Genomic DNA, 144,179 nt, shown 5'->3' with positions numbered 1-144,179 from the left:
AGAGGTATTATCATGTGTAAGTCAGATGAGACTCAGGTTCTGCCCTGCTTGATGGGCATGCTGGATTTGTAAACAAAAAGGGAAGAGTTGTGACAAGATTACTTAAAGCCTATATTTACTGTACAAAGGGGCTTCATTGTGACACTGCCACACGTGCCTAGAATGTTATGTTGATCTTACTTAAGCTTTCTTTTTGCCCTCCTTTTTCTTGCCCCTTTATGATAGACTTCTTTTAATTTCTTAACCATTTCCTTTCCCCATACAGCACTAGTCCCTGGGGACAGCTCTCATTTTAAAGCATCCAACAAATCATTCTCTTCTGTCCACATCAGCCTTCATAGCCTTCTCAGGAGCTCCACCCTTGAGTCCTCAAGTTGTACTAAGGGCCAGTTTGGGAGTAGATATGAGAACCACTCAAAAATCATGGTCATGCTATCCAATCTTACACAAAACCGGGACTTTTATTTTGAAACGACCAGGAAAGAGGAGCTCTTTTGCCTTACTGGATTCATTAGGCTTGCAAATAACAGCCTAATGCTCTTGATGGCCATTTTCGCTATCCTGAGAGAAGACACTCTGGAGAACACAGCCAACACTGAAAGACCTGGAGCCAAGGAGATGGGTACACTTAGAATCCTAAAGATGTTTGAGCCTCTGGATTTGGCCATACCAGAAGCCAGCTACTTTTTTTTTTTGTTTTTTAAAGATTCCATTTACATACATTAACAAATTCTCTTTGTAGTTAGATCATCCTGAATTGAATTTCTTTCACCACCTTGGACTGGAACCAGAGTACACTCAGAAGATACACAGTGAGCCTGGGGAAGAAGTCAAAGAGGAGCTTGGAGCCTTGGGAAACTGCAGAGGAGGCTTGACAACAGCGCTGAGGAGGAAGAAGAGACGAACTCAAAAATATGCTTTCTCCTGGTCTTAGGCTATTTGCCCGGCTAGGCCAAGGAGGTTGAATCCTCTTCTCTTCTTTTCTTTCCTTTTCTTTTCTTTTTTCTTCTTTTTCTTTCTTTCTTTTTCCTTTTTTTGGTCTGTTTTTCGAGATAGGGTTTCTCTGTATAGCCCTGGCTGTCCTGAAACTCACTTTGTAGACTAGGCTGGCCTTGAACTCAGAAATCTACCTGCCTCTGCCTTCCAAGTGCTAGGATTAAAGGCGTGCGCCACCACTGCCCAGCTGAACTCTCTTTTCTTTTCTTTTCTTTTCTTTTCTTTTCTTTTCTTTTCTTTTCTTTTCTTTTCTTTTCTTTTCTCTTCTTTTCTTTCTTTCTTTCTTTTTTCCTTTTTTCTTTTTTTTTTTGATTTTCGAGACAGGGTTTCTCTGTGTAGCCCTGGCTGTCCTGGAACTCACTTTGTAGACCAGGCTGACCTCGAAATCATAAATCCACCTGCCTCTGCCTCCCAAGTGCTGGGATTAAAGGCGCGTGCCACCACTGCTTGGCTGAACTCTTTTCTTGAAGAAGGAGACTGAGAAGCTAGTACACAAAGCTAACACACTTTCAGGTGTTCAAAGAACATGACTGCCCCTGACAAAAGATGGCTTGTAGAGAATGGGACGATGCTCCCCCAAAATTGGGAGGTGGGGTGGGGTGTAGTTCATTACTGTAGCAATTTTGTGATAGTGACCAAACATTTTACCAGCTGTTGTGACAATGGCTTCTCAGACACTGGACGCATTTGAGACAGGGGTTGACTATGTAGCCCTAGCTGGTCTGGAGCCTACTGGCTGTGTAGACCAGGCTGTAGAGGTACACCTGCTTCTGCCTCTTGAGTGCTGAGATTAAAAGCCTGTGACACACCACCTGACTCCATACAGATCTTGGTGACTCCCAGGACCCAATGCCATCTAAGCTCCGTTCTTACCAGTTCTGCCAACCTTGGAGCAGGTCATTGAACTTGGACTTTCTCTAGAATCTACAGTTTATCTTTTTAATGATAATTTTGGTCTTAGCTCACAAGTTCCTTAACATGGGCAATAAAGTGATATTTGTCAAATAGCTTTGGGCCTGAAAGATGCTTAAGCTGTGTCTTATTCTCTCCCACTCCCTTTTTGTCTGGTATTGCTATACACTGGCCTTTGGGTTCCAAGCACACCATGAAAAACCAAAGACTTCCTAATCTCAAACAGCTATGCCTCTGTCCTACCCAGGGGAGGAAACGGCTCCAATTCTATTAAGTCAAGATTTGGCAACAGGGCATCTTAAATTAGTCCTGGCTGCCTGGGAGGTGGGGAGCTCCCTATCACAGAGAGAATCCAAGAGTCTAAACAGACCTCAGTCAGGAGATCCATGGAGAATTCTATCTGCTCTGTAGATATTGTGGGTCCTGCCCCCTTTTTTAGGTGCTATGGTCATATATTTCCCATTCCTTGAATCCCCAAGATTATATATTCTCATTTGTGACCTACATGATTCAAAGAAATCCACGTGTCATTTCATGATCTACCTATCATGAATGTTATGTGCCATTGATTTTTTTCCTTAAATTAATTTTTAGAAGAAAGTTCTTCCTCTGACCCTTAGCACATTCACTCCCAGTCTTCTGGATTACAGAATCCAAACACATTGCCTGGACTCAGCCATGATGAAGAAATCCAGGAGAAGAGATTCATGGTACTTGCTAATCAGTTTAATAATGGAGGCTATCTCTGCCACATTATATGAGAACGAATTAAAAGGGCAAGGAGAGCCTTCCAGAAATCATCTGTTCGTGTTAACAAAGTGAATATTAATGAAAAACAAAATTGAGTTCCTCTTGTGTCTGAGTTTCATCCAATTGTTCAGGTATTAAAAAATAGCTATCAAAATCCTGTCCATTACTGTTTAATTCAAAATAATTTTGGCCTCTGCTCTCTTCCTGCCTGGCACCTCCTTCATAATGCTGACCTCTACCCTCTTCCTGGATGTTACCTCCTTCATGGGCAGAAGAAGCAATCATGTTGCTGGGCCCATTGATCCATGGGAATTGACGATGGACTTAACTCATTCCTGCATGAACCAGCTATCTCCTTAGTAGAAATAAGGATAGAGTTAATATAAGGAAAGGTTCTCTAGAGACCATTTTGCTTTCTAGGAACCAAGTTCAAGGTACCTGGGTGGCTGTGAAGTAACACCATGACAAAGACAACATATAAAAAGAAAGCAATTAATTGATGGCTGGTTTACAGTTCAAGAGGGTGAGTCCATGATCGTCCATCATGGTAAGGAACATGGCAGCAGGCAGGCAGGCAGGCCTGGGGCTGGAGCAATAGCAGAGAGATTACATGCTGAGACAGTAATCATGAGGCAATAAAGAGAGCCTACCTGGGAATGGTGTGGGCTTTGGAAACCTCAAGTCCCACCCCACCCCAGGGACACACCTCCTCCAAGGGGCCATACTACCTAATCCTTCCTAAACTGTTCCAACAATGTTGGGGCAAGCATTTAAATATATGAGCCAATGGGGGCCCTTCTCATTCACACTACCATCATGACCAAAGATCTGAGTCCTGCAGAACCCAGGTGTCTCCCAGAGACCCGAAGGCCAGCAAGTGCATCGCCTAGTGGAGGAGTCGTGCCTGGTTTCTCAGTATGCATCCTTTGGTCACCCTCCTCCCTTTCTAGGAAGAGGAATGGACTGAAAAGACCAACGTAGCCAGATGAAATTACAGAGTTTCTGGGTAAGCCACAGGGGCCCTCTGGACTAGCAGAAGACTATCACCAGTACCTTCTTTAGCATCTGGAGGGGTTGAGGTTTGAATTTTCAGAGTCCTCCACAGACACATGTGCTTCGACTTAAGTTTAGATTCATTTATTTTATTTATTTGAGTGTTTTGCCTCGATGTGTGTATCTGCATGAAATGTGTTGCAGTGCCTTCTGCAACCAGAAGAGAGCATCAGATTTCCTGGAACCAGTTACAGATGTTTGTTAGTCACCATGAACACGCTGGGAGCCAAACCTAGGTCCTCTGCAGGAGCAATAAGCTCTCTTAACCAAACACAGAGCCAATTATCCACACTCAGTGTTTGAACTCTTGATCTCCAGCAGGCGGCGCTATTTCATGCCGTTAGTGACCTTTAGGAGGTAGTGCCTGGCTAGTGGGGGTGAGTCTTTGGGGACAGGCCTTGGAGACCTGTAACCACATGTGAAGCAGCTGTGGTGCAGCCTCCTGCCACCTCCTATCCAAGCTGCTCCCGCTGCCATACCTTCCCCACAACAGACTGAATAGACCTCTTTTCCCTCCAGATGTTTGTATCAAATATTTTGTCCTAGCTACAAGAAGCTACAAGTAGAAGAGGGAATGCCTGTGAATATTTCCCTTTGTGAGGTTAGAGATGTGCATTTGAGATGAGAATAAAAGAACCCAGAGGCAACCAGGTCTTTGGAGCCAGAAGCCAGAACCTCTGCTTCTGTTCAGGCCCCAGGACACCTTCAAGACACTGCCGTTCTAGAGGAAGGAGACGGTATCAGGAAGGTGGAGAGAAAATGTGGTACACTGGCTATTTTGCTGTCGCTATGATAAAATACCACAACCTCAGCGAAGGCAACTTGAGGAAGAAAGAGTTTAGGTTGACTTACGATCCCAAAGGGATGACAGGAAAGGCATGACAGCAGGTAAGGACTGCAGGAGCAAAAGCTGCTTGAAGACATTTTCATTCATAGATTGGAAGAAGACAGATTAGAGGGGGGAGGAGAGGGGAGGGGAGGGGCAGGGAGAGGGATGGGGGAGAGAACAGGACGGAGAGTAAGACTATAACCTCTCAAAGCCCGCCCCTAATGACCTACTTCCTCCAGCAAGGTTCTGCTTCCTAGGTGCTCCCAAACCTTCCCAGACAGTGCCACCAACTTGGGACCAAGCATTCAAGTCCTCGAGCCTATGAAGGGCATTTCTCATACAAACCACCACACCTGAGGATCTCAGATCTTGACGCGCTGAGGAAACCCAGCTGTCCCCAAGTGTCACCATGTTTGAAATATCAATCTCCTACTAAGAGTGCTGGTCTCTATTGTGCTCTCTTCCTCTCTGATTCTGCCAGCCTACAGATGACCCAACTGCCTCATGGCTCTGGGACCACAGCAATCCACGTCTTCTGGGTCTCAGGGTCTCTTGTGCTTGCCCCTGCCTTCCTCCACCCTTGCCCATGTTGAGTGACACCAGATCTGATAGTTATCACAAGTAACATGGACATGGCCAAAACCTGGGAGGAGCTGCCTTTATGCTTTGGGGTGTGTCCCTTAATAGGGTACAACTTATTCTAGGGCCCTGCTCTCTGGGGTTCCTTGTTACGTCTAGTATGCTAAAGGACTATCATTCAGGAATGTCACCATCCTGTCCAGGGGAAGTATGATTTGAGCCCCTGAAACTACAGGTTGGCAGCACCATGCTATGATAGGTATGGTTATGACAAATAGCCATGCCCTTTCAGAAGACTCATTTTTTTTCAAGTCTGTGGGCTATACTGGGACCATGGTAATTCTTGATTCTTTCTCCCTATGATTGGGTCACGTGGCTAAAACATCTATTTCCTCCTACAAAAGTGTCCTGAGCCTTTAGTTCTTTCTGAAAAACAGCTTTCCAACGTGACACAGGTCTCTCTGTTGGCCTACAATGGAGGATTTGTAAGTTTGCATTGCAAACTGGGATGTGAGCCCTAGACTTCAGTAGCTTTTGTCTAAAAATTGAAGGCTAGCCTGGGCTACCAAGTACAAATCTGTCACAAACAAGAACAGATCCCAGCCAACCAAGCAAATAGGCAAAATAAAGCATGTAAAGAAACCCCCAAACTCTTCCATAGCATTCAGACTAAGCAAGATTGTTTAAGAATGCCTTTGCCCACAAGGACTAGAAAGCAGCAAAAAGATGTTGGAGACACAGGGATTCTTTTTGCATATGTAGTAATGACACTATAGATGCCTCTGTTTGTCAAGAATACCTCAGGGGCCCTCTCTGTGTTTCTATTCTATATCCCTGAGACAGTTGGCTTTTATTTTTGAGCTTGTTGCTTCATGGTGCCAAGATGGTTGCTTAGATTCAGACATCACAACTATATATCCAGCAGGAGAAAAAGAAAGAGACTGACTCTTGTAACCTGTCCATGCACAGGGAAACCAAAGCCTTCTTTGCCAATCATGTCTCTACTGAACATGGCGGTGGGGGCTGCCCACATGGAGGCTGAGTTTTCATAGAGTTGATCTAGCCCTAGCTTGTGTGGACCATTCAGTACAGCAAGTGTCTGTGTGTCAGACCCTGTATGAGTTCTGGGGAGGGAAGGAATGGGTGTTAATGGAAGTCAAGCTAACTTCAGGCTGCAGCCCCATGTGATCCCACAACCCTAACCTCAAACCCTAATCCAACTAATGAGTGTGGACCACCCTGCACAGTACATGCATGGCTAAGGTCAATGTCCTTAATTGGGGGTGTGGGGATCGGGTGGGCTCCAACTGAAGCTGGTTTTATCACTTCAAATCATCCTAGTCTAGAAGCCCTCCCTGTCATCCTCCAACATCTTCCAATGGGGCCAGGAGGCAGTGCTATCTGTATCAAGGCTGCTGGTCCAGCTCGAGCCTTGCGCTCACACTCGGCTTCGCAAGCTCGCTGGCAGTCACCACCCTCAGCTGACCAAGGCCAAGTGCACCTGGACCTTTGCAAACTCTTGGAAGACATGCTATTTTTCTTTGCCCAAGTAATTGTTAAGGACAGAGCCCGGGAAGGTATTCTAATTAATTAGAGCATATATTTGAGTCTGTCACAGTGTACCAGACTCAGGACCAGAATCCAAATTTCCCACTTATCTGCCTCCACCAACCATGACCCGAGGCACCCCTCTCCTTCCCCGAATTTGTATTTGCGTGTAAGCTGCAGCCTGTGACCAGAGCCTTATTAGCTGATGGACATTTTACTTTTAAATGACCATTAACTTACCAAGAGCCACAGTGTGCTGATAAAGGAACCCTGTCAGGACCACATCTATTTCTCTCCATTATCCTTCAGATGTCCAAAGCACATTTCCATCCCTAGGACCACTCGGTCTAGAAGAGTGCTCTGCACCTGTCTGGTTCACCTGTGTCTTTGCTCTCTCTGTCCTGCCTTGTGCCCCGAGAGCCCCCACAACCACAATGGAGCTAGCTGACCTCTTCTGTTCAACTGTGAACATTTGAGCCACGGTGTAAACAATCCGGCTTCCACTCAGTTGTGATACGTCCTTGCTGGACACCTCTTGCAGCCTCCAGCTCCGAGACTAAAGATGGAGGTGGGTCTGAGATAAGATGCTCTGTTGACCTCCTGGGATTCCCAGGCAGAAACTCCTGCTTGGCTGGAATTCCGTCCACTCTTGGCAAGGCTAACTTCCTGTCTCCAAGGGAGAGGGCCTTGTAAAAAGGCATAAAAATGAGGCTTCTAAAGGCATCCTGGACTTCAGCTAGATGTTGCAAAATTACATTTTGATGAGTTCAGTGCAAATGAACCAGAAACATATGGATTCAATTTCCCTCGGAATCCACATGGGTTTAAAAACCAAAGGGGGTGGGGGAGGATGTATTTGAGGAAGAACATTTTAGGTCTCAGCAAATGCCCCACATTTGTAAACAGCAGTTTGAGGTCTGTGCTGATTGCATCCCGGGCTGGTTTCCTCTCCCTAATAATAGAATAGACAGGATGCTGTGCAGGGTACCAGGGGTGTGAGGATACCCCAACAATTCCACTCCTTCTCTTGTCTCAGCTCCATGTCTGAGGTGGTACCCAGATATCCCGCTGAGGTTTTGACCCCACACTTCCACATTTCTGCTTCTGCAAAGATAAAATGTCGCAGGGGGCATCATGTGACCATCAAGTGCCAGGAAGGACCCACACTGAGGAAGCTTGAAGTTTAGGATGTGAAGTACAAGGCTGCTTAACTTAGGGTAGAGACGAGAATGTGAATCTGAGGCTTTTGAATGAAAGGCCAGGGATGTTCTCTTCATCAGAAATGCCCTCCCCCACCCCCAAACTCCTTTCAGACAGGGATCAAGAGGCATCTATGCCCACCTGGAAGTGTGGTTCCAAAGGACACTGGGGCAGGACCCAGTGCAATGCTCATGAGAGGCTCAGAGATGTTCTAGAAAGTTCCAGATAGTTCCTTAGGTGAAAAAATAGAGAGAAAGAGAGGAAAGACGAACCTGTGAAAGCCCTATCTCTCATCTCCCACTCAGAGCAACCCAACTCCCTCTGTTATTACTGACCGTAAAGGTGAGATTTTTGACTGCTGAATGAATGGTTCATGGTTAAAGTTTAAAAATGATAGGAAACTTGGGCAGGGGCGGGGCTTCCCATCCCTACCGAGTCAATCCAGTTTTACAGATGTCCAGATGATGCTACGAGCTGCTGTGGGTTTCTTGTTTTCTCTTTGCAGTATGGGTTTGCATAGCTGCTAGCTACCAAGACACCAGAGCTGAGAATAAACAAACCCACCCATCTGACCATTTAGGTCACTTCTCTGCTCAAACCTGGTACTACCAGGCAGTTAGCAGAAAACTAAGATTCAAAGTCACTTGGAGGAGTCACCTTGGGAAAACGACTGTGTGAGGTAATGAGATGGCAACAAATTCTGGGCACCGGAGAATTTTGGCTCCTTACACCAATATGCTAATCAACGGGGTGGTCCAAAACAAGCCTGCAGTATGGTCCAGAGCTTTGGAGGTAATGCTTCTGAACGCCTTAGGCAGAACTCCTGGCTTTTGCCGAAGGGAAAGGGAAAGAGCCTTCTTGGCTCCTAGGTAGCAGAGGGAGCCATGAGTCTGCACTGTCTTGGCTTCCCTGGGGAGAAAGCTGCCTGGGCCCGCCTAGGTACATCCTGAGAAGCGTGCAGCCAAACCAGATCCCCCATCTGATTGCTATTAGGCTCTGTGACTTTCTTTATTGGCAAACAGTCTGTCAGCAGCTTCTCCTTGCAGAGCGGCCCAGATGTGCTTACAAAGAGTTCCACACTCAGCCCCACGCGCACCACCACTTTGCCAGACTGCATCCTGGCCCAGGAGTCCAGCGGCAGACAGAGCAAAGCCTAGTCTGGAGCCAGGGGAAGTAGAGTGACCCTGCATGTGCCGGTCCATCCGTTTAAGGTGCAGAGCACGCCCCTGGTGCGGTGGGGACCAGCTGGCCCTGGGCACAGTTTGAGGTGATGCAGACGAGACACCACTCTGGACTCTTGTGTTCTTTGACCCTCCATCCTGAGGGAGGGTGCTTCTCGCTGGAACAATGGCAGGAAACATGACGGCGGTCGGCTGTGGTCCTTGACCTAGCTTATGATGCTATCCAGGTGGCCCCCCACCAGCTTGTCCCTCGAGATAGAGGACAGCATCAAGAACTTCGTCTATGTGAAAGGGTGATAGCTACAAAATTGGGCCTCAACATACCGTTGTCACAGGAAGGCTAAATGCTTGAAGCAAACAGAACCATGCAAAATGAAGCTCCCATCCCAGTTTTCTGGCATCCACAGACATCCGTGTGCATCACAGAATCCCAGGTCTCCTTTGGGAAACCTGTGGGATGAGCCATCCCCTCTTTTACATAGACTTTATAAGCCTTTCACCTGCCTCTGCTGCTTCTTGTATCCAAGGGTATAGTTGGACCCACACCTATGTTTTCATCCCTGAGGAAGGCTCTCTAGAAAGAAGGGATAGGGTGAGGTTCAGGTAACTTTCCCTCTGTCACCTTCCTTCCCCCAACCTATACCTTAAAAGTCAAAGACAATTCCTTCTGATCCAGCAGGAGACAAAATGAGGCTGGAAAGGAGGCCAGTCTTTCAGAGTTTCTCAGACAACCTGCATCAAAGAAAGACTCAGCCAGGCCTGGGGGTCCAAGCCTAAACCCCAGCTACTTGGGAGGACAGCCATTTCAAGGCCTGCCAGGGCTACACAAGTGAGTTCTAGACCTGTGCAACTCAACAAGACTGTTTCAAAAGAACATGAGAAATATCACGGGGATGGGAGCACAGCTCTCTGGTAAAGTCCTTGCTTAGCACATGGGAGGGCCTGGGTTCATTCCTCAGTGTTGAAAACAAATTGTTCAAAGGCTGCACTGGTTGGAAAGCACCGCCATCTCTTGGGGCCCACTGCCCTCTCAGATCCTGCATGGTCTCTCTTCAAGCAGTTCTTATTCCAAGAATGCTTTGCTGTGTACAAGGCTGTCCTCTGCAATGTTTTGAATACTACAATGCCATTGTTCAGCTCCCTAGTTTGACTTGTCTAGGACAGTCATGTTAAATGAAGTTAGCGCAGTAGTTACTAATGGGCTAACCATAGAAACAGGATTCATTCTTGGCCCATGAGGCATAAGCCAACACGTTCTCAAACAGATTCCCTTCCTTTAAAAGGAGACATAAGAACGTGGCAACTCCCTATATCTTTCTTCTGTTTGATCTTATTTATTTGGTACTTTGAGGGTTAATTTTGATTGACAACTTTACTGGATTGAGAGACATCCAGGAAATTAGCAAAGCACCTTTGTGGTGTGGCCATGAGGGAAGAGGGAGGAACAGTTTATATCTGGCAGCACCATCCCCTAGGCTGGGCACCTTGATGGAATAAAATGGGGAGAAAGGGAACATGTAGATGGGTACTAGCATTCTGTCCTCTCTGCTTCCTGGCCTCCATCAAGCAGTCAGCTCTCCCTTACCATGGTGTTTACCATCATGTTCACCATAATGTTTCTGTCTCAGCACAGGGTCTAAAAGCATTGGGGTGGGGCCAGCTGACCTTGGAATGAAACCTCTGAATCCATGAACCCAAATAGTTATTTCCTCTCTTAAGTAATTTCATCAGTTATTTTGTCACTGAAACATAAAACTAACTGTGGGGCCAATATTGCACCAGGAAGAGCAAAAGCAGAGACCTTAAGTCAAGGGCTCTTTATGTTCTCAGAACTCAGATAGAAACAGTAAAGATTTAGACAATACTCATTTCTAGCTTTCCTGCTTCCTCTGACATTGATGCTATTGTTATTTACCTGGGTCAGAATTGGATTTAAATACCTGTATCAGGGGCTAGAGAGATGGCTCAGTACAAGAGCACTAAGTGCTCTTCCAGAGGACCTGAGTTCAATTCCCAGCCACCACATGGTAGTTCACAACCATCTGTAATGGGATCCGATGTCCTCTTCTCGTGTGTCTGATGAGAGTGACTGTGTACTCATATACATAAAATAAATAAATTACTTTTAAAAATTAAATAAATGCCTTTATCAGCGTGACAGACCAACAGGCAATTGCAGTATGGATCACTCTGTATAAACTCCTTGGAGGCCTCTGTGACCCAAATGGAGTAACTATGTGTGTCTCTTCCACCCAGTGGGGAACTCTGTGTCTAACCACATGCATTGTGTCTGACAGAAGCAAGTTAAAGGAGTAAAGATTTATTTTGGCTCACAGTCTCAGAGGAGTTTCAGGCCACAGTGGCAGGAGAATTCTGTGGCTGCTCATGTGGCTTAAGACCAGGAAGCAGAAAATGTGGGCCAAGATATATCTTTTATAGAGTTACTTTTTAGTGGCTTGCCTCTCTTGACCCTTCTCTACCAGCCAGGTCTTACCTCCTGAAGGCTCCACACCCTCCCTAAACAGCACCAGTAATCAGGGAAATATGTTGAAAACATGAGCCGATGGGAGACATTTCAGGTTCAAACCAAACACGCTTCATGTGTCTTTCTTCCTTATCTCTGAGGAGCAATTGGCAATTAAAGCCAGAAAGAGCTTAACCCTCATTCAGTTGTAGCCGTAATGTTCAGAGGGAGGAGGAGACTTAGTGACTTGTTTAGTATACACAGAAAGCCCAGATCCAGAAGGAGTCCACAGACCTGTTGAAGCTTTACCGCCTTTCCTGTTGAGCCATTCTTGGCTGCTTTGCCCAGTTCTTCTCTATGCTACTTCCTTCAGCCCTGTCTCCTCTCTTTCTTCTCTGCCCAAGGTACATGGACCCCTCCATTTACTAGTGCATGCAGCAGCTTCACTAAGAATGTAAGCTGTGCACAGGGGACTGTGCTAGAGAAACATGTGGCATTTGTTAGAGCTATTCCTCGAGGGTCACTAGGATGTGTTACTAGGGTACTGAAGAGTGGTCACAGGGGTTGGACCCACAGATCGTGTTGGAGCATGGGAACTGACTCTGGCCCAGCTTCATGGGTCAGGTTTAACTGTGTTCCTTCCCACCCCATCCTGGTCCCTTCCCACTGGCTTGGAGGGACAGATGATTGCTGGGGAGTTGGTGTTTATCCATTCATTTTTGAACAAAGATTTATTTACTTTCTTTTTATGTGTATGAGTGTTTTGTCTGCATGTATTTATGTGAATGACATGTGTGGAGCATCCATGGAAGCCAGAAGAGGGTGTCAGATCCATTGGAACTGGAGTTACACCAGTTGTGAACCATTAGCTGGGCACTGGGAACGGAGCCTGTAACCTCTTGAAGAGTAGCCAGTGCTCTTAAATACTGATCCATCTCCCCAGTCTCTGTTTTATTAGAAACCTCTCCCTAGGTGTTTCTGTTCACTTGGGCTCAAAATTAAAAACAACACAAACAAACAAACAAACAAAACCATAGATCTCCCACAGACTGGAAAACTATTATTACAGCCCAGGGCCAAACTCCTTTTGAAGGCATGGGCATTGTGTGTGGCCAGAGTTAACCATCCCGTAGTGCTGTTTATCACCAAATCACCTTGCACTGTCCTCACTGTCTGTTCTTCCTGTGGCTCCTCTTCCTGTCCATCCAGGACGCACTGCCCGTGGATGGGTAGGTACAACATCTCTTAGTAGATGGGAAAGACACAATTCCTGTTGCAGGAGGTTCTAGTCCTGTGGGACGATCAGAAAGAAACTGATGTCTAATCTTGCCACCAGCATAGCATTTGGTGCAAAAGGTAGCATCCATGAGCCATGTGCTAGCTAGGGTTTGGCACTCTGCCACAATCAAGAGTCATCCTTTAAAAGAAAACCATAGTTAAGAAAATGCCTCCATCACATCCCCTGTAGGTATGTTTGTGGGGACATTTTCTTGCTTAATGTGTGGTGCGGAAAGAGCCAGTCTACTGTGGGTAGTATCATCCCCTAGGCCAGTGGTACTGTATACAGTAATAAATCAAGCTGATCAAGTCATGGGGTACAAGGCAGTAATCAGAGTTCTTCCATGTCTTCCATTTCAGTTCTTCCTTCAAGTGCCTACTTTGACTTCCCTCGGTGATGGAAAGGCCACCAGTCCTATCTGTGAGCAGAAGACTCGTTAGAAAGCTTGCTCAAATAGATCATCACCAGACTTAAAGTCCTGACTCTCAGGGCCTCCTATCAGTTTTTGCCTCCAGTAGTTCAGTGTCACACAGTCTTTGCTAAGTCCTGCCTGGTTACCTGGTGTCAGCCTCACACTACATTGAGAAAAATAAAGATTCTAAATCCCTTTCCAGTTATCTCTAAACACCCTCTGTGTGACTGATTCCATAAAGGACAAACAGACTTTTAAGGCCCATCCCCCCTCAGGTGCCTGGATCCCAACTCTTGCATGGCCTCAAGATCATGGCTGCTTCAGTTAACCTCTCCCTTGCTGGCAATGCTTGGTTTTTCTTCCCCCCTGGAAGGTTCCAATACACCTATGAGTGCCTTCCCTTCCCACTCTTCCAATCCACAAGTTATTATGTCAAGGTGATCTTTCAGTTATAGTCAATTCCAAAAGATATATTTTACTTGTTATTTTTGGTGAGCATGACGACACACAAGAGTTTACCTTAAGACACATGTACATACCCCCATACTGCCCCCATCACTCTTGTTTCTGAAAGCTTCACACTCTTCTCTTCCTCCTACCTTACATACAGACTTCTTCACCATATAGGCTCAATGTATATCCTCTACCAGCTACTCCATGTTGAGTGCCTCAGAATTGTCTAACAAACAAACCCACAGCATTTATATCACTCACCTCAAAGGGAATAAGTTATTTTATTCAGGAATTAGATATGACTGTCCATGGCCTGAGAATGTTTTAGGTCTCCCCAAATACAATGTTGTGTGGAAGCAGTTTCATAGAGTTTTTATAGTAACAGAATGAAGAAAGCTAGACATTTTGTATTGGTGGAAATGTAAGAGGGGTGGTTACAGAAAGTTGGGGGACTCTCAACTACAGGCCTCAGTGTTGTATGGTAGTTTCCTTAGCCCTTCCATTAGTGGAAAAGATGATTTTGTTAAGTTTATACATTCCAAAGGATTTTGCTTGTTTATCAGGATATCAATTCTGATGTAGAATTGGATAAAGAATAGCTGTTTGGTTACTAAAGATAGCCCCAAAGTAACTGTAATTAGACGACAGCTTCCAAAACTCTCCATGGCCATTCAACTGTTTATCAACCTGTGTAGACAAGGTCTTTCCAGGAATCTTCACTCATGCTTGCTTAGCTTTTCGTTTCTCTCTCCACCACATCTCAAGTAATCCCACCAATCCTCAGAGATGTTATCTAAGGACCACTCTCAACTGTGTATCTTTAGTCCATGCTTCTCTAAGCCCCCCACGGTTGACTTTTCACAACTCACATCAGCCATTGCCGCCATCACAAAAAAACAATGTATCCAAAGCTCACCTCAGTTCCACCCACCTTGTGTGACAGGTGAAGTCCATTTATCCCCCAGGTTCACTACTTGTCAATGTCTCTAGGTCCATGTAGGTGATGGATTTGAACTTTGGTTATATTATACAGTAGTAGAAGAGATTTTTCCTGTAGGAATTACCGAATCCAGCCAGAGCCTTTAAGAGTAGAGTGATGTCTCCAGCCAGTGGGAGAAGAGGAACTCAGAGTCAAACTGAAGGAGGTTCTTTGTCTCTATGGATGACACTGAGTGTCGAACCTCGCTTGAGAGAGGCCCTAGCAGGTGAGCAGAAAAGGAGAATATTTTAACAATGTGGCCAAATGGGGAAGAGGGACTGTGAAGGCAAAGTCATGCTTTACGTTTTAATACTATGCTTGAGATCTATAAAAACAAAAATTCCTCTAACCTGCAAGCTCCACTTTCCCATGGACAGAAAACTTCATGAAATGTTGGGGTCTGTTGTTCATGTAAGATACCAAGCCGCGGGGCTGGCGAGATGGCTCAGTGGTTAAGAGGACTGACTACTCTTCCAAAGGTCCTGAGTTCAAATCCCAGCAACCACATGGTGGCTCACAACCACCTGTAATGAGATCTGATGCTCTCTTCTGGGGTGTCTGAAGACAGCTACAGTGTACTTATGTGTAATAATAAATAAATCTTTAAAAAAAAAGATACTAAGCCACATGTTCTCACTTCTGTAAACAAACTTGGTTGCCCCAGCTGCACAGTATGTGACTGATCACATGTAGGCAGGAAATACATAGGCAGGCAGTAAGTTAGGATGCATACTTAGCCCTGATTCAACAAAGGCCTTTATAAGGCCCCGGCTAATGTAATTTGGTACCCTATTCTGGGAATTTTGGCTATGAAACTAGCCAGTGTCCATTGTCCTGGCCTGTAGTTAATAAAGCTTGTTTTAAATTTGTCTCAAAAATTGTAGTAGTGATCTTATTCTTGCCTAGTGGGGTTAACAGGACAAGGATGTATGTCTTTAGGAAATGTATTAGTCAGGGCTCTCTAGAGAGCTTGTAGAATATACCCACACCCCTCCCAAATATGTATATACATATACTTGTATGTATATATGCATACATTTGTGTGTGTGTGTATATATATATATATATATATATACATACATTTGTGTGTGTGTGTGTGTATATGTGTGTGTGTGTGTGTGTGTGTGTGTGTGTGTGTGTGTGTGTGTGTGTGTGTGTATGTGTGATTTATTAGAGTGGTATACAGGTTGGGGTCCAACTATTCCAACAAAAGTGGTTTCCTGATAGAAAGTTCAAGAATATAATACTTGTTGAGTCCATGAGGCTGGATGTCTTAGCGGGTCTTCAGTATAGATCAGCATCCTCAAGAAGTAGGCTCTAATATGAGTGAAGAAATGGACTTGCTAGTGAGAGTGAGAGCAAACAGGCCAAGAGCAAAAAAAGCTCCCTTCTTCCATACATTTTATAAAGGCTGCCACCGGAAAGTGTAGCCCAAATTTAAGGAGGGTCTACCCACCCCAAATGATCCAATCAAGAAAAATATCTCACTGGTGTGCTCACCTGCTTGGGTCATAGTTAATTCTAGATGTAGCCAAGTTGACAACCAAGATTAGCTATCACAGGGGACTGAGGGATAGGGTTTAAGTAGAAATAAAAACTATGTACATCTAAGCACTCCACAAGGTGTGGTCCTTGCTCACTCCAGTCTCAGTCAGAAATCTTCCCTGAAAGCTCTTCTGATTGGTTGTAAATCTTTCTCCAGGAGACAAGTTCACTGCCCCAGGGCTTCACTCATTTCTTCTCCCAGCAGGAGACTTCTGAGGAAATGCTGATTTCTTAGGGTCCATTGTTCCAAAGAGGGCAGCACACAAGTCTTCTTAGAACACATCGATTTCTACCAGACAGGCGGATGACGTCAGGAGACGTCACCATTAACCAGTGTTTTGAGCTAAACTAATTTTTTTTCCTGCATCCAAATCCTTAGCAAGCCTCCTTTAAAATTTCCATTTTGTTTTAAATTATGAATTTGTCTATGCACCCTGGATGGATCCTGCATGTGTGAGTGCAGGGGATTGCAGGGCCCAGAAAACATCATTAGACCCCTTGGAACTACAGTCCCAGGAGGTTTTGAGTTACCCAGTGTAAATACTGGGACTCAAACTCATGTCCTCTGGAAGTGTGGTCTGCATTCTTTACCTCTGAGCCATCTCTTCCACCCCTTCCCTCTTCTTTAACGTATGATTTCATTCTGTCTTTTTTACCGTCCTTGTTCCCATCTTGCCTCATTGTTTTATGTCTCACGACGCCAAAAGTCATTCACCTCTGCATTTGTGCTAGTCAATCCATTTTCCCACACAGGAACCCCAACACTGCTCTAAAAAAAATACATCAAATCCCACTCTCCCTTGTTTAAAATCCATCAGCAGTGCCTGGCATGCAGAAAATAACATCTCCTTTCACTGTGTTCTCCCACAGTCTCAATAACCTGGCTTGCGCACGCTTCCACAAAGTCATTTCATGGCTTCTTTCCCTTTGCCTGGCAACACCAGCAACTTCCTTCATAGTACACACAGCAGTTTGAACTTTAAGTTGTGTGGGTAGGGTGTGAACGAGTGGGTGTCTTCTCTACTAGACTGCATACTCCAAGGAAGCTGAGGTCATTTCTACTGTGTGAAACTTCCATCCACACAGGGAAATCCTTTGCATTGTCCTTGCCGTTGGGATAAAGTGGAGGAAAATCCTCTTCTCTTGTCCCTTGGTGTCCTTTGTGGATGCCATAAACTCCTTGAAACAACCACATGCAGTTTAGCCATGGAGGAGGGACCTGGCAATCTTCATCCCTTGATGGCCTCTTTACCCACCTATTGGTGTTTGTGGGACCCCACCCTCCTGAGTTGAATGTCTACACAGCTACTTTACTATGGGAGTTGAGCATTAATCCCTCATGTCCATCCTTGATACCTTGATGGGGTCATGTTTGAAGGTCTGCAGGAACTTGATTCTTCCTAATAGGACCCTCAAAGAGAAGCAATGCGAGGATAACCCTTTGCCATAGAGCCAGCAGGAACCCAATTCAAAACATCCAGCAGCTGGGACGCTCAGATGTCTGCTTTTACCTCTTGGGTGGCTAGGTCAGTGTCCTTCTGTTGGCAGAAGTCATGGCGAATGGCTTGCAGGTAAAGCTTGGCCTGACAATGTATCAGACGAAACAATGTATCAGACGAAACAATGTATCAGACAAAACAATGTATCAGATGAAACAATGTCCTTGTTCTTTAGAAAAGACGAATTTGTTCCTTGGAGAGTTGGGATATACAAAGCAAATGGATCCACTATCTACAAGCTTCAGCAGCTACTTCCCAGAGAAAGCAGGTGGCCCTCTTTAGGTACTAGTGTTGATCCAGCTCTCTGTTTGGCTGAACGCATGTCTTCCCAGGGCTCTCTGCAGGCTCACCCAGCCTGTGGAGTCTCCAATGATCAAATGAAAGTCCAGATTTTCCAAGGGCTGGTTGTAGTTTTCTGGAAAAAGTGTTGGTATCCCCTGAGCCTCAGAGTCTGCATCATAATTGGGAGTATCTATTCCCCTCTTTCCCTGACCTTAGAAGCTTGTTGCAAAAAATGGCACGAGATAAAATAGGCAAAGGGTTCCATCCTCGTCAACTGAGAAAGGAACTTAACATCAGGAATGATTATGGTTCTAATGCAGTGATTCTCAAACACAGAGAGAAAGCAGGGAACCCTAGTAGCCTGGGCCTGAGCGAGGAAAGGCCCTTGTCCTGGCCACTACAGAGACTAGGAAACCATGGACCTGACTGAGGGCCCCTTGGGGAAAGAAGCAGGAGGGTGAAGAAGATATGTCAGAGTCTCCCTGGCCCGGGGCTGTGGCTTTGAAGGTGCCAAGCAAACCTGTGGGATATCTCTTCACACCAACACAAAGTAGAACATTCTCTTCAGGATAGTTTCTGCCCCATTGCTAGAGATTTTTCAGGCCAGCAAGACTGTCTATGTGGAGACCAGAATCCAACCATTCTGGGAAGTGTCTTTTGTCCAGAGTTCATCAGGGGTTGACTGAAGCCTGTGTCACCTCTCATATCCAGGCCTGCAAGGATGCAATGGGACAACATGTTGAAGCAGCTACACACCTGTCTCGTCACTTCTGACAGACTTCATGGGTGGTGACATTCCCACAGAATCATTCATGTTTCCAGCAGTTATGTAGCACTCATGAGAAGCGTATCAGAAATGGAGTGAAGGGGCTCACAAGAACTCTTCCCAGAGGAGGGAACTCTAGAATGTGGAAGAAAAATGTTGCTTGGTCTTGTGCCCCTGGGGACAATACCCCAAAGGATGCTGAGATTGGAAGATAGATGATCATTCATGTGCTCCAAGGAAAGCCAGGAAAATGCTGTGCCTTGCTCCCAAGAGCAGGTGGCACAAATCCATCAGTGGGAATAGACAGGCACTGTCTGCAGTGATCCCTCATTTGGACTTCCGGCACTCAGTGAGGAGAAGACTAAACTCAAAAGTCTCAGTGGAAGAGGAATATAGTTGGAAGTCACAGATAAAGTCATGTCTTGACTTAGTCTACACTCAGAAGGGACCATAAGCAGCTGGCCCAGACCATAAGCCAGAGGCAGCTGGTCTCTTGTGAGTGACAGTTCCTGGTGGCCACACGAGTCATAGAATTGGAATTTTACCTTCAGATAAGCTGTGGAAATGATGGTAAAGGTATAGATTTTGGTCAAGGGTGGTCAGATCCAAAGGGCCAGTGTCACCCAAGGAACTCTCAGGGTGTAATAGAGTTTGGTCTATCCCTGGTTCCAGAGAGATAGACTAAAATTGTTGGAGTTTTCTAGGTGATAGGTTTGATTGGCTTTGTTCTTCATGAGTTTCTTGGGGTAACCTTTGAGTTTTAGATTAGTGAGGGGGGTTCAATATGCTTGGTCACCAGGAAGACTTGCTATGGTCTTTGAGTCACTATGACTTTCAGAGGACAGACAGATAGCCCTGGGTGCTAAATTCAACTAGTTGACCAATGAGGTAATCAGCCATGCCTATGAAATGGCACCCCAAATTCTGAAGCTGGTCACGGGTAACCCCTGTCTATAACCCCAGAACTCAAGAGGGAGAGGCAGATGTGGGAGGACGTTGCAGACCAGTCTGAAGTCCTAATAAGTTCCTTTTTCACAAACCAAACCAAGTGAGCAGAGAATTTCAGTGATGAGTCTTGGTCGGAGGCAAACCTTAAATGCCAGGCCCTGTCTCAGACCTCACCCTGTGTGTGCTTCTCTTGTCTGGTCCTAGTTTGTGTATTTCCTAATAAGCTTGTGGTTGAAAGTAATCTCCTGACATTCACTGTCATTCTGGTGAGTTAGTGAACCAAAGAGATCACGAGACTTTTCCAGACTAGTGACAAGCCTGGATGAACTAGTGCCCCCGGGGCTGGTGACCAGCGTCTCAAATGAGGACAGTCTTACTTGGAATTGGGTAGTTTATTCTCACCACGGGTGAGTAGTGTCAGAATCAAAGGATAGCACGGCAACTGAGTAGTAGCAAGTGGTCTCTTTCTTTTTTTAAAAAAAGATTTATTTTACTTTAAATTATATTTATATGTGTACATGTGAGAGAGGTATGTGCACATGAGTGAAGGTGTCTGCAGAGACATCAGATTTCAGACGAGCTGGAGTGGTTGTTAACTGCCCAGTGTGAGCACTGAGAGGCAAACATGGGTCCTTTGCAAAAGCACCGACCTTTTTTTAACCTCTGACCCATTACTCTAGCCCCTAGAAGTGGTCTTTTTCTTTATATGAGTCCTTCTTTCCTCTTAGACCCCCTTGGTCAGAAGTCACTGCAATCCAGAAAAAAAACAAAACAAAACAAAACAAAACAAAAAAACAAATAAAACAAAACAAAATACTAACTTTTTAAGGCCCAGGATCCAGTGGATGTAGTCATCTCAACAGTCATTTTGAATGCTTGCCATGTCCTATTCTCAAGTCAGGGTGGCATGGGCTTGTGGCAGGACCCCTTGCTCTGAGGTCGCCTGGCATCTAGAAGGAGCACATGTAAAACATGGCAGCTTCATTTTCACAGTGGCTGTACCAAGAGTTCCGTTTGGGAGGTCCCCGGGACCGCAGTCTGGTTCTGAGATGCCTTCAAGATGCTTTTGCATACAGGCATATGTTTTTGACTTCATCTGTTATTGAAGAGGCTGAAGGAGGTCTGGTGGACATTATGTGGTGGGGAGCACTCATATTCAATGGAAGCCATTCCTTGGCCCAGCTGCTATCCCGTCAGTTACACACAGAGTCTCCAAAGAGGTAAGCATTAGACAGAGAGACCAGATTATAAATCTTTCCCCCAGAGCGATGCAATTTCATTGTACTTTAAAAATAATTAAACAAATATGTAAAACATATTTCCGTTGCGTTCTTTTACTTCACTTGGCCCGGCAACGTGAGGCTCCTAATTACTTAAATATTTCCTTTTACCATTTTTCAAAACATTTTTCTAAATTGTCAAAAAACATTCTGGAGACAGTTGGATAAAAAACATAGTGAACATGTGTCTGATTAATTTTTTAAGACAATCAAGATCAAATGTAAAAAAAATATGATTGGAAAGGTTTCAGTGTGACAATAAAAAGACAGAAATCTCAGCACAGGGCATGTGGTGAATCACAAGGACAGAGGATTCACAATCTTTACTACGATATTTATTGTAACTTGGATGACAGTCAATGAACAGGCCTGGGGTGTAAATTGTGAGACAGAGTATGGCCTTAAGGGACCGTGCAGGTGGGAACATTTTGCCCAGGGTGCTATAGGAAGTCCCTAGATACCCACTGCTGAGCTCATAAAGCAAGAGATCACCCTGGACAGCCATTCTTTGTCGCCTGTCATTACAAACAACTGCAGGGCAATCTGCTGGCTTCCTGACAAGCAGAACCGTCCCTCATCTGCCAGCTGACGGTTGGGCCACCATCCCGAGGCCATCGATGGAGCTGTTCAGTGATGGAAAGCCACTTGTCAAAGGAGAGTTTATGACATTAACTCTCAAGTGCTTCCTTGTTGAATTTTATTTTACTTTATTCGATTTATTTTGTTGGGTCCTTTAAAAAGAAAACTTATATTTTTAAGTCCCCAATAAACAATTGGGATCAGAGAATGTGGTTTCTCTTTCTAGCAAAAATACCTCTGACTTTTTGCTTTCTTTTTCTGGCATCAGCTTGGTAAATGTCACAGGGGGATGAGAGGTAAGGCTTCCAGCTGAGTTTGCCACCCTTCTGGAAACTGGGAGATGGTTTGACACTGGGGGGTCATACCATCTGCCAGCACGAATGAGGAAACCCCACGTTCTATTTCTGAGTTTAGGTCACCAAGCACTGTGAAATTCACAGTAGGGACCTATCCTATGACCCACATGCTCAGGATGTCCTCTGAAGCAAGTAACAGAGGGGAAGAACATGACCCTGGTCATCTGTTGTGCTCATAGCTTGATCATCTTACATACACACACACACACACACACACACACACACACACGGGTTTGTGATCCTGGGTTCCTGATTAGGGAAAGATATTTGTCTCCATGGGAGGAAAAGGGCAGATGATATCAGAAAGGCTTGCCCACATGCTCACCATTGTGCTTGTGCTTGGCAACAGGCATTAATTTAAGTAAAAATCTTACTCTAGCTTCCTGGAAGTCTAAGCATGACCAGGGCTCCAGGGTGACTTGCTTCAGGGTAAGTGTGTTAGGATCTGGGGAGAAGGCGACACTCTAATGTGCACCCACTCATTCGTCATCTCTGGCTCAGCCAGCCTTGTCCATGGCGGCCAGCTCATCTCCCATCATTTTACAGCTCCCCACTAGAGGGTATGAGACTCCCATCTGGGCAGGAGATGCCACCAGTTAGTAGCTAAGGGTGACACTATGATAATTACGTACGGACCTTGGCTTCTCTCCTCGACATTCACAGGGGAGGTTGGAATAAGGATGGGAAGGGAAGCCAGAGGAAGGAGGTGGGTGGGAGGACATCAGTGAGCCAGGCCACAGCTCCCAAGTAGAAGGAAGCCAAGTAGTAGGAAGGGCTGAGGCAGATGGTGCCATGGACAGCTCTAGACTCCAGTTCTCTGTGTGTATGTATGTATGCACGCATGTGTGCTACAAGTGTTCATGCATACATGTTTAGGCTCACACATGATACACCATTCATATGGCAGTCAAAAGATAGCTTTTTTTTGGAGTTGGTTCTGCTGTCCACCGTGTTTGGAAGCTGGGTTTCTCATTCCCACCACTGTGTTGTATACTTCAGGCTAGGTGACCCACGAGCTTCCAAGCCATTGTCCCTGTCTCCACCTCCCTCTGAGAATACTGGTATTACAGATGCAGCCAGTGTATCTCATTTTCTAAATTAGTTCCAAGGATCTGAACTCACGTTGTTGTATAGCAAGTGCTTTACCAACCAAGACGTCTACCTCCACAGCTTGTGAGCTGCATTGTTACAACATTTGTAGCTTCTTGCTTTCTCTTATCTGGTTCCAATTCCAGATGAGTGTCTGAGCTTACCCCAAATTTAAGGCTTGTTTGTTTTGATGCATCTTATACCCATAATATGGTGAGAATCTCCTGACAATCTTTGTGATCAAAGGAAGCTCTGACATGTGAAGATTTAATGGCAGGTGTCTAAGCCCACGACACAAAATGCTGTGAGGCCAATGAGATCCCTTTGCCCCGAATGCTGCATGGCTCCCTCCTCTGGAAAACCTTCACTCTTACACTGAAATTAATAGAGAAGAAAGTGGGGAAAAGCCTCGAAGATATGGGCACAGGGGAAAAATTCCTAAACAGAACAGCAATGGCTTGTGCTGTATGATCAAGAATTGACAAATGGGACCTCATAAAATTGCAAAGCTCTGTAAGGCAAAAGACACTGTCAATAAGACAAAAAGGCCACCAACAGATTGGGAAAGGATTTTTACCTATCCTAAATCTGACAGGGGACTAATATACAATATATACAAAGAGCTCAAGAAGCTGGACTCCAGAAATTCAAATAACCCCATTAAAAATGGGGTACAGAGCTAAACAAAGAATTCTCAACTGAGGAATACCAAATGACTGAGAAGCACCTGAAAAAAAATGTTCAACATCCTTAATCATCAGGGAAATGCAAATCAAAACAACACCGAGTTGTTGAGTCTACCCCACACCAGTCAGAATGGCTAAGATCAAAAATTCAGGTGACAACAGATGCTGGCGAGGATGTGGAGAAAGAGGAACACTCCTCCATTGCTGGTGGGATTGCAAGCTTGTACAACCACTCTGGAAGTCAGTTTGGAGGTTCCTCAAAAAATTGGACATAATACTACCAGAAGAACCAGCAATACCTCTCCTGGGCATATATCCAGAAGATGCCCCAACTGGTAATAAGAACACATGCTCCACTATGTTCATAGCAGCCTTATTTATAATAGCCAGAAGCTGGAAAAAAAACAGATGTCCCTCAACAGAGGAATGGATACAGAAAATGTGGTACATTTACACAATGGAGTACTACTCAGCTATTAAAAACAGTGAATTTATGAAATTCTTGGACAAATGGATGGACCTGGAGGATATCATCCTTAGTGAGGTAACCCAATCACAAAAGAAGTCATTAGATATGCACTCACTGATAAGTGGATATTAGCCCAGGAACATAGACCACCCAAGATACAACTTGCAAAACAGAAAAAAATCGAGAAGAGGGAAGACCAAATGGGTGGATACTTCATTCCTCCTTGGACTAGGGAACAAAATACCCATGAAAGGAGTTACCGAGATAAAGTTTGGAGCTAAGATGAAAGGATGGTCCATCCAGAGACTACCCCACCCGGGGATTCATCCCATAAGCAGCCACCAAACCCAGACACTATTGTATATACCAGCAAGATTTTGCTGAAGGGACCCTGTTATAGCTGTCTCATATGAGGCTATGCCAGTGCCTGGCAAATACAGAAGTGGATGCTCACAGTCATCTATAAGATGGAACACAGGGCCCCCAATGGAGAAGCTAGAGAAAGCACCCAAGGAGCTGAAGGGGTCTGCAACCCTATAGGTGGAACAACAATATGAACTAACCAGCACCCCCCAGAGCTCGTGTCTCTAGCTGCATTTGTAACAGAAGTTGGCCTAGTAGGCCATCACTGGGAAGAGAGCCCCCTTGGTATTGCAAACTTTATATGCCTCAGTACAGGGGAACGCCAGGGCCAAGAAGCGAGAGTGGGTGGGTAGGGGAGCAGAGCGGAGGGAGGGTATACGGAACTTTCAGGATAGCATTTGAAATGTATATAAAGAAAATATCTAATAAAAAATAATAAAAACCTGCACTCTTTAAGATACCACCATAGAAAAAGACAAGTGCTCTAGCATGGTATCAACCACATGTCACCTTGTTAACAAATCTGAGGCCTCCCAAATAATTCAGACATGAATTATTTATCATGCTTATGATACTTGTTACTCCCAACTGTTAATGAAAACATCAAGGGAATTAACAGTCAATGATATCAATTTTAGATTCGGATATTGATTCCAATGCTGAGAAGTAAATCTGCATGTGTGTGTTGTGTGTGTGTGTGCATGCAAGTATCTGTGTACTATTGTCTCCCCACCCCCAGGTTTTAGTTTCTCCAAGGCATTTCCAGTCAAACTTGTACATGGGAATAAGCTAAAGTTATTTCTTTACCCCTGCTCTGATTCAGAGAGCATCAGATGAGTAAGGACAAAAAGAACGGAGCCATATTCCATGCTCTCAGGTGACTGTAGGTCTTCGGATGCAACTACTTGGGGGAAACAGAGTTTGCAGGTATGAATAATAAATTTAACCAAAAAAGGGAAATTTATAGTGGATGCTGTTTGCACAAGTCTGTATATGCTTTTTCCTAATCGTTGCACTGCAGAGCTCACATGAGATGGAGAGACAAAATGGCATGATGGGTACCGTGCCTACTGCTTCCTTGTAACAGTCAGAGGGTAGGAGTTTGTCTGCTCCTCAGGTTTATTAGGCGTTTGCTGAGTGTTGCGTATGAAGGAATTTTTACAACCTTCTCTGATCTTTGCTGTTGCGAAATGGCATTTCATTGAAAACAATCTTTGCTGCGTGATTTGGCAGGAGTCTGCTAGACTGCTTTATGAAAAATGACAGCTACTAGGAAAGTAATTAAAGATGTATTTTGCCCAAAGCAAAAGTATTTTTGGAATCAATACCAACCATCTTTAATTTCCCACTTCTTTCCACATCACTGTTCAATATGGGTTGGGGGGAGGGGGTCTCAACTCCAGAGGACAGGAGTGAATGTCCCTTTCTGTTGTCATATCTTTTTGGTTCTCCACCAGTCATTGTGGGGTAAAGGAACCACGTGACCTCTCTCTGGCCAGTTGGCATCTCTATTGGTTCTTCCCAGAGCTGTTGGACTCTTTGAAAAGTAGTGATGGAGCCAGTGGGAGTGTGGGCTAGGTTTGGGGCAATACTTCTAGGTTTGGGTTAGAAACACAGAGACAGAATCCTCCATTTATGAAGTTTCAAGCCCTCTGCCCTACATACTCTTCCTAGAAACCATCTTTGGTGGTTGGTTGGACAGCCCCAGGTGGTCAGGTTTCATATCTATTCATAGACTTCCTTTGTGTGTGACACTGGATTGCCTGAGGACTGGGAGGCTACCTGAACCTCTGTCTCTCTGTGTATCTCTCTGTCTGTCTCTCTCTGTCTGTCTCTGTCTGTCTCTGTCTGTTTCTCTCTGTCTCTCTGTCTCTCTGTCTCTCTGTCTCTCTGTCTCTCTGTCTCTCTGTCTCTCTGTCTCTCTGTCTCTCTGTCTCTCTGTCTCTCTGTCTCTCTGTCTCTCTGTCTCTCTGTCTCTCTGTCTCTCTCTCTCTCTCTCTCTCTCTCTCTCTCTCTCCTCTCCCTGCTGCCGGAGTCCCATTCGCCTTCTAGAGGTCTTCATGGATGCCCCATGAAGTCTTCCTTGGATGCCCCCTGCCTCCCTGCTACACCTTACAGCATCAGCTCCCTTCTCATGCTTGATGGTTCACACTCCTTCAAAATCATATATTTGGACAATTTTCTCACAAATTCACACTCATATCATAGTCTGGGACTTTGAGTGAATAAACACTCATGGAGGTAGATGACACATAGTTGTCTCCTTTGCCCTTCGGTAGTCACCTTTGCCCTTGGGTCTCTCACATCTCTAGCCTAGGGTTACCTGAGTCCAACTGGGATAGGACCTTTAAATATAAAGACAGGAGCTCTACCCTCTTCTGGCCTTCCCTAACTCTCTCTTTTTTTTTCTTTCTTTCTCTTTTCCTATTCTGTTTTGTTTTATTTATCAATTTTTAATATACGTGGATGTTTTGGCTGCATGTTATCTTTGTGTACTACATACGTGTCTGGTGCCCAAAAAGGCCAGTAAAAGACATTAGATGCCCAGGAATTTGAGTTATAGACAGTTATTGTGAGCTGTGGTGCTGGGAACTGAACCCAGGTCCTCTGGAAGAGCAGGCAGTATTCTTAATCTCTGAGCTATCTCTCCAGTCCATAATTGGTTTTAAAAAACAAAAGAAAGCAACAGCAACAACAACAACAACAACAACAACAACCCCACAGTTTTATGCATATGTGTATATACCATAACTATGCTGGAATCTGAAGGGGGTAAATCCCTTGGAACCAGAATTACAGATGGTTCTTCACTATGAGCTCCCTTGTGAATGCTCAGACTAAACTTCGGTCCTCTGTAATAGCAGCTAGTGCTCTTAACTTCAGAGCCATCTCTCCAGACCTTACTTTGCTTTTTTGCTGCATTTTCTTTAGTGTTAGGCTGGCCTGATTCTCCTGCCTAACACTCCCACATTCTGGAATTACAAGTCTGTACTGCCATGCTCAGGTGTTTTAATTTTTATATTCTTCTGTATTATAATTATGAACCTCCGCTCTTGACATGATAGGGAAGCCTTGCAGGGACAGTGAACTCTACAGAGCAGTCAGGAGCATTTTACCACCAGGGGAGTGAGGAAGTGATTGTTGCTTTGGGGACTGTAGTAGCTTTAAGAGACTCAGCTTTGACATAGCACTGAGCCTTTACCAGGCCACAGGGACCATGAGCTGGCCTGCCCTAGTAGGGTCTTGATGGCAGTTCAAAACATGGATTCTTCTAACAAGGCCAGAGGTGTTCTTCCTAGAACTTTAGCAGGTGTCAGGTTGGAAAGAAAAAAATGGCCCCACTTGGCCTTTGCTTCTGCACAGTGAAAACAGCTTTCCATCTTCCTGTCTTGTTTCCATTGAAGTGTCTCCCCATCCTCTTCCCCACACAACTATTAAATATATTATTATATACATTTTGTACATTTTATACATTATATATACATTGTCTTAGCTAGGATTTCCATTGCTGTGAAGTGACACCATGACTAAAGTAACTCTTATAAAGACAACATTTAATTGGCTTACAGGTTCAGAGGTTCAGTCCATTATCATCATGGTGGGAGCATGGCAGCATCCAGGCAGGCATGGTTGGGGAGGACCTTAGAGTTCTACATCTTCATCTGAAGGCCACTAGGAGAAGACTGGCTTCCACATATCTAAAGGAGGATGAAGGTCTAAAAGCCTACCCCCACATTGACACTCTTCCTCCAACAAGGCCACACCTCCTAACGGTGCTATTCCCTGGGCCAAGCATATTCAAACCACCGCATACATACTTGTGGTATAGCCAAATGTTGCTTAATGATGGGGATGTTTTTGGAGCAATGGGTTGCTAGGCCATTTGGTCATTGAAAGAAGATCACAGAATGTATATCTGTAAGCTATAACATCATAAGGTAAAATAATTCATGGGGCCGTCCTCATAAATGTAGTCCAGAGACATCATTATGTAGTGCCTGACTGTGTGCTTGAGAGGAGAGAGAGAGAGAGAGGGAGAGAGAGAGAGAGAGAGAGAGAGAGAGGAGACCATATGTACACACAATTTACCGCTCATTGTTTGTTGATAACCATTCCTACAGAGCAAATAATGTCTTGTGTCTTAACAATAAAGTGCGCCAACATTTCTCAAAGTCATATGGACAGCTGTGCGGAGGACAAGATGTGTCCCTTGGCCCGATTTTCACTATCTAGGTATTGGGGATTTTCCTTGCTTCGGATCTTAACAAGGCATTAATTTTTCCCTCATTGATATGCATAGTCAGACATAGTTAATCTTTGGGACACTTGCTGGTCAGATGCCTGGGATAAGCCTGGATTAAGGGAATTCTGATTGCCCATCTTCCCAAAGTGCCAAACAGCTCAGGAATTCAGAGTTCAGGGGATGTGTTTGAGATCAGCAGGCTGCTCATGGACATTACCCACGGCAATGCTGGCATGTCCAAAGGAGATTTTGATCCATGACGATACTAAGGGAGAGTATGGAGAAGTCATTGAGAAGATGGAGCCCCATATATACTGGTCTTTATGCTAGGATGGTGTCTGAACCCAGCCCTACCAGGGCTCCTGCCTTTTTGGCTGTGGTTTTATTGGTAGGTGTCAGGTGAGTGAAGCAGTTACTGTCCTTTCTGCATGTGACAATCCCTACTCTACTGGGATTTTCAGTTCTCAGCTGGATTAGAAAGGAGACGGAATTGAAATAATCACTGCTTGCCAGAAACTCCATTGTCAATCTTCCTCACTGGAATGTGAGCTTCAAGGAGTGTTTTAAAAATGTTAACGAATGTCTTCTGCTTTCTCAGGATCGCTCCAGAAGATAATCTGTGTGCCTGTCTGTCCTCAAGCCTTCCTTGCACCACTCGGGCTTCCCTCAGTGTGCCAGCCCTTGGGTCCGTGGGTGGTCTTATAAAAGCAGTAGTTTTCCTTTTCCCAGTGTGTGCCCTGTTTTGAGTAGCGTAGCTGAGCTCAGCTCCTCCACCAAGTGATACATTAATGAAGTTGCATGAGACTCAACCTCAACCCTTGTTCTCCAACCATGTCCCCTCCCATCCCAAACTACCCCATCTTTGCTCATATGCGGCATCAAGCATCAGCAAGACTGGCTATGTTTGAGTGGAGTGTGGTGGTTCTTGAGTTTGAGTCTAAGGTCAGATCATAGGGATTGATTAAAAAGATGCTCTCACACTTTCGAGTCAAAGTGGAGACCTGCTGAGGTGTATTAGAGGAGTCGGTGGAAGCAGAGACTAAAGATAAGGACTGGGGCAATGTCTCAATCAGTCAAGGGTTAGCTCTGCAATAATGAGGAATGGAGTTAGATCATCACCAGAACTCTGAAGCTAGATCATTCCCAGAAAATCTGGGGATGGCAGAGCATGCTCATAACCCCAGTTTGGGGCAGTGATGACTCCTGGATTCTAGAGGCTCACTGGCCAACCAGCCATGCTCAATCAGTGATCTCCAGGCCAGTAAAACCCTGTCTCAAGAAACAAGGTTGTGTCTCTTGGGATAAACACTAGAGACTGACTTCTGACTTTCACATTCAACTGTACTCACATGTGTACCAGCACTTACACACACACACACACACACACACACACACACACACACACACACACACACACACACACACACAGAGAGAGAGAGAGAGAGAGAGAGAGAGAGAGAGAGAACTGAGAGAACTGAGAGAACTGAGAGAACTGAGAGAACTGAGAGAACTGAGAGAACTTGTATACTAGTGTGGTATCACAGGACTACAGTCCTATCCAGGGGTAGGAATGGGGATGATTGTAAATTTAAGGCCAGCCTAAGGCTATATAGACTCATAGAAATCGCTTTCCTTACATCCTAAGCTCTCTCTCTCTCTCATTTCCTTCCCTCTTCTCTCCTCTCTTCCACTAACCCCTCCTCATTTTCTTCCCTCCCTTCTGCTCTCCTCTCCTCTCCTCCTCTCCCACCCCTCCCTTCTTTCCCCCTTCCTCCCCTTTCCTCTTCTCTACTCCATCTTCCTTCTCTCTCCCTCCCTCTCTTCATCCTTCTCCTTCCTCCTCTCCCCTCTTTCTTTTTCCTTCTGCTCTTTCTCCATTGTTCTTTACAGTAGACTAAGTTGTTGTCATTCCCTGCTTCCTCAGGCACATCGATGTGTATCTCAGAGTTTTTACTCTAACAGTTTTGAAATAGTGAAAAGCCTGTGAGAGTCCCTACTGCCATGAGTACGGGAACGAATACAGCAATAGCCAACTAACCCTGGATGCAGCAATGCTAAAAAGAAGCAGGCTCCATGCATGGAAAGAAGCAGGGTGGGTGCAGGACTGGGCCAAGGCATGAGCTGTGTGCTGTGCAGAGCTACATTTGCCTGGTGCTTTATGTTAGAATAAATTAAAGACAAAGAGATGACTCTAGTTTCCTTAAACACATGCCTGTTCGTGTCTTTGGGATGGTTATATGCAGTCCTGGACGACAGCAGCAAGGCTATCCCAGAGGACACACTAAGGTGGAGAGGTTTCGAAGGCTGGGAAGAACAGGGGCCTTGGCAGTTTGGGTAACAAAAGAATCTTCTTGGGACGTCAACATCCTGAAAGCACAAAAGTCCAGCTCATCTCCAGGTTCTCTTTCCATAGAATTTGTTGTCCTGTCCCTCAGAGGGTTATGACTATAGGCAACTATTTGTGCAACCTCAACCCTGAATAAATGGCTTTGCTGCGGAGGAGATGAAAGAGCCAATCTCTCATTTGACCATCGAGGTAAATAGTTGAGTGCAGGGAGTGGAGAAGCCCAGACAGGTCACTGTGGTGGAGACGGATGCATCCTGTAGCCCAGCTTCCAAAGGCTAGACTTACCTTAGGGCTCTCTGCCTGGGAACATTTTTCTTGAGACCTTTCACTTTAGAGCAAGGCTATGTCAGTTACTTTTCAATTGCTGTGACAAAACACTGTGACCAAAGCAACATATTCAAAATAGGGCTTAATTGGGCTTACTGTTGCAGAAGGTTAGAGCAAGGTGTCAATCAGGAATAGGTGAGCACATAGCCTCATCCCCAGATGCAGAGTGGTGTGATGCAAATAGCTCAAGTCTTTGGAAACCTCAAAACCAACCCCAGTGACCCACCTCCAAACAGTCCCACCATCTGTCTAAACATGCCTAGGGGATCGTTCTCATTCTTTCCTCCTTGGCCTGCTTCACCCTCCTGGCATCCAGAGAATGGAATAGGATGCTCTTAGCAAGGCAGGAGGTATCCTGGGGGGAGGTTCCCAAGGATAGCCTGAATGCTTAAGTGTATCTTTTTCTCCCAGCAGGATGGCACCATTGATAGACGCCGATAAGAACTGGGAATTCCTGTGGCTAGGGTAGACACCATGTCTATTACTAGTCTATGTTTGTGCCCTCCAAACACTCAGAAGGCTGTGTACAACAGAGAACGCTAGGTATTCATGAACATGAAGAAACCCTCCTTGGAACAAAGGCCTTGGGTCTTCTATGTCGACTCTTACCTCCAGGTTTCGGCCCTGCTTGAGTTCTGTCCTGATTCCTTTCAGTGATGGCTACCATGTAGTGTGGAGGTGTGAACCAAATCGACGCTTTCTCCCAACTTACTTTTGGTCTTGGTATCTCATTATAGCAATAGTAACCCCGACTATGACAAAGGGATGCAGATCTCAGGGAAGTTTGCATTTGGTGGTTGGTGTCATTTCAAAGTGATATGGCTAAGCTCTCCCTCACCCTCTTTCCTGAGCTTCCTCAGTGTCTCTCTGTGCAAAATGCAATAGTAATAAAGTCATGTGCACACGACCATAGGCGTGGTAGGCACATGATCTGTGCAAGGGGCCTAGTGCTCATAAAGATGTTTCATGTGTGATCTTTGGACATAATAAATAGGCCTGTGCTTTGCTCGGGATGAATAAACATCTTGCTCTTCAATAGCCTTCCATCCTCTGAAGCCAGCTGCTAGCTCTTTGCCTCATTTTCTCCTCCTAATGAGAGAAAAATCTAATGCCATCTCTGGGCTGGATATGGAGCTCTTCTCTGATGTGAGGAGGGAGAGAGGCTGTGTGGGAGGAGACTGGCTCCTGCCATGCTGACCTTGCCTGATACCGCTGCTGATATTGAACAAAGGTCCTGAGGCTTGGTGAGTTGGCACAGCTCTGGGAGATGGCCCCTCCCCTGACTTCTGGGTGCTGTGTAGCAGAGGTTGGGACTCCCCTCCTGGTCCTGCAGAGAAGACTCCGGTGTCTGACCCCAACTCTCCTCATGTTCAGCCAATCTCTCTCCAATTGTTTCATCAGCACTGGGACTGTCAGCTCAGTCCTGACAAGTGACAAGTCTCAGGCTCATGCTGACTAGATAATCAAAGTCTTGTCAGGGCTGTCAATACCCTGCAGATGGAGAGGACAAAGGAAGAGTTTCTACTGAGCCCACTGCTACATGCAGAGCCTGTGGAAGCCTCTTACTCCAATCACCTGTTTTGTTCCTAAATGTCACTTGGGGCTGAACCCATGGGCTCAGCATCACAGACCTCCAAACGAACTAATATTAAATAGTGAAAATGCAAATTGTCTATTTTGCATGATATTACCTAGTCATTTTACACATAAAAGCATATATATATGTATATATGTGTGTGTGTATATATATATATGTATATATATATGTATAACCGTGACAAAAGATTTTTCTATTAAAATTATATTTTTAAAATATCTAGCTGGCTGTGATGGGACATGCCTACAATCCTCTTCATTCAGGGGGCCAAGGTAGGAGAAATGCCAGTTTGAGGCTAGCCTGGTGTACACAGGGAGAGCCTCTCTCAAAACACAAGGCAAATAAAAATCTGAACTGGAAAATTCCTACACTGCATCTTTTAGCAATGCCAATGAAGAAGCCATTGACGGCGAGACGAGATCTAAGTCATCAGAGAAACACAACTTTCCCCTTCCCACACTTCTGGTGTCCCTTCCAGAGGATGCACGCCTGTGAGCAACCACCCTTCTATGAGAGTGGCAGCCAGTCATCTGTCTGCACTGGAGGCTCAACAGAGCCTGTCCCCACCTGCCCAATCTGTGAAGAAGAGCACTGGACACAGTACTCAGAATCCACGTCCCTGGGGAAGTCAAGGATGATGGTAAGAGCTGTTGTCTTCTCTTTTCTTCTTTGCACACCCCAGGCCAGTATCTACTCTTCACCCTCAAATCAAAGCCCAGCTGTCACCATGAAAGATCTCTTGTCCAGGGACTCTAAGACAGTAAGCTATCTGCCTCTGTTACCCAGGAGACCTCTCTCCCTTCCTTCCTACCCCTCCTCTCTTTTTTTTCCCTCTCCTTCCTCTCTTCCTGTAGGGGGCCATGTATGTATGCATGTATGCACAAGGTCATGTGAATATGTGTGTAAGAGAGAATTGTGGGAGTGTGTGTGTATGTGTGTGTGTGCGTTTGCATGCACGCATATGTGTATGAGTGAATGAGTGAGAGGATGTGTGGGAATGTGTGTGTATGTATTCGTGTATATGTGTGTGTATGAGTATGAGCGTGTGTGTGTGTATGTGTGTGTATGCAAGTGTGATGTGTAATGTGTGTGTATGTGTGTGTGTGCGTGTAAGTGTGTGTGAGTATATGTGTATATGTGAGTGTGGTATGCAATGTATGTGTGTGTGTGTAGTGGACATTGCTTAACAACAATAAGATGACTTGTAAGGGCTAGTCTGTCCCAGGAGACCTTCAACATCTAGCTGCCCTGCTGATGTTACGTGATGTCTCTGAGGGATGAGCATTGCAAACAGAAGCAAACATCTTTTGCTCAGACACACAATCTACCTTCTCTGTCACCTCAGCATCCTGTGACCTCACCTCTTCTCCTTGACTCTGGCTCTGCATAGATACCTTTTGGTCCATGCTGTATCCAAGTCTGGCCACTCATGACCTTTGAACTTACTGTTGTGACTTCTTTCCCCTGTCTCCCTCTGCAGTCTTGAGGTGTCTCTGCCCTTCTCCAGCCAGGTTCCCACCAGCTCTGCTGACATATGGGCCTCCACTGGTCAATGTCACCCTTGCTCCTTCACCTCTTCAACCACACAGACTTGGATTTTCTTGATGATAATGACAATGCTCTTTTTCCTATTTTTCTGCCTTGCTTGTTGTCCACCCTGCTTGACAGAGACAGACAAGTGCATGCCTGCAGGGAGCCTGGGTTTCTCCCTGTTGTTCTCTGTATTCGGGCAGTGCCTGGAGGTTGGCAAATGCTGGAGGCACTGGAGCAGAAGACACCAACCATTCCTGCTCATCACACAACTTGCACGTAGCTCCTTGCTCCTGCTGGGAGCCAACAGCGTCTTGCCTTTATAAGATAGGGTTGAGCTTGTCTGTCTCTGAGGACTTCAGTCACCTCTGTTGCAGCCTAGTGCTTAATCCTCTAAGATAGTGGAAGTCTTCAGTGCTCCTTGCTACATCTTCATTCAAAACCTCTAGGTAAAGAGCTTTCTGGGGAAGGACAGGTGCCTGCCACCACACAATGGCCATTGCCGACCATGTACTGCATCCTGAGTAGTTGCCAATGTGAATAAGGCTAATACCTGGTTCTTGTGGCACCCAATTCAGCAAAAAAGATAAGAACAGGATTATGAGAGAGCACAATGCAGGTACATGGGTCATAGCAAGAATGGATAGTGTGCCTCAGCCTGGAGCTGATCCTGGGCTGGTTGGATTTTTTTTTTTTTTTTTTGTCAACTTGATGTAAGCCTAGACTTATCTGGGAAGAGAGAATCTCAATTGAGAAAATGCTTCCATCATAATGACCTATAGGCAAGTCTCCATTAATGATTGGTATGGGTGGGCACAGATCACTGGGAGTGGTACCAACCCTGGGCAGGTGGGCCTGTGTCACACAAGAAAGCAAGCCAGTAAGCAGCACTCCTCCATGGTTCCTGCCTTTGTCCCTGCCTCCAATTTCCTGTTTTGAGCCCCTGCCCTGACTTCCCTCCTTGATGGACTATGATCAGGATGTGTGAGCCTAAGAAACACTTTCTTCCCCAAGTTGTTTTTTGTTTTGTTGTTGTTGTTGTTGTTTTGTTTTGTTTTAAATCACAGCAACTGAACCAGACTAGGATAGAAGAAATGAAAAGGAAGTAAAAAATGTTTCTCCCGGGCCCTGGTGATGATAACCAAGCAGGTACTTGCAAAGGTGGTGTCTGGTGACTGATAAAACATAAGAAAGCTACTAGGGGAAAGAGCTTGGCTTGTCAGGTGTTAGATCTCATACAATGTACTCTTTCTGACTCTGGCAGTGATGGATCCAAGAGCAGGTGACACCCTCAGGAGGTTATCTTCGTGGGCCATTTGAAAAGCAACATCTTTACCAGGTTATCTCTGAGCTACTTCAGAAGCCTTTAGAAGACTCTACCCTTCCCAGTTGCTTTGCCCTGTCCCAACAGGCTCTGTAATCCCAACGCCAAAGCAGACAGGTCTTCTAGAAGCCAGCTGCACCAGCAAGCACTCCGTCTGGCCCTGCTTTTATGATGCTATAGATGGTAGGAATCCTTACTGAACTGTATCTCCCCACTCCCTGGCTCCATCAACTCTCAGGCAGCCATATTTAGGAGGGAGTCACAGGGACAGGGGGGCGTGCGTGTGTGTGCAAGCCAATATTCCCCTGTCTAATTTATATTTTACATTCCTGTAAAATCATGCTTAGGGTATTTTGGTAATCTCTGCTGAGATTAAGTATAATGCTGTACATTTAATTGATATAAGTGGTTTCAATTCTCTTTAATATGACAAATCTCCAGTGTGAAATATTCTTAGTTAATGATCAACATAAAATAGAGTTCATTTTTAATATGAGTACAAGATTTGAATTAATTTGTAGCTAGAGCAGGGGTTATTAAATTGTGTGTTCACACAAGTGCGCAGTTACACATGTGGCCATACATGTGGGGGACATGTGTGGTCATACATGAGGATTGGCACATTCATATGTACTCTGTATAAAAACACAAGGGGTGTGTTTCTTCTGGGCTGAGTCCAGTCTCCACCCTTCCTCTGTCCTCTGTCTTCTGGAAAGGTATCTTAGCATCCCATATGTCAAGAGCTGCCCACGCCCTTTCTGCCGATTCTTAGTCTATGGTGTAAACGGGGTTGCCTGGTGTCCTGGGTTGCTGGGCCTGAGTCCAGGAACAGGGTAGGTGACATATCAAAGCTGGACAGATGCTGTAAAAATTATGCCAAGGTCATCTGTTCCTCCCTACTTGGAGTCTGGCAGGCAGCAATTACTGGCTTGAAAATTAGCATATTGCCGTACATTATCAAAACCATATGATAGCTGACGTCATCCAGAGAGTTCCATGAGAGACTCAGAGTTTAAAGAAGTTCCTCCCAGTCCTGTCCAGGAGACTGCCTCCCAGTGCTGCCAATCAAAGCCAAGGCTGTTTGGTGCATGCCCTTGCTTCTGACATACACTGGCCTAGACAAAGGAGTATATTTCCCTAGGACATCTGAGGTAGCAAGAATTCGTGGGACACTGGAGCCTAGGTCTGTGTCAGTCACCTTCACCCATCTCAAGGAGGACACCGAAATCCAGCCACTGCCTCAACTACTTTTCAGCAGCAGCTGAGTAGCAATCTTACAACTGTTAAAGAGAAAGTGGAGTGGGGGTGCGGGGTGGGGGCACGGAATGGGGGCCCGGGGAAGGGATGCAGGGTGGAGTCCCGGGGAGGGAGTATACAGAGTAGGGGGCGCAGGGTGCAGGGTGCATTGGGGATAACTGTCAAAGAGAATTTGAATATGTTATAAACCATGTGTGGACTGGAGGCAGTGACATGCAGCAGCTATCTGTTCTGACTGGACTTTTGCTTCCCTTTGCAGCTGAGACACATGGCGAAAGCACCTTCAAGCTCTTTGTGATTCGAACCATTTTAGAAAAGCAGTCCCTCTTACAAGACTTCAAGTTAGCAGTTGCCTCCTTAACAATGATGGGATTCGAATCCCACTAACAAAGAAGCCCCCCCGCCCCTCCTGGAGACCAGGTTGGGGTACAGGAGACTGTGCACAGTCAAGTTCAATTTCTATTGGTTTATATGGCTGCAGAAAGAATCTTTAATCACATATACAATATTATTGGCAACGCTGTGCAATAAGAGGGCCGAATGCTTCGGTTTTTTAGATTTCCTTTTATATATCAAAATTGCTTTTCTTTCAAATTAGTGCATCCTATACATTTTCTTAAAAGAAAATTACTTATAGCTTCACTTCCCCCACTACCCTTTTGTTAGCTTACCATTCTTTTTAAAATCACCAGCTCACTGGGGGCTGCAGCCTTTCAAATGCTTTGCATACGGAATGAAAAGCTTGGGTGTATTCTGCTGTAATTTTTAAGAATGGCATAATTTTAATTAGAAATGTATAGATGGATAAAAATAATGCAGCTTCACGTTACTAATTAGGTATTTTATTACTCGTGGATTTAAAGAAGAAGTGAGCTGGCTTTTAACAAGGCACTGGGGAGCCAGACAGGAGCTTCTACAAGGCTCCCCAAGAAAAACCAGGTGCTGCAGGACCCACCTGGTCCTGACTGAGGTATACTGGGGTGCTCTCTGGTAGGAAAGATTGGAGTTGAGAGAGAGAGAGAAAAAAAACCAAAACCAAAACAAAAGGAACACAAAAAAACGTTCCCAGCATGAAAAATGCAGAGACATCAGCCAAGAGCTGGGAAGTCTTTGAAATCTAGTATCAAGCAGCAAATACAGCAAACCCAGCCTTCCGTCTTAAGAGTCTCACCCCTCCACGAAGCAAGAATCCCAATAATGCCAGCCAAATGGAAGCTTTGTTTTTTCTTCCTCCTTAGCATTTCCAGATAAATAAATCCATAGCAAACTGTGTGGCACCTGCTGCATATTTCAAAAGTTCATCTTTTGGGCTTTAAGCAGAGATGCCTGTGATATGGGATGGCTGCCTTTAGGAAGTCAATCATCTTTGGCTTTTGTTTGGGTAAGATGGCTTCCTCCAATTTGCTACAGAGGTGCAAAGCCCTGGCAGGGCTCCCCGACCCAGGATGCCTGAGGTGAAGCCAGTGTAATGTGTTGTGGCTGTAGCATTTGAGGGGTGCTTTTGATTGTTGTAACCCAAAGCTGTGGGCACAGGGTTTCCTCTGAGATGATGGTATGTTCTTTACTCTTGACCTTTGGAGCCAGGGAACTCATGGAGAACAAAGTGGATTTGATAAAGTACATCCACATGCTTGACACACAGAGCACACTGTTTAGATAAAAGAAGAGCTGATCTGGTCCTTTAGCCTGTAGTCTGCAAGGTCTGAGCATGGTCTCACCTGTAAGGACAGAGACTGCTTCTTACTTGCCCGTGTCATCCATTTTATAGAGCTCAACGTTGAGTCTTCATAAGATACACTGTTGGATGATGAGTCCAAGTATGTCTCATCTCCTTGCTACTAACCCAGGACTTCATTAATTCTGTGCACCTAAGATGAGACATGCTTAAAGGAATTATGGGGTTAATGGAGACACTTCCAATATGTGAAACTTCTGCAGAGTAATGTCTTCCAAGAGAACAGAGTGGCTTCCCCCATTAGGGATGGTTTGAGGCCAGGAACCTCCAGGCTGTCACATCTAATTTTGCAGCCTACTAATCAGCACAGAACCCAGCAGCATCCTGAGTCTGAGAAGCTAGCATCTGTTCTCAGCCCTGCCTTTGGAGCAGGAACATTGCCAAAGGCTCTAGAGAACTGCTTAGCTGGGTATAAAAGATGTTGTCAATAGGCCAAAGAAGTCCTGCTTGGGTTTGAATGAAGTATTTCTTTAAGTGGGGCAGAAAAAAATTAATTGAATTACATCCCCCATAATAATAATAAGCTTCTAGATTCTTTGAGAAAATGTAAATGAGTTGTATCTGGTTAGAAGTATAAGTAGATATCTATTACTGTAGTTTCTACCACCTACAACAAATGCATGACCCCAGATCCATCTCAGGTGGTAGTTTTTTAAAGCTTTCTTTCTTTTCTTTTTCTCTTTCTTTCTTTCTTTCTTTCTTTCTTTCTTTCTTTCTTTCTTTCTTTCTTTCTTTTCTTCTTCTTTTTTGAAATTATGTAAGGTAGATTAAAGTTATTTCTAGGAACTTGGCATTTAACCTATATTGTCAATATTTTTAAATTTTATTTTATGAGTATAGATGTTTTGCCTGCATGTATATCTGTGTACCCTGTGTGTGCAGTGCCCATAGAGGACTGAAGAGGAAATGATATGCTTGTAATAATTCTAGTTAGAGTTGTGAGTTGCCAAGTGGATACTAGAAATTGAATTCTAATTCTCTAGAAGTACAGTCAGTGCTCCTAACCACACTGAGCCATCTCTCCAACACTTCCTGGCAACATTTTAAATTCTTTTTATTTATTTCAATTTATCAGGAGCACAGTACTCAGAGAATGTCAGATGTCCAGTGGTTTCTCCTGGTATGCAGATTTACCTGGGTTCAGTGCCATGGCCAGCAAGAGTCAACCAACTCTCTCGTCATTTTCTCTAATTTTGGATTGATGATTTTGTCAATGAGCTAACAAAAGTGAATATTTATTGAGTTTATTGAATGATTAGGTCAGGACCTAGTGTAAAGAGCGGGGATTGGAAATCCAAAGTGCAAGGAAGTGCTACTGCATGGATCATACATGTCTTGGGCAAAACTATTTAACATGACAAAGAGCACAGGGATTTCTAAGTCCCCTAGACACAGCTGCCTAGAGAAAGAGGAGAAAACCATCTGCAGGAACTCCAAAGAAGGATTTGAGGGAGTCTGGCCTCCTGGTCCTTCCTAGTTTGAGTTGATGTAATGATGGCTGAGTATACATGAAGACACCCTGTGTGATAATGCCGCAAGCTTCTTGTCCAACAAGAGACTTTCAGATGTTGTTGCAAGAGATGGACTAGGGGTGAGTTATGCCTAGATTTGAGAGTGTTTCAGGCTGTCAATCAGTCTGTTTTATCATTTCAAAACTTCTTGTTTCACAAAGTCCTATTTTTCTTACTACCACCCAGGCACACAGTGTAACTCTTGCGTGCCAATGTTTTCACAAATGTCTCCTGTTTCCATAAGCGACAGGAAGGCCAGCTTCTGCTTTCAGCCCTGCAGATGATCCAAAGTCAGGCCAAGAACATGCAAACTCACCTCCAGCTAAATAATCTCTGCATGGTGTCTTAGGGTTTCACTGCTGTGAACAGACACCGTGACCAAGGCAACTCTTATAAGGACAACATTTAATTGCGGCTAGCTTACAGGTTCAGAGGTTCAGTCTATTATCATCAAGGCAGGAGCATGCCAGTGTCCAGGCAGGCATGGTGCAGGAGGAGCTGAGAGTTCTACATCTTCATCTGAAGGCTGCTAGCAGAATACTAACTTCCAGGCAGCTAGGATGAGGGTCTTAAAGCCCACAGTGACACACCTACTCTAATAAGGCCACACCTTCTAATAGTGCCACTCCCTGGGCTAAGCATATGCAAAACATCCCACGTGGGTACTTATGTGTGTGCCCCCTTTTGCATTTTCCCTGGAGCTCTGTGTGCTTGACTTTTCTATGCTCTCCATTGTGCCAATCTATCTTGTAATCAACAGATTTAAAGAGTGACCACCAAGTGACTTTAAAGTTGCTGTTAGCACAGACCAGTTTATCTTTTACTGTTTATCCCCAAGAAGCAAAGCCAGAATCTCTCTAGAGCACACTATCTCCCTGTGAGTCTTCTGTTGCTCTGTCTGGATTCTTTCACTCTCTGCAAAGGTCAGTTTGGGAGGATGGGTGTTGGGAACCGCCATGACTCCCAGGAACCCCATTACTTTGTTCGTAAAATACAAATGAACCCCTTCTCAGTGATAGCCATGCCACAAGCAGTACAATTATTTTCTTTGCCCCCAGGTCCTGCTTCTCCTGTCAGTGTAGACTTCAACTTGTGGCTCTCAGTCATCTGTATCACCCTGATCTTTCCCTGAATTGTGTTTGAATCTGACAGTCTATATGAGTACTCAGCCCAACTCATGGGTAGCTTTATTCTTTCACGCTTGTAGTTTACCAACAACTCCAGCTGCAGCACCTTCTTTCCCTAACCTAACTTGATCCACCCTGTCTCCATTGTGATGGCCCTCCAATGTGACTCTTACCCCTTTCCCCTTTCTCTATTCTGTCTCTCCCTTCTGGTCCACTTTCATCCTTTCCTCCAGCCTCAGTTCCTGGGTTCATCATTGGATTGATTTCAAATTTCTGGTCCTTTCTTCCATCTATTTGTAAAATGTTTGATTCTACAAGAACACAAGGTGGAGGGTTTCTTGCTCTTATAAACACAGCTGAGTACTGCTACAGACTTTTATTTTTAATGAGATGCAAAAAATGGACCAATTGAAGGCTGTGTAACAAGTACTGCCTAGCTGAACTTCCAATTCTGCACACTACCCTAATATATTAGAATAGTCAAGTTTAGTAGTTACCATCTCGCAGAAGTCACTCTTGCTGAGGTATTAGTGGTTTGTCGAGTCAGTGGCTGTGGATGCCAGCCCAACCTGTCATTACCTCTCCTCTAAGGAGATGTTGCCATTCTACAGCAAAGCCTTTTCCCTGCTCTCTAGCACGAATGCACAAAGTCCTGGATAAGGTTGATGTTTGCTTTTAAATCCAAGCAAAAATATTTCAGATTATGAACTGGGCTGAAAGAGAGACATAGCTACTTTATTGATCTGAATCATGTCTGACATTTCTCCCATGGGCGATTATCCCTCATTCTTTCCAGCTGGGCTGATGGAGAAAATGAAGTCTTCTTCCTATCTGAATTTATGTGTGGCCAAGTGGCTTTACTCATTAACACACCATGAATCCTCCTAGATCTCCTTGCTAGTGCCATTACACTCATGGAAATAGACACAGAGACGAAGTCTCCATCAGCCAGCATCCTCAGTGAGACCAGTAACAACATTGCTAATGACTGAGGAGTAAAACCAAGAAATATATTTCTGGTTTTTTCCCCCTTCATTATTTTGGTTGTTTATTCACTTTGCTTCTTATGGTAGTTTGAATGAAAATGTCCCCCATAGACTCTGGGGTTCTAGTAGGTGGTCTCCAGTAGGTGGTGCTGTTTAGGAAGCGTGGCCTTATTGGAGGAAGTGAGTCACTAGAGGAGCTCCTGAGTGTTTAAAGACTTGAGCCATTTTGAGTTTGCTCTCTTTTTATGTGCTACATGCGATTCGTGATGTGAGCCCTCAGTGTCTTATCTCAGCATACAGCACCTATGGCCTCTCGCCTCCTCTCCACCAGAGTAGACTTTAACCATCTGGAACCATAAGCCTAAATAATCCGTTTCTTCTACTAGTTGCTTGAGTCATGGTGTTTTATCACAGCAATAGAGGAGTAACTGATAGAGTGCTATAGTATATAATTTAGCCTAAAGTGACAGAAGTAAACTCTTAGTGACTGTCATGGGGCCACCTCCTGCCAATCATTTCTCTTTCTGTGTCTGAAAGCATTACTACTGTCTGCTACCCACTCCTCCCTGGAGGTACTCTCATTTACATGGCTCGTACTGAACTGCTGGCCATTTCAGACTCTCTGTCCCTCTGTCTCTCATGAAAACAGTGGTCTTTGGAAAAGGTATATGTGGATCAGATGAGAGAAGAAGTTTTATCATGTTACTAATAGTTCTACCCAATCCTGACAGTCAGGTCCTGAGACAACAGGTTCACTGGAGTCTTTCCTGGCTTTACTTATCGGTGAATTGACATCAGGTAGCGGCTCAGGAAATGAATGGTGTTCTAGCTGGAAGCTCTGTGCACACACCTCCTTCCCCAGCATTACCGTGGAGTCCTTGCCAGCCTCAGTCTTCTCTGCCCACCCTCCCTGGGAAGCTGTTAGCCTAGGTAAACACTCCCTGTCTCCAGTGACTCATCCTCTCCACTTCAGGTTCAGTTCCTTTGCAAGGTAAATAACTATAAATATTAAAACATGTCAATAGTTTTATTAATAAATGACTTCTGCCTGTCTGAGAGACAGTGCACTCTGTGCCTTTGGTGGGCTTCTGGGCCATGCTTTCACACGTTTTGAATGGCTTGCCAATTATTAACAATTCTCCCCACAAGAGCATTTACAAAACTCTCCTGATGGCACATGCATGCTTCTTTTTTTTTCTAGTCCACTTGGTGTGATTGTCATATTGTTTTCCTCAAACTTCACTCTCATCTTCTGAAAGGAATTGTCTTATCACATTTTGCCAAGAAAACACGATCATGATTCTTAGGACTAAGTCAATTATCTAGATTGTGCATTCTGGAAGAAACAGAAAAAAAGATCTAACTCGAGCTTGATTTCATCCTATCTAGCTTTAAATCTCATTTCAGAATAAGGGCTCCAAGGAATAGAATTTAAATCCTAGAGATTGCGTTATTTTCCTTTCCTAGGATTTCACGTGACAGATGAACCCCATACTATTAGGGCTGGTCTGTGTGGAGACAGGGAGTGTTTACCTAGGCTAGCAGCTTGCCAGGGATGATGAGCAACAGGGAGCACTGCATGGAGCACTACAGAGCAATCATCACAGAGATCTGACCCAAGCTGCCTTGGGACCATTCTGGGAGCCATGCTGAGAGCCTTCTCTGTGACCTACAGTCACATTTTTGGACAAAAGGAACTGAAAATATTTAGTGTGCAAAATAATGGGTTCAATACATGTGATGGCTATTCCTGGATGTCAACTTGAATGCACCTGGAATGAACTACAATCAGGAAATGGAGGGCACACCGGTGATCCAGATCTTGAGGCTGGAAAACACAGGCTTCTAACATGGATCTTGACATGGAGATCTTGAGGAATAGTGGCCATGAAAAGCTTTGGCCCAGGCAAAATAGTACACACCTTTAATCCTAGGAAACTGAGGCAATCAGATCTCTGAGTTCAAGGCTAATATGGAAAGAGTCCCATATTCAGGTGTGGTGGCACATACCTTTCATCTCGGCCATACCTTCTGCTGGAGGCCTACTTATGGACAATGGAAGAAGGAAGACTCACTCTTCTTCCCTGCTCACACTTACTTGCCAGCACATCTGTTGGCATCTACTTCTACAGAAGACCAGCTGAAACAACTAGTCTGGTGGGACTGAGCAACTACTGGATTTTTGGACTTCCCATTCACAGTTGCCCACTGTTGGGTTAGTTGACTACAGACTTATCAGTCATTACAATAAATTCCCTTAATAGAGAGAGACAGTCCATAAGTTCTGTGACTCTAGAGAACCCTGACTAATGCAATAAGCATCTTTACACTTACATATATTATTGTGTCTTACTTATATTCACATGCTCACTCAGAGAGAGAAAGAAAGAGAGAGAGAGAGAGAGAGATATTAAAGAGATTAAATTTAAGTCTCACTTATAGAATACAGCACTTGTTTCTCCTCCTGTCCTGTTTTAGGCCGTGTGGTGATCCAAATGAGCATAGCCTCCATAGACTCATGTATTTGAATACCTAGTCCCTAGTTGGTGGAAATGTTTGGGATGGATTAGGAAGTGTGGCCTTGCGCGAGGAGATATGTCACTGGGGGCAGGCTTTGCGGTTTCAAAAGCTCATGCATGCCATTCTCAATTAGCTGTCTCTCTGTCTTCTGTTTGTGGATCAGATGTAAACTCTCAGCTACTACTCCAGCACCATGCCTGCCTGCCTGCTGCATTGCTCCCTGCCGTGATGGTCGTGGAACCATAAACACCATGTTAAATGTTGATTCTACCAGTTGCCTTGGTCAAAGTGTCTTATCTCAGCAATAGAAATGTAAGCAAGACAGACCCCTTCCTTCTCTCACTTAGTTCCCTGTTTATTTTCACAGCCTACATATTTGGCATATACGCACTGCATGCATATATACAATCCAGACTCTGAATTTGAGCAGAAGCAAGTCATGCCTGTCCTTGTGAGTCTGGCTTTGCTTAGCAGGATGATCCCCAGTGTCATCCATTACAAACACAAACTGCCAAATGCAAAGTCACAAGCAAGAGGAGAAGAAATACAGTATAAGTGCAGACATCTTGCTTTCTCATTGTGTATGTTTGCACAGAAATGGCCAGACAAATTGAAGCAGCAGTAGGAAGGAATGAAGTATGGGGGAATCTCCCTTCCTCTCCCTTTCCCCCAGTCGCTTTCTCCTCTTTCACATTCTTCCTTCTTATTCTTTCTTCTAGTTAGGAGATAACACATTCTGTGTGCCGCTCGTCGGTCAAGCCTTGAAGTCTTTGTCCCCCTTTCTGTGTTTCAAATTGGGATGGGGAGATCCGTGGCACCTAGCTGTTGTTTTTTTTTAACAAATCTCAAAAGTTCGATTTTACCCATGAGGACTCATTTTGGGAGCCAGATGCTGGGTCTTAAAAAAAAAAGTGCCAGCTCAGAGAGGCACAGGAAGTACCCAGCTGACCTTCTTCCTCTACTGATGTCCCAGAAAGAATCCCTTCATCGTGCTATCTCAAAAAATCTCCTTCACATTGGGTCTATGCCCTTCTACTTTCTGTGCATCTCTCTATCCATCCTGCTGACTCCATTTTACAATATAATCCTATGTTCACTTCCTGCCAGCTGGTTGCTTACTCTGCCTCTCGACCTCTGGTTGACTTTACTTAATCCTGTTTTCAATATTCTTGCAGAAAGTTCTTAGATTAAAGGTGTATGTTAAGGCTGAGCCACACCACATCTAAAAACAGGTTTTCCAGCAAATAGCACAATCTCTGGATTCACAGTGTGATCAAATATCTTGTAACGCATAGTAGGTGCCATATAAATGTTTGCATGTTTAAGCAGTGATGCATACATTTCACTGGGGTTATTTTTTTTTGAATAAGAAAACATGTTATGTGCCTTAGAAGAACTTGGGACATGTTAGTACATGTCAGCTGTGGCCAACGACTCTCATGGGAGGGCAACAGTACATCTACACCCAGATCTGCTTCAATTTGACTGATAAACTAAAGGCAACAGGACTAGAGGCCCTCCCCCCTTCCTCCCTCCCTCCTTCCAGCCCTTCTAAGCTTTAATTATACCTGCTGACTCCCACTGTGCCTCTCATCCTCAGCCTCCAGTTCATCTTTCACTTTGAGACAGGGTTTCACTAGGTTTCTCTAACTGGCTTTGAACCCATGGTTCAAACAGGTAGTGAACACTTGTGATCTTTGGCCTCCTGGGTAGATGGGATTCTAGTAGGCCTGTGCCACGAGGCCCAGCTAGAAAAGTGTTTCTCCAGCAGACTCTGAGCTTTGCAGCATCAACAGTGGGTGTTTCCTCTGGAATGTTTCTTCCCCCCGTTATAAAAAGTGACCTTGCTGGCTGGCACTCTGGCCCAGGGACATACGGCAGGGAGGCTGGACTACCTTCTGGAGTGATAATGGTGACTTCAGGTGCAGACGCAATAGAAATAGCACGACTTGCCCTGTGCCAGCTCTGACCATGGTCCCCAGGCTCCAGAGACTAAAACATAAATCGTCTTTAAACAATCGGACCCTGCCTAGCTCCTGTTCCCATCTTTGAACAAATTTGTACATCCCATTCATTCTATGATCTTTCTATCTTTTTATTTATTTATTTATTCTTAAAAAAGGGAATCTTGATAGTTCTTCTGAAGGGAGCTGGGACACTTTGGCCATTCATCACAAAATAATACAACATTCTGCCCATTTATTACAGTACACATTATGACTCCACTATTAACCATAAAAAGAACTTTCATTTCTCTAAAGTTTTCCTTTATCTTTACCAAACAGATACCCAATATGACTGAGAATTTAATGCCCTAAAGTTTAAGGCTGGTTTGTAAACACAGCCCCTGGTGGCGGCTATTGATCTTTCGCTATTTTAATGCATTTTTACTGACCGACATGTCCTGTTGTAAAGAATATTGCCTAAATTAGTTATCTGATTGGTTCTTTTGATTAATGATGGGCCTGTGCTTCATTACACATGACAACATGATCAGAATAATCACTGTGGCTCTACACGCCAGGCCTGGCATTTTTTTTTTATTCCTTCATTTTTAAAGTTCATTTATAAAATTATTTAATGTATACGTCCTAAGTTGTAATTTATTTACATGACACTTTTTTCGATGGGAACTGTTGTACTGTGTCACAAATGGCTAAGAAAACAAGGTAAACCAGATGTACAGATCAATGTCTCTTGGCTCAAGGGGAAAAAAAACATAATCAAGATTCAGGGGCTGACCTTGTACCAAAGTCCAACTTGTCACACAACAAACATTGAGAAACCTAACAAATCAGCAGGCGCGGCAGGGCGTTCTATGCTGCAGTCGCTTCCCTCTGTCATCTTCCTCTGCCTGGAACTTCGAGCTTTCAGACTTTGACACTTCCTTCCTTCTCTACACCATATAGACCAGGTATTTTATCTCTTAGTTATCCAATAGCCAATTAGCCTATGTTGATCCAGGCAGACTCTTTGCCACTCCATACTAATTCTGCAGTCAGAAATTCTAAATCAGATGGGGAAACAGCATCTTTTTCCCCCTCTGAAAACAATGGCTTGTAGTAATTTCTGGGGAAACGAAAAGTCCCAATTTTAGTCTACAAAGCTATTGGTGATACCATGCCTCAGGATGCTGGCTTTAATTAAGGGTTGCCTTGATAGAACATCGACTGGATCGTCAATGGTATGCCATAGGCAAGTCTGCAATGCTTGGAGCCACTCAAAAAGATGGTGTGAAGGCAAATCTAGGCTGTTGACACCACTTGACAAGTATGTAAGAGATTACAAGTCTCTAGGTGTGTCTAAGCTGTGTTTGGAATGTGCGTCATTCCTTACATGGTCACGTTTCAAGTACTTGTTCCTCTATTGGAGCACTGCTCTGAGAGTCTATGGGGGCTCCTGGACCTGGACTCCCGGACATCATGAGCCACAACAAATTCTTCCTCCTATAAGTTGGTTTAATCAGGTATTTTGTTCACCACAACATAAAGTAATTAGTATCCTCTTTCAGTGTTTTGCCAGTAAGAATTAAAGGACTCTCAGCAAATGTGGGTGGTGCCATCCCGGAAACTGAAGACTTGGAACTCCGTAAAACCAAGAACTGGGGCATTGCCTTTCTCTGCTCCCTAGACACCACAATAAGGGCTACCCTACCACAGGCGGATGGACTAGCAACTCTGGAGCTGTGAATCAAAAGAAGCCCACCCACCCTTTCGTCATTGAGGCCAGGCATTTTGACTACAGAGTTGAATACAGTGACTGTGGATGGTTGCCTCCCATGTCCCTGTCTCCCACTCCTTGAGAATCATCTGAGAGAGACTGGGGAGAAGCAGGGTTTCTTTTTTGTACGATTCTGAAACCCTGTCACTTCCCAAATGTTTAGGGTCAAAGTCAGTGCAAGTTTCGGGGATCAAGTGAGGGGCCCTGAGAGTCCATAGCAAAACTCAAAGTCAGACTCTGTCACAGTCTTCACTGTGAGACTTTCTTGCTCGGAGACAACTGGACAACGTTTCTAGAGACCTCTCCCCAAGAATGTACTACATGGTTAAAACCAGACAAGCCCAGGCATGTTCTTCTTATTCTTCTTCCAATATGGTTGTCTCTGACTCCTCCCTTCCTGTCTGTTCTTCTGCCTACCATCTCTCTTGAATTCTCTCCATTTCTTCTAGAAGAGGCCAGCCACCCGACTCTGGTTCCCTCCTGTCCTCATGGCTTTCTCTAGCATCCAGCTGCTGGAATATACAAGGCTTCCTGTGCCCTGTGGGTTTCATATCCAGGAATGGCTCAAAATATGACCTTCCAGTTCAGCGTCTAACCCTGGCAAGATATCTGAATGATGTCAGAAGTGAGTAAGCAGAACCTCTCTTCACCTCTCTCCTCCTGGGCTACAGCCTGTTTACAGGACACTGAGGGAGCCTGACCACCACACAAAGCGGCCTTTGGCCAGTTCATTGTTGAGCAGAGTATGCCTGAAGCCTGCATGTTTGCACTGCATCAGAGAGGTTATGAACTGGAGAGATCCTTCCAGGGTGGTGGTCATGTTCCTTCCTCCAAACAGGCCTCTATTGTAGACTTCTCTGCCTTCTCAGCTCCTAAGGGATGAGTATTGAACACCCCCACCCCCGAACAGGAAGCTCCTTTCTTATTTGGTGGCATCCAGTGCTCCTCCCCCTCCTGGCTTCCTCTGATCCTTGTCAGTTTCTGGCACGATCAAATGCTATCATGTTTCAGAACACAAACAGACCCCTAGCATCCCTCCCAAGACACGAGAGCATCGACAGGTTCAGCCTCCTCTGCTCTGCCTAAACTTTAACCCCAGCAAAAGCACTTTAAAAGAAAACAATCAGATTTATATGATCCTTTCCGACCGGAACCCTCGACCCTCGGACCTAATTGATGTAAACAATGCCTTCTATGCTCTGCATAACGATTCGCTTTCTCCTGGTACTGAAGAGTCCCCCGGATGTCAGTTCACCCAGGACAGTCATTTGCACAGCTGAGACACGAACTACACGTTTGTGAGCAGCCTGCACGCCAGCACCTGGCTTTGGGAGACTTTCTGGAGGAGAAGATAAACAAGGGAGTGGGATCCGTGTTGCATATGCAAGTTCCATGTTCACAGGAGTAAATGACACCTGGTTCGCCCCACATAATCAGTCGGAATATTCACCAAGTTTGTGTTGGAATCGGAAGCAGCTCATACCTTGAGGCTGCCAAGCACATTTTTGCAGCTTTGCATTTGGACTAATGCGTGCCTCAGTCGCTTAGCATTTAGAGGCGTATTTTTTTTTTTTTTACTGTAATAAAGCAGGACGAGTCCGCTAAAGGGGTTCTCATTAGAACTGGAGGGAAGGCCGATCTGCAGAGCACCTGGGTGGTGGTAGCACCTACTCTTCCATCCCCCTGCCCCCTATTCTCTCCTCTTCTTTTCTTCCCTGCGAAGGGACTCAGAGCTGGGTTTCTCACGGAGAAGCACACTGTTCTAAACCATTCTTACTAATTTATCATTGAATGATTTGCCTTCACTCTCAAAATCCTACAAAATGATTTAGTCCCTCTATGTGATTTACTTGTATTTTAAAACTCCACACGATCCCATCGCGGCCACGGGGATGTAAATGTGTCTTCTCTCCCTCAGAACAAGCACAGCTAAAACAAATAAAATCAAAGATGCATATTCCTTTGCTCTGGCTTTGCAAGGCATACGTGATGGGAGGAAGGTAGCCGCCGCTCTGTTCTATTATTGACAACGGCAGAAGAAAAAAATTAGAAAACAAATCCCCCGTTAAATGAAATGAAGTAGAAAGGCCTCCCTCACTCAGAGGAAATACTAATTGGAACTACCTTGCTAATGCTAGCGAGTCACAGGAAGGAAACATTAAGTTATTATTTTTAATAATGTTTACAAGTACATCCAGCCATTTCCAGCTGGTGAAAGATGTCAGCCTTGGACAATCGTGGCAGACCTACTTTTCACCAAAGATGCCGCTCGTCGTCTCACTGATAGCAATCATTAATTTTGTTTTTTAACCCAGTCCTCAAATGAAGACGGATGAGCTGGGGAGTTTTAAATGCAGCCTGCTTATGTTCAGAAAAAATGGCAGCGAAGGAACAGATCGTGCCATCTGAGCGAAGGCTGGTGACTGCTGGGAAAGAAAAGCCAACCAAGGAGTGAGCACTGGAGACAGCTCAGGGTAGTGCTGAGAGGGAGGGGCCAAGTGAGGAGGCCCAAGGGTTCCACTTGGGGTCTGAGTCACTCCTAATTGCTTTGGGGACTTAGTGATGTGATAGTGGTTAATTGCTCCCGATGGTTTGAGGATTGCCTTTGAATGCTTGCTTCTTATGGATTTCTGCCTTGGGGTTGGAGATCAAAACGTCCTGTGGGGATTTATATCATTTGATTACATCATATAGCATTCCAAAGAGACGAAGAAGAAGAAGAAGAAGAAGAAGAAGAAGAAGAAGAAGAAGAAGAAGAAGAAGAAGAAGAAGAAGAAGAAGAAGAAGAAGAAGAAGAAAAAGAAGAAGAAGAAGAAGAAGAAGAACAACAACAACAACAACAACAACAACAAGAAGGAGTGTTTCTCACATATGTAATTTTACCAAGGCTATATTTTACTCAAATACCAACTAACCTTTGCTTTATTGCTGGAGTCAAGGATTTTGATCTGACCTCACTGGAAGACATTGCAGGAAGGTTTCCAGCTACCCTCATCTGGAGGCTGCGCAGAGCACATCTGACCTGCCCTCGGAGAATATCTGGATTAGGTGAGGGTATTGACAAGTTTGGAGAAGGAGGAAGGAAGGGTCAGTCAGAGGAGTAACAAATAGCTGTACAGTCTGGACTGCTCAAAAATCTGCCTCCAGAAAAGCCAGGAGAACAGGGGTGAAGGCTCATGTCAACCTTAGCATGACTCTGAGTACCAATCAAGGACCTCTATCCAGCAAAGGGAGGGAAAACAACTGAGTCCTGGGGAGGAGAAAGAAAGCTAAAGAGACTTGAACTTGTCTTGCCCTGTCCTCTCCTCAATTCTTCAAAGCACCAACCTCACAGACAGTGCAGGTGTGGAAAACACAAGATTCACTAAAGCTCCCCACTCCTGAAAGTATCGATATTTTCCTTGTTAGGTGAACTTTTCTCCAAAGCCCTGTTTATAAGGCATGTGGTTTTGAGTAGAAGCTCCCTCAGTGGGAAAGGTTTGTCCATGGTCATTGTGGAAGGCAACACTTGGTGACTGGTGAATAATGCAGTGGTCTGAGGTAGCAATATGAATGGGAAACTAAAGAGCTGCAGAGAAACGTAAAGTAACAACATGTGCACTTGGAAGGTGAAGGCAGGGCGATTCTTTTGGTTTTGTCATGAGCTCAAGACTAGCTAAGACTACATGAGTAGTCTGTGTAGTATTGTGTCTCAAACAAACACACAAAAAGGTAAGAAAGAAAGAAAGAAAGAAAGAAAGAAAGAAAGAAAGAAAGAAAGAAAGAAAGAAAGAAAGAAAGGAAGGAAGGAAGGAAGGAAGGAAGGAAGGAAGGAAGGAAGGAAGGAAGGAAGAAAGAAAGGAAGGAAGGAAGGAAGGAAGGAAGGAAGGAAGGAAGGAAGGAAGGAAGAAAGGAAGAAAGAAAGAAAGGAAGGAAGGAAGGAAGGAAGGAAGGAAGGAAGAAGGGAAGAAAGAAAGAAAGAAAGAAAGAAAGAAAGAAAGGAAGGAAGGAAGGAAGGAAGGAAGGAAGGAAGGAAGAAAGGAAGAAAGAAAGAAAGGAAGGAAGGAAGGAAGGAAGGAAGGAAGGAAGGAAGGAAGGAAGGAAGGAAGAAGGGAAGAAAGAAAGAAAGAAAGAAAGAAAGAAAGAAAGAAAGAAAGAAAGAAAGGAAGGAAGGAAGGAAGGAAGGAAGGAAGGAAGGAAGGAAGAAAGAAAGAAAAAAAGAAAGAAAGAAAGAAAGAAAGAAAGAAAGAAAGAAAGAAAGAAAGAAAGAAAGAAAGTATTTGTGAAAGTGATATCCACAGAGGCTGTTGGAAGCCAGTGTTCTTAGATCACAGTCTAGGGCATGTTCAGGGTGGTATGGGTGTAGACTGAGTATGATAATGCTGGGATTAAGTGCCTTTAATCCCAGCATTCTAGAGGCAGAGGCCAATAGATGTCTGACTTCAAGGTCAGCCTAATCTAAATAGCAATTCCAGGAAAGCTGGGGCTACGCAGTGAGACCTTGTCTTAAAAACCCAAAGTAATAAAATAAAAGAAAGAAAATCCCAGCATTTCTTAATGAGCATATAGATGACCTGCTACAGTGTTCAAAAATCCCTTTACATTCTACAGAAGGTCCTAGAACAGGGAAATGGAATAAGAAAAAGAGGGGCTGTAACATGGTACAAAAGTTAAGAACTCTTCTCTTCCAGAAGACCTGGCGTGTTTCTCAGAAGCCCCATGGTGGATCACAGCCACCTGATACTCCAGTTCCAGGGGATCCAATGTCCTCTTCTGACCTCTGAGGGCACCTTCAGGAATGTGCTATTACTGTATATATCACGTAGAGGCAAACATACATACAAGCAAAATAAAGTTGAAATAAGAGAAAAATAACTAGAAGATATCCAGTTAAAAAGAAAAAGAATGTCCCTTGAGTTAAAATTTCCTAAAACTTTTCATGTATTAAAAATTTATTAGAATGAATAAATTTGGTATAGGCTTTTAAGGCTCATGTACAAAACCATTATGTATTTCCACACATTTACACTGAACTAAGAAAAAGTAAAACCAGTAACCTTTGTGTACAATAGAAATAAAAGCTACTTTGAGTTCTTAGGATAATTTAGTAAACATCTGGAAGGCTTAATGAAAACTACAAAACGCGCTTGAAAAACAACCAAGGCCAATACAAATACATGGAAGATGATCATGGGTAGATATGACACCAGGTTAGGCCATACTTCTCTTGTAGAACTATGGCTTACTGTAGCATCTATTCAAATCCCAAATTGCCTTTGGCTGACATTTTAAGCTGGCCATATCATTCATATGTAAATGGAAGCAACCAGCGCAAAGAGATGACCCTTGAAAGAGAAGAATCAAGTTGGACTCTTCATATGCCACACTGCCGAAATTTACTAAATGCTCTAGTAGTCAATACAGTGTGGGAGAGGCAGAGGGTGGAGATGAACACACATGTACATGTGGTGGGGTCAAAAGAAATAAACATGTATTTACAATTTATAATCCAATCATTGTCAACAAAATTGCCAAGAGGAGTCAAGAAAGAGAGTGGTGATTTCATCAGACTGACCTGACTGCTTATCCACAGGCAGATAAACATCTTGGCCCTACCTCAGACTATATACAAGATCTAATTCCAAAAAATGGTAGTCATGATGTTAGAGTTATAATGAATAAGGAAGCATACTGGATTAATTGTCCACTAAGGGTTAACAAGTGGCAGTGGAAACAATAGGTATATCGGACGTTATCCACACTAGAACCTTCAAAAGACACCATAATGGAATGAAAATATGGGGCTGGAGGGATAACTCGGTGGTTACTAACACTTGCTGCTCTGGAATACCTGCTGCTCTTACAGAGACCCAGATTCTCTTCTTAGCACCCACATTAGGCAGCTCACACAAACACACACACACACACATTCACATATGAAAACAGAGATCATGCAACAACTTGTGTGCAACAGATTTTTTATTATAGCTTAGATGCAAAAATAACCAAATATAAAGTAATAGAAAGATAAACTAAATATGTAGTATAGCTACATAATGAAAGTACAAAAAATAATAGTCCCAGGAAATAAAATAAGAATATAAAATCCAAAGATGGAACTCTGATTGAAATTATACTAATTAAAAGGAAGACAATACAAAAAGACTCGATTTGTATAATTTAATTTATATGAAATGCCCATAAGTGACAGCCATAAGGCCAGGAAGAGGATTCCGGCTTGGGAGGCTGTACTAAGAGGGTGGGGCATGAGAGCTAACAGGCAGATAAGTCATCAGTGGGCTGATAGCGTTGTTCCGAATAGGGATAACGAAGTCAGTCAGCGGGACCAAAGTCCACTTAAGCACACACCTAAAAAGGTGAAATTTTAAAGTGTGTGAGTTATAAATCAATAAAGCATTTATCAAATACCCTGGCTCTGAAGAAGGAAAGATTATCCTCAAATGATTCGCTTTTTATATCATCATCTGCTTTGGAGAAAGTTGAAAACCCTCCAGACATAGTATCTTTGGCATATCCACAAGAGTAAAGAAATCCCGAAAATTTCAAGGATTGGAGAAAAGTGTAAACACTTCTACATTGTTAGTGGGGATGCGAATCAGGGCAGCTGCTATGGAAATCAACAGGGACATTACTCAGAAAAAAAAAAAAAAAAAAAAAAAAAAAAAAAAACAATGGGTAGATGTGACACCAGGTGGCCAGAGCAGGAAGCCAGAGTTCACAGACTCAAACCCAGGCAGAATGCAGGGGAGTAAGTAAGAGGTGGAGGTGAGGCTCTAAATTCTCAGTGCTTAGACCCAGTGATGTCATTCCTCCAGCAAAGCTCCACCCCCTAATGGCTCCACCTCTTTTCCAACCAGCACCACCAACCGGGGACCAAGTTCAAATATATGAGCCTCTGGGGCACATTTCTCACATTTCTCATTCACACTAGTGTAATGGCAGAAGGATTATGCCACCAAACAGTAGCACTGTCCCTTGCTTTCCATGACCCTTTTACCATAGCCAAGCAATGGGCTCAGTCTAGATGTTCATCAACAGATGAATGGATATCTATATCTATATCTCTATCTCTATCATCTCTATCTCTATCTCTATCTCTATCTCTATCTCTATCTCTATCTCTATCTCTATCTCTATCTCTATCTCTACCTCTACCTCTACCTCTACCTCTACCTCTACCTCTACCTCTACCTCTACCTCTACCTCTACCTCTACCTCTACCTCTACCTCTACCTCTACCTCTACCTCTACCTCTATCTATATCTATCTATATACCTATACCTATACCTATACCTATACCTATACCTATACCTATACCTATACCTATACCTATACCTATACCTATACCTATACCTATACCTATACCTATATATTATTGTATTTTTAACTTGATAGGACCTGAAATTACCTTGAAGCCAAGTCCTCCAGCACACCTGTGAGGGATTATTTAGTTTAGATAATAAAACCTAGGCTTGTCCATGAGGGATTATCTTGATTAAGTTAAGTGAGGTGTGAAAAGTCAGCCTAATGGATAGTAAGACTATTCCCTGGATTTGGTCCTGAATTATATAACAAGGAGAAGCAAACTAACAAGAACATTCACCCCACTCTGTTTCCTGACTTTGGATTCAGTGTGACCGTTTGCTTCAATTCCCTGTTGCCGTGACTTCCCCACTATGACAGACTGCACCCTGGATCTGTGGGCTCAGATAAACCCTTCCTTTCTTCAGCTATTTATATGAAGTTATTTTATTACAGCCAAAGGAAGAGTAACAGAGAGAGAGAGAGAGAGAGAGAGAGAGACAGAGACAGAGACAGAGAGACAGAGACAGAGAGACAGAGAGACAGAGAGACAGAGAGACAGAGACAGACAGAGACAGACAGAGACAGACAGAGACAGACAGAGACAGACAGAGAGACAGAGAGAGAAGAGGAGAGAGACAGAGAGAGACATACATGTATACATACACTCATACCCATTACTACCTCAGTAATTTTCAGACATAAAGAAGAGTGAAATTACATCATTTGCAGAAATGCGAGAGGAATGAAGGAGCAAATAAGCCAAAGCGAAACAAGAAACAGAATAAACTGTACTCAGAAAGACACGTATCACATACTTCCTTCAAGTGTGGAAGCTAAAGGAAAAGACAGTCTAAAAGTAGAAGATAAACTATTAGGGAACAGGAGGGTGGCAGGGGAGGGAAAATGAGAGAGGGGAGAGGTACAGGGGAGCGTGGGCATAATCCACACAAGATTTTTGCATGCATGATAATATCACAGTGAATTACTTTAACTTGTGCAATTAATAGATGTTGGTGAACTAAAAAGTAGAAAAATCTTTGTTAGCCTCATAAGATAGTGGTCTCTAGCTCAGCAAATTCTCTATCCCCTGAGCCTGCCACAAGGCCTGGAAAAGATGAAGACCGCAACAAATAACAGGTTAATATATTGGCTACCCAGCAAATGAATATACCTCTCAAAAGCCAGTTTTGGAGTGGTGGTGGTGGTGGTGCTGACGGTGATGATGATGGTGATGTGATGGTGGTGATGATGATAATAAAGGCGATCATGGTGGTGGGTATTATTTCAGGATAGGCTGGCAAAATTAGCTTGAAGGAACTCTCCAAAGATAAATTCAAGAAATCACTTCTGCAATGGATAAATTGCTGGAATCAGTGTGCAGCTTCCCAAGGGGTCCACTTGTGAAGTTCAGCTGTTTCATGGTTGCCTGTGTAGGTTTTTAAGTGCTTGTTAATACTTTCCCAGCTGATATGTAGGACTTGGCAAAGAAGGTGAGTACACAAAGCAATTTTAAAGTTGTTCCCAAGTGGTACCTCTTCTGGATATTTATGCACGTGTCTTCCTTCCCTTAACATTTGCCTATGTATTTTGGAGGAGAAAGCTCATCTGAGGACCACAGTTAGTTTTTTCTGCATCACTCACCTAACTTTCCTCTTGAAGGCTGGTGTGTAGTGATTTCCTCCCAGTTGATGCATTTCATCCTGTAGAGGATCTGGTTAAGATGCTGCTTATTCTAAAAAGAGGTAAAACATTTCATTCTCCCTGGAGCTTGTTAGGTTAAGACCCAGGGTGTTCTAAAGGGCAACTAATTCAAAGGAATGAAATAAACAACTCAAAAGCTTCAGGAAGTTCCTGAAACTGACCAGTCACACCAGGTCGATCACTTCCCAGGCTTTCATGAGCAATGAGGACTGCTAAGAGACAGTTTGAGACAGCTGAGCTGCCTGGAAAAGGTTCAGACCAGCTGAGCTGCAGAGAAGACATACTCTCAGACCTGTTGAGATACCTTCAGGATGTGCATTAACTCCAGGTCTTCAGGGTTCATGAGCTGTCACCCATGTTGGGCTAAGCTTTGGTAATGCAGCTACTTTCAAGCCATTTCTGCTCCATTCACCCACTGTCTTAAGGTTTCTTATTTCTATGATCCAACACTATGACCAAAAACAACTTGGGAGCAGAGCATATATTTTGCTTCCACTTCCACGTTATAGCCCAATCACGGAGGGAAGTCAGAGCAGGAACACAGTAAGATAAACCCTCCCCATATCAACTGCCAATCAAGAAAATGCACCACAGGCGACCCCATAGGCCTATCTAGTGGGGGCATCTTCTCAGTTGAGGTTTCCTCTTCTAGAGTGTCTCCAGCTTGTGTCAAGTTGTCATAAAACATAGCCAGCACACCCAAACTTCTGTAAATAACCTCAGCAAAAGTCACTGTTCGCCAAGTTGGACTTTGGTCTGATGCTGGTTCCCTCCCTGGGGTCGGTTAATGTTTGTTCCTGTCTCCCCAGAAATGGTGTCACATGACAGTTTCCAGGGAGAAGACCTCTGTGACTGACAGATTTCTAATGCGTCTTTCTCCTTTTCCCAGCCCACAACTGTTTCAGAAAGAGTGAAGAGGATACCTCGGCAGCTGCCTCTCCTTCCACAAAGGGCCCTTTTCCCCATTCACCTCACTTCAGAGTTGTGCCCCATTCCCCCATTGCCTTCTACCACATTGTCTTTCTTTTAGAAAAGAAGCAGATGACAAGAGAAATCAGTATCTGTGCCTGGCTGGAGGAAGGAAGCTTGTCAAGATATGCAGAGAGTTTTTACAGGAACACAGGTAATGGTTTGTATATGCTCTGCCCACAGAGTGGCACTATTTGGAGGTGTGGCCCTGTTGAAGTAGGTGTGTCACTGTTGGCTTTAATACCCTAGTCTTAGCTGCCTGGAAGTCAGTATTTTGCTAGCAGCCTTCAGATGAAGATGTAGAACTCTCAGCTTCTCCTGCACCATGCCAGCCTGGATGCTGCCATGCTCCTGCCTTGATGATACTGGACTGAACCTCTGAACCTGTAAGCCAGCGCCAATTAAATATTGTCCTTATAAGAGTTGCCTTGGTCATGGTGTCTGTTCACAGCAGTAAGCCCTAACTAAGACAGTGGGGTAGCTGGGAAAGAGTGGTCTAAATGGGAAAGGAGATAAACTCTGCCCGTTAATGTTTGTTGGATGTGATTTACTATTGTTTGACACTGTCTTTAGGGGTTTCTTTACATTCGCAGTGATGGGAACAGAACCAGAATGGGGGACGTTGCTGGGGAGAAGGACTGCAAAGGTTAAACAGGTTGAGTTGTCTGGCAGCTCCAAGAACAGGTGAGAAATATGGCCCCAGAGGGCAGTAAATTGAGCCTTTTAGCAGGTTTATTGTTTTCTGTGGTTTTTGTTTAAGAAGACTTCCATTATATATCACCTTGAGTTTGGGTTTTTTTTTGGTTGTTGTTGTTTTATTTTTTTTGCATAGCAGATTTATTCAACAGGTTTATTCTTTTACCAGGTCTCATAGTATTTCAGAACTTGTTATATGGGGTCTTATTTATCAAGAGACTTTATGACTTGATCAGTTATGAATTTTAAAATGTTTTACTAATGCCATAAGATGTGTTATGATTTATAGGCCTTGTGTTGATTTCATTAGGAGTTTTCTTTGGGAACTAAGACTCACTGGAGGTAGCTGAATGCAAGCAAATTGCCTGGCTTGTTTGTAATGAACAAACGTGGTACCTGTGGGATCCCTTTGAGGGGTATGGACATTTTTTTTTCTTTATTCATCTTATTCTGGCCCAGGATACAAGAGTGATTTCCATGAGTCTGGTTATCAGTGGGTCTAAATGTCAGAATAACATGTCACACTTCTCTTTCTCCTTAATGTGGCTAATTTTACCTACTGGTACAATCACAGCTACTTTAAAAAGTTTTTATTTTTCATTGCTAGGGATCAAAGGCAGTGTATCACAAATGCTAGGCAAGTGCTCTGTGGTTGAGCTACACCCCAGCCTTGGTGAAGATTAATTCAGGTGTTTCATCATCTAGACATAGTTGAATCCCTGTGCTGGTCACCAGCAACCTGTCGGCATCTGCAGCCTGCCTCATTCTAGGGTCCATGGCGAGTTATTGAAAGCATTTGCCACAATCAGCATCTCTTCCTAATTTTCCACAATTTTTTCTCCAGGGTCACTGGACTTATACTTCATTCATCATAATTTCCCTGGGAAATACACACTCCTCACAATATCCCCTGAGCAGACAGGTAAACTCCATCTCACCAGAGCACCACCTGGTCCAGTCACTTGCTTAAACTCTGTTGACAATGGTTCAGCATTCTAGTGGAAGTAAGCCTAGCCTTGAAGTGACTCCAAATGGGACACCTGTATTCTTCTCTTTTGCTGGTGGGAGAAACCTGTGGTCTCTGGAGGTGAGCTTGGAAATCAGTCAGTTCTCTCTGGTCCTGATTTGATAGAGGACCATCCATCCATTCATTGAGCTTTTTGATTCTTTGACTTGGAATGTTATGGCTTGAATATGAACTATCCTGGAAGGGCTCACATGTTGAATACTGGATTCCAGCAAGTGTAACTCTTTTTGGGGGATGAGTGATAGTAATTATAGGAGATGGGGCTAGCTGGAGGAAGGAGGTCACTGGGGAGAGTGCCTCAGGTGTTATACCTGGTACTTGGGCCCTTGTCTCTTTGCTTCTCACTTGTCACCTGAGCAGACTTTGCCACACTGACTACCACTGTGAAGTTCTGTCTGGCCACAGGACCATAATCAACAGAATTAAGACTGTGAACTGGTATCTCTGTAACCATAAGCTAAAATAAAGTCACTGTTCCTTACATTGCTTTTGTCTGGTGTTTTGTTACAGAGATGAAAAGTCTAACTAATAAGAGTAGCCAAATGTGCTGAGCTGGCTCTGCTTCAAGGGTCCTCTGTTGTATCCCAGACTGATGCTTTTGGCTACTGACTCCAGGACCATCCTTTCTACTGGGGTCCACTCTGGCCCCTCCATTCTTCTGTTTGACATTTAGTTATTTATGTTTAAGCAAGGAACTTGAGGGGATCCAATTCTAATCAACTGTGTGAAGGGGCGTATGGCTTTCTTGGGCTCATCCTTGCTTAGTGCTCTTGGCTCTGCTGTCCCCTCCTGTCTTTTGAGTCCCTCAGTGAAGGCTGTGGTCCAGTCTACCCACAACTTCACCAGGTTAGCGAAGAAGCAAGGCAAGGAGCTATGCAGCCCTGTTTCCACTTGCGACAGTCCTGTTCTGCAGTCCTTCTAACATTTCCCTCACAATGACTCTTGCACATTCTTGACAAATTTTCTGCCTATATGAATATGCAAATTTCATCATATCAATTATCCTGTTTAAATTCATTAGTAGTTTCCTATTTCTGTAAGTACAAAATTAAAAAGCTTTTTACCTGGCCAGGTAGGTTCTGTATGGTCTAGCCTAGGAACTTACTTCATTACAAGGTCTTCTCTCCTGCCCCTGCCTGAGTTCTGTCTCTCCTAACATTCTCTCCTCTAACTCTTCGTCTTGCAGTCTCCCCTGAACTCTATGCAACTGTCTTTCCTCAAGCAAACGCCCTGTGTCCCCAAGACTGGGTACCACAGCCAGATATTGATAATAATCCTATATGTTCTCTTCAGAGTTGTTGCTGAATGTTCTATTCAAACAGTTGCCACTACCTGCATGTTTCCTCCGTATTAATGGAGGGATGAATGGGCCGTGTTTAATTCACATCAGTGTTGTCTTAGTGGTACCAGGCAAGCATTTCTCAATGATTGAATGAGTGCATGGCCTTCCTGCTTAAGTTTCAGGATCCAATCCTGCTTGGGTTGTGTCCTGACATTTTCATTTCTATGCACGGCATCTTCTCTAGGCCACTGGACTTAGGGATCAAATTCATAACTTTGGTCTCATAAGCACTACCCTAGAAAGCTTCAAGTTTTAGAAATACATAGAGAGACAGAGGGAGAGAGAGGAGGAAAGGGGAAGGAGGAGAAGAGAAGGACGAAGAGGAGAGACCTGAGCATGTCCACTTAAGGAGCTCTTGCTTTCTCTACAGAGCCCTATGTGGTAGTAACATGAAAACCACCTTGTATGGTACAATCAACGGTGATTCCTCACCTCTGTTCACAGTGTGCTTGGGCATGAAGTTACCCTAATATGATTTCTAAGAGAGTGAATTTTTTCTGTCTATAGAGCAAAACTCCAAGGTGTCTAAACCAATGCTTCTCGGACTGTGATCTGCAAAATTCTGGGATTTCTAGAGATCCTTATAAGAAATTCTTTTTTGTTTGTTTGTTTGTTTTTGTTTTTCGAGACAGGTTTTCTCTGTGTAGCCCTGGCTGTCCTGGAACTCACTCTGTAGACCATGCTGGCCTCGAACTCAGAAATCCACCTGCCTCTGCCTCCCGAGTGCTGGGATTAAAGGCGTGCGCCACCACTGCCTGGCATGAGAAATTCTTGATGCTAACTCCTTTGGTTTTGTGTGTATGTGTGTGACAAAACACAATGACAATTAACATTTCTGAAACCTCAGCATCCATCAAGGCAGTGACACCAAGAAAGACTAGAAAGCTTTTAATTCTCCATCACTACTTTCATAGCTAAAATTCTATGATAACTTTGATAAATTTGTAGGAATTGTGACTTTTCAAAAATTTTCAGCTCTTGATGCAAGCTTTTTGTGTTATTATTTTTTTAATATATGAAAGAAAGTAGGTGCAGATTGTTTCTGATGCCTGGCAACATATAGTGGGCATTTCAAGGAAAAGCTAATGGGTAACAAAAATGATGCAATCTGCAAAATAGAAGCCATTGGTCTTCACAATGGAGAATTGCTTTCACCTCATTGGTTGGTTATCTATTCATTTAAATTTTATCTGTTTATTTTCACATATATTTGTGTGTGTGTGTGTGTAGTGGACCATGTGCATGTGTGGTGCCCATAGAAGTCAGAAAAGGGTTTCAGAGTCCATAGAACTGGAATGTTACAGGCAGCTATGAACTACCATGTAAGGAGGTTCTAGAAACTGAACTCAGGTTCCCTGGAAGAGCAGCCAGTGCTCTTCACTGCTGAGCTGTCTCTCCAGCCTTTATTGTTCTCTTTTAATTAAAAAAAATCCTTATTACAAAATAACCTTTCAAATAAAATAACATGCAGCCAAGTTTAACCAGACTCAAACTCTATTCAACTCAATGAACTTCTAGACAGTTCGTATTAATGTTCAAAATGAAGCTATAAAGCTTCATATTAAAATTTACACTTTCAGTATCGCATGCTTTTATGCACTTACCTACCACCAAACCCCCAAATACCCATGGCAGAGTTAGAACTGGAATAATAATTAGCTTTGTATCCTCCTTCATGTCTCTTGTCCTTTGCCTGCATTCAGTCTTTCCACATGAAGGCTACTTATTTAGACAGGTGTTCATTTAATGAAACAAAACAAAGCAAGCAAGCAAACAAACAAACAAAAAACCAAACCAAACCAAAAAGAAAAAAAAGAAAAGAAAGCCAAAACCAAAAGAAAGCAGCTAATTCTTATCACCAATGATGAAATTTAAGCTTTTGAAGAAAATTATATTTGTAAGAATAGTTATATTTGACGCTAAGTTTACCATTACCCCATATTTCAATACTATTCTGTTAGGGTCAGTAACAGTCAGGAAGGACAGTGTTCAGCACCGGAGAACAAGATGTCTTTAATCCGGGAAGAGCCAGATGATTCAATGAACCAATACTTTCTGAAGGATCGAAGCATTAAGCCTGCTCAGGGAACGAGAAGCTGAAAGAGTAAGAAAGATCAATGGGTGGTGATTTAAGGCAAGACAAATGTTCCTTTGATGGGTTTTCAGATGCTACACTGTGCCTCATATTTAAACAGTTCTGACTTGGTGTGTTTCAGTGTAGTATCAAAAGAGAATATCCTTAATCCACTAAAGGAGTTATTAAAGTATCGCTTCATAGCCTAGCTATGGCCTGAAGTCACATATTTTGGTATGCGACACATCGCAATAGACTGAAAACAAAAGCAGATAAGAAAAGCCACCTCTCTTGAACTGAGCATGGTCCCGTAAGACTGTTGTTCCAGCCTTCAGTAGACAGAGGTTGGAGGTAGCGAGGGTTCGGGGGCATTCGCTGCTACACGGTGGGTTCTAGGCCAGCCTGGGTTACATGAGACCTTGTCTGAAAACAAAAGCAAATGAAACAACAAAAACCAAACTTACACCAGCTGCGTGTAGTGGATCAGCAACAGGAATATGATAAAGAACAGATATCATATTCGTTTTCATACTTGAAAATAAAATTATTTTTCACAACTGCAGGCTGTTTTTACTGGCTTGATTCATTTCAGACTAATGAATACAGGATTTTAAAATGCTTAATTTTAGTTTCTACTAAAAACTAATGGTTAGAGTTGTCAATTTGACAGGACCTAAAATCACGTAGGAGACAAACCTCCAGGCACACCCATGAGCGTTACTTAGAGTAGGGTAGCTTCTGGGCATGTATGAGAGATTATCTTAATTAAGTCAACTGAGCTACCCCCACAGAGGGCAAAACCATACCCTAGGCTTGGTTCCTAAATTTCTTACAAAGATGGGCTCTAGCAGAGTACAAGTATTCATTGCTTTCTTCTCTCTGACTAGGGAGGAAGTGGAGCAGTTGCTTCAGATTTCTACCATCTTGTTTTTCCTACCATAATGGAATGTACCCTTGAACTCTGAGCCTATACAATTTCTTCCTTTCTCAAGTTGTTTTGTCTGGGTTGCTTATCATGGCACAGGACAAGTCGATAGGATAGAGGGTGAATACAGATGAATACAATGTGCAAGATAAGAGGTAGATGGTATTGGATCAGAACCAATTCACGGTCATATTTCTCTGACTGCTGATTGACTTAGCTGCAGGATGGCCACGGAATGAGGAAGGATGAAACTAGGAAATTATTTTAAAGTCACTCAAAAGAAGGCCTAGGCTCTTTTCCTTGGGTGACTGTTGCTAGAATGGCAGGTGACATTAGGAAATGTGCCCATAAACAGAAGCAAGGAAGGTAATGACCAACTTTATTTCAGGTCCCATAGACAGCATTGAACTGTAGGACTGTCTCTGGGGCTGTCTTTCCATAGAGACTCGTTCCTGAACATGATGAAGTTGCTTCTTTGCTTGAGTGGGACTTCCCTTCACTGACAGTGGACAGTATTCCCAGGCAGGAATTTGTCTCCAAGCTTCAAACTTACAAAGTGAGTCACTGATTGGAGACAGTGTCTTTCCCCCATTTTGACTTCTTTTAGTACAGAGCTCAGATTCATACCAGCCTCAAAGATCATTAGCAGGAGATGCCCACCTCGAGGTTTTATGCACGTAGTTCATATTTGGGTGGATGATTTCTTCTCCTCGTAGCCCTCCCTACCATCCAAAGCAGCAGAAAATAAATAGCCATATAAAAGAGGTGAATGTTGCAGACAACAAAAAAACAGCCAAGACTGCGCGGCACTTCCCCCAAAGACTCATTCCAGTCTATTAGTTGCATAATGCATGTTTTAAAAAAGAACCCGTTGTAAATACATATTTGTTTAGATGGACTGCACTACAACGGGAGAATCTCCTGGGGAGAGAGTATGTATTTTACAACCTGATCAAAAAAAAAAAAAATCCTGGGAAAGGTAAAGTAGAGATAAGCAGGGAGGTATCAGGACCTTCTACACTAAAGCCAAAAGAGGGCTCACCTCTCTGCACTCCTGGTGACCCCCTGACCTCTGAGAAGGTTCTGGCAGACTCCTCTCTCCTTGACGCCTAGACGCCACTCAGGCTTCATGTGGAATCTAAGGAGAGAAGAGAAGAATGGTCTTCAGGTACATGGGGGCTCTGGATCTTGTCCTTGACCACTCATCGGAGCTGACTAGTACTACAGGTGAATCTGGAGCTTTCACCTGTGAGACCATGAGCATGAAGTAAGCACCCCCAAATTGTGTGATTGCTTCCAAAGGATTCCATCAAACTCAAAGGACCTGCGTTGGGATTAGAATGAACCATTTCTTCCTCTAGTGCTCATTATATAAATTAAAATACATCCCTGCTGTGTTAACCAATGCCCAGAGAGACAGCATCAGCTTCCTCCTCGATAATTTTCAGAACGTCTCTCACCCAGACCTGCGATGAGAAGGAGTCTGAGGTGAGAAGATCACGAGTTCCAGGCTGGCCTGGGCTAAATAGTGAGACCCAAGACAATGGAACCAAGAACAGAAGAGTGAGTCTTGGGGAGGGAAGCAGACGCTGAAGGTGACTCGGAGTTGAATTTTCACCTGTGTGAAGGACGAGGGAGCCCTCCTCGCCAACCTTTGCCTTCACGTGTAAGCCATTCCCTTCTGTGTTCTGCCAGTCTGCTTCTTTTCAGCTCTGGGGTGCACTCGGAGTGGAAGAGTAATTAATTACTTGGGTGATGATGGACATTTCCCATGGTGCTGCATCAGAAGCAGCATGATGTCAATTTGTCCCCCTGGCTGGCAATGCTAAGGCCATCCACCTGGTGAAAGCAGTGGCTGCCCCCTCTTCTATCCCCGTATCCTGAGCTGTTTGTAATGACTGTGTAAATATCTTCCTGAGGAGTTTTCCAGGTAGGGGTTTATTAGGATAATCTGTGAGTAGCTCAGTGATTCATTTACATTTGGAAAAATGGTAGATTTTCTTATTGGACCATTACTTTGCACAAAGATTAGCTGGTGTTGATACGTTACTAGGAATCTGACCTACAGACTGCAGGTCACTCTTCACTCAGTGTCCCGTAGACTGAAACCATTATTTTATCCACACTCGAAGTGTCTCTGGCTTGCCCAGGAGGACCTCCTGAATTTGCTCATCAGCATTTGATCTTGTCATGAGCTGGTCCCAGGTCAGCTCATCTTTTCTGGCACATGCATGGGATCGGCCACTTACTCAAGGGGTACATTTCCTTTTAAAAATAAATGACTCCTACCCAATGGGGCCCAGGTTCAGGATATGCTGCACCCTACCTGAGGTACACGCTACTCAGGTCAGCAATGGCCAGAGCCAGTAGGTGGAAGAGTTCCCTTGAGATTCCTTCTGTCTTTAACAAAGTCCTGAGCGCCTCATAATTACCCCCACATCTATTCTGGGACCATGGGGGGACATTTTTCACTTTTCTCCTTTCTACATTTGTGACCCCTTTCTCAGGGAGAATTCTGTTTCCTCCAAATGTTAATGTATGGCCACACATTTGAATCTGGGCTCCAAGTTAATAGGTTTAAACAACCTCAATAGAAAACACTTAGAAAGACAAACTGATGTATGCTGAGCATGCACGGACTTTACCCTTTGCCAATACTCCCTAAATATTATAACAACTACTTACCTAACAACTCTTCTTCTTCTTCTTCTTCTTCTTCTTCTTCTTCTTCTTCTTCTTCTTCTTCTTCTTCTTCTTCTTCTTCTTCTTCTTCTTCTTCTTCTTCTTCTTCTTCTTCTTCTTCTTCTTCTTCTCCTTCTTCTCCTCCTCCTCCTTCTTCTCCTCCTCCTCCTCCTCCTCCTCCTCCTCCTCCTCCTTCTCTTCCTCCTCCTTCTTCTTCTCCTCCTCCTTGTTCTTCTTCTTCTTCTCCTCCTCCTTGTTCTTCTTGTTCTACTCCTCTTCCTCCTCCTCCTTCTCCTCCTCCTCCTCCTCCTCTTCCTCCTCCTCCTCCTCCTCCTCTTCCTCCTCCTTCTTCTTCTCCTCCTCCTTGTTCTTCTTCTTCTCCTCCTCCTTGTTCTTCTTGTTCTACTCCTCCTCCTCCTCCTCCTCCTCCTCCTCCTCCTCCTCCTCCTCCTCCTCCTCCTCCTCCTCCTCCTCCTCCTCCTCCTCCTCCTTCTTCTTCTTCTTCTTCTTCTTCTTCTTCTTCTTCTTCTTCTAAGTATGTTTATGTGTGCACCTTCATGATATCACGTGTGTGCAGGTGCTAATGGAAGCCAGGGCATCTCCTGGGGCAGAAGTTACAGATAATTGTGAGCCACCTGATATGGATGATGTGAATCAAACCCATGTCTTCTACAAGAGCAGTATGATTATTCAAATGAGAAATGTCCCCTGTAGACTTGCTTATTAGAATACTTGGTCTCTAGTTGGCAGTACTGTTTGGGGGGAAGCTGGGGAACATTTAGAATTTGGAATGTTGCTGGGGGCGGGTATGTCACTGGGAGACTGTATTTGAGAGTTTATAACCTCACCCCATTTCTAGCTCACTCTCTTAGCTTCCTGTATGGGATTGAGATGTGATCTCTCAGATTCCTGCTCCAGCCACCTGTTGTCATGCCTCTTTACCATGATAGACTCTACCTCGAGAACTGTAAGTCAATACAGACTTTCCTCCATAACTCATTCTTGTGCATGTTGTTTTATCGTAGTCATAGTAAGCAATGTTAACCCACGAGCCATCTCTCCAGCACTTTACCTAACTTTTTTTTTCTATAGTAGGTAGCATAAGCCACCTGGAAATTATTTTTGTGGATATGAAAGGATGTGGGTAGATTACTTATAATGACCATGCCATGTGTGTGAATATAGGAGCAGCTGCAGATTCTGGAACTAAATCATTATGGATACCAAAGGGTGGGTATACTGTGTAGGCAGACAGCAATCTCAGTGCCAAGAATTACTAAAACCACAGCCAACACAGGCGTGCTAAGTAAATTCTAAGGAGCCCTTGAAGTCATCTTGTGATCTTTGTAGCAGTTTTATTAGTATGCTTAAGCTAAAGCCAGTCATGGGGAAATATTAGAAAAATTAAGATGTGACTATGTTTCATAGGACAGCTGCCCTGCCAAGGTGCGTTCTCTCTCTCTCTCTCTCTCTCTCTCTCTCTCTCTCTCTCTCTCTCTCTCTCTCTCCCTCTGTGTGTGTGTGTGTGTGTGTGTTTGTGTGTACGTGTATATATGTATTTATCTGTCTGTATGTCTATCTGTCTGAGTAGGGAACTGGTCTCAGCCGTGTGATTGGGGGAAAATTCCACAGGAGAACCTTCTAGGATAAAAGAGTAAACATAAACATGGATCATATATTCTATAACACTGGTGCAATGATATTAAGCATCTTGGGTATGATAATGGCTGTATGCCACTGGACACATTTATTTATGGGAGAAAACTTCAATTAGTGGACATTTCTGAGTCATAAATAATGATTATTGTTTTCCTTATTTTCCTTTTAAAGACAGAGATGCTGAGGAAGGAAATATAACTTCAGGCTTATTAATGGCTCCTGGTAGGTACCTACTTCTGAAGTCTGATCATTAGCTATCTGTTTCTTAATCTATACTCAGCTTAATGACTGAGATTTTCATTTCTAGAGCTCTGCCAACTTATTTCTTTTTGAAATACGCATTTCTACAGTCTTGTTTCATGCCTACTTCAGAAATTTAATTCTTTTCCCTTAAAAAATGCCTGAGTTATTAAAAAAATTTTTCCCCTAAAATGCTTACTGTGTAGAAAGGTCTTTCAAGCTGATGTTTCAGAGTCTCAGTCGGGCTCTAATTTACTTGCTTGCCCTTTTTATGGAGTCAGATTGCAGATCTGCTTCTTTCTTACCTGCTTAGAGATGTGTTTGATTGGGCCCATTCTCTCTGTGGGTATGTTCTGCTTTTGACCTAGTTACAGGGCCATTGTGGGTTGAGAATGGTCACCATAGGCTCATATGTTTGAACGCTTAATACCAGCGTGGTGAACTGTTTGGGAAGGATTAGGAGGTGTGGTCTTGTTGGAGCAGGTGTGTCACTGGGGGTGGGCTCTGAGGTTTCAAAAGTCTATTCTAGGCCCAGTGTCTCTCTCTGCCTGGTGCCTGCAGATCAGGACATAAGCTCTCAGCTTCTGCTGCAGCCCCGCACTCCCCACTATGATGATCATAGACTAACTCTCTAAAACTATAAGCAAGCTTCGAGCAAGCTTTCTTATGTAAGCATTGCCTAGGTCATGGTGTCTTTTCAAGGCAGCAGAATGGCAACTAAGACAGTCATAGAAGTAGTTTGCTTCTTCATGCTAAAGATTAATATCATCCCAAAGAAAACTTAATTTTCTTATTTTCTGTGGTGTTTTAGTAGCTCTATATACTTTGATGTATCAGATTTTTTTTTTTTTAATTTGGGAAAGACATTATCTTATGTAGCCCAGGCTGGCCCAAAATCATTATGCAGCTGACAGTAACCTTGACTTTTTGATCTTCTGGCTTTTGCAGCCTGAATGCTAGGGTTACTAGAATATGCTATCATGCCCAAGTTTTGTGGGTTTGGGAATGAACCTAGGACTTCATGCATATTAGTCGTGGACCCTGCAAATAAGCTACAGTCTCATCTTCCCAGGACACAGTTTATATTTATTTTGAGGTCCTCAAGTTGTAAGGATTCTCTGGGGCTTGGAAGATCAAACCCTCAATGGTTTTCAGCAGGGTTTTTAATTCAAAGGAATCACAGGTGTACTAAACTAACCAGCAAGCAGCCTTTAACTGTGGCTGTTTCCCACCAAGCTGTGGCAGCCTCACTCACAGTCAGGAGCAAAGGCATGTTCTCCTGAAGTAGCCATGAAAGACATAAGGCAAGCAACACAGAACAAGCAAGGCAGAGTACAGAACACCTGGCTTGTTTATAATTATACCTGGATTTCACTACACAAGGTCTTCTTTTCTGGTTCTAAGGCCTCCCAGTGTCACTTTCTTCTTAATTCACAGGTAGGATTGTTATGCAAATACCGTGCTTGAAGGCAAGGCAGAAACCTGATGAGTGGGGCGTGGCCATCTTTCCAGTCTCAGTCACTCTTGGTCACTAAGGCAAATATTATCAGACCTCTGTATTTTTCAAACCCAAACAGGGTTTTGTGGGGTTTTTTTCTTTCTTTTTTCTTTTTCTTTTTCTTTTTATAGCTACGCAATTTCAGAATGTTGACAGCAAGAAAGAATTTGAAAATGGAAAAAAAAAAGATAATTTAAAGAATTTGGAAACGCCTTCCCCTCAAATCTAATATATTTATACTTTTGCTGTACCAGGTTGCTAATAGCACAATTCGCCAACAGCCTTTTGAAATTACTAATTCTCATAACGTTTGTGAGAAAGAAAACTGCACTGTGAAATTACAGTAGATGCTTGCTTGTCTCTGTATTCATCTTTGTAACAGTTTATACGTTGTTCTGGGTCGTGTCATTTATACAAATTCTACATGCAAAATTGCAAAAATGCAAGTGGAGGCACTTTTCTCTTGGGCTATTTATTCCTCTAAGTATGGCGATGTCTTTCATCCTATAGGCAGGTTTTCTTTTAAGGGAAACCATTAAGAAAAAAATAATCAAAAACAGACATCAGTGGACCCTCAAGTATTACTAATAGAATACTCACGGTCATCAGTGAATTGCCTACATTTAATTTCTTCTATTTCTTTTCTTCCTCTATTTCCCTCTTCCCCAAAGAATCCACGCTTTGCTAACTTTTGAGGGAGAGATGGAGCTTCATCCTAACCTGCCTCTTGGAGAGAAAGATGTGGTATGATTCTAAGCCATGATGGGTCTGCGTGGGCAATGTCTGAACATGTTTCCCCACAGAAGAAAGGACTGGAGAAGGAGAGACCAAAAACTAGTATCTGAGATCAGGGAGCCTCTGGGAAGACATATATTCCGTCGAACCTCAGGGCTTGCTTTGATTGTACTTGGCCTAGGCCCACCTTCCTGTCCTTTGTTTAAGGAGCTAGAAAAGGCAACAATAACATGAACAGCCTACATCTGTCACCACTAGGCCATTTCCACTTCTCTTGGGTCAACGAAGACTGAGAGACCAAGCCAGAGGTCCATTTGTCCTACCCAGTCCACATGAGGTGATGTCAACTTGCTGGCCTTTATCAGTGCCCAAGTCTAGCCAGCATCTGTGATCTACTTTGATCAGTCTGGTTTAGTCCTAAGGGACTAGTGAAAGAAGTACACTTTTAGATGTGTTTGCAAGGGTGTTTCTAGGGAGGGTTAGGTAATAAGGAATTCTACTTAACCAATGGACTAGTTGTTTGATGGGTTTATACTATAATGGTATTATTAAGCAGGATTAATTTTAAGGTGTGGGGTCTTAGAGAAAGTGACTAAGGGGGTATCTTAAAGAGATTGTGTCTTACCCTGGCCCTTCTTGTATTCCTTTCTGTCTGTTTCTTGTCTACCAAGCAGTGAAGAGCAGTCTCTGACATGGTTCTGTCAATGTGATGTTCCCATGATTTCCATAGGAACAAGCAACCACAAGGCTGAGCCCTCTGAAACCATGAGGCAAGATCAAGCAAGCCTTCTTCCTTATATTGTGTGTATCAGTGCATCTAGCTATGGCATCAGCCAGCTAAAAAGTGGTTCATGCCATGTCTGTCACATGTTGTCTTTCCTCATCACCCAGAGTCAGTTCATCAGGGAGAACCTCACATCATTTTCAGTTGCCCTGAGTTTCATTGTGTGTTGGGATATATCCAGTTTGGGGACTTCATAGTTCTCTTTATTGAAGGTGAATTTTTAATGACAGAATGTTCAGGGCCTTTCCATATGATTCCTGCAGACTCCATGGCCAGTGAGCTACAGGGTCCACAATGCTGTGAAAGTCCTGTTAGATGCTGTATGGCTTCAGAGTGTGGCTTCATTAAAACCATTCTTTCACACTTGTTCTGCATACCCTCTATTCTGGCGTTTTTAGAGCCTGTGTGCCTCTCCATTGCTGTCTGTCCGTCTTACTCCATCATCCTTACAGTGCATTTGGAGTGATCATTCTAAAACAAAATCTTGCCTTATCATTACTGAAGTTAGGTTAGAATAGTTGATATCTCCCCTTGCATAGAGAACAAAAGCCTATCTAGAGAGAACATCACTGAAGGGCCTTCACAACCTCTTCCTAACCTCACTCCCTCTTTCTGCTGGCATATTTTCCAGCACACTGTCAAAAACTGTTTGCTGTGTCCCAGGAAAACGCAACATTTTGGATAGAAGGCTTTATTTAGTTAATATGTAACAATTACTATGCACGCAACCAACAACTCTGCTTCAAAAATCCATAAAGCAAGCAGTCATGGAAATGCATTATAAACATCTATAGGGATGTTCTTTAAGTATTTCTCAAATTAAAAATTAAAAAACTTAACTTAAATTTTTTAACTAAAAAAAAAAAATCTTTGTTAGGTTGTATTTAATGGTGTTGGCTATTCTTGTATAGGACCTGAGTTTGGTACCTAGCTCTCACATCAAGAGGTTCACAGCTGTTCACAGCTGTCTGTTATTTCAGCTCCTGAATGTCTGACACCTTCTTTAGGCCTCCAAGGACATGAACTGCACTGCAGTCATGTTCTTCTAAATACAAACACACAGAGTCTCTCTCTCTCTCTCTCTCTCTCTCTCTCGCTCGCTCGCTCGCTCATCTCTATATTTTCTATATTTTAGAAAATCATTCTTAAATTGTCATACGTTCTAGACCACTTCCAACTAAATTGCACAAATATAAAAAATATTTTAATAGATACATCTTATATTCAAGGTCCCAGGAATGTACAGAGACCTTTCAAATTTGTTCTTCATTTTTCTTCTAATAAAAGAAGCAAAAAGGAAACAAAAAGAATATAATATCAGAAGTTTCGTGTACAAACAGAGAAAAGTCTCTAAATAAAGTCTAATCATGTTGAGTTTATCTTAGGGAAGAAACAGTCATCAAATCTAAAGAAACCTATTACTGTAATTAATATATTTTACAGAATAAAATAGAAATGCAGATTAAACATCAAGTGGGAATTAGATAAAATTAATCTCTCAATAATGGATTTTTAAATCCAAGTAAGTTATGAAAGGAAGAAAAATTCTTAATTCAATAAAAATACACAAAGACATTTAGATTTGTGATGTAAAGCCAGAAATACAGTACTATCCTCTTATCCTCTGGGCTGTGTCCCAAGACTACAGACGTGCCTTAAACTCAGATGCTTGCTATATGCTTTCCTTGCTCTGTACACAAAGGCTTATTTTATAAATTCGGCATATGAATGGTTGATACCAAATGCACAATAAAATAGAACAAAAATTATATGACTATTCTCCCTCTTTCTGTCTCTCTGTCTCTCTGTGTCTCTCTGTATCTCTCTGTGTCTCTGTCTCTGTCTCTGTCTCTGTCTCTCTCTCTCTCTCTCTCTCACACACACACACACACACACACACACACACACACACACACACTACATTTTTGTGGAGCTAAAGTAATGACTCAGTAGTAGAGTACTTGCTTCCCTTTGCAGAGGACCCAAGTTTGGTTTCCAGCAGCCATGCTGTGTGGCTCACAGTCAACTGTTAACCCCAGCCAGGGGATTTGACACACCTGGTTGTAACTCCAGCTTCACAGGGTCTGGCATTCTCTTTTGGTCTTCATGGACACCGGGCCTGCATGTGACTTGTATATGTACATACATATATGCGTGCAGACAAATACTCAGACAAATAAAAGAAAAACAAATCTTTTTTGAAAAATCTAGAAAGTCAATTCCAAAATCATATAGGAGAAAAACTGCAGAGAACACTGAGGTGGGAGGAATAATTTTTCTGTGGAAGTCTCACATTTTATTTAAAGGCATATCAGTTAAAACTGTGGGTCCCAAGAAAGCAATCAAGCCATAGACCAGGCTAAAGAGAGAAGTATAACTGTAGAAATGAGTTTAAGATAAAGAATTGAAGGGAACTAAAGGACAGGGGTTGATCTCATCAGCTAGTGGTGAATGTATTTGGTTACTGGATTGGAATCCATAATATAAAACCATGAGGCTCATTGAAGCAAGTAGTGAAAAAGACCACTAGGAGGAAAGAGCCTTGGGATGTAGAGAACACTCTTCAATAAGATATGATGCCCAGAAACTGTGAAGAATAGGTTGACATCTTTGACTATGCTGAAGCAAACACCAGGGCTGATGGGGAGGCCCAGCAGCAAGAGGCTCTTGCGTCCAAGCCTGATGACTTGAGTTTAGCTCCTTGGAGCCAAACGATAGAGGGAAAAGTAGCTCTTGAAAGTTATTCTGTCCTCTCATTTCCACTTACATACCATGGTGCATGTATATTCCATATTCCCTCACCCATCCCAGGAAAGAAGGAAGGAAGGAAGAAAGAAAGAGAGAGAGAAAGAAATAAAGAAGTGTAAATTAAAAATGAAACAAACATAGTCATCTGAACAAAGACAAATGGAGAAATAGTTATTATATATGCACCAAAAAGTCTCATCTAGAATGTATGAGATATTCCTAAAAATCAGCAAAAAAAAACCCAAAAAACCTTTATAGACAAAGAAAATGATTTGACAATTCAGGAAATACAAATATACATCTTTATATACTTAAAACATCATTTTCTCCTACACCAGAGCATTAAGTTAAAACAAGATTGTTTCTTTTTACATACATTGAATTTTAATTTGACTTTAGTTGTGTATGTGTGCATGGGTCCAGAAGGAGGCATCATATCCTATGGAGCGGGAGTTTCAGGCAGATCTGAATTGCTCTACCTGGGCGCTGGGAATACTTGGGTCCTCTGGAAGAGCAGCATATACGCTTAACCTCTGAGATATCTTTCCAGTCCCCTAATAATTTTTTTAAATGCTAAGATTTTAAAAGACTGACTGATAAATCCTGAGCAGGTGAGGACATAGGAAAATATGTCACTTACCATGGGTGAGACATCAATTAGCCCTTCAAAATGGCAACTAGGCAGAAGGCCATGATAAAGCCATAACATTTACAACTTAGAGCACGCATATCTAAAAGCAAAGTCACTTCAGCTCTAGAAAGGATGATAGACTTCTGAAAGCTTCAAAGACTTATGTGCAAAACTGTATACCAGTCTTCTCCTCCAAAGATGTATTTGTATTTGTGTATGTGCTTGTTGGTGTGCCCTTGAGGGGAAGTATCTGATCCCTTGGAACTTACAAGCTGTGAGGCACCCTTCGTGGGTGCTGGGAACCAAACCCCAGTCCTCTGGAAGAGCAGGGATTCGTCTGAACTGCTCGGTCATCTCTGCAGTCTCTTGGCCACTGGTCTGTTTGTAATAATGAAAACATGAGAATCATTTTAGGTAGTAAGCTCCCATAGATCATAGCACTCCTTACTATGGAACACTAGGACACAGTACAGGAAGACCAACAGAGTCAACCAACCTAAACCCTTGGGGCTCTCAGAGTCTGAACCACCAACCAAAGAACACACATGGACTGAACCTAAGCCTCCCCACACATGTGCAGCTTGGTCTTCATGTGGGTCCTGCACAACTGGAGCAGGGGCAGCCCCAAAAGTTGTTGCCTGTCTGTGGGATATGTTCTTCTAGCTGGGCTGCCTGGTTTGGTCTCAGCGGGAAAGGAAGCACCTAGCCTCACAGAGACTTGAAGTGCTAGGGTTGGGGGATACATGGGAAGGGGTGGGGGTGGGGGGGTCTGCCCACTCAGAGGAGAAGGGGAGGGGGTGGAAGGATTGTGGGAAGGGGTGACAGGGAGGGGGCAGTAAGAAGGATGTAAAGTGAATAAGTAAAAAGTAAATTAAAAAAAGAAGAAGAAGAAGGAGAAGAAGAAGGAGAAGGAGAAGGAGAAGGAGAAGGAGAAGGAGAAGGAGAAGAAAAGGTATTTGCCATGGACTCAGTGTGGGAGAAATCAAGAGATCAACTCACTTGCATGCTAATTTAATTTTGTTTAAGGACACATGGAAACAGGATGATAAAAACTTACTGGGAAGATAGACCTCTGATGGTTTTGTGGTATTCGTAAATCTAATGAGAAGCAAGAGAACAGGGTTCTGTCTACACTTTGGTAGACAGGAAACATCGTAAGGACTTCTACCACTCTGCATTTCAGAGATATTGAAATTGTTTACTGTTTATGGTGACTTACCTTTGAAGTGAAGTCTTAAGAACAAACGTGTGTAATTTTATTTCCAAATTGAATGTCTTCCCATCTTCTCCAAATAAATATATTTCAATATGAGTTTGAAGGAACCCCTTTGACTGCACAGGGCACTGCACTTTTTCACCTATCTGGCTCACCTCACAACACCCCTGAGTCGGAATGAGAGAACTGTGAGGAGAAAGGCCAGAGCTTCTCAAGGACAAGTGGGTTTCTGCAGACTTGCAGAGTCACATAGGCTCATACAGACTCACAGGACACACTACACACACACAGGGACAGACAGAGACACAGAGAGACAGAGAGACAGAGGGGAAGAGAGAGATATCACAGGTGGGAAACACAGGAAGACACTGTCATGAAAAATACTGGTTAATTCAAGACAAGAGGATATTTCCAAAGGTTGCACAGGAGTCTCTGGCTGGGAGCTGCTTGGTAGGCACAGGAAATCAAAGGCAGTTTGGAGCTGCACCCTAGGAAGCCTCTTGCTTCATAGGTTCCCTGTTCCATCCATAAGACCACTGGCCAAGCAGTATGAAGCAGCTGAAGGCCACTGGCTAGGCTTTGCACTCTATGCCCTAAAAAGTTCTAGAATGCAGTTGTCTATTGAGCATGAAGGAGCACATCACCTTTTCTGAAAGTGTTAAGCACCATCTTTGTACAAAAACCGAACTCTATGTCCCAGGTCTGATGCGTGAGCACTGGGTGATCTCAGAAAGTTTGATAATAATGGTGTCGCGTCTTGGGACCTTGGCAACCTTGGTGGCTGTACCTTATGAAGAGCTTAGTCAAGAGAAGGAATGAGATCTTATTTCCAACCTCAGCACCTGTGTCAGTGAACTTTCCATCACGGTGACAAAATATCCGAAGCAAACAACTTCTTAGGAGGAAAGATTTATCTGGACTTACTGTTCTCGAGATTTCAGTTCACGCTTGGTTGGTCTGTTGCTCTGGGGGCTGTGGTACATAGTTCATCTTGGCTGGAGCACACAAGAGAGAAAGCTTATCATTTCATGGCAGCCCAGGAAGCAAAGAGGAAGAGAGAGACCGGGGGATCCCCATCAAGGAGTCACTTCCAAAGACTTAACTTCCTGCTACTAGGCTCCACCTTCTAGAGGTTCTCTCACCTCCCAGGAGTATCACAAACTGGTGACTAATCTTTGACCTTTAGATGTTTGGAGGCCATGTCTGACTCAAATAATAGAAGCTTCTGCCTCAATTTTCTTTCAGTTTTATTTTCCACCTATGGAGCCACAAGCCTTTTATCTCATATCTCATTATAAACATAATTATTCCCTAATATGCAGAAACCTCCTGCCAACATTCCTTAGTATGACATTTAGAAAAGAGAGTTGCCCTGTGACCAGCTCCAGATAGCCACGCATGCATGAATCCTGCCTGTTGCTGGTGTTGCCCATGAAGGGACAGATGGAAACTCCAAGACCAGAAATGCACTCTAGTTCTGCTACTCACAAAGGCCACTGAGTGGTCATAAACTTCTTAAAAGAGTGGCATTCTCTGCATGGCTGGTGTTGAGATGATAAGCAAGGTTAGGAGGTTCCCTCCCCCATGCCGGATAAATAACATCTCTTTCCATTACTATACCCAGGCCTGGAAGGACTATTTCCTTCCACAGAAATAGTCAAGGCTCTAGGAAGGAAGAACCCACGTCAACCTGAGAAAGCACACCTTTTCTCCCAAGAGACATTGGAAGGAAGTTCTCAAGGCAGAGACATGTTTCAACCCATTGAACTTCTCTCGATGGAACTCTACTCTGGGACACAGCGTTAGTGGCTTTTCTGTTACTGTGGTGAAATACCCAAGGCTGCATTCTTTATAAGAAGCGGGGCTTACTAAATTGACTGTTTCGAAGACTGATCATCCAAACAGCACAATTCTGGATGTAATGAAGACCTGTGAGCGGCATCATATCATGGCCAGAGTACTTGCAAGAGAAACCGCATGGGCGGGGCATTGGGGGCCAGAAAGGAGAGTTCCATGATGATCTTATTTAAACATTTTACACCTTTATTTTGTGTGGGGTAGTGTTGGGTAGAAGGCACATGTGCATATGTTTTCCATGACACATAGGGTGGTCGGAAGACATCATTTAAGAGTTAGGTTTTTCCTTCCATCATGTGGATTTTGGGGGGGTCAAATTCAGATAAGAAAGTTTGGTTGGCAGCAAACACCTTTACCTGCCAAACCATCTCACTGGCCTCTCCTGATTACCTTTATATCTTCCAAGGGCAGACCCGCAATGACCTGTAACCTTCAACTAGGCACCAATTCTTAAAAGTCCCAGCATCTTTTAACTTTCTCATATTGGAACCTAAGCTGTGTGTGTGTGTGTGTGTGTGTGTGTGTGTGTTTGGGTGTGTGTTTGTGTCTTGGTGTGCAGTTGTGTGTGTGAATATGTATGGTTGTGTGCATGTGATTCCATGTGTGTGCATACCACAGAAGGACATCTGGTGTCTCACCCTACCACACTACCACACTTTGCCTTATTCCCTTGAGACAGTCTCCCCCTGGGCCTGGAGCTAGGCTGCCAGCCAGCAAGGTCCAGAGATCTTCTAGTTTTTGGCACCCACAGTTACCTGATGAGGCATCTCCCTAACTCCCTTGAGGAACTTAAAGTCGTAGCTAAACCCCACTAGCTGATTATCTTCCAACAAACACAACAGGACAATCTTTCCTTAGAACCTTTTTCTTGTATCAGTGTTGTATTAGCTACTTTTCTGTTGCTACCACAACCCACCGGGACAAAGAATTTACCTGGGCTTATGGTTCCAGAGGGAGTGTCCATAATGATAGGAGATACGGCATGAAACAGGAATGGAGAGCTGAGATCACATCTTCAACCATCAACATGAAGCAGAGAGTGAACTAGAAATGGGGTGAGGCTATGCACTCTCAAAGCCCATCACGGGTGATGTCCTTCCTCCATCAAAGCTGAACCTCCTGTCACCTCTCCAAACAGCACCACTAGCTAAGGATCAAAGGCATGAGCCTGTGGGGACACTTCTCATTCAAATGTCCTGTCCTGTTGAGAATGAGAATTTTCATTTATAAGCTAGAAGCCACAGAGACTTGACAATGTGTTCTGGTTTTTCTTCCCAAATTCCTAAGGAAAAAAAATAACATCTGAAAAGTCCATTGTGTCTCCTGATGGTTCTATGAGTCAGATGACCTCTCAAGTCTATCCACCTAGCCCATGCTCCCAGTGGGGAAGAACATGGTTCTGATTCTTCAATCATTAAAATCCTTAGAAGCCAAGGCGCCATCTATACACTTGGCTTCCTACACTGTAAGTGCTTTGTACAATTGATTGATTGATTGATTGATTGATTGATTGATGTTTGAAATATAGTGTGCATCCAACGTCAAGATCCTTACGGTGTGATTGTAGCATTCAAATTGTCACTTGTCACTTGTCTTTTCTAAGAATAAACGTCAGATGATGTAAAATGAATAGTGTTGGATTCATTTATTTTACTTTCCACAGACCTTCTGGCTGAAAGGCAGGCTCATAAAACATGTGTATGAGCTGGAAAACCTGGGGTCCTCGCAAGGATGGAAGGGAAAGTGGAATTTAACAACATCACATATCATATTCAGAGTCCAGGTACCAAGCTGCTGTGTGTTGGGGGCTGCGGTAATTAGAATTCTTTTGTGAGTCACTATTTCTTTGTCAGATAGGATTTTGAGACAGGAGAAAAAGCAAATGCTTTTCTTACTTATCAGAACTGACCACTAATTCCTAAACTGACCCACTGACCCACTTTCTCATTCATGAGACCTTTGAGCTCTGTGGAAAAAGCAAGAGGAGAGCTCTCTGTCTCTGTCTTTCTCTGTCTTCCTCTGTTTCTATCTCTGTCTCTCTGTGTCTTTCTGTCTGTCTCTCTGTTGCTCACTGTCTGTCTGTCTGTCTGTCTGTCTGTCTGTCTGTCTGTCTGTCTGTCTTCCTCTCCTTGGAAGTACCCTCAGAAGGATAAGTTTACAGCCAACACCTGTCTCCATCTTGGGAGGCTGGGATCTTATACTCCCATCCTTGGCCTTCATAGGACCCCAGCCCATGGCACTTTGTGTCCCTCTAGCCAGTGTTTCCATGGTCCCTGCTCAACTCAACCACTAGCCCAGATAAATGGAGTCCTGCCTTGGTGGCATATAAGGGCTTCTTAGATTAATGGTGTTCTTGCTTTCCTTTTGGAAGCCCCAGAGGGAATATCTGCAGATTTAATTCCCAGTTAAAGGTGGAAGTGTGGGCTTGAATCTTGTATCAGGTATCGCTCCCTACCTGCTCAGCATCTTTAGAAAGGTCAACTCCGGGGAAGATTGGAGCATCAGATCTTCTCCCCAGTGCTGTGGAGAGACTTCTGACCTTTCCTTGGTCCTAATTCCTCCCCATCTCAAGGTTCTCCTCCTGACTTGTTTTTTCAAGCACTATTTTTATTGAGGTGTAATTGATCTTGAGTACACACACACACACACACACACACACACACACACACAATCTAAATTTAAAAAGAGAATATTTAATAAAAATGGCATATATAGATATTCCTCAAAACAACTGGGCAAAAACAACAAAGGAAGTCTGAGGAGCTGCCACATCAGAGTCTAAAGGACACTCAGTCGCCAGGCGTGCTAGGCGGGTCCTGCCTAAAAACAAAGACATGAAGAAGGAAATTTGAATACAAGGTGGAGTTTTGTCCATAATGATGTGCCTCATAGACTCAGTAACTGTAAAAGTGTGCTGTGCTAATTTAATATGGTAAAAGAAGGAGGTAGTGGACCTGAGACTCTATACTCTCGTTTTAGTGTCATAGTATAATTACAATTATTCTAACACAGGATGCCTGCTTTAAAGAAGGGAAGTGTGACATGATGCCTGGTAACATCTCAGCCAAACTGGACCCTTAGGAAGCCTTTAGGTTGCATTCAGGGGCTGAAATGGCCAGGGCGAGGTCAGGAGAGGCTCAGCAAGATGGTCTTCCTTGGTAACCAAGGGTAACCAAGCAATGAGCTCATTACACACACATTTCAGGGATTGCTTGAAAAGCTAGAAATTAACCGGAGAAGATGACTCCATATGCTTGGTTTCTTTAACCTATTACATCCCAGACAGAATGAATGCCTGGCAGAAAGGAAGCCTAGGAGGAAGAAACTTGAGATCCCTAGGAAAGGAGGGGTGGCTTATATCCGGAGGATGCTGTAGCTCTCTAGAAATGGGCCACGCTGCTACAGAAGCTAGCCATTTGGAGCCCTCAATTTCCCAGCCAGTGTCAGGTAGATAGCTCAGATAGGCTTGGGTGGCCCCAGGCATCTGAACTATCCAATTTAATTTTATGCATTTGCGATACCAAAGAGGGTCACCCAGGAAGTTGCTCTTATTTATTGTCTTTGAATGTTGTGTTTGAATACCTCACTGACCACCAGAAATGAACAGGGCTTCATTTATTTACTTATCCATTTGTTTATTAGTTCTTTCTCCTGTGAGTGTGTGTGTGTGTGTGTGTGTGTGTGTGTGTGTGTGTTCCCTTAGTTTCCTCCCTGATTTCTTCAATGTCTTCAGAACTGAGTCCCGATTCTCGCTCAGTGGAACAATCCCATGAATCCCTGCTGCTCAGGTCGCTCAAAGTGGGCTTCTGAACTTCTGCCCTTCGTGCCTTTTCTTTCTTGTTGACGTCTCAGCCCTTGAAACAAGGTCTTGGCTCCTTTCTCATTTCAGGATTTCTTTTTGGGTGTGCGCGTTTCGGGAGGGAATGGGGGTGGGGGCTAGAACACCTGTCCGCTGATCGCCTGCCACTCCGCATCTGGGCCCCGGCTGACAGGCTTGTCTGCTTTGACTAATGATGTGATTGATGGACAAAATAAGGAAGAACATACAAAAAAACATTTCTGTCTGGGCTGGTGTGTCAGCAAGCCTTCATCAAGTGGCTGCTGAAGGTATATTTTGCCGCACGCCTCATTACACAGTAATGGCATTCCCAGGCAAAGCTGTTTCTTTTCATGACACAAGACAGCAGGCAGCTTTATGGGCGCTGGGCCCACCGAGCCCGGAGGAAGGAGAGGCACACTAAAGAGCGGTCATTTCTAAAAGTGCCTCAAGTTGCTTTTTTGTTGTCATGAATTTAATATGAATCAACACAATATGAAACGGGCATGAGGGATTTTAGTGACTAGTGATTTTTTAAGACCGCTGTCTAAACAGCCATCAAGGAAGAAAGGGGAAAAGGGGGGGGGCAGACAAAATCACGATATTTTCTTCCTCCAAACCTGTTGCAAAAAAGGAGTCATCTGTCAATTTTATTGCATTTAAATAAAAAAGTACACAGAAGCATACAGTCCAAACAAATGTCTTCTTTCAGGCTAAACATGTGGGAAACGCCACATCGCTAATGCCAGAATCATCCCAGTCAGCAAACGGAGTATTCATAACCCTATTCCGACGGCCTGCCTGCTGTGGATGGGGTGACATTCATGAGAATTACAAATGTGGCCTCTTTGTGCGTGTAACGATGATCTGAATGTCGGCTCTGGCTGGAACGTGAGGGGTACAGGGAACAAACAGCTTCACATAGCTAACAAGGTACCCAGTAGCTTCAGTGCAGGGCTGGGGATGAAAGGGGCTCAGGGCTAAAACTCAGAAGCAGGGAAGGCAAATGCTTAGCCTACTCCCCTCTTTCTTCTTTAGGGTACCCTTGAAATAGCCCTCAGATTTGGTCATAGGTTCCTGCTTCAGATTTTGCAAAGGATTTTAGATTCCTCCATCTTTCTTTCTTTCTTTCTTTCTTTCTTTCTTTCTTTCTTTCTTTCTTTCTTTCTTTCTTTCTTTCTTTCTTTCTTTCTTTCTCTCTCTCTCTCTCTCTCTCTCTCTCTCTCTCTCTCTCTTCTCTTCTCTTCTCTTCTCTTCTCTTCTCCTCTCTTCTTCTCTTCTCCTCTCCTCTTCTTCTCTTCTCTTCTCTTCTCTTCTCTTCTCTTCTCTTCTCTTCTCTTCTCTTCTCTTCTCTTCCTTCCTCTCTTTCTCTCTGTCCCTTCCTCCGCTGCCTCCAACCATTTCCTTCCTTCCTTCCTTCCTTCCTTCCTTCCTTCCTTCCTTCCTTCCTCCCTCCCCCTCTCTCTCTGTCTCTCCCTCCCTCCCTGCCTCAATCCATTTCCTTCCTTCCTTTTTTCTTCTTTATCTCTCTCATTGTCTTTCTTTCTCTCTCTCTTTCTTTCTTTCTTTCTTTCTTTCTTTCTTTCTTTCTTTCTTTCTTTCTCTTTCTCTCTCTCTCTCTCTTTCTCACTCTCTCTTTCTTTCTTTCCTTCTTTCTTTCTTCTTTTCTTGTAGTAAATTTTCTTCACTAAGGCATTTGATTACACGTGTTATACTCTTTCCCCTGCACACACATTGGACTGTTTCCAGAGAGAAATGCTTCAAATGAAGTTTCATTTGAAAAACGCTTTTTATTCCTTCCTGCTAACGGTGATGAGTCTTCAGCGGTAGATTGTCGAGAATAATATTCGATTTTAATGAGTTGTGATTAGGAATAAAAAGACTCTCTTCCCATAATAAATACTCGATAACAAATTAGAGGATGTATACAGGATCCTTATCTTTAGTTAAAAAATACGCAAATGCAAAATCTTGTTATGACAAATTTGAGAAAAAATCTCCTCGTGTGTATTTTAATTGACTGTTTCAGGAGGCCAAATGATTGACATGTACGTCAATTTTGACACCATGGTGCACACGTTCATGCAAGCTGATGATGGAGAAGACAATAACTGTGTCAACGTGGTAATTAGTCCTCAAGTCCCTGGGGCTGGGGACAACCATGTAGCAGCTTAGAAAGATTCTAAAGGTGCTCAAAGCGAGGCAGCTTGTGACTTATCTGTACAGCAATGAGCTTACAAAGGAAAGGAAGGAGGGTGGGCGGTTCTATTTTTTTCCCTCCTCTTGTCCTCCTCCTGTTTCTTCTTTGAACAAAAGCAGACATTATTGACAGCCTTTGTTAATGCCCCACATCTGTTTGTTATTAGTCCTTAAATTTTGACATCAAGGCAAGTGGTTTTGGGTCAAAAGAGCCAGGGGACTATACTTCCCTGAGAGTTAATGCAGGGCCGAGTTGCTCTCAGAGCAGGAGAGCGCAGAGTGAGCTGGCCAGCACACACAGCTGCTAAGGTGATGGTAGGCTGGTAAGGGACCCTTGTGGAATCTGGAAGTAGGTGGTTCTTGTCAAGACACACGGGTTTATCAGTGCAGGGTTTCCAGAGCTGGGCTCACCTTGAAAGGGAGGCATGGTGTCAGAGAGGGGGGAGCTGTGTCTCCTCATGTTCTGCAAGCCTTCTACCCTGCACTGGCTCCTTGGTCTGCAAGCCTAGTGGTACTCTCCTTGTGATTGACAACTTCAAGCCTAAGCCATGTTTTATAGCTTTGCCTTCATCAGTGCTGGAATTGCTTTCTGAGGGACTAATCTCCATGCAAGGTCGCCACTGTGCAAACAATGTAGAATGCTCTTACAAATACCCAGGAGGGGTAGGCCAGTTGCCGGGATGTAGCCTCTTGGCATCAAGAGAAAAAGTGAACTCAGGGCCAGATGCCACACTGGCTCTAATGTGGTAGATTCTGTCACAGAAAACATACCAATGTAGGTAAAATAATGAGATGAAGTATAGCCTAGTCATATATTACCTTATCAGGCGTTATACACTGTATATAATGATATGTGCTATGTCGCCGTTGTCATCAACACCATGTGATCACAAACACCGGGATGGTTACAACATCACTGGGCAATAGGGACTTTCCAGCTCCGTTGTCATAGTAGAGATCATGAGTGTCTTTCATAGTAGACTGTGTCCATCATTGTCGACCAAAACACATGTGAGCTGTGACTCTAAGTTGATATAAATATTCCCTAGCTCTGCTTGGACCAAAAGGGTAACTCTGTAGAAGAGAATCTAAGTCATTCACTGTCAATCACTCATTGTTGAGGGGCAGGAAATCGTGAACCTCTTCCCACTCACAGAATTATATGGATAACATACATCAGCGTGTATAGTACTTTTTACAAGAGAACATGATGTTAAGCAGAGAGGGAGATGAGCATTGGCCTGGGAGGAGTTAGTTAAGGGGAGGAGTTAGTTAAGGGGAGGAGTTAGTTAAGGGGAAGAGTTAGTTAGGGGAGGAGTTAGTTAAGGGGAGGAGTTAGTTAAGGGGAGGAGTTAGTTAAGGGGAGGAGTTAGTTAAGGGGAGGAGTTAAGGGGGGAGTTGAGGATGAATGTAATCAAAATGCATTCTATGAAATTCTATGAATAAAAATAAAATAATTAATAACTAAATTAAATAAAATAAAGACCTAACAAAAGAATCTCAGAGGCTCCCAGGATCCTATTTATTTATTCTTGGCCAGACTGTGAGAACTGGCACTCTTTCAAAGTCCAGGAGCAGGTAATAGGTATAATGTAGTTTCCCTATGTGGTGTCCTGTACCCCAGGGCTGCAATCTCTCCATTCTCCCAGAAGGTCGTTAGTCTCAGAGGCGATGGCTGTAAGACCCACTAAGGAGACAAATCATTTAGCAACAGAGATACTGTTCCTCAGCAGAATGCTAGAGGCCAGGGGGAAGAAGCCTCCAGGTGGATGATACTAAGCACAGGAGTAGAAAGGGAGAGACCCTCCCTCACCTCTGGTGATTTTTTTAGTCCTCTGGGAAGCAGTCACCGGGTCACAGGCGGCCCTATGTATTACAACAGCCCACTACCCCTTCAAGTTTGTCTGTCTGTCTTGATTGATTTTTCACTCACAAAACTTAACATTTGTGAAGATTTCTCCTGCCTTTTGTTCTCTCAACTGCCAGCCACTGAGAAAAGCCTGACAGAAGCGTCACACTGGAAGCCAAGTTCCACCCGAAGCTCTGGTTCCTGGCACAAAGCTTAGCTTGTTTAGTTATCATGCCATTTCTTCTATTGTTTTATTTTTTCTTTTGTTATTTATTTATTTGGTTTTTCAAGACAGGGTTTCTCTGTATAGCCCTGGCTGTCCTGGAACTCACTCTGTAGACCAGGCTGGCCTTGAACTCAGAAATCTGCCTGCCTCTGCCTCCCAAGTGCTGGAATTAAAGGCGTGTGCCACCACTGCCCAGCTTCTCATTTCTGCTATTTTTAATTGAATCAGTTGGCTTACTCAGTCTTGCAAAGATCCTTTTCAAATCCATTTGGTCCACATGCCCAAAACATTAAAAATGGTTTCTTTGTTTGTTTTTGTAGATAATTTTTATTTTTTTAGAAGAGGTGTTCATTATGTAGTCTGAGCCAGCAGTGAAGTCCTTTTGTAGCCCAGGCTATCCTTGAATTGGATAGCCTCCTGCCTTGGTCACCAGTGCTAGGATCACAAGCCTGTGCCAGCACTCCTAGCAAGCACGCATTTAGATGGGCTCGGAGTTTTTAAACCCATGGATGGCAGAGCAAAGGCAGGAGCATTGAGAGGCTGCACCTTGATCTGAGGGCAGGAGGTAGAGAGAGCACCACTAGAAATGGCAGAAGTCTTTTCGAAACCCCAGAGCCCATCCCACTGACACACCTCCTCTAAGGCCACACCCCCTGAACCTGACCAGCTATTCAACTATGTGACCCTATGAGGTCATTCTCATTCAAATAACCACAGCTTGCATTCTAAATACAGGTGGCTATGGGGGCCAGAGGGCCTTCAGAGGACTCTACTACTCCCAGCAACCTAGCAACAGCAGGGTGCTAGGTTGCTAAGATGCAGATCCTGGGGTTCAGAGAGCTGTTCCCAAATCTTGACATTGGCCCACCTGCGGGGTAGGGTGGCTGCAGAGGGAGGAGTAATATCCACTGGAAGCCACAGGTGGATGGGGTGCTAGGAAGGGGTTGAGGTGGGCTTAGAACTAATAAATCTTGACTGGGCAGTGAGTGGATGCAAGAAGTGAGTGAAACACAGACTTTCCACATCCCTCCTAATTACATGTTGCTTCAGTGGCTTCACTTCATATAGATTCACGGGCATCAGCTCACAGTTTCACCACCAATGCTCATTCCATTACTCCCTACAGTCTGGAATCTGTCAAAGGCCTTGTGAGTCTGTCTGCACTTGGGCACAGCCCACAGAGGAGGCGGGCATTTCCCTTTGCAGGAAATAAACCCTATCTCCTCACTTTGACTCCTTCCTTCCTCTTTGTCGTCCCTGTCTCCTCCTTCTGAGGGGACCACCTTGAGAAGAAGTTTTGTATATCTTTTCAGATGTGTGAGCTGGAACAGTTAGCGAGGCTCAGAGGAGACCAGTGCGAATCCCCTAGTGTGGGCCAGGATATCATAAACCTAAAGCCTGCCTGGATCAGACATGAGCCTTTGTCTCTCTCCGTGCTACGTTAGATGGCTGGTGGGTAGGTCTGAGTACCAGGAGCCCCCTTTCTGTTGCAGCTGTACACATCTGCTCTCCACCTTGGGATCACCGTCCTCATGGCCGAAGTCTTTGAACTTCGATGAGGTGTGTGAAACACCCCATCGACACATCCTATCAGATATCTTTTGAAATGAAAATCTCTTAGATCAGTTTCAACTCATTCCAAATGTCACAAGCACCCTCCAGGCTGGAAACCAATCTGCCCTCCACCCTTGATTCGTTTGAAATGCGTTACGGGTCTATGGGCAGGAAAGCTGGCACGTGTGGAGCTGAGGATTTAGGGTAGGGATCGGTTCTTCTGGGGGGCTGTGCAGACTGGGCAGTACCTCCTTACGTGCAGTCGTTCACCATCCTCTGAGCTGCTACACGATGAAGCCTAGGACTTTAGGCTTGATGTTGCCCCATCTTTTCTGTTTCTCCCAGTTCCTGTGCTGTCCAGAGGCCAAGCCAAGTCTTCCCTTCTGCATCTCTTACACCATATTGTTATCACTTACCGATCCATGGGTAGCGTTGAGAAAAAGAGGGGTACTCTAGTGTATTCTCCTGCTCCTCCATTTCATACAGTTGCTCTCCTTGCCCCCGTGTGTGTGTGTGTGTGTGTGTGTGTGTGTGCACGCAGATTTATGCAGACACGCCCCCTGAACCTAGCTATGGTAGTATCAGCTTCATTGCAGGAAGATTTGGTTAATCGCCTGATATTGCTCCAAAGGAGCCTGAAATAAAACTGAAGCACAACAACACACAAATCATGTCATATACATGACAAAAACAAACGCCATAAAAGGGGAGAAAAGAATTCGAAATACCGCGACTACTAACTTTTATCTATAAATATGACCAGGGCTCTTTTCTGACTCTATTTTGAAATGAAGAGCTATTGTAAAATGGAGAAAGGGAACTTAAAATAATAGGAATTTAAGGCAAAGTGTGTGTTATTAAAAGTTCGTGATGTTGAAGAGCCAAACTCCTATCCCACTACTGAGATTTAATATGTACTCCACACAAAAGTAAATCATGTAATATTTTCATGGCAGGCATAGAATTTTATGGCTTTTATGACTATCATGGAATTGGGATTCATATTTTATAGACAGCTCTAATAACATCAAGAAACTGCTCTGGGAAAAATGGGGGCTTAGAGGAAGACGAATGATCATTCAGCAGAAGCTAAAATCAAGCATAATTAAAGCCCAGAGGTAAAGATGTTTCTGTGGTCTACGGACTCCAGGCAGTCCTAGGTATTCAGCAGGGACCACGGAGTGAAGGGTCATTTTAACAAAATAAGACTCTTACCACCATAGATTATTCGTTCTTACAAATGTCCATCACCAGGGTGGGAGGACCAGCAGACTAGCCCATGCCAACCTGGAAATATCTTGGGAAGGATACTCCGAGGCTTGATGCCCTGCACGTCTCCGTGTCTCCTCCATGGGGAACAGTCCCTGGTTTTTATAGGGAGCAGATGCAGCTGTAGAGGAAGACTCTTGGGACTTTCCACCTCGCTCACCCTTCCTTGTAGCAAACTACAGTCTCTGCAGCCGGAGCATCTGAGAAATTAGGAGATAGATCGGACGTCATCTCACAGCACCTATCCCTTACCGTGTGTGCTTTGTTGAGTTTAGCAAAGATTTCTATCCATTAGGGACGGAGCTGGTGGGCATGTTTCTGTTTTCCTCCTCAGGTACAAGGTTCCCTAGTGCTGTACCAGGTTGGTAACTACAGCCAGGACCATTCAGCCTTGGTGAGTTAAAGCTGAGATTTGATTCTTCGTTTAATTCTCCTCCCTGTGTCGCAGAGTATACCATAGCACTCATTTTTGGCACAAGCTGACCCACAGACTGTCCACCAAATGGCTCCTATGTTCCTGTCATCCATCTCATGCCTCTTCCGCAATCACATGGTGACCCCAAGTCTCCTCAAACTCACCCCTCTCCTCCAGACACGATGTAAAGCATTGGGCAGTCTATTGATGACCTATGCATGACCAACCTGCATCCATTTACATCAGAGGTCATTTTCTGGCCATTCTCAGGATATACTCCAGACTGTCTGATGACAATGAGTTTTTTCTAGGTATATCTTGTACTAACCTTGACCTAGCTCTGTTACCATGTGACCTCAGGCTGCTCCTTCTGAGCTCTGCCGAGTTACGTGTCAGGGGAAGGAAGACATCAAGTTTTCCTTCTCTGAAAAATTATGAGCACCGAAGTTTAGCAAAAAACCATGCCTCATGTAAGTTGTAAAGTGCTGTGTGCGTGAGGAGCCCAAACACAACGCCTGGGTTAACAGCCCCTCCTCCCCAATCACATGAACTATGCAGGCCAGCGAAAGCCAGACAGTGGGATGGAAGCAGAGCTTCACCTGGCATTTCAGCCTCCCAACGCAGTGTGAAATGTGAGTCCCACGAGCTCTGCTCTGTATCGCCGAATGGTATTTTGAGGCAGTATTTCTGTTCTGTTCTCAGAACTGTCTGAGCCCTGCCTCTAACAGCCTTGGTAGAGAAGATGCTCACAGCCAAGAATCCCCTCTGAGGGGTTGACAGCGACGGTCCCTCTTCCCCAAGTTACATCCTGGTCCGGCTTCCCTTGTGGCACGCTGGTGACGACTGACCTCCCTATAACCCTGGTATGAGGCCGTGATGAATGGGACGAAGCTCTCTCGGCAGAAATGGTACACAAAGGACAGAGATAGCCCATGTTCTCAGGGGTCCAAGGATTACTCATTCCTGTCAATCAGACCCCAGGAGAATAGAACCCTGGCTGGAACTTAGGGTGAGCAGAGAGGGACTGTGGTCCTCCTGTCCTTGTGGGGAGGAGAGACCTCCCTGGAGACCACACCCCTGGGCCTCTGCCTCTCCCAGTCTTGCTTCTTTAATTTGCAATGTTGGGGATGGAACCTGGGTCTTGCCCACTTCCAGGCAAATGCTCTACCTCTGAGCCATCTCCTCCCAACCCTTGGCTCTTTTTTGTATGACAGAGCTGGCTGCAAATCCTGCCCTGAAGGTGGTGGCCCTTGAGGATCCTCTCCAAACTTCTCTTCAAAGCCTTAAGGTAATTTCCATTCTCATCAAATGGCTTTGATAAAAATATTCAGCCACAGTCTCCTTTCCATTTGACTCTTAACTTGATAAGACATAATTTGCAATTGATTATTGCTCAGACATTCCTGGCACTGCATGGTGACCTGGTCATACATCTCACTCACTCTCTGCAAATTCAGAATGGGGGGGGGGTGTTCTTTGACCTTTGACCTTTCTAAGGGGCAACTGTGAGGTCATTTGGGCTATTAAGAATCACGAGATCCTATTCTGCAGCTGACAAGGATGTACCTAGACGCATGAAGTCCTGAATTAACATTTTTTTCCTACTCTTGGTAAGACACAGGTATTTTTCAGAGTTGGAAAATGTCTTGAATGAATGAGCTTTGTATATATATGTTTTTAATGTGATTTTCCTGTATTTATTTGGGTGATCACAATTTATGCCAAGTGAAAAGGTTACGTGTCCTGGAAACTGAATTACCTCATTTATTTGTAGACATGATACAGTGCAGAACAGCAGAGGGCTCATCCTCTTTGCTCTGCCCCTGACCTCACCCTGAGCCTGGAGGTGGGCATCTCACTGTCAGCCACCTCCTTGGGACCAAAGTGACCACTGCCTTCATAGGCAGGTTCTGAAACCACTCAGTCTTTGGGGGCTAGTGTGGGTGTCCATTTCTCAATAGTTACCTCAATAGATGCTTTATTACTGTTGATGTTGTTTGAGACAGGATATCTCTATGTACCCAGGCTGCCCTCCAGCTCATGACTGTCCTGAGTCTGGGATTGATGGCTTGTAGGCTTGTGCAACCACCTATTTTCATAAGTATAAATGGAGTAGCATCCAGATGCAATCGCCTGTCCTTTCCCAGGAGCCATCCTGCCAGGTTTGGGCTCTGGTCTGTTCCTTTGGAGGCAGCACGCCTTGGTTGTCTTTCCATTGCTATACTTCAACCTGAAGACATATTTTTAATGGAGTTATTTCCTTCCGGCCTCTCACCATCCCTGACAGGCCCACTGCATAAAAGAGGGAGGCAGGAGCCCAGAGGATAATGTCCTGGCTTGCTGGTGGCAGGGCCTGCTGAGTGTGGCATGGCCTATACCGGTCACTTTCCAAGCCTGTGACTGGCCTGTTTACCTGGGACTTCTGGTTGACACTGAATCATCTTCCAGCCCAAGGAAAGGCTCTGCCGGAGGGGAAACAGCTCCGGAGATGCTTGGCTGAGGGTGGGATTTCCCTGTGTCCTCCAAGTCGTACCCTGTCCCTTCTTTGTGACCATGAATCCCATGAATCGGGGCTGTGCCAAGCCTCCATTTGATCGGCTGTTCCCAGGCTGGGCCCTTTTGGCTTGCCTCGCCATCACTTTCATATTACCCGGGAGTAATTGGATATTGGCAACCAATTATGGGATTTTTCACGTCAGCTTCATCAGTGCCTCTTAGACAACTGAGCCAGAGTCTCTTTTAGATGAAGAGGAAAATTATAAAAATTTGCATTAATGTCCTTTGAGACATGAAAGCCCTGGACCTGATGGGATGAGAAAAAGGAGACAGTGGCTTGGCCCCTGGTTCCAGGGGCGCCAGCCTCCTTGACGCCTGCTTACAGCTGACCCCCCCATCCTCTGCCTCTCCTTTGCCCGCCCTTTGTTCCTATTAAAATGAGGGTGACTCTGATTCTGGGGACTGAAGGGGGCTTTCTGAAGTGACCACATAGATACCGAAGACTATGGCTCCATGGAAGATCTTACAGGCTGCAGAGGAAAGGAGGCATGGAAACTGAGGGGGAAGGAAGAGTTAAGGAGCTGAGGACACAGCTGGAGCCAACACTACCATACTGACCTTGCTGTCCCTAAATGAACCTTGGAGGTCACTACAGGTATTAACCACTTCACTCCTCACTGGGACAAAACCAACAGAAGCAACTGGAGCAAGGAGGGGGTTATTTTCTTATTTTGGCTCGTGGCTTCAGGGGGACAGTCTGTCCTGGTGGGAAGTGAGGCTTCTCTGACAGTGAGTGTTTTCAGCCTGCCTTGTTCACGCTTACAAGCCCAGGAAACTGTGAATAAGACTGGTGGTGGCACCTGGTACTAACCCTTATGGCGTAAACCTAGTGGCCTACATCAGCCATCTAGGTCCCTTGACTACCAGAACCTCCCAACACCACATAATGGGCTGGGGACCAAGTGCTCACCCACAGGGGCTTTTGCATCCAGACTGTAGTGCTGCAGAGAGTTTCTCATGCCTTTGGCTTATTGTTTCACTTCTCTGGGGTGTTCTGTGTTCAGGACACGGTGTCAGCCTAGCGACAAAAGCCAGGAGTTATTAGACTGCTTGTTCCTCTCAGTGACACAGTCCCGAGACCTGTTCTTCATGGCCATTGACCGGATGCCCCATGAGTGAGACTGGTCCAGCTTCTCACTGTGGCATCCTGCTCCTCTTTGATTGACAATTTCCAGATGGACACATGCCTTTAGCTCAGTTCCTAACCCAATCAACTAGTGTCTTTCCTGGATCAAGTTTACTTAGAAGTCCTTCCCATGCATGTCTCTGGGGGCTTAGTCTTGAGAAACCACAAGAAGGCAGCCCCAAATGCCAGGTGCGTGATATCCAAACACGAGGCAGAAGTGGACAGACGGATTGTTCTGGACTCCATCTTCCTTGTTTTTCAGCCTTGCAACCACAGGGCAGCTTCAGCTCTGAAGGATGTGGACACTGTGTGCCGATCTCCTGCCACAAGGCCTGTGAGCTCTCCTCTCTTGGAGCCCTCCGCACGAGCCCACCTGTGCCGGGTGGTGGTGGGCAATCTGATTGATCTGGCATGTCTGGGCTGAGGAGGGGAGTTGAACGCTTCTCTCTGGGAGGGATTTTCAGCTCATTTCACAGATGAAATCAATCAGACCTAAACCTCATTCACAGTGGCCACGAGAAGCAAACCGGAACAGTAGGGGGTCAAACGGGAGACTTCCTTGCTCCCTGCCCGTCTGGCTCTACTTTGGCAGTGGGGGCCAGTGGTCCTCGGGCTGTGCGGAAGAATGGTTGCCTTCAAAGCAGGTGTTGCTGCGGAGACCGGTCTGCTTGCCAGAGAAATCAGCACCAAACTGGCTCACTGAAGGAAGTCAGGCCTGGAAGATGGCTTCTCCAGCAAAGGCAGACCCTAAATCACGCTACTACAAATGTTCTTTGTCCTCTAGCTGTTGTTTGGCTAACTGTGCCGACAGGGGAATGGCTCAAGAATCCCTAACAACGATGTATATAGGTTTCTTTTGCTTTCCTAGGGGACATGAGTGGTAAGAATCTGTACCAGGGATTGCATAGCTTTTTTTTTTTTTTTTTTTTTCTGGAAGCAGCTTTGATGAGTAGGCTAAAGCCGTTGACCTTTGAGTGGTAGGGGTGTCTCAGTTTGCTTTCTGTTGTTGTAATAAATACCATGGTCAAAAGCAACTTGGGAAGGAAAGGGTTTGTCTGGCTTCTACATCCCAGGTGTCAGTCTATCATCAAGGGAAGTCAGGGTAGACACCTGGAGGTAGGTGCTGAAGCAGAGACCGTGGAGGAACGCTGCTTACTGGCTTGCTGTCTGTGACTTGCTTAGTCCTCCTTATACAGCTTAGAACTTGCCAAAGGGTGGCACTGCCCACCGTAGATAGTCTAGGCCTTCATCCCAGATGACTCTAGCCTGTGTCAACTTGACAAAAGATATTCGGCACAGAGATGGTTTCCTCTGTCTTCCGGTCATCCTTCATAAGCAGACATTGGGATGTTAATGTTAGTCCTTTTCCGGGATGCTAGGGCTCAGCCCTGCAGAACGAAGATGGCGTAAACAACAAATGTAGGCCCTGTGTTGGCAATTGCCTCTAGATCCCTGCCTCCTCTCTCAGCCGTAACCAGCCTAGAGCTCACATGGGTGGATGGCACCTCTTTCCCCACAGCTCTGTAACTCTGGGGCCCAGACTGAGAAGCTGATGTGAGAAATGGGTGTCCAAGGTCCCTGCTAACATGAAGATGATCACCTACTTAGATTTGTTGACTGCAGGTTGGCAGGGGGGACCCCCACCACTTCCGTACAAATGGCTGCTCCTTATGGTTCCAGCTAGGCTAAATGGAAAGGCTTCTTCCACAAGGAAACAACAGCACGAGAGGCCAAAGTTAGTTTTCTTGAGAGAAGCAGGAAAATATCTTCAAGGTACAACTGGACCAGATGAAGTGCAGGTCACATGACCTAAGTCCAGCCAATCAAAATGAACAAATCTGTATGGGCAAAAGGGAAAATCTGCTTCTCCAGTTGCTAGAGAAGTTGCTTGCCTGAAGCTTCTGGCAGCTATCTTAGCACCATGAGGGAGAGGGAAGGGCCGCCTGAGAGCAGAGCCACCACAAAGCAAGGAGAGGCAGAGAGAGCAAGGGTGGGATGACATTGTTTAGAATCAGGATTCTGGCAGATTTAAGTGTAGACATGGTTCCTTCTTCTGTCCTTCTGTCCTTCCCTCCTTCCTTCCTCTCTTTCTTCCTTCCTTCCTTCCTTCCTTCCTTTCTTTCTTTCTTTCTTTCTTTCTTTCTTTCTTTCTTTCTTTCTTTCTCTCTCTCCCTCTCTTTCTTCCTTCCTTCCTTTCTTTCTTTCTTTCTTTCTTTCTTTCTTTCTTCCTTCCTTCCTTCCTTCCTTCCTTCCTTCCTTTCTTTCTTTCTTTCTTTCTTTCTTTCTTTCTTTCTTTCTTTCTTTTCTTTCTTTCTCTCTCTCCCTCTCTTTCTTCCTTCCTTCCTTCCTTTCTTTCTTTCTTTCTTTCTTTCTTTCTTTCTTTCTTTCTTCCTTCCTTCCTTCCTTCCTTCCTTCCTTCCTTCCTTCCTTCCTTCCTTTCTTTCTTTCTTTCTTTCTTTCTTTCTTTCTTTCTTTCTTTCTTTCTTTCTTTCTTTCTTTCTTTCTTTCTCTCTATCTCTCCCTCTCTTTCTTCCTTCCTTCCTTCCTTCCTTCCTTTCTTTCTTTCTTTCTTTCTTTCTTTCTTTCTTTCTTTCTTTCTCTCTCTCCCTTTCTTTCTTTCTTTCTTTCTTTCTTTCTTTCTTTCTTTCATTCTCTCCTTTCTTTTTAAATAAACTTTATTATTAAAAATAACTTGCAAACAAATAAAAAAACATCACACAAGAAAATCAACCTGACTTCAAATCTGTACAGCCCATCGAAACAATACACACAGAGCAGGCACACAGAACGGAAGTCAGGGAATGGCACGTTACATTTTATACTTTAAACATGTCTTATGCACTTATCTATCACCCAAACCAAATGACCTATGACCAGATTAGAACTAGGTAAGAGTCAGCGTCACATCCTCTTTCGTAACCCCAGCCCAACATTGACTTCAGTGTCTCCTCACCCCCTGGTATTTAGCCCTTCTTCCCCCCTTTACGCCATGCGGCTTTGTACCTACATATAGGTTTGTTTACACACGTGTTATTGGCCAAGTTCCTTATATAAGAGAGAACATGTGAATCTTTTTCTTTCTGAGACTGTATGGCCTCACTTAATATTTATACATTCTAAGTCCATCCTTTTATTTTTCTGTACATGTTTAAGTTCATTTTTTCTTTGGAACTGAATATTATCTCTATATAATATGTATGCATAGAGAATATGCACACACAACCAAATTATTTTCATTATCCATCTGTTGATGGGTGTCGCGTCTGCTCTCGACCAGCAAGAACGACACGACCACCAGTCCTTCTAACAGCAGTTTATTCAGTCTTCATCTTTCTTCTTTCTCTTCATCAGTACCGTTCCCCAGCTGAAGAGTTCTGAATCCACGCCAGATCCTTCTCAACAGTCTGTTTTACAGGAACACTTCATTAACCACTCCTTCCCCGTGATGCAGTTCTGAATCCTCCCTGTAGCAGGGGTTCTTCGCTCGTGCCTGAAGATGTTTCTTGTCCCGGGTTTCGGCACCACTTCTTGCGCGCGCCCCCAACTCGCCAGCAAGAACGACGCTGCTACAGGATCCTTCTGCACACGTTTATTCAGTCCTATTTCTTCTTGTTTATATCTCCCTTGTTTATATCTCCCCTGTTTATATCTCTCCCTCGTTTATATCTCCCAATAATAACAATCCTCTCTCGAATAATAATCCTCCCTCTAACCCGGGCCTCTCACTCTTTTATACTCTCAGTTCCCATCCACGCACAGCAGGCCACACCACCTCACCAGGCACGCAGCTTCAGCTAATCAGGGCAGCAGGGGCAAATCTCCACCAAATTGGATTCACCTGAATCCTGGTACACCTGCGCAGCACTCAAGATGTTTGTGTCTTATATGAGGAAGTCAGGTGCAAGTCATATGACTTAGCTGCAGTCCCTGGCACCTTTGGGACTGCCGCCACACCCGCTCCCCACAATTCCCCCTTTTTTCTTTTTTGGCAGAGAGAATGTCTGTAGATAGCCCCTCGCAACCATGCCCCTTACCTGTCTTTGGGAGACAAACAGCATTGGTTTGATCCCTGTCTTAGGTTGGTGACATGCCCAGGGAGTCTTATCACTGACTACCTCTCTATCATGCCAAGCCACTCCTGGGGAGATTGTGTTTTGCTTGCGGCAGGTGCATCAAAAGGCCAGGATGTTAATTAACTTATGGCCAGATCTTAATTGCTGCAAGCAAGCCTCATGGGTGAAGGTAGAGGTCTGATCCCCAGTGTGCAAGCATAGGGGCCCTACACAAAACCATCCCTTAGGCTCATCACCCAGAGAGGTCTTGGCCAGCTCCCGTGTCGTTTTTCCTGGGGGAAGGGAACTAGGACACTGAACCTTCATGCAATCAGACATACCTTCCACAGGATGCCAACAGCAAGCTATCCTCTGTGCAGTGCTTAGCCTCGCACCCCACGGCATAATGCAGCATAATTTCTTTTAGAGCGGCAAACCGAATCTGAGGAGATTGTCCCGCCTCCACTGCAGCAAAAGCCTACGCTACCATGGCGAAAGTGCGGGCCGCACACTCTGCACCTAACACATGTGCCAAACACACAACACACACACACTATAACAAGCATACATCCCAGGGCTCTCATCCCCGCTCATCTTCCCTGAAGCAAGGGATAGATAGCCAGAGAGGCTATCTCTTTAAGGGGAATTCAGGGATCAAAAAGCGTGGAAAAATTTGAATGTCATGTCGAGCTGGTATCGGCTTCTGGAATACCGAAAGGATCTCCCATCTTGGCTCCATCCTTTGTGCTTGTGGGATCATCCACCACATCCACAGGGGCAACTGGATCAGGAGCCTCATTCTTGCAGCGTCTCACCAATCTCTCCGGCACCCAAAGAGGTTCCGTCTGGTCCTGTGGAAACACACAAACAGACCCTCTCACCCACATCAACACCTGATCCGGTCGATCCCCAGTGGAGATGGACACAATACCTCGTGGTGATGAGACCATAACCTCAATCACCTGTGTGTTCATCTGGGAAGTCAATATGAAAGTCAAGTTTTCACTAGCTTCCCCTCTGTTGGGCAATGATTTCCATGCCCTTATGGCAATCTGATTCACCTGCTTAAACACCTGCACTGGATATCCTGTCTGTTGTTGTGCAAATCGACCTTGATCAAGCAACATATCTCTATCCCATGCAAATTCAGCTTGATCAGTGAAAATAGGACATCCCAGCAAGGAGAATCTATCCTCTTTCCAGACCTCCGGACAGAAGGTCTGCCCATAGATGGCTGCCGAGGAGGCATAGGGAGGGGGAGCAGAAGCTAATTCACCTTCCTCCTCCGCCTCGGCTCTTTTATTTTGTCCTTTCTGTCCACCTGATAACACTGTGTCTCCTTTCTTTTTCCTTTTTCTTTTTAAGCCCTTCTCTTCCGACATACTTTCTTGTTGCTCTATAAGGATTTTCTGACCTGTCTTGACTGCCTCTCGATTCAAACAGTAACAGAGTCCATATATCAGAACAAACAAGACCAAAACTATCAGACCTACCCACAAAGGGTCAATGGGAGAAAAAAGCATAACTACACAGCGAGGATCTATTGATCACTACACTGAGGTTATCATAGTTCCTTAACTTGTCCCCAAACCAGGAACCTTAACTTATCCCAAAACCAGGAACCTTAACTTGTCCCAAAGCCTACTTCCTGGCAACTTTATATTCGCCTCTATTTTATCCGAGGTCCTTCCCAAACTCCTGGGTTACTTTGTGCCTACTTCCTGGCAACTTTATGCTCACCTCTATTTTATCCGAGGTCCTTCCCAAACTCCTGGGGTCGCAAGTTTCACTCACCGTGAACTTACCCTGCCGGCAACCACTGACTGCTGAAAGTTCTGAACTCGGTGGGGGAGTCGGTTCCCCGTATGGGCCACCAATTGTCGCGTCTGCTCTCGACCAGCAAGAACGACACGACCACCAGTCCTTCTAACAGCAGTTTATTCAGTCTTCATCTTTCTTCTTTCTCTTCATCAGTACCGTTCCCCAGCTGAAGAGTTCTGAATCCACGCCAGATCCTTCTCAACAGTCTGTTTTACAGGAACACTTCATTAACCACTCCTTCCCCGTGATGCAGTTCTGAATCCTCCCTGTAGCAGGGGTTCTTCGCTCGTGCCTGAAGATGTTTCTTGTCCCGGGTTTCGGCACCACTTCTTGCGCGCGCCCCCAACTCGCCAGCAAGAACGACGCTGCTACAGGATCCTTCTGCACACGTTTATTCAGTCCTATTTCTTCTTGTTTATATCTCCCTTGTTTATATCTCCCCTGTTTATATCTCTCCCTCGTTTATATCTCCCAATAATAACAATCCTCTCTCGAATAATAATCCTCCCTCTAACCCGGGCCTCTCACTCTTTTATACTCTCAGTTCCCATCCACGCACAGCAGGCCACGCCACCTCACCAGGCACGCAGCTTCAGCTAATCAGGGCAGCAGGGGCAAATCTCCACCAAATTGGATTCACCTGAATCCTGGTACACCTGCGCAGCACTCAAGATGTTTGTGTCTTATATGAGGAAGTCAGGTGCAAGTCATATGACTTAGCTGCAGTCCCTGGCACCTTTGGGACTGCCGCCACACCCGCTCCCCACAGATGGGCAACTAGGTTGATTCATATGAGCTTATAAATCTCTCTTTTGGTGTAAATCAATACGTTAGTTCCTTTTTTCAATGCTGAGACAAGATCCCTGGCAAAATCAACTTAAGGGAGGAAGTGTTGCCTGCAGATCTTGGTTTTACGGGTTTAAATCTACCACAGAGATGAGGACACTGTGGCACAGCCTGTGGTGAGAGCTGTGGTTAGGAACAAATAACGTGGGAGGTGACAAGGAAGCAGAGACGGAGAGAGCAAAGCCAGGGCAGGCTCTAACCTTCAAAGACCCACCCCTAGCAACACATTTCTGTCCCTGGGTCCCCCCTCCCACCCCAAGAACACAGCCATCTAGGGATCAAGTGCTCAAAACAGGAGACTGTGGCATATTTCATATTCAAACCATACAGGTAGCTGGCTTTTAAATATGCTTGTCTTTGTAACTGATTTGGGGGCAGATATTAAAAGCTCAAAGGAAGCCCATGATATTGCAGATGTACCTTCAGAAAAAAATTCATCGAAGTCTGTCCACTCTAACATCATCTTCTTCTTCAATTCCTTTCAACCTTTGTCCTGAGTGCTAAGGAGACAAATCAGGTCTGTAGTTTAAGGAATTTAGAGGAGAGAGGAAAACACACCCTAGGAGGCACCTCCCAGCTAAGGTTTCAAATATATTGTTAAAGGAGTGCGTGCAAATGTACACATTAATTAATCCATGCTAATTGGATGTTGGAAGCAATATGGTGTGGGAACACCGAGAGGCAAGAGATTAATTCTGACTGAAGATACCTGGGAAGGATTCAGAAGAGGCGGGGGTATTGAGTGTAGGCTTTGTGAGAATGAAGGAATCAATGAATTAACACAGTGTCACGCATATTTATATTATCTATTACGTGCTTGAGTTCCCTGTACAACACTGGTAATGAAAGACAGAGGGGACCATAGACATAGGGACTGTGTCTTTTCTAGGCTTCTGATTCTCATCTAGTTGGGGAGATGATGTCTGCTGATAACTTATATTGGGGTTGTCACCTAAGGAAGGCTGCTTTGCATTTCTGTGTTGTGGTTTGAATGGGAATGCCCCACACAGGCACTGGTATGTTGGGGAAGATATGGAAATGTGGCCTGGCTTAGGAGGAGTGCATCCCTACCAGTGAGACTTGAGGTTCCAAAGCCTAGAGCCATTCATTCTCAGTTCTCAGTTCACGTTCTTTGCTTCTTGCTCACAGTTCAAGCTGTGGACACTCAGCTTCCCGCTGGAGTGGCATGCCGCCACCACGGACTCTCATCCTCTGGAACTGTCAGCCCAAATATACCCCTCCTTCTATAAGACATCTTGATCATGGGGTTTTATTCAAGGAAACTGACTACCTGGCTTAGTAAAAAAAACAAGTTATAATTGCAGAGAGATGCAAGAGGGGAGTCAGAGAAGCAGGTTCTTCTAAGGATGAAGAAGAGCCTCAGGGGATCTTTAGAACTGGAGAAACAAAGCACATATCTTCAGCCAAGAGCTAGTCCAGTGAAGAGGGAGGTGGTGGGCTAAGGCCTGCAGAGGCTTTGATGCTGGGTTTGTGATGCTATGTGATATGTGATGGAAATCCACTGAAGGTTGTGACCATGACCGTGCTGTGACTTCGGCTTTGGGAGGATAAATCTTACCAGAGGAGGAGGACTTACTAAGACGAAGGACATGGTTTTGCCAGCAGTTCCAGGACTAGGGAGTTGCCACAATGCCAGTCTTGCTTTTGACTGGTGGCAGCCAGCTCTTGAATGGTGGGTGGTGAATGGGGACAGCGCTTCTCAGTGTTTCTGGTCCCGTACCCTACAAGAATAGAAAGGATGATTTCCTTCTATTTGAGATCACTCTGGAGAAGAATGCCCGTCTGGTCTAACTTGAGTCTCGCGTCTATCTGATAAGCAATAGGTATCAGGATGGATTGTTGTCGTAACTACCCTCAGCAAGTACCAGCAGCTGGAGATGGAGGCAGTTTATTACCAGGGAAAAGGCATCCTTCTCTCTGAGCAACACATTCTGCTCTCTGCTAGGAGAGAGATTTTTATGTATCCGAATCCTCTCCGGAGTGAGTGTTTCATAGCCCTGGGCATGGCCTGGAGGGACCATCCAGGTCCTGAAGAAGGTTGTTAGAGGAAGAGTAAAGAGAGACGGGGAGGTGTGGGGAAGGCCACAATAGTGACCAAGAACATGAGGTATGCTGTAGCCTTGGCCATTCTCACACAACACCCAGGCTATGCCAAAGTTCCTGCCACTGCTGGAACTGGGCATCTGAGCTCCGCAGCAGTCCCTCTTTGGGTGGCTCGTTCAAAGTCTGAATGCACTATTAATTCTGTCTTCTGCTCATAGCCTTCAGAACATCACTGACAGGTTGAGGATGGACTGACATACTCTTGCTCCTCTCTGTTCAATACTTTATAATATGACCGGGATGCAATCTATTCAGTTTACAATGTGCATGGTGGGGTTGGGGCAGGGAATTGAGATTAAACAGGCCAATGTCTATCTTATCCCCCACGAGGCAAGTGGCCGTGGAGAAAATAACACTGTTTAAGAAGTGGAAAATGTTTACTCACTTGGATCGCTGGGCTAAGAATCTTACCACACACCAGCTGGAATTATCCCCTCACTGTGAGGTAACAGCAATTAGACCTGCACCCCCAGCTCTGGTCCCGCAGCTGGGCTGACAGACACGTCAGATTAATACATCACCAGGTATGGAAGCGCAGTTAGAATTTGACTGAGGTACTTCTAGCCTGAGAAAGGGAACGATTTATCAATGCAAACTTAATAACATCTATTTGAATCTAACTAAAAATCAATATTTCATTACCAAATTGTTAGTGAGAATGAAGAAAAATTGCGGAAGTCGGGCAGTTTGGAGCTGGGGAAGCGTCAGGAGTTCAATGTGAAGACGGGATGATTCATGAGGCCATACCAGAGGAAGGGTGAGGGAGGACGAGTGGAGGAAACTCAGAGGGGGCCCCTCGCTCATGACCTTGGCCGTGAGGAAGGGGGGGGGGACACAAGAAAATGAGAGTGACTGTCAGTTCCCTTCAGGGATGGAGCCCTCCATAAATCACAGGAAGCCAGCCCTGGGAGAGGAGAGGAGGGCTGGGCATGACGAGGAGGAAACAACTTAACTCTTTGCATTCTGGCAGCAAAGTGCATCTTGACTCTGGACCACATGAATCTCCACCAGAGTGGACTAGATGGATTCCTCATGGACAGTTCTTGCTAAATCAGGAATCAAGTAGAAAGAGTGAGAAAGGCTGTTTCTAAGCCCATATAACTAAGTTCACAACTCTACTCCCATCAGAAACCAGTAATGTGTCTTTAGTGACTCAAATCAGCTGTTTGGGAGATGAGATGCGGGAGAGGTTGGGACAAAGAGTTCAAAACTGCATTTGAACTGTATTGCAGACTCGGATTTGTCTTTGCTTTTACTGTGGGTCCAGTTCTTCCTTGTGTTTGGCTTCATGGGCCCAGCCATCCTCTGTGAGAGAAGGAATACGCTTGTGGCCTTCAGCAGGGACTAAAGGTGAATCACGTGAGATGGGACTCCTCTCTGTAGGCACCCTATAAAATAACTTATGGCCTCTGCTTCTTGGTTCACCAAAGAGCAAGGTATGACTACTCACAATCTTTGGGTCAAGATTGCATTTAGGGAATAGAGACAACAAATGTGTTTGGCCTTAGCGGCTTAAGTAGTAGCCACCATTTTAGAGTCACTTTCTTTAAAAAGTTAGGGTTAGTTTCTTGGTTCCAAAAGAAAATGTGGTCTTTGAACAAAATGTGGGGGATGCATTTTTTTTTTAACTTAAAAGTCTATCTGTAGCAAAACTTGTCTACAAGGGAACTAAGGAGAGGTAAATGTGGTGGATACCAGTAAGCCAGATTGGACCAAAACTAGTATACAAAGGGCAGGAGAGTCTTCCATATTAGCTCTTGATGAGATTAAATGCACTCTAGTCTATTGCCATCCCAGCTTCTAGAGCAAACTTAGCTGTGTACCCCCCTCTTCTACCCAGACAATGCTGATGTTCCAGGCATATCAATTCCACTGGACATTCTTCTAAGCTGTCTCATGAATGTTCTCATTCACAGCCCTGGAAAGGACGTAGTGTTAATTCCCAGGATTAACAATGTAACAGGAAAGGAGCCAGGATCACGAGAGTCAGGTGACTTGCTCCAGCTCATACAGGAAATGACATAACAACACTGAACGAGAACATCCGTTCATCCTGAAGCTAACTGTCCGCCTGGATCCATCTGCAAGGCTGTTAGAGAGTCTGTTGGTCCTTCTGTAGCAGTAAGTACCCTTGCTGCAAGGAGTCCTCCCTCGGTACTGTCCTGAGTCAGCACGCCTTTGTTATGTCAGCTGGCAGCCCAGGTGCTACCGTGAGCTCACATTGTTGAAAGTCTACACTTAACTTGCTCCAAAATCACAGGGAACCAGGTTACAGATTGTTCTTGAAAGCCTTTAGAGTTTTGTTAATATTTTCCCCCATATATGCGCTTTAGTCATGAGGAAAGGGCAAAGAACAGAGAATTAAATCCCCGTAGGTACTATGGTGCCACTTTGGGCATACCTTACCAAATGAATCGTCTGCTCACTTCAGAAGTCCCAAGAAATGTTCTGTTTAAAGTGTGTGTCCAGGGGCATTGGGCAGAAATGAACTTCCAGGACCTCTTCCCAAAGATCGACCATTGGGAAACTTTCCATGCTTATGGCTGATGTCTCTGGGTTGTCTGCACTTGCATGCTTTACAGAGTCTGAGCATGTGAGTTGGTGCCATACCCACTAGTTAAGAGAAGCAGGTTGTTGTCTCTGTGAGCCTTTTGCCCAAATCTCCAGGACCTAATACATTTTCAACATGGCAGTTGTTCCCTGTCTAGGCCTGTACAATGAGGCCAACATGGGGAGCCACTTCCCCACAAGGAGCACTGGTATAGGGCAAGCACAGGGAAAGGTAACGACTGCTCTTGTTGCTGAGAACTGGCCCTGAGGTGCCCCTTGTGAAGATCAGCTGCAGAACTTTTATCTGCAATGGTGTCCCAGTTTGCTGGTTGTACACTATTTCACAGCGGACAAATGGAGGTGCTGCAATAGACCTTAGTTACACACGCTATCTGCCATCTGTCTCATGTGTAAAATCGGCCACATTGATACCCAGGGGCTCTAATCAAAGCATGTGTATGAGGTCCTATTGTATACCTCAGGATCAGACTGCAGCTCATCAGTGCTGGCCTGGGTGTTGAGGGAAGGGAGCTTAGGAGGAAACTTGACCTTGACCAGGCTATGAACACCTGTTTGCCAATGACACACTTTGTCATTCATCACTCACCCAAGGTCATCTGGGTTAAGTGCTTTCTGTTAGAATTTTTCATGGTTCCTGGATTTTTCCAAGACTGCAGAGAAAATTCTGAGTATGTGTCTGTGGGCCTGGGTGTCTAACTGCTGGTCAAATCGCAGCTTAGAATTCTCTAGATAGATACATATACATGCTTGAGCAAGTTTAGTGCTTTGAGTATTGCAGAGGAAAAGAGCACTTGAACTTGGAACTCACCCAGGGTTGGCATGACAAGAATTCCATGTGGAAGAAGACGACTTTCCTGAAACCACTTCATACCTTGTGAAGTTATCAGGAATCAAAGCAAATAAACTACACAAAGGAAAGTTCTTATCCCAGTTCCTGGAGCAAATGTGTGACCAAGGTAGAATGGTAGAATGGTAGAATGGCTATAATCATTTCTTTATCTCTATCAAAATCCACACCTACAAATCATCATTTCTCCTATACTCATTACTTCAGTTCAGTTCATGCATATATATATATATGTATATATATATATACATATATATATATATATATATATATATATATATATATATATATATATATATGCATATATGGCCCACACAACCAAAGGTCCATATTTCAATGCCTCTCTTCGTGGTTTGTAATCTTTCCTTCCCAACAGCTCTCTTGTTTAAGAAGTGGCTTACTTCCCAGTTACTATTCTTAGTGGCTGAGATAAGTCATCTTACAAAAGGAGAAAGTTTACTTGAGCTCACAGGGTTGGAGGTCCCAGCTGTGCTCCATTGGTCTCCCACTGATTTTGAACCACTTTAAGGCAACAACACATCATGGTGATGACATATGTGGATTAAATTGCTTACCTCATTATGTGGAGTCAATGAATAGAGGAGGATGAAGTAGAGTCTCACAGTCACATTTGAGGTCATGTTTCCAATGACCTGAACACCTCCCACTAGGCCACACCTTTTAAATATCTCACCATCTCCTGAAAGTACATGGAGGGGACCAAGTTGTTAACACAGGGGGCTTAGGGGACACTACAATGAAACTAAAACAGGAGGATCCCATAACAGAATAGTTTGTAGTTATGTGAGAGAGGACAGTGTTTCTTCTCATAACATGACAAAAGGGTCTCTGGTATGTTGTTCTATGAAATAAAGCAGGATATAAAGAGAAGAAGATAGTATATGTCCTGGTAATTGTTCTATTCCTATTACTAAGGATCTTTTAGAAGAAAGCATTTAACTGGGACCTCGCTTACAGTCTCACAGGGTTCGTCCACAATCATCATGGCAGGAAGCATGGTGTCAGACAGGCACACCACTAAAGAAGAAGCAGAAGCAGAGTTTACAACTGATCTGCATGATGGAGGCTAGGGCAGAGGCCTGCTTTGGGTATTTGAAATCTCAAAACTCTTTCTCAGTGACACGTCATCAACGCGGCCACACCTTCTAATCCTTCCCAAAACAGTTCCACCAATTAGGAACCAAACATTCAAATATATGTGCCCATGGTGACCGGTCTCATTCAAACTGCCACAGCATGTCATTATTAAAGAAAATGTGAGACTAGCTGTGCTAGCTAGCACATGCCTTTAGACCTGCCACTGGGATGGGGAGACAGAGACAAGTGGATCTCTATGTTTGAGGCCAGCCTTGTCTACATAGTGAGATGCTGTCAAACCAAACCAAACCAAACCAAACCAAACCAAACCAAACCTGGATGCCAAATATATAGTGAAATGCTAAGTCCTAAGTGTAATAATAAGAAGAGGGAAGAAAAACAGTGGAAGGGGGAAGATAAAAGAAAAATGTATGTGCCTCAGTATACTTATGAAGAATTGGTTCTAGAATAGATGCATAGTTTAGATAGCTATTGAATATTATTAATTCAAAGTTTAAAAAGAAACTGTTCATTGAAATCCAAGGTTAAAATAAAAAGATGTAACTAAATGTGAGCTGATCTGGGTGTATAACCCACAGAGAGAATTTACTTTTAGTGGATTTAAAACAGATTTTTCAAGTGGGTTATAATGTAAAAGCACGACCTACCTGCAGCTGTGCTGTGTGGTACCATATTGTCAGTGACAACGTCATTCAGAAACTCCCTCTTACATCCACCCAAAATAGGAAGACACCCTGAAACAGTCATGTTAATGTCATTAGAAGATTACCAGCATGAGAAAAGAGAGGCAAATCAAAATTCAATCTAAACTAAAATTGAAAATGTCAATTTGAATTTGTGATGTAGTTTCTCTTGAGGATTTAGAGGGGTGTTCTGTTTGTTGTTTGTTTGTTTGTTTTGTTTTGTTTTTAATGTGTTCATTCAAAGGGCTTGCCCGGAGACAATGGCCAGCTTCCTTGTGCTGAAAATCCCTAGTCAATGACTGGTCTCTAGACATCCTTTTCCACCACACGGAAGCTGGGCTTCCTGGAAACATGATGCGGGTCAGATACATGATAGGGACTTTACAATAGCTTATCACATTAGAAAGTTTTCAGAGATGATTGGCATGTTGGCAATAGAGTGTAAGAACCAACTCAAGTTGAGGGTGTGGCTCAGGGTTAGAGCACCTGCTCCGAATCTTCCAGTGAGGAGTTATGGGTAAGGCTCAGTGGCAGAGCACCTGCCTAGAATACACCAGTGAGGGACTGGGAGGCATGGGTCAGTGGTAGAGCACCTGCCTAGAATCCCCCAGTGAGGGGTTATGTGTATGTAGAGCACTTGAAGACCTAAAGAGTGAAACTTGTACTCTCCCATCAGCTATCTTGATGGTTTCTATTCAAGTCAATAGCTGTGTTTAACAGGCACGTAGGGGTGCCATCTTGAAGGTGACTGAGATGTACAAGACGGACACACAAAAGGAAGGTTTAGGGACAAAGGTTTTGTCCCAATAAGTAGGGATCTCTGAGACTCTCCCCTTTCAAAAATGGGGGTTCTTTAAGATGAAGTATCTACCCCATCTAGTTTCTTCTTCCTGAGCTTATATAAAATATTGTCTCTACAGCATAAAACAGAGACAACAGAGGAAATCTAAGGCCTAAATATGGTATTCTGTACCTTTAGGATAGTAGTGGCTAACCTGCCTCACAGTTAAATTTACATATGATCTAGCCTTTGTCTTGAGGTTGCTCATAAACTATAAGCCTGTGGGGAAGCCTAGTAGGGAGGATATTAGTCATCCAGCCATGTTTGGCCAAAGTAAATATCTTCCTCTGCTTATTTCCAAGCCATTATCTATTGTGGAACATTGGGAAACCGAGGCAGTAAGTAAAGATCTACATGTCCTGTGACCGTATAAGCCTTACTTCTCAGATTTCTGTGGGCTACAGTTTGCCTGAGCTAATCCTGTCCTCTAAGGAGTCATGCAAGTCAAGAAGAGAGGAGATAGACAAGGAACAGAGAAAGAAGGGGTATACTGGAGTGTGAAGGAGACCTGCCACTTGACTTGTCCCAACATATGTTTCTCTGAGTGACCTGACCCAGGATTAGCCCCTCCTGAGTGTCCCACAGTCACAGAATGAATGGAAACTTTGGCGTATTCTTTCTTCTTTTTCACGTGTAAGCATGTGAGTATGTGTGTGTACATGTGTCTGTAAGCCAAGGTTAAGGCTGGGAATCTCTTCCTCCACGCTTCCTCCTTCTTTGAGCCAGGGTCTCTCAGTCAAATCCAGAGCCTAGCATTGCAGTTAATGTTGATAGCGAGGCTGCTCCTGGAATATCCCATCTGCCTTCTGACGTTGGGATTACAGGAGAGCTGCCATGCCTACCTGGCATTTATCTGGATTTAGGGGATCCAGTGAACCCTGATTCTGATGCTCTCACTTATGTGGCAAGTGGTTTAACTGCTAAGTTATCCTCAGAGCTTGGGGGTTCTCTCTCTGCCTCTGTTTTTCTCTCCTTTTAAAGAATATTTTTGAGAAATTGTATTGAGAATTTCATAATGCCTATAATGTTTTTTATCAAAGCATCCCCAGTACTCTTCCCTTGTGATGGTTTGTATATTCTTGGACCAGGGAGTGGCCCTATTAGGAAGTGTAGCCTTCTTGGAGTAGGTGTATCACTGTGCATGTGAGCTTAATACCCCTGTCCTAGCTGCCTGGAAGTCAGTATCTGCTAGCAGCCTTCAAATGAAGATGTAGAACTCTCAGCTCCTCCTCCACTATGCCTGTCTGGATGCTGCCATGCTCCTGCCATGATGATAATGGATCGAACCTCTGACCCTGTAAGCCAGCCCCAGTTAAATGTTGTCCTTATAAGAGTTGCCTTGGTCATGGTGTCTGTTCACAGCAGGAAAACCCTAACACATCCCTTCATTTTTCCCATTAACCCCAGTGTTCCTTCCAACTGCATATGTTCTTTAGTTATTTTTATTTTATGTGTCTGAATGGTTTGCCTGCATGTATGTCTACGAGCAATTGTGCATGCAGTGTCCAATGGGGGTCAAAAGAGGGCATCTGATTCTCTAGAACTGTGAGCTAACAAGTGGGTAATGGGAAACAAACCTGCATCCTCTGCAAGAACTGCAAGTGTTCTAACTCACCAAGCCATCCCTCCATCCCCTGTGCTCTCTTAAAAACAAAACAAAACCCGCTGAGTCCACTTAGAGATGCTTATGCATAGGTGTGGGACCACCTGCTGGAGTGTGGGTAGTTTTCAGGGGCTGCATCCCTGAAGAACACTGACTGTCTCCCCGTTAGCAGTCATCTCATCGACTAGGGATGGGAATTCATGTGTCCTTCTGAAGTCCATGCTGAGATTTTGGCTGGCTTGCTCTTATGTTTGTTTTGTGGATTCAGTCACAGATGATCTACATGTAATCCCCCTGTTATGATCGGCAAATATTGTTTGCTACAGATGTCTACTGCTTCTGGCTCTAACAAGCTTTCAGTCTTCCTCTTCCTTCTTCTATAATAATCTCTGAGTTTTGGTGGAAGGGCTGTGATATGGAATTTTAAAATTGGTGCAGGAGATACAACTTAGTTTCTTTTGCGTGTAGCTGGGAAGGTGAGTAGAGAGGAGTTTGCTTATGTAATGGGATGCTTGCGTGGGTGGTCTTGGTAATTCTGGCTCAGAAAGTTATCCTTGGAATAGGAGTTGAGCCTTGGGTACAGGTAAATGGTAGAGTGCTTGGCAAGCATGTAGGAGCCTCTGGCTTCCTTGCCAGTACTGGCAGAGGGGAGAGGGCAGCTTAGATCTCTGCATCTACTGCATGAAAAGTTCTCACCCCACAGGGACACTTTAATCCAATTAAGGTCTCTGTAGCTCTTTGTCTTAGTGTCTGACTATAAGTTTATGTTGCTATATTTAGGGTAAGTGCAACTTAAAGACTGGTCCTCTCCAAAGGGAAGTTCACAGCCTACTATAAGACTCTAAGAAGAAGGTCTACATGTAGCAGATTCCCAGATGGCTGGTATCTGCAGCTAATGCACTGCACATTGAGAAGAGTCTAGTAGGCTCATAGCAGGTGTGTGGAAGCAGTGGTATGGTGAGTTTACAAGCTGCCACACACCCCTCACTACCTCCTGTTAAGCTTTGTTTGTTCCCAGCCACCAGCTTAGCCAAGGACATCATTCTGTGGCTTGTGATGTGTACGATGGCTATGGTCTCCATTTCCTCTTGCTTGAGGGTTGTGGTTAAGACATTCCACAATGATCAATAAAGAGCTATGTGCGTGTTTGCGCCTTGGTTCTCAAGGACACACTTTTTAAACCTCACCTGTTTTTAGAGGAATCTCTGCTGGGAAATGGGAAATAAAATGCCCTAGCAACAGATGGGTTTTGCAGAGGTTCACCATGCCCTTGCTTACTGTAGCTAAATGTGGGGTCTGTTGTCACTGTGTGGTGGTGGCATCAGTCTGGATCCTAGATTCCCACTACAAAAGGTGTCCCATTGCCTTTTGCCTTTGGGATGGATCCCATGTCCAGAAATGGCTTAGAATAGAGACAACATATTGTATCCTTTTCCTTCACCTTAGCAGAACTCCTGGGCCTGAGAAACACTTTAAAGTTAAATTTTTGCTCATTGTTCTGGAGGCTGAGAACAGGTGCTGAGAAGGCTTTATGTTGCTTCCAAGGGATTTTGGAGAGAAAGCTCAGTTTCCTAAAGGTAACACATTAATCTATTCACAAGGGATCCATCCCCAAAGCTCAAACACTTCTCAGCCCTACAGCCTGGGACAAAGCCTTGGCATGATCTTTGATGGAGAACAACCCTGTTTTGCCTGTCATGTCAGGTAAGGTGGCAGTCGGAGCAATAGAGGGCCCTGTTCTTTCTCAGAACACAGGCCCACCTTTGAAGATGCAAAAAGCTGAACTGGGTGACCGCAAACAAAACTTGGAAGAGTGGATCAGCTTGGAGGCGTGGCTAGAGCAGAAGTTAGAGGCCAGCTCTTTTCTTGGAAGCAGAAGTGTGGGAAAGCTTGAGCCCACAGTCTGCTTGCTATGCAGACCTGGGTCCTTCATCTGTCCAGATTAGAGCCTACTGCCACTCATTGCTCAGACCACAGCAGAGTTTAAACAGTTCCCCTTCAGTACACCTTCCAAATTCTCCCTTCCTAACCACTCAGGGTCAGCACTGAAATGACTTTGAATGTGATATTGTAGAGTTGGAGCTTGGTTTTACCTAATAGAAGTGTAATAAGGGGGGGAAATCCATTGAGAAAGGAAATTAAGATTCAGGGAGCCTGTGCTTGGCAGCCTTTATCTTCTTTTCTGACCTCTGGTTAAAACAGGAATTTGCTGGGAAATGGGAAACTGAGGACTGAGGAGTCTTCCCTGTTTGTCTTCTTCTCTGGGACCTTTCCAGACAAAGAAGGGGATTTTGCTGACACGATGGTTCCTTCCTCTATCTTGCTGTATGTGAATCACAGTAACTCTCTTGGTTTCCGTTCCTTCTTACAACACTCGCTGTCAAAGGTGTCACAGGTTGTCATGGGTCACTTGAATGTGCTCAAAGAGTGCACAACCGTTTTTGCTTTTATAAACAGGCCAAAGAATGAACAGCAGGCAGTGGTGGACTGAATGTTGTCTCTGCGCTGTATAGAACACATTGGGTTATTTAGAACACAGATGTGTGTGTGTGTGTGTGTGTGTGTGTGTGTGTGTGTGTGTGTGTGTGTGTGTGTGTGTTTGTGTGTACAGAGAGGACCTATTTTGTGTTCAAAGAAGACCCCTGGGTATGAGGGAATCTCAGTACATTCTTGTCTTTCATTAAAGCTTTATGATCATCTGTGCGTATCTTGTACCAAATGTATCTAGAACTTTGTTTCTGACTAAAAGCTTCCTCTCTTAGCTGACTTAATTTGCTTTTATATTACAGAACCACAGGAGCTGTGATATCAAATTTCAGAATTATTTGCAAATTTCAGCCCATGCCTGATTTTTGCCTTCTTAAATCTGTGCAGTTAGGCAACAATATGAAAAAAAAGCCCCACTTAATCATGATGAGATTAAAGGATTTTTAAAAGGCGGTTTGCGGTCACATTTACATTCCCCGATAATTTCTTAATTTTCTCTTAAATCACCTTTCATCTTCATAAAATGAACTGTAAAAAAAAATCCTTCTGAATTCTATAATGTGCCAAGAAAAATGGGGGAGAAATTAAGGAGGCCCCTACCTTTTAATCATTTTGTTCATAAAGTACTTTAACTGCCCGCCAGGAAAAAGATGGAGGCTCTGGTGTCTGAGGTATTCTGTGCCATAAAGTCCCATAATAGAAACAGATGGTAGAATTGCCTTGGAAGTGGAAAAAAAAGGAGTGTACACGCCGCTCACCCTAACATATGAAGAGATTCAGGGCTGACACATGAAGGGATGCGCTTGGCGTGGGGCCAGAGGAACACTCTCAGCAGCCAGTGCTCAAGCTGGGGACTGGGAGACCCACAATTTCAGGATCTGGAATGCCCAGGCTTCAGGATTTAGAACTCACTGGAAGCATTCTTCTGAGGCTCCTGTCCTATAGTAGATAGTGTTTTCTGGGTGTGTTGGGTGGTTGTGGGGACTCCAGTGACGAGCCCCTCCCGGCTTTTACAAATACTTCCTCAAAATGATAGCTGATGAGTGCCAGCTCATCTGGAGGCTCCTTATAAGCAAGGAGTGGCTTGTCACCTAGTCCAGCCCTGTTGAACAAAGGGCAGACTCCCACCCAGAGGCAACCTTTTGAAATGGCATTGGATAGGAAGGACACCAGACACCAGCTTAGCCTGTCTTTCTGGTTGGCCAGATAACCTAATGGTTTCAGAGAAATCTCTCATGGATACTGGGTTTTCAAGAAGTGAAATCTGATGTGAATTCCATATTGTACTCCAATAGCATCGATGTACACACCATCTTTCCTTTGCATCTTGAAGTATGGAATCCATTTTCTTTTGTTTTAGTCTTTGGTGTTAGTCTAGTCTCCTGAGTGGTGATTGGGTGTCAGGTACTAGTTAATCAAATGTAAACGGTTACTTAGTAATCATCGCAGACATGTCAAGTATTGACTGGGAACCTTGACCAACTCTGTAGACCCCAAGGTCAAGGAAGGACTCAAAAAGTAACAGCTGAAGGAGACGAGTAAGACTTCATCAGGCAAAGAACCAGAGGGTGGTTTGGTATGCAAGTTTCCAGAAAACCCGAATCATTGACATGCAAAAGGATAGCTTGTGATTGCCACAGAAGGCATTTCACAGAAAGAGAAATCAGCACAGGCAAAGGCCCTGTGTGCATGTGTGTTGGAAGTATGGGGGGTGTGGGCTGTTTCGGAAAATGCATTAAAAGAGATACCATTTGAACAGAGAAGACAGAAGGGAGCTGGATACCAGATAAGGAGGAAGAGTCACATCAGGCAAACCCATAGAGACCACGTCTGACGGCCCCCATATGGATTCTAAGAATAATTCAATAGTGATACTGCCGTATCAGGAACAGATTCTGTTACAAACAGGCCCCCAAATATAATGACATTCACATGGAAGTTTGTCACATAGACAAGTTCAGGTCTGGGAACTTGCTTTGATATACTTATGTGAAGACCCAGGCTCCACCCACCTCCTTGCTCCATCACCCAATGGCATTAACTTATCATTCTTTGCATCTTCTGGTGGTAAGGGATTGGATATCGAGAAGGCCCACTCAGTGTGCAAAGCTGTGTGCAATGAGACATGTTCCAGATGCCCCGTTGTGCAAAGAATAGTTAGGAGTGCTTATCTGCCATGGCATGTAAATATGAGAGCCCGTGGCCTTCACCTTGGAGAGAGTCACACATCCCTTGGTAATACAGGCCTTGTTAAACATAGATGCTTTCTCTTCTCTCCCAGGATGCCTGGTATCTTTTGATCATCCCTCTCTACAGAGGTGCCAGCCAAATTCAGATCAGATGTGACAGGCTATTCCTTTCTCATAGGGCTCTCTACCTGATGCCAGGGTGGGAAGAGGGAACTTCAACTGGGGAATTGCATCCATCAGACTATCCCGTGGGCATGTCTGTGCATTTTCTTGGTTAATAAGTGATGTTGGAGGAACCAACCCACTTCGGGCAGTGCCACTCCTTAGGGAGGTAAACCAAGGCTGTATAAAATAGCAGTTTGAGAAAGCCAAGGAAAGTAAGCCAGTGAACAGAGTTCCTCTGTGGTCTTTTCTTCCAGTCTTATGCCTGAATGCATAGGGATGAGATCTTCTAAGGCATCTTTAGAGTCCGGTTCCGCCTGGTTTTGTAGGCAATGGATAGGTTGAGTGTGTATGTGGCATGCACCTGCCAGTGAACATGACAGCAACAGAAATCTGAAGGAGAAAAGGAGGGTCTCCCAGAAAATAGGTTCCATCCTGCTTTGTGACAGGGATAAAAGGCTGACTATGTGTGGATGCTGACTCCAGAGAGCTGACTAGGAATGCCTGTACCTGCTGTGGGAGAAGGAAAAAGGGCAAGGCAGCTGGAATATCAATTTCTGCAAGCTTTTTCTGATGTGCCCTACCCCTGGACACTCTTCCCTGGAATCTCAAATCTTTACTTCGACTGGGATTATAACTGGCTTCTAGTTGGGCTCTCAGCTTCCACCAGGCTGTGGCAATCTCAATGTGGTCGTGGTCTTCCTGGAGATTCTTCCAGTTTGCCTCTACTTCCTGTCCTTGGGCTGCGCCTGGCTTCACCTCTACACTGTGAAAGTTGGAAAGTAGGCTGGATAGATGATCAGATGAAAGATCTTTGTAATCAGATGTAAGATCTTTGTCTTACTTAGGAAAAGGGACAACTAACTGGCCCAACTCATTTCCTGGGTGTGGGTATTTTTTTACTGAGAGCCCTTCCTTCTGGACCATTGCTAGCTCCCGAGAGCAGACCATGTATTGGACTCATCATTATTAGCTTCCCAGCTCAGGTCAGAGGGCTAAACATCCAGAAGTGAGGATGACCACGCCTATGGATAAACACTCCTCTGCCTGTGAAACAGCAGCAGCCTCTGCATACACAGAGAGGATGGATGCCTCTCTGGGGGCGGAGTCTCTCCAGTGGGCTGAGAGGTTCCTTCCTTGTGGACCCTTTCATGTTCCAGTTATTTCTAGGGGTGCCAGACAAGAGTACCTGGAGGTTAATCTCCATTATGTTAATGCTCTTCTTACCTTCCTCCACGGACCCAGATTTCCCAAAGCCCCATTGAGGATTCACGAACTCACAGATTCCTTTGTCCTGTTTGTAGGGTCAAGGTTGGAGGCTGAGGGCCCAAGGGAGCAGAGCCGATGGGACTCTAGGACCCCAACACTCTCTTCTCACTGATTCCTAGGCCCCTGAGCAGATGTACCCCGCCCCCGGCAGCCCCAAGGGCTTCTGCTCTGTGTCTAGGGAAAGGAAAAGCCCGGCTGGTTGAATCCCAGTGAGAATGTTGCCGGCGTTGATTTGCGGTTTGACAGTCAAAAATAATCCAAGCATTGCTTTGCATGTGATTTATACAAGTGTCTTAATTGGCATCTTGATTATATGATTGCGTGAAGGGCTGTTTTCAAGGTGTGCCTCTAAATAGAAAAAAGAAGAAACATACAGCTGGGAAATGCGGGGCGAGCCGCTGAATCTCTGCTTTATCCCTGGATTTTTAAATTATTATTACTATTATTTTGAACCAAGCCAACACTACATTTTCCGGTTTCTGCCCCTCTGCTGGACCTTCAGTGGCAAACATTTCCCCCCAAATTACATAAATCTTTCCTGCAGACATGCTGCTTGCTCTGCAGTTTCTCAACGGGACCCACTGCTGCTTTTTTTCCCCCCTCTGCCGAACAAACTCAGAGACGTGGTCTCTCCTAGCCTGATTACAGCTAATTATTTTAGAAATCCATTTTAAAGGCAAGTTATCTTAGCTTTATAGCTAACCCGACAGAGAAGATCTAAGGAAAAACCTGAAAATCATAAAGCGTTCCAGAACATTCTATTTTATGCAGTCCAGAATGTGACACATGGGGTCTTTAATAATTCACTGCTTGTTAACATTAAACAACTGTTAACATGCTCAAATAATTAGTTATGCTTGCTTGACATGTTTGCATCTTTAATAATTGATGCATTTATCTTAATTACTAACAGTATTATGGTCGTAATATGCATCTTTTTTCTATCTTAAAATTTTAACAAAAACTGACTTTTTGCCAAAAATGATTATGCTCTAAGTTTTAATTACTCATTGTAATTAAATTGCAAGCTGCAGTATTTTACTAAAATATCTTTTGCAAAAAAAATATTTAATGGGAGAGAGGTGCTTTGCTGTTTATGCAGCCAAGTTAGTAAATGTTTCATGAGTTTGATATTACCCTTTCAGAGTGGATATAAAATAACATCGCTTTCAAGATATGAGTCAATTTAAAAGTCTACCATGACTGAGAGTGTCTCTATGATTTCTACCCAAAATTTCATCCCCTTCCCATTATCCACTAGGCTTGGGGGATCAGAAAGGTCTCCTTCACAGACTAGGTGTCTCTGTTGTAGGATCTGGTCAGAAAAAAAAAAAAAGGAGGGGTCATGGCCACACTCTCTATATCTCTTGGGCTAACCCTGTTGGAAGAAATGTTGAAGAATGGCATTGGGTGGCCTTTCGACTTGATCTCTCCTGCAGAAGACAAAGCTGCGTCAAATGTTTGGAAGTGAGAGGAAGGTCAGCAAGATGGTTAGTTAGCTCCACAGGAAGCATGGGAGACCAGAGGAAGCAAGCAATAGGGAAACTGAGGCGCGCACACACACACACACACAAAGAACTCAGGTGTTTAGAAGGCATATCTGGGGACCTGAGGACCCCACCTGAGAATCTTCTCTGTCATCCACAGGTGTCTCTTTTGAGACTTGCCCAGCCACTGATCTTAGACGACATGTTGCCACCACAACAACCATGGAAGGCCACACCTTGATACCACAGATTACCTAGCTGTGCCACTGCTGGAGTGCTCAAGTGTTCTATATGGCTCTGCTCTCCCTGCCCTGGAGGACATCTATGCTGGTAGCACCAATTAGCACAAACTGCCCGGAGGAGCCTGGGTAGTCTGCACTGAATGGTCAGCCATGGATGCATAGCCTTAAAAGTTTTTAAGATGCAGATCAGGCCATTGCTGGGATTTTAGGAAATATGAGCAGACAGAGGAAACTGGAGCACCAGGCACAGAGAAGTGAGCCTGCTGGGGACCTGGGTCTCCTCCACAAGTTTGCTCATCTTAAACTCAGGAAATCCTGTTTTTTTGTTTTTTGTTTTTGTCTTTTGTTGTTTTTCTTAATGAAGTTTCACTGCTTCCTGGAGACGAGAGAGAGAGAGAGAGAGAGAGAGAGAGAGAGAGAGAGAGAGAGAGAGAGAGAGAGAGAGAGAGAGAGAGAGAGACAGGGCTGGAGTCTCTCATTCTGTAGTGCACAGGTTTAGTTAAGAGGCACTTAGTCGAAGGTACACAAAATAGCTGCAACCCCCCCTCAGTCAGAAACTGCATCCAGTGGAAGGAAGTGGAAGATGATGGCTTTCCCTCTCTGTAAGAACCCAGCAGATTCACACCCGCTGAATCTGCTGCCACCGGAAGGTGGGATAATCAAAATGGCCAGACTGGGCTCAAGCCTGTCCCAGGCCTCGGTGGACTTGAAGACATGTCCTGTGTTTGCTCAGTCTGTCTCCTCTCCCCCCACCCCACCCCCAGCAGTCATTTTCCAAGCATATCCGACATGCGACACACACCGTTGAGCACCCCAGGGATCAGGAGATGAATAGACATCAACTCTGACCTCAGAGAGTTTCAGAGCAGGGTGCCTGAGAGAGCCACATGGTCAGAGAAGAGAGCTAAGTGCAGAGCAAGGGCAATGGTTTAAGCTAACAAACGCCTGGCTCAGCACAATGCATCAGGCATCTCCCCTCTCCCCAGATCTATACACACACACACACACACACACACACACACACACACACACACACACACACACACGGTTAAGGTGTTGTTTAGGAAATGAAGCACATAAAAAATACATTCTTCCCGTTAAACAGCTTAGTTAAAGACACGAGATATGCATTCGACGGACTGCCTGTGTCTTTCCCTCACTCCAGGCAGAAATGCAGATGTCCCGTGGCTAGTTTAAAGGAGTATTTATGAAGAGTCATTTCAAAGCTTCTTGCTGGGCCTTTGCATAGCTTAAGAGAGTGGCCATTAAGATGTGTCTGTCAGATGAGAAAGCTTTTCACTTTAAGTAACAGAAAACCAGATTAACTGTGTCTTAAACATCAAGGGTGTTTATTGTTAAGATGTCTCCTCCAGCCTTGCCGTCAGCTCAGCCGTGGAACCAAGTTTTGGGGATTTTTCCTCTTCTTCCCTCAGTAACTTGCTCGATTTTCATTTATACACATTTTGCCTCATGGTGGCAAAATGGCCATTGAAGCTCCCGGCGTTAAAGTTAAATCTGTCTTCTGAGCAGGAAGAAAGAAAAGGCATCCAGGTGCCCTGCTGACAGACATCCCCTCTGTGATGGTCTTTTTTGTTTGTTTGTTTTCTTTTTTTAAATTAGGAAATATCCTGTATAAGACATTTACTATCAACTCTCCCTTCTTAATACCTAACAGTTGAGAGCCAGACCCTCCTGAGGGACAGAAAGAGCCTGGGGCTTGGGAACGACTCCTGGTTGGCCAGGCAAAGATGCCTCCCATAGGAAGCACAGTGGCTTTCATTGCTGTGACAAAGTGCCGACAAAAACAGCTTCAAAGGTAATAGTGCTGGTTAGATTAATTTTCTTTAGCACATCCAGTTGCGGTCAAGGCTGGTTCCACATTTTGGGGGGGTCTGTGGTGAGACAGAGTATCATGGTGGAAGGCCACCGTGGAGAAGAACGCCATTTTCAGTGGTAGTAGGAAATTAACAGAAGCAGACCAAAGAAGAGACTGGCATAAGATATTTTCTTTAAAGATAGTCTGTATCATTAGAGTCTGCCTCCCACAGCCTCCACCAGCTTCCTGTCCTTCACGTATGAGGAAAGGAACTTCATGACCCAGTCACTTCCCAAGGTGCCCCCAGTCCCCCTAGCCCCCTGCACTAAGCATTGTCTTGGGGACAAAGTCTTTATATATACTGTTCATGGACATATCCAAACACAAGCAAAGCACATAGCCTTTTTCTGTAACTGCCAGAAGGCTTGGGGATGGTGGTGGTGCAGGGTGACGTCAAAAAGATGGATCAATGTCACTGAATTCGGGGACAGATGAGTTATTAATTAACCGAAAGAGCTTCTGTCCAAATTATGGAGCAGTTGGGCAAATATTTCTTTTTCTCCCTTCTATGCCAGGCTGAACTCTTTTGACTTGATTTTGGCGGTGTTTAGTTGCCTGGTGTGTGTCTCTGTGTGTGTGTGTGTGTGTGTGTGTGTGTGTGTGTGTGTGTAGGCATGCACGCAAAGATATGTCTCCTCCAGCCAGGTTTGTAAATGATTATGCTTCTGTGGGTGTATGAATTAACTCGCAAGACAACCAGAAAAATAAACCCAAAACATTGTAGAGGACAGAAAGCCTTCTCTATATCCCGAGGGTCAGGATTTGAGTCCATGAAATGAATGAAGAGGAGAAAGATGACCAGAAGAGGTGAAGCTCTAACGCTCACATGCCCACTTCATAGGAGAGCGAAGCAGTAGACGGCAGACCACAGAAAGAGACTAAGCAGAGGGTGACCGGCAAAGCCTGGGACAGCTCTTTGCTGATGTTCAAGCAAAGAAAAACTCAACATGTCCTATGCAACCTCGTAACTCAGCACTATGATCCCTCTGGCTTCTCAAACTGCCCCACCACTCCCAGAGATGAGGACAGCTCTCCTTTCCATTCTGCCCTCGTCCCAGGTCCTTAAGTACCTTCACACTTCCTCCTGGTCCTATCCTTTCCTGGGTTCATAGCTCTCTTCTGCTCTTTAGTCTCATGGAAAGAAAGAGTGAACACTTCTCACTGAACCCCAGCTCTCTGGACTCCTGCTGTTACCCCTCATTCAACAATGTCTCAGCAGCCTGAAGCCAGGCTTCCTTTCCCAAGGACTGGTCCCTGTGTGGCTGCCTGGGTAGATCTGTTCTTTTCATGTGTCAGTAAGTGTCTATGTAAGTGTACTAGTGACATAGAACAACATTATTTTGTCACAGGTCAAAAGAGAGCAAAGACAGGTATGCAAACAGATGCTGGACCAGGGTACCAGGAGCTGATGATTGGCCCTGCCAGCCCTAGGATGCGTGATCTAGGACAGGAGTTTGAACCTGTCTGAGCATATATTTTCTCATTCATAAACTGGTACAACAATAGCTCTTAATGATGCTTCTGTACGGATTAAAATGACAGTGTTAGCAGCACATACATTACTCTATTTCATACAAAGGATTTGAGCATCCTCAGATTTGGGTATCCACCAGGATCCTGGGGCCAATCCCCCACAGACACTGAGAGATGGTTGCAAATGATCAGCTCTTAGAACAGGCTCTAAAAATTAATCCTCGTTAGAGAGTTATCTTTTTTTTTTTTTTTTTTTTTTTTTTTTTTTTTTTTTTTGAGGATCTCTACCAGCACGGAGTGAGGACATCTACCACAGCCACTTTCTCTTTCTAGAGAGTCACTTCATATCCCTTTTAAGCCAGGAATTCAGGGGCTTCCTCCAGAGCACTCTCCCATCCTGGTCATGTTGCTGCCATACCTCAGTTCTGCCTCTGATGTTGGCACAGCACAAGCTGGCTAAGGCTTGCTTCTGAGGGAGAAAGAGAAGAACGTAATTCCTGTGCGGGCTTCTTCCTCCTTGTCGCAGGTCTGTAACACAATATTAATTTTCGGGGGGTTTGCTATGTCCCCTTTTGCCCCTCTACAGGAGGTCTCTGGCCCACATTTGTTCAAATAGTTCTCAAGTAATGGACACAGAAGCACTGTAAATTTATTTACAAGCTGTAAACCTAGACTGGGCAGGTTCTGAGCTTTTCTCAGCTTTTCAAACCACAAGCCCTGTGTCACTTGCAGTTCAAGTCTTGCCTGGCTTACTCGGCTTCCTGTGTGTCCTCCGAACCAGCTTCTCTTAGTCATGTCTCATTGTCCACCTTGTCTCCTGGTGGCCTATCTCCCCCATTGTCTCTCCTTCCGTCTCCTCGTGGTCCCTCTTGAGACTCCTCACTCTATTTTAAGTTCTGCCCTCTTCTCTTTTCTGCCCAGTCATAAGCCCCAGTCATTTATTGACCAATCAGGGATTTGGAAGAAGCATTCTTTACAGTACATAAGTTAATACAGTGCCCCTTTGCAGCCTGAACCTGGGTACAGAACCCAGCTTCTTAATACACAGCTCACAAGACTAACCCCAACAGATCTGCTTGGATAGGGGAAGGAGAGGTGAGACACTGGGTTCTGGAACATCTCCTCCAACTGCCAAGTAAGCTTCTTATAGGAAACATGATAGGCAATCTTCACGGGCAGCTGCGATTTGGAATCACCTGGGAGACACACCTCTGCATGTGTCAGTTAAAGTATTTCAGGTTAAGACCTAACCGAAGTGGGAAGTTCTACCCTACACGTGGAGAGTGACACTCCATGGGCTGGGATCCTGGGCTGAATATAAAGGAGAAAATGAGCTGAAACCCACCATCCACCTCTCTGTGTCCTGACTAAGGACCAAGTCTGATCAGCTGCTTCTGTCATGCTGCTATGATAGCTTTCCCTCCACAGAAGTTTCCATCTTCAAACTGTAGATCAAATTGTTTCTATCAGATGGTTTGTCACAGCAACTAGAAAAACAATTAATCCCGCACCGTTCTCCCGTAGTCTATCTGGTGTCCGAGTTTCCTGTGCAGGAATCCCTTAAACAAGCTTCCGGAGTAGGAGTGGGGTGACCCGGAAGTAAACGCTCAGAGAGGCGGGTTAAGGAGAGCAATGTGAGGTTTCAGGAAGTCAGATACAGCGTAACTAAGACGGTATCTTAGAGTGTATTCCTGGCACGCCCGCTGCAGACCAGAATCTTCCAAACCAGGTCAAAGGCACTAAGAAATTTCATATTTGTTGGCTCTGGACTAAGCAAGATATTTCTCCCCACCCTAGTGCCCAAGCCCTCCCTGTAAGGGATGTGGGAGCATTCCTGGGCATGCTATACCCCAAAGGAACAGAGTAGGGTTGCGGCAGCCATTGGAGAAAAGTGCTCCCCAGAGGAGGTGCTAGCAGGGGCTAGTGAAGACGGGTACCGAGCAGGAAATGAGTGGACAGAGTCACCAAGGAGATTTGATGTTTCTATAGGCAGGAGGGAGGAAGAGGACTCAGGGTCTGACAGAGGGTCTGGAGCCAGAGGGACACCAGGTCGCCTCGGTTTCCCGTGGCCCCTAGGTCTGCAGAGAATGGAGGGAGGCGGCCAGCAAGTGAAAGCAGAACCCCTTGTGCAGATGAGGTTTGCGCCCCTGCAGAGAGAGCACTTTTCCACGGATCTGTTTTTCTTTCCGACTTTATAGTTAATTTATTTATCTGACCACTCGGGAAAGGAAAGGAAGTACTGTTTTATGAGTCCAGGACAAAATAAAAAACAATAGCACATTTACGTGCCTTAATTTTTTCTGCTCACGGAGATTTATTTCTTTTTATTATGTTTGACAGCAGCCAACAAACAGCAAATACACGGCAGAGTGCAGCTCTCTCAGCACAAAATGGTTTGTATTCTCTGTGCTCAGGGTCGAGAGTTTTTAGTAGATACATCATTTGAGGTTTTCAGCGTTGATCCCAAGGGGTAACACCCACCATCCTCCTGATGCAGATGAAGAGGTGCAGCCAAATCATGGCTGGGGAGGGTGGCCCCAACATGAGGGTGTGGCTCCCCTTGGTAGGAGGAGGTATCAGAGAGTGTAATGGGGGTGGGCCCTTAGTGGAGGCGCTAGGATTTGAGTTAGTGAGATGTTTGTGCTGCGGGGCAAGTTGTATGCATGCTCACATGTGTGACACACTGGTGGGTCTCAGCAGCAAGGAGTTACATGGTCTAATTGTCTTTCCTAGCAGCTTCATGAGAAGTTATAGGCCTGTGGAATCCTTGTCCTAGGATGTTGTCCTCTGTAGAACCTGGACAAATAGGCTCCTTGGGTCTCTGGTTCAGCTGGAAGCAGCCAAAGTGTTACAGTACTCAGAAGGGAAACCTGTACAGGGCAGATAGCAGGGGTCCCAGGCCTTGTTGCAGCACCAATGCCAGCAACAGGCAGTGGTGGGTAGTGGTGGGCAGCAGTGGTGGCAGCAGTAGAGGTGGCAGGGTGTGAGCTTGGTCTGTCAGGCAGGTCCAAGGTTCATCAATGAATGCTTCAGGAGAGAAAAATCTTCTTCAAAAGTGTTATAGCCCAGTAAGTAGCCAGATAATTCTCAGTGGGAAAAAAATAATACCTGTGCACTTTATTCCATGTGGACAGGGACTATTCAAACATTGTGAGATCCAGGGATAGATGCTTCCCATTGGCTCAATTTCAGATGCTAGTGATGCTCTATTTATATGGGGAAGGACTTCAGGCGTTTGCCCTATGTGGCTGATTGTCATGGTCCTCTCAGTGAGGTGTCATAGGTACATGTTTGGCAGGAGGTGGGCCTTACTCATACCATTCTCAATTCTGAGATTCACAGGGTGTGAGCTCACTCAACCTTACCATTTCTTCTGTCTGGTGGCATGGTCCACTTGCCCCACATTAGGGTGATTCAAATACTAATTCTGGGAAGTGTACAACACTGTCAAACTAGGAAGGGTTACTGGCATTATGGGAGTGGGCATTGGATGCACTGTTCATCTAAGATTAGTCAAGAAGACTCATAGATGCTCTACCTATATTCAGAATTTAAATCCTTCTTGTTCTGGTGCCTCTGATAGCTCAGACTTCTAGTCTCCCACCTTCAACTTCAGATAGTTATTTGAACCAGTTTCTAAAGCTTTCTTGGGGTGTGGGCGGGTGCCTTTCACTTTGTTTGGATGCATGGGAGTATTCTATTCGACACACACTCTCTTCACACAGCAAATGCTGTGCCACCAGGCAGGAGATGGGACAGGTGCCTCACGGACTGTCTGCTTAGAGTATACAGTGGAGAGCAGGCTGTAACCTTTGCAGGTTTTCACTGAAGGCTTGGGCACAGCACCAGGACACGTAGGTGCAGATGGGCAAATAGATATGGCTGTCCACGGTCGACAAGCATGGCCTCTGCCTTGCAAGATGTCCCAAGAGCTATGTAGCCTTCCACCCCACCAGCATTCTGCCAGATGCCAGCTCTGTCCTCTTCTCCACGAGCTGTGATCCACTAGTGATAGTTAGTCCTAAATGCTCAGTTCTTTGTTGGCATCCCCGGGTCTATAAAGGCTAGCATCTGAGAGCAATAAAGTCATTCAAGATCCTCTTCCCAATCCATTCTGAACAATGATTTTCTTGCTTCCAGCGTGCCCTTGGCTCCTGACTACAGTGAACCCCGAATTTCCCAAGACCTTTGTAGGAATAATCTCATCCATGTATGTTATGTTCATGCCCCACAGGTGTGTGGACCTGGAAGACGACAGCTTTCTGCAGAGGCATTTTCAAATTTCCTTTCCTTTGAGGAGAGAAACTTCTGGAAACATTGTGAGCAAGTAATTCCAGTGTTCGTTTCCCCCCCACTTAAATCCTACCATCTGAATCTTATTCCGTGAAGCCTATAGCAACTGTATGGATGTAGTCAGGAATTCAATTTTATAATGACATTAGCAGACACAATATGCTCTGCAGTGGGCCTGGCTGGCCCTTGCAGTTGCAGAGACAAAGAGGGCACAGACTCATCCTACCAAGATGAATTAATTACTCAGAGTATTAGAGACACGGGCATATCTTCACAGAGTCCTTTAACAGCTGTAGCAAATGACTAATGCTTGGACAGAAGTCCCAGAAGGGACAAGGAAATGGGAGGAGAGATTGCCCTGGGTGGGGAGGAAGTTATTTTGTACTTGTTGGGTTTTACTTTGGGGGAAATATGGGGTTCCTGCACATCCCTGAAATGTTAGACGCTAGATGTTTCCTGGGGTCTACAAGAGAAGAAAACAGGTTCTGAATACTTACTGTCCTATTTTTTTTTTTTGCATTTGAAAATAAAAACAGAGATATGGCCAGACCCTGGGAATATGACTCCTTTTTGCCCTGCCTCTGCCACTGGAAGTCCTGCATTAAAGGCTGCAGCCTTGGAAGGCTCCAATAGGTTTTCTCCTTCCCCCAGATACTACCCTCCCAGTGACGGCAGAAAAACAGAGAAACCACCAGAGCCTCAGTGTAGCCCTGTCATATGTTCCAAGTCCCATATACTTGGTGAGAACCAGAGACCTCCTGCGAGGATCTCGGAGCTATGTGTTATACTTGCTTAACATGGGTTCAGAAACTTTCCGGTATGAGCCAGTATGTGCAGAGAGAGGCAAGCAGTACAGCAGTCTCCTCCCTAGCATTATCTCTCTCTGTGGACTTTCCCTCTGGACCAGCACGGTGTAGGGCGGCAGTGAGAAGACTAGCATCTAGGCGGAGACTGGTGCTGGGAACTCTATGTGCTTGGCTGTGGGAAATGAGTGACCCCCAAGAGTGTGTGCTTCACAGGGAGCCTGCAGGTGACTCACAAGAGAAACATCATTTCCTCAGAGCTCTTAACCCCAGGCTCAGCCCCCATCCCCAAGATAGCATGATTCAGAAAGGATGCTAAGGACTTGGCCAATTCAGGCAGAGAGAAACACACACACACACACACACACACACACACACACACACACACACACAGAGAGAGAGAGAGAGAGAGAGAGAGAGAGAGAGAGAGAGAGAGAGAGAGAGAGAGAGAGAGATTGAGCACGAGCACTGGAGTCAATCTGCATGGCTGGCCCAAGCTGTCTACTGTCATTACTTGTAATTGAAGGCAAAATGCCACCCACAGGCTCATTCATTTGAAGACTCAGTCTTCAGCTAGTATAACTGATTTAGAAAGTTGTAGAATGATTAAAAGGTGGGACATGGCTGGTGGAAATGGATCACGTACAGTGGGCATGAAATGTGAGAGCTCTTTCCTCTTCTGGCCCAGGTCCCTCTGTGTCTTGATCCACAGAGATGGAAGCGAGCTGCGTTACGCTCTTACGGCAACAACCAGAAGCCTCTCTGGCTTCCATGCCTTCCCCACCATGGTGGACTGTACCCCTCCAGAATCTGAGCCCATATATAATAAATCCCCTTCCCTTGAGTTGCTTCTTTCAGATGTTTTAGCACTTTTCCAAATAAACTAATAATAATAATAATAATAATAATAATAATAATAAAATCACAGCCTCATCTCTTGATCTCAGCACAGAAAGAGAAAGCACCATGGCAGAGGAGTCAGGGCACACAGCTAAGGTAAGCTACTGCTCTGTTACGTGTCCCAATTTTTCCTAGGTAAAATAGGGGATAATTCACAGCAAAATAGTTAGGGTTGTGGGACATTCTGAAGCATCTTTAGGTACCTGTGGGACATTTTGAGTTAGGGCACACACAATAATATTTACCTAGTTGTCTTGAAGTACTTCATGGAAGCCCCAGATCTAGGTTAGGTACTCTTCAGGAACCCCACACTTTCTACTGTATCCCCTTTTCAAAGGCAGAGGGGGAAAGCCTAGCAGGAAGAGGTGATCCAAGTTCCCCCACCTTTCTGTGTGTCCCTAGTGTGAGGCCTTTGAGGCCAGTCAAACTGAAGCTCAGTCATAGGAACATGTTACCTGGGCTGGATCCGAGCTTTTCTGGGTCATATCAAAGAGGGTGTTCTACATTCACACGTAAGAGCCCTTAGAAGCCTATACCACTTATCTTTTCAAAAGGACCTGTGCTGCGGGGCTTCTGAGGACAGACTTTCAGGACCTGGTTCTGAGTCTGGTATTCATGAAGACTGAGACACTAAAGGTGTGCCTTTAATGGTCTCCACTAACTCATGGTCTTCCTTTATGCACTTAAAAAGAGAACCCTTCCTTCACTTGACACCTCCATTTATTCAGAATTAGCATGTAAAATCTTAAATTAGGCATTCCGCACTTGGGTTCTGACAGATCCATTACTTTTTATGCTGAGAGAGTTGAGTTAATTTTAAATTATTGAGGCCTAGCACCTGAGCGAAACGAACATCTTCAAACAGCCTGGGCATCTGTAGGCTTCACTAACGCAGAAACACAAACTGGATTAAAATCCATTTCTACTCCGCTGGCCAGATACATATATATGACAGACCCAGGGAGAGAAGTCTGGTATGGCTGTTCATTTTGCCAGAGTACTTCTGGGCTAGGGAGATTCCAGGCTGTGTACCCTAGCAATAACTACAAGATCGACCTGTAGATATCACCTGCCTAATGGCCCAGCTGCAGAGTGGCTTTGTGCTTTGGAGGCTATTTTTACTCTAGTCTCTGCCTACTACAGTGTGTGTTGCCAAGACTGTGTCCCTAACAGCAGAGGTGTCTGGAACAGAGAAAGATGGGCACCATGGTTAAAAGTGCTCCAGCTTCCATTCTTCCTATCACCCCGTGGCCTTTTCCCCGTCCCTGCTTCTTACTGGGTACTAGCCAGTTTGAGAAGCGACTTCAGACACTGGCTTCCAGATCTGACCAGGCTCCCTCTGCACTGTGCATGATCAATACCCTTAAAAGGCACTCACTACACTAGACCTCTAATTCTCTAAGCTTTCTACGTCCCTCATTACCACCTTGGAGTAGAGTGTCCCATGTCCCCCTTGTTAGATTGCTTTAAGATATGACATCAGTCAGTCATGCAAACAGAGTCAATTGAATGGGGATAGCTGCCTCTCATTACAAGAATGATTCTAAGACAGCTAGGTTACTTCATGGCCAGCCAACAGATCACAGAGACACCTACCCCCTCAGTGTGGCCCAGGCCCCAAGGACCCACGCTCTACAGGGATATCTATGTTCTCTGGGGAACCCCTCTTCTTGACAGTGACCCAAGATTTTCACAGGATTCATTTCTTCTTGACCACTGTCCACCTTTTCATCCCCAACACAGACTTCCAAGGCAGCCATATCTTCCAGGTGTCTGCCCACCCTGTCCATAATGCTACTTAGGGTGACAAATCTGATGAGTTAGTTTGGGGTTGGTGGATAATATCACTCAGATATGAATTGGTTATTGTTTTGTCTGCAAAAGTTTAAGTTGCTTCCCAAGCCAATGACAAATAAATTGCTTCTGCCAATCCAGCCTTTAATGTGCTGCATGAGAAGCCAATGAAGTATTGGGAGGCCCTGTACTATTTTAATCAGGACCCTTTGGGTCACAGCAGAGATGCCAGAGTTTAAGAAGGTGTGCTGTAGCTAGGTGTGATCTTCTACAGACTGTGGACATCTTAGAGAGGGACCGGAAGTATCTGCATTGGAGTCTGAGGGAGTCCAGTTTGGGGCCCATTGGGAACAGTAAAGCCACGAAGGATTAGCACTGAGTAGACTGCAGGAAGCTTTGCTGAACCTCCAGTAAGGCTAACTTGAGAAGCTTACAAGTTGATCTTTGACTTTGACCTCAGTCCACCACTAGAAGGTGGCTTGGGGCAAGAAACAGCAGACAGCCTAGGTACCATAGGGTGCATAACCTAAGGAATAAAGGGTCAGAAACTTTGAAAGGTATGACTTATCTTTGCCTTGTTGCAAACCCCACAAGACTGGCTGGCTGATGCATCCTGCCAAAGACTTCAGTGGGTCTTTGCTCTTGACCTTGGCATTAGGAGAAACCCATGTTTCCCATCAGGTCCATCCCAGGCCAACCGCAGCCCAGCAATCCAGCCCAGACTCCAGAGACCCATTGGTCTCCTTGGCTTCCCAGGCGGCCCAGCTACTCACATCCATCTGCTGGGAAACAGGCAGCGTGGCACTGAGGACTGTCGTGTTCCGTTTTAAAATGCCACAAATAACAGATTTATAGATTTTTCTAAATACATTATTTTAGCTTGACAGCATTAATCATTCATGCTTCCTTCTTTCATTTTTCTACCTGCAATGGATTATTGAAACAGAAAATAACAACGGGAAAGGCTAGCAGCAGTATCAAAATGTCAAGTTTGTACTTACAGTTGTATGGGCCCAGACAGGGTCAAGAGCCCCAATTATTTGTGTATGTACACAGTGGTACGACACGAAAGGTTATGTCACCTGCAGCTATTTTCTTGCAGATTTAAATAGGGCTGATATTCAGCTGTACTGTGAGCTGCTGACATGGAATAGAGAATTGTAAAATACTGCAAACTCCGGTGTCAGAACCTAAAATATGAATGGGGTGATTTCGAGGTCTAGCTGTGGGCAGCTCCACACGTCAGGGTACGAATCTGCTCAGTTACGTTGGGTAATTTCTGACCTGCTTTGTTGGTTGTTTCTTCACTTAAACATAAGGCAGGAGTAAAATCTCAGGACCGGGATTGGGGGTAAACATGGACCTGTGTCCTCTACAATATTGTAGGTAGAGCCCCAAAGAAGACACACCTAAGACAGACTGACCAACTAATTATGGCCAAATCAATATTTGTGTGTGGATCTTCAAGAGTGTCATGAAGGTGCTTTTGTTGGTGACAGTCCATCAACTGAATACAGACGGCCTGCCCTGAATTTATTTCGGATTGCTATTGTTTAGAATAACTTTATTGTATGGAAAGGTCTGTGCAGTCTTCCATTTGGTCAATATGTATGGAACTGAATTTCTTTCTCATTTGTTTTCATCAATGAATCATAGCCCCGAGTTTTCTTCATAAATATTCGACAAGTTCCTACAGTCAAAATACGAACGACATAGTACCTAAGAATAGTAGAATATTCTGTAACCTCCCTAACCAGACCAGCTGAATTCTATATGAGCTCCACTATCACTCTGTTCCAAACAAACCAATAAACTGACGAATTGCCCAACTTTAAAGAAAACTAAACTGCCTGCGCTCTCTCTCTCTCTCTCTCTCTCTCTCTCTCTCTCTCTCTCTCTCTCTCTCTGTGTGTGTGTGTGTGTGTGTGTGTGTGTGTGTGTGTGTGTGTATGTAGGGGACACCACCACTGAGATTGCTGCACTTCGAGTGTCATAAGGTTGCCCCTTCTGACCCCATCTCCAAGAGCAGCTGGCCTGGGTAGGTTCTATAGCAGTAGGAATGCATTAGCATGTATGCTGTTCCTGGTTTTCCTACTCTTTCAGACACTGGGATGCAACCAGCTAAATTAAGTCAAGGTTGTATAGGCAGAAGAGAAAGCTGACGCTGACTGTTTCCAACTTCAATGTATTTGGACCTGCTACAGAAATGCTGTCTACAGAGACATAGAGAGAAGTTGGTCTTCAGCTCTCAGCCTACCCAAGGGCAGCATCTCATTTTCCATGTATATTGCTTCTGTTGTCAAATACCCCAAACTTCAGCCCAACCGTGTCCTTCCAGTGCTTCAGGATAGTCGCGACATCCTTGCTAATTCTTTATCAGCTGTCTTCAGTGGCTTTCCTTTCCACTTCTACTCCATTCTCTTTCAATTGCAAAGACTTTCTCCCTTCCCTGGCCCTGCCCTGGTCTCACCTCCTGCAGGAACCCTCATCAAACAATATCTCATAAATTAGTTAGGATCAGTGGAAGAAACCGAGTGGACGGCGATGAATCTAGGTCCAAAGGAGAACTTATATCAGGGTGAGAAGCATGTGTGTAATCTCGAAGGAAGAAGGGGGAAAAGATGGTTCTACATCTCAGCCCTTGATAGAATGAACAGAAACTAAGGAGGGGGGTTATGGCGTGGTACAGTGTAGGTGGGGAATTAAAGATAGCATGCAAAATGAGAGGAGTCAGTCACAAAAGAGCATATTGCTTTATTTCCTTTACACATACCTTTGGTAGGCAAATCTATGGAGACAGAGAGTGTAAAGGCTCAGGGACAAAAAAGAATGGAGAGTGACTACTCAGGAAGCTGAATTTTCTCTTAAGGGTGCAAGAAATATTCTGAAATTAGTGGTAATGGTTGCCCAACCCAGTGACTACACTTAGACCAAGTAAATGTCAAAGGGTATATGGCCTGAAAATTATGTCCAAAGAAAGGATGGAGAAAAAAAAATAAATATTATGAACCAAGGACAGCAGGGTCTCAGGCAGCCCCTTCTCTCTGTCACCTGTAGCCTTCCTTTTGTTGAATGGCTGTTTTCTTACTGGTTTCTCCATCCAAACATGAGCAAGTTTTTCCCAAGGCTACTGATGTTATGGTGACTTGCACAAGAGACCAAGCAGAGCGAGACTGGGATTTCAGCCTTAGTTGCAGACATACAGGAAAGATGCTTATTGGACTAGTCCAAATTATATCTTGTTCCCACTTCTGAGGCACTCTTCTGTCACTGGGTGTGATGGTTTATATATGCTTGCCCCAGGGAGTGGCACTATTAGAAGGTCTGGCCCTGTTGGAGTAGGTATGGCCTTGTAGGAGTAGGTGTGTCACTGTGCATGACTTTAAGACCCTCATCCTAGATGGCTGGGAGTCAGTATTCTGCTAGCAGATCTTCAGATGAAGATGTAGAACTCTCAGCTCCTCCCAAACCATGCCTGCCTGGATGCTGCCATGTTTCCACCTTGATGATTATGGATTAAACCTCTGAACTTTTAAGCCAGCCCCAATTAAATTTTGTCCTTATAAAAGTTGCCTTGGTCATGGTGTCTGTTCCCTGCAGTAAAACCCTAACTAAGACAAAGGGGGAGGAAGATTAGAAGGGTAAACAATCCAGAGTCTTAAAATAATCATAAGGAATGACAGGAGGAGAAACATCTTAGTTACTTAGTTACTTTTCTATTGCTATTATACAGCACCATGACCAAAGGCAACTCATAGCAGAAAGGATTTGTTTATCCTTACAACTTGTAGGTCACAAGTCCATCACCGAGGGAAGTCACAACATCTAGACAGGAACCTGGAGGCAGGAATTGAAGCAGAGACTACGGAAGAGTGCTTCTTACTGGGTTGTTGCCCATGGGCTTGCCCATCCTGCATTCCTATTTATCCTAGGGCTGCCTGGCCAGGAATGGCACCATCTACAATAGGCTGGACTCTTCCATTTACATCACTAAGTAAGAAAATGCTACAGACATTTTGTATACAGGCAAAAATACTCAGATGGCAGCACGGTTTTGGCAATTATGTTTCCATCTTCTTAAATGACTCTACCTTGCGTTAAGTTGGCCTGAAACTCAACCAGGACAAGGGGCTTCTAGAAAAGGAATGGAGGAGGGTCTGACAGCCCCTGGACCACCTGCTACTGATCTTCCAAAGTGCAGGTGACATAGAGAAACCTGTTGTATAGGCAGAGAACTCTTGTCCTGGAAAGTTCTCTCATCATACTTTGAACTTGGCACTTCCTGAGTCTTTCTATGACTTCTTTGTTTCTACAGATCTTATCTTCTCGATTAATTAAACAATTTTAACATCTCTGAGTCATTGTCTCTCTTTTGTATTATATTTCTGACACCTCAGATAAGGCTGTAGAGCAGTGGTTCTCAACTTTCCTGATGCTGTGACCCTCTAATATATTTCCTCATGTTGTGCTGACTCCCAGCCATAAAATTACTTTCATTGCTACTTCACAACTGCAATTTTACTGCTGTTATGAATTGTAATGTAAGCATCTTTGTTTCTGGTGGTCTTAGGCATCCTCTGTTAAAGGGTTAATAGACTCCTAAAGAGATTGTAACCCACATGTTGAGAGACACTGCTGTAGAGGCTGATAGGAGATTTAGATAGGGTGGAGGTCCAGCAGGAGATGGACCCAGATTTTACAAACCCATATGGCATTGATATTTGGATGGTATCTTTTAAAAGGTACATGCAAAATTAACACTGGAAACAAATATTTACATAGACTAAGAAATCAAAAATGATTCAGTGTCAAAGACCAGAAAATATCACTTGCATCTCAAAAATCATATTTCATTAATAATTTTTTCATTAATCATCATTCTGACATATTACTCTAGTTCATCTTTAAACTATCCTTTATTTGGTCTTCATTCTCTTTGATCAACAATATCATAATTCTATCCTCTACAGTGGGAATGAAGATCCCTCTGCATGCACGCATACAACATAAAGATTCACACCCTGGTGAATTACCCAACTCCTACCCAAACCTCAAGGCAGCCTAATATTGGTTCAGTCTGCTGAGGATGGGCTAATTGAGGAGGGACATGGCTCTTGCTGTGAGGATCAAACAAGATGATGGATGTAAACATCTTTTACAAATAGAAAGTTGACTACCAGAAAGTCTAACAAAGGGTTCACAAGGTTGAGGGGCCTCCTTAGACTAGCTTCCAAGGATCACTGTTTGCCTCTTTGGAAGGCACGAGTACCACCCAACAAACAGAAAGCAGTTGATTGAGAAGAACAAAGGGGGGTCTAATCTTTTGTGAGGAAGCTTGATTCCAGCCTTTACGCAATGACATCACCATCACAGGCATATCTGCTGCAAACTCATATACATCTTGAATATTCCATTTAATATCCGATGCTAACACACTTGGATTTCATTTAAGGCTCACTTGAGGCCCCGCCCTGACCCATCAGCTGCCTTCTATTGCTCCAAATTTTTTATTTTGGCCAAGATTTTAAGTCACTTAGGGTTGAGTTTGTAAGCAGACCACAGAGAAGCAACAAGTAACTGCCTCCCGAGATGCTGTGGCGGCAGCTTCACACAGAAGTTGGCCTCATGAAGAGGACATGCTTACTGGTCGTCTAAGTGACAATTCCAGAGTCCAAGGTGAGACGATTTGAATACAAAGCATCCTGCACAGGCCTGGCTGTGGAAGGCTTAGAGACAAGCTGGTGTTGATAAGGGTTTATCCTAACCTCTTCCCAGGTCTCCCTCTCTGCTTTCTGACCAGCATTCGGTAGGATGCTCAGCCGCACCACAGGCCCAGAGCTGTGGAAGCAGCCATTTATAAGGCAGGCTAGTTCTTTCCTCTTGGTGTTTTTCTCCAGTACTTTTCATAGCAATAAAGATTGGACTCATAGGTGGCCATGGGCTTCGGTGGAATTGGTAGCACAGGAGTAGCTAGAGCTTATTCTGTCATCCACAGTCTCAATCTTTGTGGCAGGAATGAGGCAGCTTTTGGTTGTCTAATCTTTTGTGAGGAAGCTTGATTCCAGCCTTTACGCAATGACATCACCATCACAGGCATATCTGCTGCAAACTCATATACATCTTGAATATTCCATTTAATATCCGGTGTCCATCTTCTTGGTTTGAGTTCATAGGGAAGCAAGAGGCACCTGTCCTCGAGACAACTGATTTCAAATGTCAGCTTGCCACTACGGAGAAACAGCTGAGCGCTTAGCATTGAGACTCGGCTGAGGGATTTTCCACAGAGGGTTGGGCTAGCCTCAGGTCTAGCGGGTAGGAGTGATGTGCTCTCGATTGCCTTAATTGATGTGAGGAGACCCATCCTAAAAGTGGGCAGCACGCTCTGGTATCAGCACAGGTGTGAAGGTATGGAAGAAGAGAGAAAATTCTCTTTGCTTTCTTGGCTTTCCCTCTGGCTGCCAAGTTAATGTGCCTCGCTGCTGATGCTGATTTCTTCAGTGATACAAGAACCGGCGTTCCTGAACTTTCAAGATGGACTGAGGGCCAGCTGCTCTCCCGGAACCCTTCAGGCCTTTGATGCCAGCCTGTGGCTGCTGAGGCCCAGCCTCCTGAGCTGAGCAATTACCTGGTTCTCAGCCTTTCAGGTGTGATAGAGACTGTTTCTCCAGAAGAAACAGAGTAATACAGTCCTCAAAAGCCACACCAAAGTTACCACTGTGACTTTTGACCTCTGGTGAGATAATGCAACATTCTCGAATAAACCTGCCGCCAGCAAACTATAAGATTCGTCGGTTGGGACTGAGGTATGAACCGATGCCAACAGGAGGAGGAAGGCCACCCCCTCTTACAGTGGAAAAGGGAGAGTTTCCAAAAACCTTACTCAGGGAAGGGAAACCCAGAGAACAACTGACCACTCAACAGTGACTCTCCCCTCCCACTTCTTTGAAACAGTAGCTTCAGGACTTTGGTCCAGAAGGATGAGGCGCCACTGTCCATCAGAGATACATTTGACCTATATTGGAGGGAAGCAGGCTGAAAAATGGAAACATCACCCCAACACAGGTTTGTCCTAACCAGTCAAGCACAACAATGATGCTGGCGCTGTACCCCTAAATCCTCGGTGTCTGTGTAGTAGCATGGAATACATTAATCATAGACAGCTGTTAATTGTGATTCTTGAGAAAGGTGACATAAACAGATCCCTGCCAATTGAAAGTTTTAATTAGATTTATTAATTCCAGAATGCAGTGGAAACCGTGGTGAATATTGATTGTAATGGCCTCTATTTTAAATATAATTAATTCATGATCTGCATAATTGCTCATTACCTGTACCTTAATTATGGGGCATAAAACATTGTTTATCACTAACATAGTACTAATGGGAAGACAGGCTTTCCCCGATAACTTAGGATTCGTGATATTTTGTTGTTGTTGAAGAGCGCAACAAGACATTTCATTTTCTTCAGCAGCAGCAGCAGAGAGGGAGAGAAAGCAGGAGCCTGTATCTCCAATGACAACCGGTAGGCAGAGACAGCCTGATAAACACGGGGTCTCTATGATTCTTTCAAGACTGTGTTCTCTGACAAGATAAAGTAAATACTCTTCTGTGGGACTTTACAACCACACAAGGCTAGAGCTACTGTCCAAGGAAACTGGAACAAACCGTGAGGATAAATACTCTGCGTTGGAGGCTGCTCGTGGGCCATGGGGGTATCCTAGCAGCATGACAATTTTCACATAATAACATGAAGAATTTCATGAGTTTTCTTCATCTTATTGCTAGTACCGGCACAATACATCTTTCTTAGGGGAAAAAAATTGGACAAATCTATGGAACTTTGTGTTTGTTTCTCATATCTCATAAATCCTAAAGATAGTTCGTGGGCTTATTACTGTTGGCATTTTTTAAAAGCTCAAGCAAAATACGTGTGCATGTGTACATGTGTGTGCATATCTGCATGTCTGGGGAGAGAGAGAGAGAGAGAGTTAGTTTCATGTTACCAGAAAATAATGAGTTATGTGAGATTTTAGTGAGATTTTAGTGACTTTGGATTCTGGAGTCGTTTTTTGTAACCCTCTCATACAGACTATAATGAAAGATGAGAGAGGGCTGGTCTGTGGACATCTGCTCAGGTCTGTGCAGAGTCTAGCATGTCCGGTGGGGGCTGTGCACCTGTTTCATGGAGTCTGTGAATGTCGACTGTAATGACTGACTTCATCTGGCCATAGCAGCAAAGCAAAATTATGGGAGGGCCAGGGAAGCAGCAACCAGGACTGTCTTCCCTGGACGCTGCCTAGCTTCTGGGAAGACAGTTCTGGAAGAGAGTTCATTCTCATGGGCATCTTTACAAAGTGGGGAAAAGTTCAGAAAATATAAGTGAGTGTACGGATGTGTATGTGTGCTAATGTCTGTGTGTGTAAAGGCACTTGGCTATGTGTATACATATACCTGTACATGAATATGTGTGTGTGTGTGTGTGTGTGTGTGTGCTTGTGTATGTGCAAATGCAATTGACTGTGTGTATTTTTGTATGTGTGCAGTGCTTGTGGGTGTGTGTGTCTGTCTGTCTGTTGTGTCTATGTGTGTCTGTCTGTGTGTGGAGGCCAGACGTTGGCTTTGCATTTCCTCTTCTGCTTGTCTCCACCTTAGTTTTGAAGACGAGGATTCACACTGAGCTTGGAGCTCTTCATCTAGGCCAGGTGGATGGTGTGCAAGCCCCTTACCCAGAATCTCCTCTTCTTGTCCATCTAGAGCTGGGGTAGCAGGCAGACATGCTGCCATGCCTGACTTTTACATTGTGCTGTGGATCCCACTCAAGTCTTTGCATCTTTCCAGCCCCAGCATCTAATTAATGCATTAAAAATATATGTTTTAAATTTTTTGAGATAGGGTTTTGCTGTGTAGCCCAGGCTAGCCTTGAACTTAGCCCCAAGGGTGCGGGCTGAGTATGTGATCCACAGGTTACTCTTATTTTCTGTACTGGGGATGGAACTTTCAGCCTAGAATCCTAGGTCAGCATTCTACTGCTGAGCTCCAGGCCCTGGCAATGCATTCAGATTCATACTTTCTGAGCTATGCATGTAATCCGTATGGTGGCTCTATGTGTCCTTCATCCTTAACCCATCTGGCTACCAGTCAGTCCCTGATATTCTTGATGCATCACAAACATGATACGCCAAGTAATGCATAGTGCTATGCTTTTTACCGGGAGCAAATGACTTATTGTATCTAAATGTTCAATTGTGTGTGAAGTCTTATGATGCTGTGAAAACCGAAACAAACAAACAAACAAACAAAAAAGAGAAGGAAGCAGACAATCATGAACAAGCATTTAAGAGTGTGTCATGATCTCACCTGTGTATGTTCCCTCTGTCGCCAAGAAGCACACAGAGTGGATGTTCAAGTCTGTGACAAAGTCTACCACAAACAAAAGCCAATAAAGTACAAGAAAATTCCTGGTAGATAAACCTTTCACACTCAAAGCAAGTATCCTTCCCTATTGATACTGATCTCAGAGGTGAGGGCATCTTGACCCTCTGTGATGGTGACTCTTCTGGATCATCTTCATCAGATTGACAGTCTCTGGTTGTATCGTTCTAGAAAGATTTCTGAATGTGGGAAGAAACCACCTTATGGGCTGGGGGATCTGGACTGAACAAGAAGGAAAAGAGAAGACGCCAGCTGAGCCCCAGTATTCATCTCTCCACACGTGCTGACTGTCGATGCCATGTGCCTAGCCATGCCAAATTCCTGCTGCTGTGTCTTCCCCTGTATCCTCAGACCCCAAGCCCAAACACTCTCCTCCCTCCCTCGCCTCCTTTCCTTCCCATCTTCCTTCTTTCCTTCCTTCCTTGAGTTGCTGCCAGGTATTTTGTTACTGTAGAGAAAAAAAACAAACAAACAAAAAAAAAACCAAACAAGCTTAACATGGCCCCCATCCCATGGGCCACCTTGCTGGGCTCCTCCAGAAAGTGTCCTTAGGTATGCAGAGCCTGGGTAGCATCAATGCAGACATTTCTCACTATTCTCAGGGTGGTGGGAAGTTTGATGCCCTGGTGTCAGTTGCTGCCTGACTGGTTTCTTAGGAGGACTGTGTTCTGGTCTTTCAGCTGGCTGCCTTCAACATTTGTCTTCATCCTTGTGGCTCTCTGATCCCTAATGTTCTTTCTATAGAGACATTGACCATATTAAATCAGATCCAACCATGGCCCTATTTTAACTCCATTTCCTCTTTTGGTCATGTTTGAAGGGAGGTGGAGTCAAGAGCTCTACATACATACTGGGTGGAGAGGCTTACATCTATCCTATACAAACAGTAACAGGAAAAAAATTGTTCAGAAGGGAGAATACTGTTTTATGGGTTGTAAACTATTAAAGACATTTTAAAAAAGCATCCATTCCAGAGACTAGCAAAATGGCTCGGCTAGTAAAGACATTTACTATTGAGCCTAAAGACCTGAGTTCAATCCCAGGACCCTACCTGGGAGAAGAAGAGACCTGACTCCCAAAAGTTATCTGGTTGCCCTCTGACCTTCCGCACAGGCACTGTGGCCTACATGAGATAAAGAAAACAAATGCAATTGAAGTAAAATAATAACTCCACATGTCCACCTAGAGCCTCTGCAAAGAACACATCTCCAGCAGTGGGTTTCATCTGAGGAGCAGAGTGGCCCCCCGAACACATTTGGTAAAATCTGGAGGGTAGGTATGGTAGTTTGAATATTCTTGCCCCAGGGAGTGGTACTATTTGGAGCTGTGACCTTGTTGGAGTAGGTGTGGCCTTGTTGGAGGAAGTGTGTCGCTGTGGGGTGAGTTTTGAGAGAGCTTCCTTCCTAGCTGCCTGCAAGCCTGTCTTCTCCTAGGTGCCTTCAGAACAATAGGTAGAACTCTCAGTTCCTCCTGCACCATGCCTTCCTGGATGCTGCCATGCTCCTGCCTTGATAAGAATGGACTGAACCTCTGAACCTGTAAGCCAGCCCCAATTGAATGTTGTCCTTATAAGACTTGCCTTGGTCATGTTGTCTGTTCACAGCAGGAAAACCCTATCTAAGAAACATAGTAAATGGGATGGGTGAGGAAGTGGCAGGCAAGAAGATGCACAGAGGGGTTCCCAGTGTTTGACAGACAGAGTCTCAGAGAAGAGAGGCGGGTCTTGCCCCTTCAGGGTTACCAGAAGCTTTATCAGGAACCAACTGCCTTTTTCTACAAGGCCCTATTCAGTCTGGTGACCCTTCTTTACCCTGAACCCTTTATAAAGATTGTCAGCTCAGTGATATCCTGAATTTCCCTCCCTGGCCTGATATGCGTGCTAGTCCTGTCTTGAAAAGCCCGCTGTCCTCCTTTTGGCATTGCAGAATGTGCCTAAGTATGCTGCATGTACCTCAGGTGAGGTTCTCCAGGACCGAGGAACAGGCTGGAGGGGTCCTGGGACAACCAGCTCCATCTCCGAGCAAGTAAGGGGGCAGGAGTTGGTGTAGAGAGAGCCCTCTCCAATGCCTCCACGGAGGCTCCACAGGTCCTCTGTGCTTTGAGGGGCCATCTGATCTGTGCCAGGTGGGCGGAAGGTAGGCAGCTGTGTTTCTTGGAAATGGGCAAAAGCAGGTCGACACTGATTTCAGTGGAGCTGTGTATGTCCTCTGAGCTGAGACATATAACTCCACTGGTGGTTATAGACTCTTGAATGAGGGTCATCTCCCAAGATCAGAGTAATGGATTTACACCTCAATTTACACTCAGGAAGTCAGTTTATTTCCCCAGCTCCACTGATAAGCAAACACCTTAAGAGAAAGAATTTTTTTTCTATGCTGAGAGGTGTCAGGTCAGAGCACCTGGCATAGGCTGCTGGTATGTACTGGAGGCTCAGAAAGCCAATCCCTGCCTCCTGCCGAGGGGACGGCCACATCTGCTGGGTAGTCTTTGATAGACATTGAAATGAAGACGCAACCATCCCAGGACCACTGGATTTCTGAGTTCTATGGGATTCCTTGGGTCAAATGGGTTCTGTGGGAATCGTCCTGAAGAAGGCAGTAAATATTCAGTGAATGAACCCTGCACTCCCTGTACACACAGTCTGCCCTGGTCACCTTCTCTTCCACCCAGTCACTGATTCTCATTGTTTCACACAGACTAAACACAGCTGTCAACATCTCTAAACTTCCACTTCGTTCATAAAATAGGGCCAATGGCAAAGCGACTCTCCTACTAAGAGGAGGATCTGCACTGTAGCTGTGAGCAGTGGCCGAGATTCACTTTGGGAAGAGAAGGGTTAAGGAGAGCAATGCCTCTGTGGGATGGTGGAGCATATGTCCAATCCCAGCCCTCCGGAGGCTGAGGCAGGAGGATCATGAGTTTGAAGCTAACCTGAGTTACAAAGCAAGATACCATTTCAAAATGAACCAATCCATCGGTCAGACGGTGGAGGGAAGCATAGGAAACTGCAGTAAGAGAGCTGAACTCACCAATAGGAATGCTTCGGGTTACCATTATCTGTCTGCATTGGAAGTAGCTGTCCCATTTTGTAAGCCAGGAAACAGGCTCAGGGAGTTGTCAAAATCATGGTGGGTGGGAATCCAGATCCCAAAGTCTCTGAGAAAATCTGTGTTAGCCACACCAAGCAATAACATCTGTCCATCTCTTGGAGGTTGTTGAACGAATAACAGTCCAGGCTTCATTTATTGTTAAAGCACTGCCCAGGAACACAATAGTATCTTCCATTCATATTTCACAATTCCAAGGCAGAGAGGGGATCTGGAAAATACGCCCAGATTTGGGAAACTGAGGCACAGAAAGGGAGGAACATAAGTCCAAGGCCATGAGACTGGCTACAGCTGAGCTAAGATTAGGTCTCAGCATTTCAACCGCCGAGTATCAACTTGCGAGGCAAATGGTTTCAAGGGCTGAGAAACAAGGGAGGGGACTGCATGATTATCAGTGAAATCGATCAACAAAGTCACCGTTTAATTAAAAAATATATCAAAACCTTTCTTGATAATGATCGACCTGCTACACTGGAGCAATTAAAGCCGTGATTTTATTTACTGAGTTACTGCCAACTCCGTTGATTTTTTTTTTCAATACCCCTGTGATAACTCAATTGGAAATATGTGGTGAGACGTAGTCATATTGAAGCCCTTCCTTAAGATAACTTGTGTCACAGCCAACCAGGGAGTTCATGTGATGGGCCCACTGCATCTGCTAAGTCTCCTCTGTACCATTCAGGCTCCAATGGCTCTAGAGGGGCCTGTCAGGAGTCTTAGCTGGGGCCCATATTTGAACGGGTGAAGTGTGCACCCCCCATCTTCAACAGCTCTGAGGCTGCTGCACATTTGAGGTAATTAGGGATGGATGCTTTTTAAGGTTTAATATTCACTTTTGCAAATTAAACTTACATTGGAAAGTTTTTTATTATTATTATATTTTTTTGGACTGAGGTACATTGCTATGGGCATGAATGGTTTGTGCCCTTCAAAATTAGGTTGAGATTTGAACACACATTGTGGTGACATTAGGAGATGGCACATTTTGGGGGTGGCTAGGTTGTGAGGTTGGCCCCTAGCGTGAGAGCGGTGCCTTTACAATAAGCTCCTTCTGTTCTTTCTCCTTAGGGTGACACAGAGAGAAGTCACCATCTATGAACCAATAACCAGCCCTCACCAGATACTGAACCTGCTGGTGCAGTGATCTTAGGCTTTCCAGACTTGAAAACTGTGAGAGATAAATTTCTGTTGTTTATAAATCACACAGTTTGCGGTACTTTGTTATAGCAGCCCAGATGGACTAAGATGGCAACATCCCTCCCACTCCCACGTGCCACTTGGTGGATGATATTGAGGAGGACCGAAAGCCGAGGATTCTCCAAGCAGACAAGCTCTTATGCTTGGGAGTCATGGTGGAGTGCTTATAAACTCTGGCATAGAAACTCCCAAAGTCAGGGGAATGCTGGACTTTGAAAAGCAGAAAGGCGAGCCTTCCTTTGTTGAAAGCTCTCACGGACACACATGTCTCTAGTTATATGCCTAATATGCTCATATCCCAAGAAAGGATCCCACCATTAATTAAAATAGGGACATGTCACACATGTCACTTGCCTTTGTGGAGTACCATGGTCAAAGTCCTGGAATGTCAGGATCAATACATTAGCTTACTTCTTGGCTTTTCATTTTTCCAGTTTGCTTGACTGCAAAATGCTATCCTATGTCATTCCTCTATTAAAAAAAAAAAAGCAAAAGCTGAACAACAACAACAACAACAACAACAACTGTGCAGAACCCATTTAAAGAAGTTGTGCTGAACCAGGCAGAAACTGATTATTAATCAAACGAGGCACAGGCAATAGAATGAACCATCTGCCAGGGGTCAAGAGACCTGGATTTTGGTCTAGACTCTTCCGTTAATTAGCTATGTGACTTTGGGGGAAATCCCATTCCTCTGGGCCTTGGTTTACTTGCCTGTAAAATGAGGGTCTCTAATTAGGTCATTCCTAAGGCCTCTTCGGGCTCTAATGTATGGTGTTTTCTGATTTGAGAGATTTATCTACTGGTGGGCTGTCTCTCTGTCTGTTAGCTGTCGTAGCCTAGGTTGGCAGTTGCAGGGCCTGTAAAGCACCTGGAATCTCTCCCAGAGAAGGCAAAGTGAGCTGCAGTCCCCCAAAGCCATCTGGACAGTACTGCCACCTGTGTGTTCCTGGCCCACCGTAGGATGTTGGCTATGCCCCACCCCTCACACTCCCCCCCTCCCTCTTTTTCTTCCCTCTCCCTCTCTGCCTCTTTCAGAGACCCCCCTTTGCCTACACTGACCTAAGATAAGAGTTTTTGGCTTTTTTTGTCTTAAGATGATTCTCACGATGCATCTCAGGGTGCCTTCAAACTCACATC

General features: G+C 44.5%; 5 long non-coding RNA genes across 10 annotated transcripts; 3 read left to right on the top strand and 2 right to left on the bottom strand.

Moving 5' to 3' along the window:
* Positions 1-54,902: 54,902 nt before the first annotated feature.
* Gm38995 lies at positions 54,903-57,747 on the bottom strand. The gene is made up of 3 exons (XR_881983.1): positions 57,668-57,747; positions 57,198-57,373; positions 54,903-55,069 (listed from the first exon to the last, which is right to left on the bottom strand). It is a non-coding gene; the product is annotated as a predicted gene, 38995 (long non-coding RNA).
* A 1,303-nt stretch (positions 57,748-59,050) lies between these two features.
* Positions 59,051-60,367, top strand: Gm29919. The gene is made up of 4 exons (XR_391279.1): positions 59,051-59,082; positions 59,290-59,380; positions 59,703-59,808; positions 60,237-60,367. It is a non-coding gene; the product is annotated as a predicted gene, 29919 (long non-coding RNA).
* A 29,691-nt stretch (positions 60,368-90,058) lies between these two features.
* On the top strand, positions 90,059-91,422 carry Gm38994. The gene is made up of 3 exons (XR_881982.1): positions 90,059-90,118; positions 90,842-91,002; positions 91,354-91,422. It is a non-coding gene; the product is annotated as a predicted gene, 38994 (long non-coding RNA).
* A 15,241-nt stretch (positions 91,423-106,663) lies between these two features.
* Gm28075 lies at positions 106,664-123,093 on the bottom strand. Of its 2 annotated transcripts, none has more exons than XR_881981.1 (4): positions 122,859-123,093; positions 121,932-122,041; positions 107,849-107,935; positions 106,664-106,782 (listed from the first exon to the last, which is right to left on the bottom strand). It is a non-coding gene; the product is annotated as a predicted gene 28075 (long non-coding RNA). The 2 variants fall into 2 exon arrangements; XR_391277.3 differs by having other exon boundaries at positions 123,025-123,059.
* Positions 123,094-123,143: 50 nt separating this feature from the next.
* Positions 123,144-133,649, top strand: Gm28076. Of its 5 annotated transcripts, none has more exons than XR_881979.2 (5): positions 123,144-123,242; positions 123,857-123,906; positions 125,748-125,832; positions 127,557-127,605; positions 133,095-133,649. It is a non-coding gene; the product is annotated as a predicted gene 28076 (long non-coding RNA). The 5 variants fall into 5 exon arrangements; XR_001778082.1 differs by having other exon boundaries at positions 123,854-123,906; positions 127,562-127,605; XR_881980.1 differs by having other exon boundaries at positions 123,854-123,906.
* The last annotated feature ends 10,530 nt before the right edge of the window (positions 133,650-144,179 follow it).

Source organism: Mus musculus, chromosome 7 (assembly GCF_000001635.26).
Source record: "Mus musculus strain C57BL/6J chromosome 7, GRCm38.p6 C57BL/6J".
In the NCBI taxonomy this organism is placed as follows: domain Eukaryota; kingdom Metazoa; phylum Chordata; class Mammalia; order Rodentia; family Muridae; genus Mus; species Mus musculus.
Note: the sequence above shows the minus strand (reverse complement) of the source record. Positions and strands in the feature narration are given on the sequence as shown.